The sequence below is a fragment of the Dendrobates tinctorius genome, unplaced genomic scaffold (assembly GCF_039654945.1).
Source record: "Dendrobates tinctorius isolate UK_male_01 unplaced genomic scaffold, ASM3965494v1 ptg000230l, whole genome shotgun sequence".
Taxonomy (NCBI): domain Eukaryota; kingdom Metazoa; phylum Chordata; class Amphibia; order Anura; family Dendrobatidae; genus Dendrobates; species Dendrobates tinctorius.
This window is the reverse complement of record NW_027361897.1, coordinates 1,017,903-1,162,081: the sequence shown is the minus strand read 5'-3', so window position 1 is coordinate 1,162,081 and position 144,179 is coordinate 1,017,903. Positions and strand designations below refer to the sequence as shown.

At 42.2% G+C, this 144,179-nt stretch overlaps 1 protein-coding gene and 1 long non-coding RNA gene across 5 annotated transcripts; both read right to left on the bottom strand.

The window, feature by feature from the left end:
• Positions 1-6,878: 6,878 nt before the first annotated feature.
• On the bottom strand, positions 6,879-8,744 carry LOC141059654 (uncharacterized). The gene is made up of 2 exons (XR_012222577.1): positions 8,086-8,744; positions 6,879-7,827 (listed from the first exon to the last, which is right to left on the bottom strand). It is a non-coding gene; the product is annotated as an uncharacterized lncRNA (long non-coding RNA).
• Positions 8,745-53,549: 44,805 nt separating this feature from the next.
• On the bottom strand, positions 53,550-135,402 carry TRIM8 (tripartite motif containing 8). Of its 4 annotated transcripts, none has more exons than XM_073555753.1 (7): positions 134,567-135,402; positions 132,896-133,567; positions 71,747-71,842; positions 67,172-67,405; positions 61,902-61,933; positions 58,703-58,818; positions 53,550-55,688 (listed from the first exon to the last, which is right to left on the bottom strand). In XM_073555753.1, the coding sequence occupies exons 2-7, from the start codon at positions 133,463-133,465 to the stop codon at positions 55,081-55,083; spliced, it is 1,656 nt and encodes a 551-aa protein (XP_073411854.1). In that variant the 5' UTR covers positions 133,466-133,567; positions 134,567-135,402; the 3' UTR covers positions 53,550-55,080. The 4 variants fall into 4 exon arrangements, with proteins under 4 accessions (XP_073411854.1, XP_073411853.1, XP_073411856.1 ...); XM_073555752.1 differs by having other exon boundaries at positions 135,235-135,402; XM_073555755.1 differs by lacking the exon at positions 134,567-135,402 and adding an exon at positions 134,340-134,511.
• Between the last annotated feature and the right edge of the window lie 8,777 nt (positions 135,403-144,179).

Here is a 144,179-nt window from a genome sequence, read left to right as displayed (position 1 = left end):
ATGTCGGAGGAAGACAGAGCCAAGACGGCATTTATTCTCCCTATGGGACTGTTTGAATTCAACCGAATGCCGTTTGGGCTGGCTAACGGCCCGGGAACTTTCCAGCGATTGATGGAGCGGTGTCTGGGAGATCGGAACTTTGAAGCCACACTAATATACCTGAATGATATCATCATCTATTCCGCCACATTTGAGGACCACCTGCGGCGGTTGGGGCAGGTGCTCGGCCGGCTGCAGAAGTACGGGTTGAAGGTATAGCCCCAGAAATGCCACCTGTTTCGCACCCAGATCGAATATCTGGGGCAAGTAGTCTCAGCTGAGGGTGTTCGGCCATCCCTGGAAGAGGTTGCCGCCATCCAGGGGTGGCCTACCCTCGAGACGGTGAAAGACGTGCGGGCCTTCCTGGGGTTGGCCGGCTATTACCGTTGGTTCGTGAAGAATTTTGCACACCGAGCCCGAGCCCTGCAGGACCTGCTAAAGGGGGCTCCTGCCGAGGCGAATGGACGGAAAATTCAATGGCAGCAACCGCAAGAAGACGCGTTTCAAGATCTTAAGGCTGCACTCTCGGGTGCCCCGGTGTTAGCGTATGCGGATTTCTCGCAACCGTTCATACTGCACACTGACGGTAGCCTCCAGGGACTAGGTGCTGTGATGAGGCAGTGCGAACATATAAATCCCTTAAAACGAATTATTTATTTAATACATTAAAAACACCTATCCCAGTGAAAAAATGGTCAATGCCAAAATTAACCAGACCTAGGCTGGGATGCTACATAGCCCTACTATAAGGCTCACTGATACCTTCCTAGCCGTGGAGGTTGGCACCCTAAAAACGAGAGTTGGCGCCCCCACTCAACGTGGACTATCCCTCACTCCCCTACCAGTCCCTATTCAGACAGGAGGGAAAACAATAATCTGATAGTGCAGAAATGAAACTTCAGAATGCCCTAAGCTCGAGCAAAACCTCAAACAATTGATATTGTCCCAATAGAACCCCCACATAGGGGTACATTAACCGATAAATTGCTTGTCATGTGTAGGTATGCCCATCTGATATTATAGCAATGAACATTAGAGTTGCCTCAGGCTAAAGTAGGACCCCAGGATACTATAAACGATAAAAAATCTAATACCTCCACATCATGATCATATGTGACAAACTGATATGTCCAATGGACAGATAATACAAACTAACCCCTCTCAAGGGTATACTCTGAATCATAATATAATAAACAAAGTCACTTATCATGTGTAGGTCAACCCCGACGCGTTTCCCCGCCTGTAGCGGTTCATCAGGAGGAATCAATAAACGTCATATCCATATATGATACCCAGATGATGCATGATAGTACCGGTGGCAGCCTCATCAATTGGATTAGTTTCCACTGCCAGACCACTCTGACCAATATGCATCTCTCCTGATGAACCCGCAGTAGGGGGAAACGTGTTGAGAGTGTGCGGACTATATCTGAGGAATGATGTTATCATGGACCTTATGGATATCATTATGAAGGAGTATATATTCACAGATAAGTACTGGGTTTTTTTCCCATGAATGGGCTTATTGTTGTCAGTATCTGGTGATTTAAACTAGGGGTATGATATATATCTGATATCTGGAGTGGCTGTAGCACCCCTACTAATTTAAGGGGGTTTTACACTAAGCAATATCGCTAGCAATATCGCTAAAACGTCACTGGTTTTGTGACGTTATAGCGATATTGCTAGCGATATCGCTATGTGTGATACTTACCAACGACCAGCTCCCCCGCTGCTCATCGCTGATCGCGCGAGAATGTCCGGCTCCATTTCTCGTCGGGCGCTTCCTGCTGAGACTTCCTGCTGTGACGTCCAGCGACGCGTGGAGGCGGGCGGGAGGACGCCAGGATCGCTGTGTGTGAATGGTAAGTATCGTGCGCTGCGTCGCTGCTGCATCGCTGTGAGATCTTTCTGTATGAAAGCTCACTAGCGATCATTTAGCGATGCACCAGCGATCCTGACCGGGTCGGATCGCTCGTCGGATCGCTGGTGCATCGCTAAATGTAAAAGGGCCTTTACACTGAGACTTTTAAATCTGGTACATTCAGTGGTGTCTTTGTTTGCTTTCATGATTTCTGACAATTTGTTATCAGATAAGCCGTTCCTGTTTACCTACCATTGATTCATCATTGTGTCTAATGGGCAGTTTTTTATCTGGGTACTTGATGTGACAATTTTTATATATACTTCATATACATAACATAGTGGTTTTGGGAAAGGGCATAATTTGCAACAAATGTATATGTAACTGGTTCTACTGTGTGTGAGTGTTATGCATCTATTCACACTGTCTGGACTTTCTACCTTTTCTCACATGCATATATGATTGTATAAATCTACTTTATTGCATTCATGAAGGTATTCTAAGCAAATGGATACAGGCCATCTGGCCCTCTGTTTCTAATCTGTCGTCTTATAGGATGATATAGGAGATTAGGGATAGCCACACGAGCAGGGGCGCCATTCTCGTATTTCTTAGGGTGCCAACCTCCGCACCTAGGTAGGTGTTCAGATAGTCATTTTGTATAGGGCCAGGTCACTCTTTTCTTCACATCGGCTGAGTGAAATTGTTATCAGATGGTAGCACGTATTATCAATTTTTATACATCTTCTTTATGTCCATTTCCCCTTTTTTTTTCCGTTTTTTTGAGGTTTTTGGGCTATAATAGTATTGCGCAGTTTTTAACTGCTATGATTCAGGTTTTTCTGACAATATAATTGGATTGGTAGATTCAGCTGGTTAGATTTGGTTTGACTGTTATACCTTATCTCTTTCCAGCAATACAATAGCCCGTTTTTTACTAGGCTTTATAATAGGGACATCTGTGCAATTTTATATTGTTATTTTTGTACTTAATAAAAGTTATATTTTAATAGGGTTTTTTTCAGTTAGTCGGTTATAGGTAACCCTTGTTCACATTTTACTTGTTAGTTGGTGTATGATTGGGAGATCCCTTACACATTATTAGATTGTTGGCTGATCCCACTGAAAATGGCGGGTTCGGCTGACTTTTATCTAGTACGTATTGGAGCCTTATGGACTCAAACTCCCATTGCTCTGCTGCACGCTAGTATTAATAGTAGATAGACACTTAGATATTAATAGATAAATAACGCATGGTTTCAAATCACATAAATGTAATATATCCACCAAAAAATTATATGAAAAAATTATATGAAAAGCAGTTTACATTATTCTGCAAAAATCAAAAACAGTCAGATAGGACTAGTATATAACATTTCTGTTAAAAAAAAAAAAAAAGCCTGGAAAATCAGCAGCTGACAATCCAAACTGTTTCATTGCCAGTGGAGACTACACAACAATGTTCTCATTACAGAAGAAGTATAAAATTTACCAACATATTGAAGCAGTCCTAGTGCAGTGTGAAGTATTAGGCCGGAGTCACACTACAGCGAGATACGGCCGAGTCTCGCAGGTTAAAACCAAGCTCTGGCACCAGCACTCCGGAGCGTGCAGCTCCATGTATTGCTGTGTGGCTGCACGCTCTGCTACGGAGTGCCGGCGCCAGAGCTTGGTTTTAATCTGCGAGACTCGGCCGTATCTCGCTGTGTGTGATCCCGGCCTTAGGCTACGGTCACACTATCAGTATTTGTTCAGTATTTTTTCCCAGCATTTGAAAGCCAAAACCAGGTGAGGAACAATCAGAAGACAAGGTATAATAGAAACAAGTGCACCAATTCTGCATGTTTGACCTACTCCGGGTTTTGGCTTACAAATACTGATGGGAAATACTGGCTAAATACTGATAGTGTGGCCGTAGCCTCAGGCCGGGGTCACACTAGAGAGGAATACGGACGAGTGAGAGGCGTTAAAAGTACGGATTACACATGGACCAATGATTCTCTATGGTTTTGCTCCCAACAGCCGTATATTTCTCGTCCGTATTCTACGGTCCGTGCCAATCGCAGCATGCTGCGATTGTCAGCGTACTACGCCCGTAGTACACCAATGCAAGTCTATGGGTGCGCAAAAAATACAGATTACACACGGACCACACGTGTGACTTGCGAGAAATACGCAGGTCTTTTGGCTGGTGACAGGAAATGGGCCAATCCATCATCAGGAAGCCTAGACATGCAAATGAGCTCAAAAATGCTCCAGACATCCAGGAAGTAAGCCTCCACGGAGTACAGCAGCGTCATGGCGCCATATTTCCTCAATGTGGAGATGCTCATTGTACTGGTGCAGGAGCGGCCAGAACTCTGGGACCAACGTGATGCCCATTATGCGAACCGGGCATATGTCGCCAGATGTTCCATGATTTTGGTGATCGGCCATGTGAGGAGCAGCAGAAACTGAGTAAGTACAAGCCAAAAAATGATTAAAATTACCTCACATCAAAAAAATGCATATAGAATCAGCCCCCCCCCTTCCTGTGCTTGTACTTTTTTCCTCATGAGGCAGGTAGATTTTGATGTGACACATGGTTTGACACGGCCATAATTTGGCCCAGGCCACAAGCTCCTCATCCTCTTAGCCAACCAAGTTATTAAGTGTAGTTACTTGATACATGAACTATTGTGACCCTGTGTATCTGGCCTGGATACCCCAATTAGATATGCCACCCTGGGTAGAAAGCACACCCCAGAAGGCCACATGCCTAGGCTACTGGTAGCAAATTTGACCTATCAAATATGTGAAATTGAGAATATTTCCTGTCACATTGCAGTGGAAGATGTGATGAGACGGTGGCGCAGCATCTGCGACCAATACAGGCGGGAACGTCAGCAGCGGTCCAGGAGTGGTGATGCGGGCCACATAAAGAGGAAATAAATATTATGACCGCCTCGCTTTCCTCGCCCCTATTCTGGATCTGAGACCGTAAGTAGATACCTCACACCACATTACACAGATACTTTACGGGGCCAAAAATATTGATTTATTTTTGGCTCTGTTCTATTTCATAACAGAACTCAGTCCAACCTTACGGAGAGAGGAACTGGCTCAGATACAGAGCCCATCATTGATCCTGTAGGGGATGAGGTGGCTGGCCCATCTTCTCCCTCTACAAGAAGCATGGGTGAAGAATCCTCTCAGGAAAACCCAGTGCCTGCGCCACAAACCCCACCACCATGACCGTCTGCTGCTGCACTATCAGCCATACTGGACGAGCAGGGCAACATGAGCAGCAGCCCAACTGCCCAGATCCGGGGCTCCCCACAGCCTGCTGGAACATCCTGGCGAGGACAAAGAAGGGGCCAGATCCCTGCCCAAGATACCCGGACCAATGTGGACACAGGGGTCTTCAACTATCTGGCTAGAGTGAATACAGATGATGGGGAGGAGGCATACTCACCTAGCCTGGCCCTTTATCTACGTGCCCTTTCACGTGAGGTGAGGCTCCGTATTCGAGGATATTTTCAGATCCTGCTTGATGCAAGCACACCCCCAATACCCCATATGAGCTGTTTGAATATCTGGAGAGGTGGCAGCTTTCCCCCAGAAATCTAATGCGCATGAGACCACCCACACAGATGCTTGCTCAAGCAGGCTCTGAGGATCCTCAAATACGTGGGCCTACACCTCACCCCCTTCCTCCCCCTACCCAACCTTTACAACACCAGCAACATATGTCTGCCTCTAGCCAACCCCACCAATATGGCCACTTTTTCCTACCCAGTGTTGGAGGCTGGTCCCAACCTTGTTGGGGATGACATGGCTATATTGGTGGGTATGAGACACGGGCCTTACTGAGCCAACAAGATGCCCCTCTTCATTATTACTCTGGCCAGTACCCCCAACAATCCCAGGAGGAAGGACACTACCCACATCATGGGCAACAGTATGCCCCCACACAGGGCGATGTTGGGCAAAGTAGCCAGCAGCAACTACAGGCTGCTCTTCCGCCTTCTCCTTCCCCAACTTACCACAATTTATAAGATCATAAAAACATGCAAATTCTTTACGCATACCATACATCAGTGTCCATAAGCGGTCTGATGCCAGGAGATGTCCAGTGTGGTTCAACTGGTGCTCTAAATCCCAATCCAAAGGAAAAATGAGGTGGTCTCCATCAGCAAAATTATATAACAAAGATAAAACTCTCATTTATTAGGAAGGTTTTCAAATCATATTAATAAGCTACCATGACAGGCAAGGCTACCTTACGCGTTTCTGACACATATTACATGTCTGTAAAAAAGACACTATGTCACCGTGCTATACTGGGAAAGTCAAAGGATCAAAATAGACTACTCAGTTGATAATACATAGAGAGAGCATGATGTTCTTGAGGCTGTTCGCCTTGATTTGGGAATATAGTTAGCTGCCAAAAAAGTGACTAATTGAATAAGGACAGCACGCCTTTTCTATGCATTATCAAGTGAGTAGTCTATTTTGATCCTTTAACTTTCCCAGTATAGCGCGGTGAAATATTGTCTTTTTTACAGGCATGTAATATGTGTCAGAAACACGTAAGGTATCCTTGCCTGTCATGGTGGCTTATTAATATGATTTGAAAACCTTCCTAATAAATGTGAGTTTTATCTTTTTCATATAATTTTGTTGATGGAGACCACCTCTTTTTTCCTTTGGATTCAAAAAGTCTAATGTAGCAATTTTGTTATTGCATTCTGGTTTTTTTTTGATATGTGTGAAAATTGTATTTTTCTAAAATGTTCACATCTGCAAAAAGGCCATTTTGGCCCATTGCCCCAGTTATCATATGGCAACAATATGTTTGCCTTTAAAAAAAAACAAAACAAAAAAAAGGCAAAAGTAAAAATTTGTCTACTACAGTTTACGTCTCTGTCTCAATTCTCAAAAACCGTGTCAGCATACTAACATACGCTTACCATGCAATTAAACAGTCATAGAATCAGAAGGGGTAGAAATATATATATTTAGACACACAAAAAAACAAAAATTATAACATAGATACAGCATGCTCTTGCCAAGAAGTTTCCCCCTCAGGTGACATAAAGTAATTAGTGAAAATATCACGCACTTTGAGCCCAGAGAGCGGTCTACGTTGAGGGTTGATAGGTGGTCTCACCCTACGCACATTGTCCGGCCTACGCACAACACCAGCAGAAGAGGAACAATCATGTATCCTGGTGAAGTTATGAAGAACCACACAGGCTTTAACTACTTCATTAACATTTTGTTCACTCAGCTGAATGGCAGACAGTAGTACCCGCCATTTGGCACAAAGAATGCCAAAGGAACACTCCACCAGTTGCCGAGCACGTGATAGGCGCAAGTTAAAAATTCTGCGCCTGTGGTCAAGGTTGCGCCGGGGATATGGCCTCATGACATTGCGTGTTAACTGAAAAGCCTCATCTGCCACAAGGACATAAGGGACAGATTCTTGAGTAGAGCCTGGTAGCTGGCGTGGTGGTGGTAGATCCAACTGGTTGGTGGGTAGCCGCCGAGCCATAATGGAAGTATTGAAGACTCGAGAGTCTCACGTGCTTCCATAGGCCCCAATGTCAACAATTATAAACTTGTATTGAGGGTCGGCCAGAGCCAACAGTACAACAGAAAAGTATTGTTTATAATTGAACAATTGGGAGCCAGAGTTCGGCGGCTTACGCCCCCGGATATGTTTGCCATCAAGGGCCCCAATACAATTAGGAAACTGGCATTCCTCCTCAAAGTCCCTTGATATCCTCAACCAGTCTTCCATCTTGGGCTCGGGCATGACAACTTGATGTAGTCTTGTCCAGATTTCAATACATGTTGACCTGACTATGCCAGAAATGGTAGATCTTCCAATGAGAAATTCATGATGGAGGGCGGCATAAGACAGGCCAGTGGACAGGAAGCTGAAGAACAACAGAAAAGGAAGATTTTAGAATGCACAAATTACCAATCTTGTTAGGAATTCAGAGCGACTAACACACACATATTTGGTTGCACAATTACTAAGTGATATTCAGTACATATTACACATAACATTCTGGTCTGTAAGTGGAAACATATGTGGACTAAGATGAGGGCATTAAACTTAGTCCAATGAGCCAAAAATACATACTTTGGCCAACACATTATGAACATAGAGAATGTGGTTGTGTAGTACATACCGTATTGTGAGTAGAAGTCGCTCCTCTGCAGATATAGCTTTGCGCATCCTTGTGACCTGAAAGGTTATCCCAGGGCGCACTGTCTCCAAGAGTCGATCAAATGTTGCAAGGCTCATGCGACAGTATTGGTAGAATTTTACAGGATGCTCCCGCATAGAAGAATAGAGGCGGTGAAAATGACCTCTTGTGAGTCTTTGCCTCAAAAGTGGATGGACCCACATGCGTCTCCTCCTCCGCGGATCCACTATCACTGGGTATGGTTGGCCAAAGTGGCGTGACAAAAGCCAGTTGAAGAGAACCTGCTCAGTTGTGATGAAACTCAGACTGTCTGCCATGTTGCACATACAACACCAACACACCTAGTGAAGGCAAGGTCACAAATGGACAGAATGGAGGCAGCCACCTGTTCCTGAGGCAATAAATAGGGTGCAGGCTAATGATTTAAATAGTTAGCAGGCCTCAAAACCGTTAAATGTCCATTTTGCAAGGACGGATTACATACGGATGCTGACATGCGCAAAATACTCAACTACACCTTGCTTACGGATGACATACGGAGCACTATTTAGGGGTCATTCATCCGTATTACGCATGTAAACTACGGACCGTATTTTGCGTCGGTTAGTGTGACCCCAGCCTTACGGTAGTTTTTACCTTCCTTCAATATCCTTCAAGCTGGAACTAACCAAATTCTTTCCATTATTCAGTTGTGCTTTACATGGGTTAGTTGGGTGGGGCTATTTAACATATCTATATAATGAGGTTAAGTGAAATCTTTGCTAATATCCTTACACCTTGCCCTGTGGGTGTGTGCCGCACCTTATTACTGCATACTAGGCAGGCTTATGCTGTTGGGTTTTTTTTATAAAATGATGATAGCAAAACATTTTTATTCTCTGCTCTTCAAGTGTTATTTTATCTGATACATAGTGGCCTTGTCTCCTTGAAAAAATAAGGGCTCATTCACATGCCATAGTTTTGCGTGCCTGTATCTTTCACAGATAGCACTATGATGCTCTATGGGGCTGTGCACATGTCCGATTTTTTTTTCTAAGACCGAGTGGTCCACGGAAAATATCAGAGACATGTCCAATTTTGATCTGAGGGTTGGATCAAAATTGATAATGCAAGTCAATAGGTCGTTGAAAAAATGAGATCGTACTCGGATCACATCTGGTTTTCTAATATTCATGCATGGTCAGAATGGAGAAGATGGAGAAACTTTTTTTTTTTTTTTCTATTTCTCCACCTACAAGAATAACTGATGACACTCGGACCAAATTGTGATCAAACTATGATCAAAGTCTGATCAGGAAAATTGGTTCTTTTTTCTCCATATGTGGAAAAATTGGACGTGTGAAAGAGCTCATAAGGAGAGTTCAAATGTGCTTTAGGCCGGGATCACACATGCGAGAAAACGCGGACTAGTCTCGTATCTTAATACCCGGCACTGCCGCCGGCACTCGGATCGGAGTGTGCGGCTCCATGTATTTCTATGCAGCCCGCACGCTCCGCTCCCAAGTGCCGGCAGCAGTGCCGGGCATTTAGATGAGAAACTCCTCCGAGTCTCTCGCATGTGTGACCCGGCCTTACTGTGATTTTTACATAGTCACAAAAAATTGTCAAAAAACACAATATCATCGATGTCATGACATATGAACCAACTCACCTTAAGGCCTCATTCCAGACATCTGTGGTTTTCATGTTCGCAAAAAAAAGGTACCTTGTCATCAGTGTTTGCTAAGTGTTTTTCACAAATAGATTAATTTATTAATTAATTACATTATAAAGCTTCTCCTATCCTTTGCAGTATTAAACATTGACAGCAAACCAATGGCACACGGATGCTCGATGTGCCTTTCAAGAACCCATAGACTTTTATTGGCATTTATTATCTATGCTGCCAGTAAAAAGCGGACATGTGAATAGCAGCACAGATTATAATGGGTATGTGTTCTATCTGTGAAAAACACTCATCAGCACATACATCTGAATGAGGACTAATAGTTCCCCACAATGTATACAGACTTTTATTGAAACCCATTTTATTTCTGTCTGTAAATGGATAATAATACATTTCTAAGGCTACAGTCACACATCTGTGAACTGTTCATTTTTTTCTCTTTATTTTCACACTGACCCATAGAGTTTAATTGAGACATACGCAATTTTAAAAACAGATCCGTGTTTCCGGTCCATGATACTAGGAGACTAGGAGCATGTACTATTCTCATCCATTTTGCAGATCAAGCTCGAACATTAAAGTCATATAAAAAAAAGGATATAACAATGTAGACCTTCTTTTTACTTCAGTTTTGCATTCTTATTTTACCCATTTTTAACTGATTCATTGCTGAGAATAAAAAAAAGTTCATACAGTCCACCTCTTCTGTCTTAGAAAACAGACGAGAAAAAAACGTGGATGCAACACGGAGGAAATATCCATGACCCATGTGACAGGGTCACTGGTGCCATACATGAGGGGACATATGTATCACAAAAGTTGCTCTCCTGCGTGATATGAAAACCATGTGTTTTCTCCAGCATGATACGTGCTGAGAGCAATCCAGTCGCTATATGGGCCTGGCTTTTATGGTGTGTAGGTCAGAGATGGGCGGTACGCCTACCCACCAAATCTCCACCTCCAGGGTGTGGCTGGAGGCAGTTAAGCGTCCCGCTAGTTTTTTTTTCTTTTTCGGTGTGTATGGAGGAAAGGAAGCCTCCTGATTGCTAGCTCCTGTGAGAGCTGCCATAGGTGTTATCCCAGAGGAACTGGGCAGGACTGTATATAAACTTTTTATTTTCATTTGAGCCAGACAGACTGTTTTTTTCTGCTACCAATTTGGATTTTTGGTTTATGATGCAATAAACCACCCAGAGACTTTAACCACACGTGTGTCTGTGTCTACCTCGAGGAGCAGCTAAGTGAGCCGACATTTCATACCCATTAGAGAAAAACAGTCCGTTTTACATGGATGCAATATAGACATGGATATAAACTAGACATGGATGAACTTAGCCTTTGGCTCAGAAGATACATGTAGTGTATGTAAAACACTCCACCTCTCAGGTGCCAATATTTCTGATTTCTGTCTTATTCTTGCAGTAATATATGTAGAATACAATTGGTGGAGGATAGGAGTGATAGTCTGTGCTGCTGGGCTAGATTCAAGAAATGAGGAAGACATTATGAGGTATTAGGTCATGCAGTTTACTCTCAACGCATTTCGAAGTTGAATCAACCTCCACATTAGGAGAACAACAATGTACGCAAAATGCCAATGCAATATATTACATATTGTACAGCTACTGAGAACCAGAGTCTGCACAGATAATGGGATGATATATAAAAGATAACACATATAAAAATAACAACAAGATCAAGTCCTTGTAAGGGTCAAAAAGTACAGACATAAAAAAAGAGATGAATGAATAAATATTTGCAAAAAAAAGAATGGGAAAGATGAAGGACTGGCCAGAATAATTAGTTAAATTAATCAGGACCCATCTTTGGCTGTAGACAATTGATCTTTGTATTCGGGCCTGAGCCTATAAAATGTAAGATGTATCCTGTCTTCTGTGAGACCAGGAGCCTCAGGAGTCAGTCATAGTGGGGATCTTTCAGAGGATACTTGTAGAAGTATACCATATAAATTATAATAATAATATATGAAAAGCTGTTGAACAAGATATACAATTAATGATGCCATAAGTTCATCATGGCATTAGCCATGGAACTTATCATTACAAATTCTGCATATCAGACACTATACACATATTACATTCTTCTTCATTCTTCATATTCTGTCAATGAAATCATCATCTCCACATTCTACCCCATTATCTACTGACCCATGCTTCTGTGTTTCTAATAACTGTAGCCTTTCTTTTTTTCAAGATGGCCATTGAAATAATACAGAGCTGGCAGTATTTTTGGTAAACAGCTTATCAAACATAATCTATACATATCTAAGGATTTTGGTACACATATCAGACTAATATACCCAGGAACTGCCCTGAAATTTCCTTCTCCTTAGCTTGACATTCACTTACAGGGGTTGGACAAAACTAATGGACCACCTATCGTTTTGACATCATAATCTACGAACACGTTATAAACATGCAAACCGTGACATATGGTAATGTTTTGTAGTTGATTATTTGTGTTATGTGATATGTGTATGTAAATTAACTGTTTGTTTTGCAGAATTGTAAGAACATTGATGAGAACATGATACCAATGGCAGACCTCTTGGATTTTCAAAGAGGCCAAATTGTTGGTGCTCGTATGACAGACGCTAGTGTAACAGAAAGTGCCCGAATGCTTGGCGTGTCAAGAGGTACTGTCTCCAAAGTAATGACTGCGTTTGAAAGAGTAGGAAAAACGTCCGCAGCAAAGCACAGGTCCGTCCAAAAGTCGAAGTTGACTGAGAGAGACCGTTGGACTCTAAAGCGAATTGTGAGAGAGGATCACAAGACCACGGCTCCGAAAATCACTGCTGAGCTCAATGAACACCTACAGAACCCAGTTTCCACGAAAACTGTTCGTAGGGAGCTGTACAAATCTGGATTCCACGGAAGAGCTACAATCAGAAAACCACTGCTCTCAATGACAAATGTTTCCAAGCGTTTAGAGTGGTGTAGAAACCTCCAGAATTGGTCCCTCGAGCAGTGGAAACATGTGATATTCTCAGACGAATCATCGTTTACCCTATTTCCGACCTCCGGCTGATTGTACCTTTGGAGACAGCCGAAAGAAGTATTCCATCCAGACTGCCTTCTCCCAACCGTAAAACATGGCGGAGGTTCTGTGATGATCTTGGGTGCTATTTCGTGGAGATCCGCCGGGCCAATGATATCCCTTCATGGAAGAATTAACAGCCGAGATTATTTAGGCATTTTGGGCGACCAAGTGCATCCTATGGTTCAAGCACTGTTCCCGGAGGGAACGCCATCTTTCAGGATGATAATGCATCAATTAATACAGCTAGGATCGTTAAAGAATGACACAAGGAACATTCTAATGAAGTTGAGCATCTCATCTGACCCCCACAATCCCCAGACCTCAACATTATTGAGCATTTATGGTCGATTTTAGAGATTCAAGTTAGACATCGATTTCCGCCGCCATCGTCGCTCAAAGAACTGGAGGGTGTTTTAACTGAAGAATGGGCTACAATTCCTTTGGAAACAATTCACACCTTCCATGAATCCATACCTCGGAAAAGAGAGGCTGTAATCGCCGCAAAAGGTGGATCTACACCATATTAAACTAACTTTTGTTGATGTTTCCAGGTGTTTCCATTATTTTGTCCAACCCCTGTATTTTGAGTGGGCTTTCCTATTTCTCAGCATTCAGTCAACACTATTGGTACTTGAATCTTTTTCCCTTCCCTCCATACACTTATTGCTACTCCCATTATCTAATGACTTATCTGCCCTGAACTAAAAATTCTCCTCTCTCTTAAGCATATGAAATAGGCACACTGGAGGACACAGAAAGAAGAGCTCCCCCTGTATAAGAACGGTATGTGGTGGGCCCTTCGCAGTCAAATAATTCACCTAAATGCAAAATTTCACCTGCTTTGGTGCTTGATGTGGACCCCCTTACCTCTTCGGCCCCTGTGTGGCTGCCCAGGCAGCACCAATGATATGTCTGCCCCTGGAAGGCAGTTTCACAAGCAGAAGAGAAATTCAGAAAGAGACCCACTCTCACTTCCTGTAACATCTCTGAATCTCTGCTGGAAATTGATTATACTTGACAACAGGCTGGGGATCAGCAAGTTAGGGCCCCGTCACACATAGCGAAGCACCAGCGATCCCGACAACAATATGACCTTGTCAGGATCGCTGGTGTGTCGCTACATGATCGCTGGTGAGCTGCTAAACAGGCAGCTTCACCAGCGATCAGCACCAGCGACACGCGGGTAACAAGCGACGCACGTCGCTTAGTTACCCACTGTGTACCTTAGTTACCAGCGCGCTGGTGCAGGGAGCTGGTAACCAAGGTACACATCGGGTTTATAAGTGCTGCGCGCCGCTTAGAAACCTGATGTGTACCTTAGTTACCAGCGCCAGCTCGCTGATCGCTGGTCTCCCGCCTGCCACACGCAGCGATGCGTGCTGGCCAGCGGGTGACCAGCGATCAAAAAAATATCCTGGCCATTCCAGGACGATCAGCGATACCCGGCAGGGGGGCCGGTCACTGGTAAGTGTCACACACAGCAATCTCGCTGGTGAGATCGCTGTTGCGTCACAAAATTTGTGACTCAGCAGCGATCTCGCTAGCGAGATCGCAGTGTGTGATGGGGGCTTTAGACAAAAAGGGAATCCTATTGGATAGTATTTTTAAATTATTTTATGGACAGAAACCATAATTTTGGGTAAATAAGTCTTTGTAATTGTAGTAATTATTGTTAGTTATCAAATGATCCCAAGTTTCTTACTTTTGACTCTGCAAAAAATCTTACTGTTTCTCTTATTCATTCTCATCTGGACTATTGTCATGCTCTACTAATCGGTCTTTCTCTTACCAAACTCTCCCCTCTCCAATCCATCCTGAATGCTGCAGCTATCTTTATACCGATGCCTCTACCTTGTGCCAGTCATTACACTGGTGATCCGTCCACTCCAGAATTCAGTATAAACTTATTACTCTCACCCACAAAGCACTCCATGGCTCAGCACCACCCTACATCTCCTCCCTTGTCTCAGCCTACCACCCTATCCGTGCCCTCCATTCTACTAATGACCTGAGGTTAACATCCTCAATAATCAGAACCTCCCACTCCCGTCTCCAAGACTTTTTACGTGCTGCGCCAATTCTTTGGAATGCACTACCCAGGTTAATATGACTAATCCCCAATCCCCACAGTTTTAAGCGTGCCCTAAAAACGCATTTGTTCAGACTGGCCTATCACCTCAATGCAGTAACCTAAATATCCCTGATTTGCTCATTCAAAATTTTTTACCATTACCAGGTTCCTTGCATCATGTTCTCACATGCTTTATGCATTTAGTAGCCCTCTGTAGCCCTCTGTGTCTGTACTGTTACATATTTAGACTGTTAACTGGTTCATGCAGCATCACAGGAACACCCGATTCTTACACTATGGCTGGTCCGAACAATAAAAGCAATTGTTACCATCCACCTTTCGTGTCTCCCCTTTTTCCTTATAGATTGTAAGCTTGCGAGCAGGGCCCTCATTCCTCTTGGTATCTGTTTTGATCTATGTGTTTATTGGTATGCTGTAATGTCTATTATTATTAAGTTTACTAAAAAAAAGTGATAATTTAATCAAACTAATACTTCTTTCTTAGTGAAGAAGGCTAGAAAATAGATAGGCGCTAGAAATTGCCAATAAAAATGTTACAAGACTATGTAAAAAAGTTTGATGTTCCTGTTACAAATATCAATATTATGAAGAAAGTTAAGTCCATAGCTGTAACCAACATTTATGATCGTGGCAACAAAAGTAAAATTGAACCAAGATTATTTTTTACATTAATGGAGAAGAATAGGTTTCCAGCTGAGCACGAAGGTCAAACCATTAAAATTGAGCATTTATCTGAAATAAATTTGGTTGTAAAGTGCAAGACTAAATAAGACTTCAAGAACTGTAATTTGCCAGTATGGATGCTTAAAATGCATACTATTTTTTTGTATAGTACACTTTTTAAACAATGAAACATAATTAGAACTTTTTGGTATAATGTAAACAGTTTGGCCTCGAATTATCAAGACTGGTGATGCTCATGCCGATCTTGATAAGGGGTGTGTTGGAGTCAGACACTCTTGATTCATTAAAGGACAGGAGTAAGATTTCTGGCATAAGGCATTTGTGGAGATAACAGAGCGTGCTATGGCTCATTGTGGTTCACAAGAAGCTTTAATAGTGGGTGGCGTTGGATGTTATGTACGACTGCAAAAAATGATGGAAGCAATGTGCAAAGAACGAGGGGCCAAGCTATTTGCTACAGACGAGAGGTTCTGTATTGACAATGGCGCAATGATTGCTCAAGCAGAAAGGGAAATGTTCCGGTAAAGGCAAGTCACAGCACTACAAGATTCTTGGTTAACTCAGCGGTCAGTGTATCTTACAAGTTTAGTAATAAATTAGACAAGCTGTGGCATCACGCTCCCGTCGGGCCCAAGTCCTGACCATTCTGGCAAAGCTGGGAGAAACTAAAGTGAAAAAAACAAATGTCTTCAACATCATACAGGAGGAAGAAGTACACAATCCCAGTGAATACTCTCTAATAAAATCCACTTGGACATCACAAAAATTAGCTAATTAGGTGTCAAATACTTTGATTGCTAATATCTCCGCTACAGAGAGGAGAAATGAAAAATGACCAACAAACATTTTATTCTGCTCTGTAGCCACTAATACATCGTGTCTCAAGTTCAACATGAAAAATTTGGTGGCGGACCCTCTATAACACAAACATAGCCTTGATAATATTACGGTGACCCTAACGTATATTTCTTTCAGCAATATTGGTGGCATGCTTATGCAAGAATGCAAAGAAACGTGTGATTAAATTGTATTTCGTAGTTTGAAATTCATTGTTGAAAAAGCCAATCTAGAATGATAGCCCCAGCTATATGACAAAAAGTATGTAATGATTCAATACAGTGATAATCAGACGAGACCTTCTAATTTGTGAAACAACACAATAGGGCGCATTCAGCCATAAAATTCATCCAGTCTTAAAGTGCATTTATATTAGCCGAGTTTGCAGCGTTAAATGACCAACGATTGGTAAGTTTTGCTTATTATTATTTGCTATGGGGTGAGACTCTTTGTAGGCAACTTTTTTTTTCCTTCGGAGTGGCGTGATTTTTTCTGTATATTTTTGTGCACTGAATTAACTGTATTAGATGGTTTAGTATGTATAGGCTGTTATTGTTCTTGTCAGCGCGGGTCTTGTTTACCCACGAAAATGCACTGCTAAAAACAGTGATCTTTTGGGAAAACCAAGAGATCATTATTTTAATCTGATGAAGGAGCATTTTGCTTTTTCATAAAGTGATCATCAGCCAGTTCAATAGAAAATAGAGAAGGCCACGCTCCCATTCTGTTGTAGCCTAACTGTAGTTGGTGCTAGTTCCCATGGAGCTGACTATGTTCTAATCAAAATCTATAGCAGGACGCACTGCATGTGTGAAGGACAGGTATCTTCTGGTTTTCTTTATTGCAAACCACTCCCCTAAACTTGGACTCTTTGCACATTTGTACATCTGACTTTTTCCAACACTCCTTATGAAGCGCGTTATTCCCGAAACGTTGCTATCTACTCCTGTACCTACTGAAGTTTGAATATTGGACATTAGAAATTTAATAAACTGTGTTTGAAGCATGAAAAAAAATTCCAGTAGCCAGTTTAGACTGTACGATTGCTATAAAACGAGCATTCTTAGGCTATGTGCACACGTAGCGTTTTAAAACGCTTACTAAAAACCGGACCCCTTCCCAGAAATCGCGCGTTTTTTTCCGCGCGATTTCACCGCGATTTTACCGCGATTATGATCGCGGTTTTGCCGCGATTTTCGCGTGCGATATTCAAGCACTTTCCAAGCGATTTGAAGCATCGCTTGGAAAGTGATTGACAGGTTGGTCACACTCATCAAACATAGTGTTTGACAAGTGTGAGCAGGTTTTTACTATTGAGGCCGCCTATGCGGCATCAATAGTAAAAGAAAGGATGTTAAAATGCTAAAAAAAAATAAAAAATCGGTGTATATTTACCTTCCGGCGTCCCGCGCTGCCTTCCCGGGCCTCAGCGTTCCCAGCGATGCCTTGCGAGACCTGTGATGAGGTAGTCTCGCGTTGCTATAGCGATCTCGCGAGACCGCTAGAGTCACGCGAGACTACGCCATTACAGGGCCTTGCCGCAAGGCATTACTGGGAACGCTTAGGCCGGGAATGCAGCGCGTGACGCCGGAAGGTAAATATACACCGATTTTTTTTTTTTTTTTTTACAGGGGTATGGTACCCAGAGCCTGGAGGACAGTCTCCTCTCCTCCACACCGTGGGTACCAACCGCACATGAGACGCTTAACTTCCCGCATGGTGGGCATAGCCACATGCGGGAAGTAAGCGATTCTCATGCATTCCTATGGGTGCGGAATCGCAGCAATTCTTTGCGATTCCGCCCAAAGAATGAGCATGCTGCGATTTTTTCCGCGATGCGATTCCGGGGCGGAAAAAAGCGCAGCATTAGCACAGCATGTGCGGAATGCCATAGGAATGCATGGGGGCGTTCTGTACACGATTTTTAAGCGTTTTCGCGCCGAAAATCGCGGCAAAAACGCTTAAAAATCGCTACGTGTGCACACAGCCTTAGTCCGTCGATCTTTATGGAGATGCTCCTAGACATGCTTGTTCATGATAATCATGCAGTGTAAATGCATCTTCAATGGTCCAACTACTTTGTATAGCATTTCCAACTAACAAACCCATTTAAGATTTTAACTATACAGGAAGGTATTTTGTATTTTGGCCATATTTGTTTTATCTTTAGATGTGAGGTCCAATTCCCATTCATGATGAATTACAAGAACTAAGGACACGATTCATTTATTTATTTAAACATATTATTGCACATCACTCATAAAGTGACCTCACATCAATCACTCTTGAGCTTTAATGACATTTGGCTGCACCACTTGTCCTCCTTATTTATCATGCCCCTTCCATTCCTTGCCTGGCTGGGATCATTGTCACAGACATCGTTTGTATTATTTTAAGTCAATTGTCCGAGAAGAGTGGGAGAATGTAAACATTTGTCAAAATGCAGCCAAGTCTTGGACTGCCGATGTGAGACACACCTTGGGTAAACAGGGCATTGTGTCCTGCTTGTCAAAACATCCAGAAATTACTTTGGGAATTTTAGGCTTCAGGGATTTATGTTCTGTAAGTGGAACTAGTCATGCTAAATAGATGAAGTGCAGATGAGGGAGTGATGTATAGCTAATTATTCTTCTTCACAGATATGTATCACTAAAGCTAATGAGCCAAGATTATCCATCACCAGCCTGTCCGCTTTACTAACAAGCAACCTCAAATGGTGGTCCCCCAAAACACAAGCTGCCAGCTGGGAAAACAATGGTGTTCCCTATTTTCTCAAACCATCATAGCTTGGAAGTTCAGCACAAAAAAAGTTATTGCAAATGTGTGAAGTCACTTTTTATTTATTCCTATGCAGTCAATCCTGTTAATTTCCATAAACAGTGGCCACAAATGTGTGGTTAGCTCCTTGCCGAGATTGGGTATCCTTCACTTGATGAAAGTGAAAAATACCAATAGTCAGGCCCCTACCCCCACTGACATTTTCATGGCCTGTTTGACATGAGGCCATGAGTAAATATTGGAATTAACATTTGTATCTTATACAGTCATGGCTGAAACTGTGGACATCCTTGAAATTGTTCCAGAGAATGAAGCATTTTTCCCAGAAAATTATTGCAATCACACATTTTTGTTCACACGTGTTTATTTCCAGTGGTGTAACTACAAAGTTATGGGCCCCGGTGCGAACTTTTAAATGGGCCCCCCCACATGCCAAAATATTTTCCACCTAAACTCACATTTTCCCTATTCATTTTGCACACTATAGATTTGTTGAAAAGTTGTATAGTCTGACCTAATACTGCCCTGCAATCGCTAAAAATATGATTTTTATAACTTACATGTCCCTATGCTAATTAGGGTGATGTCTTCGGAAGTACAGACACTCTGGGCGTTCATGTCCTCCCTCACTCCAATTCCAAGCGCACTCCCGGCGTTTGAAATCTGTGTGCTGTTTCTTCCTGGTTTGACGCTGCAGCGAGTCATTTCCGGTCCTGTGCAGTGCGGGGATGTATTGGGTGTACTGGTCAGCTCTGGAACATGCGCACTGCACATTCTGAAGCTGGCAAGTACTCACAATACTCCCCCACAATGCTCAGGACCAGAAATGACACGGACGCGCATCATACCAGGAAGAAAAAGCACACAGATTTCAAACGCCGGTTGTGTGCTTGGAATTAGAGGGAGAGAGGACATGAATGCCCAGAGCTGGGCGCAGAGCTGTATCTAGGTTTTCTAGCACCCGTGGCAAGAATTCAGTTTGCCCCCCCCAACACACATGCACACTTCGTCATGTACCGACGAGCTGCTCTCCCTAATGCTCTCAATGATCAGTGAAAAACTGAGAGAAGCAGGAAGAGAAGCTCGTTGTCACAGGACCATAAGTATGAAAATCGCATATGATTAAAGTGTCCATGTGATGACTACTGGGACCTGCAGAGCTGATTCCTGACATTGCAGGCTTCTGAATTCTCACAACTAATGCTCTGCACATTTGTAGGATTCTCCCTTGCCGATGTTCAGCCATGTCAGCACAAGTATGTGATTTATATACATCAGGCCGCATTCCCACTAGACGTGCTCAGCCTCACTCAGTACATTTTCATTGAGTGAGGCCACGCATGTCTAGTCAGCATGTGACTGCATGTATGTAAATTACCGGCGTGAGAGAATCCTAAGGGTACGTGCACACGCTGCGGAATCCGCTGCGGATTAATCCGCAGGGATTTTGCAAAAACCGCAGATAATCCGCAGGTCAAAAGACCTGCGGTTTATCTGCGGTTTTGCCTGCGGTTTGGTCCTGCGGATTCACTATCTCCACAATGGTGGAGATAGGAACCCGCAGCGGTTTCCGCAGAAAGAATTGACATGCAATTCTTTCTGCGGATTCAAAACCGCAGCAAATCCGCGCGGTTTTTTCCGCAGCGTCGGCACAGCGTTTTTTTTTTCCCATTCATTTGAATGGTACTGTACACCGCAGCTAAAACTGCTGCGGGTCCGCAGCGGCCAAAACCGCTGCGGAAACGCAGCGGAATCCGCAGCGTGTGCACACAGCCTAACAGCGTGCAGTGTGCACTGTGAAAATTCAGAAGTCTGCAGTCGCATAGAATGACTGCAGGCTCAGCACCAACCTGGAGAACCCCTTTAATGCTCCTAACATAAATAAAAACATGAGAATTAGTCAGTATCACAAATAATATTTACATCCAGGTACCTTATAGATGTCGCCGTCTCAGGAGTCGTTCTCCTTCTTTTCTTCATTTTGTCCTGACCCCATGATGAGTTTTCTCATCCACAGCTCGTCTCTGCAGACTTCCATCTTCTCCGGTCTTCTGCAGAAAATCTTCACATGATGCCCTTAAAGATAGAAGCGTCATTATAATGCTCCTGAATAAAAATTGCCTTCACAAAGTATGACTCCCACACTGTCCCTCTTATGGTACATGCTCTATACACTGACCTCTCCTTTCCATACTGGCCCCCTCTACAAATTGTCCTTTCACAATGTGTCTTCCCTATAAGGAACAGTCTATACTGTACTCGGTCATCACACTCCCCCTCCTTGGTATACTGTCCCCTCCTGGCTGTACCCTTACACTGTTGTAAAGGAGGGACAGAACTGTAGTCGTGACCTGTATTACTGCAGCAGCTGTGTACAGTCCTTCCCCTACATGAAAAAATGCTCTTCTCCTCGGCATACCTGCATCTCCAGATTCAGCTTCACCCGGGCACTTCCCAGGCCATAACGGTCCCTCTTCTAGGAGAACCCCATCAATGGAGACACAGTCCAAGACAACTTTAACACTTTCTTTACTTAGCATTTTGCATGTTACATCCACAGCTGGTACATCATAAAATTTGCTTGCTTCCTCATCTTTCCCTTTCTGGTTGTCACTTCTGTGCAGTACATGCCCGGACCGGGCTGTCTTAGACAGCTTCTCGGTTCCTTCCTGGCCTGACCTCGCTATAATGATATTTCCTTCAGCCTGTTTCGCCCCAGACACGAATTCATCAGTCACTACACTTGGTGGCGCCTGGTGGCCCCTGGTGAAGCATCCGGCCCGTCTGTACTGATCTCATTGAAGCTCCAACTCCCTTCATTTCTTTAGTCCAGCCATCTTTTGCCCTAAAAGCATTGGCCCAGGTGATGAGACGCCACATCTTTCCTTTCCTGTTCTTGCCCACTGCTAAGACCCGCAGTGGCCGTGGGTAACGTGGGCCATAATGACTTAATGTTACATGGCTACCGAGCTGTCCGGGCCTATAGCCCATGTGGACATTTGGGTGCCCTGGCCCTGTCTGCCTAAACTGCTCTTCAGCACTAACCTTAACTCCCAGCAACCCCTCCTACAATTAACCCTCTATGAACATCCTATCAGGCCCACTAGTATGCCCCCATCTAGTGACCCACAACATAATTACATCTACCCAGTCTAAGGTGGGAACTATGTACTAAGAGTGTCCTCCTCTAATGTCCTATTAAGAATGCACTAGCTTGCCCTAACTATACATAGACAACAGACACATAATATTATACAATACACAATGGTAACACGCACATGTGGCAATACTATTAAAGACTGGCGATAATACATATTTCTAAGTAGCAGTACCGCAGATGTTAATTAAAAACATTATAATACAGCAATATATACATAGTAACATAAGAGGGGAAGGAAACAAGAAAACATCATATTTCACTTGCACCCCCCCTTCCTTGAACTTACACTCCCCATTTCCCCTGTTCGCTCCTCATACTGTCTACTCCTATCCCCTCTCAACATATTGTGTCTGCACCCATCCCCCCATCCTGTTTCCTCATACATGCCCCCCATACTGTTTCCTCATACATGGCCCTCATTCTCCTGTACTGTTTCCTCATTCATGCCCTGCATCTCCCCCTATGCAGCCCCACTCAAGTAACATCAACCCCTTTCCAAAATACTTCTTCAGAGCACTCACACAGAGTCCTGCGTCCTCATTCACATTTGTACAAGGGTCCATGGTGCAGCCCCTCAGTCCTCACCTCACACGGCTCCATGGTGCAGCCCTTCATTTCCTGCTTCTCTTCTCCAGCAGCCTCAGCAAAAGGCAACTGTCTGCTATGGGGCCTGGGAGCCTCACTGGACTGAAGGAGTCCCCACCCCTTCCGGTGACATCATCACCTAAAAAAAATCAACTCCATAATAGACTTTGGAGTTCAATTGTACTCGCTGAAAGAAGTGAGTACAAATGATCTCTGGGAGCCGGCGCACTGCAGCTTCTCTGTGCCGGTTGTCAGCTTGACAGCCGGCACAGAGAACAGCCGACTCCCAGTCCAGGTAGCGGCAGAATGCAGCCGCCGGGGGAGACACTGCGGAATGCCGAATTAGGCGGCCCTACTGCGCCCCCCTGCTGGCTGCGCCCGGGGCGGGCCCCTAATCACTTCGGGCCCCATCACAGCTGCGACACCTGTGACCCTGGTAGTTACGCCTCTGTTTATTTCCTTTCTGTGTATTGGAACAACACAAAAAAACAGAGAAAAAGGCAAATTGAACATAATTTCACACAAAACCCTAAAAATGGGCTGGACAAAATTGTTGGCACCTTGCCACAAATTGTCCAAAAGGAAAAGGAAATACAGCAAAGGGCGATGGTGGCTAATTTTTTTTTTTTAATTTTTATTCCAGGCAGATAAAATTATTTAGCTAACATATTTTGTCCAGCACTATATTACATTTATGAAACAAGATCAACGCGTTTCGATTTATGATCATGAATAAGACGCAAGTTGAAATGCGTTAATCTTGTTTCATAAGTGTAATACAGTGCTGGACAAAATATGCTAGCTAAATGATTTTATCTGCTTGGAATAAAAATTTAAAAAAAATTTTAGTAACCGTCGCTGTATTTCCTTTTCCTTTTGGATTCTCTGTTGTGGCTGCCTCACCTTTATCCCTGTGAGGTGTTGGTTTGCAACTGGGAGGTTACACACTTGTGCTGGTAAGCTGACTTTTTCTATATTTTTTTTAAAAATTGTGGGTTAACACAACTTTGAACGAGCATCACATGCTTGAAACAAACTCACCTGTGGCAAGTAACAGGTATGGGCAATATTAAAATGGCACATGCAGCCAGATAAAAATAGGAGAAGTTGACTCAATCTTTGCACTGTCTGTCTGTGTGTGCCTCATTAAGCATGGAGAATAGAAAGAGGAGAAGAGAACTGTCTGAAGACTTGAAAACCAAAATTGTTGAACAATCTCAACAATTTCACGGTTACAAGTCCATCTTCAGAGATGTTGATGTTCCTTTGTCCATGGTGGGCAACATAATCAAGAAGTTTACAACTCATGGATTTGTAGTTAATCTCCCTGGACATAGACGGCAGAGAAAAATTGATGAAAGGTTGCAACACAGGATGCCTCAATGTCATTGCAAACTATCCATCGACATTTGAATTAAATAAAACACTATGGCAGGAGACAGTGAAATATGGTGGAAGTTCAAAGATGTTTCACTGTTGTCTTCCTGCTTTTGGCACTTGATGCCGTGACTGTGTAAGGCATCAGAAAATCTGAAGTTTACCAACGGATTTTGGGTTGCAATGCAGTGCTCAGTGTCAGCAAGCTGGGTTTGTGTCCCAATTCACGAGTCTTCCAGCAGTACAATGACTCCAAACATACTTCAAGAAGCACCCAGAAATGGATGGAAACAAAGTGCTGGAGTGTTCTGCAGTGGCCAGCAATGATTCCTGATCTAAATCCCATTGAACATCTGTGGAGAGATCTTACAATTGCTTACAATATGAGAGACTTGGAGCAGTTTGCAAAAGAAGAGTGGTCCAAAATTCTAGTTGAGACGTGTAAGAAGCTTGTTGATGGTTATAGGAAGTGATTGATTACAGTTATTTATTCCAAAGAGTGTGCACCAAAATATTAAGGTGAGGTTTCCAACAATTTTATCTGGCCCACTTTTGGGGTTTTGTGTGAAAATATGTCCAATCTGCCCTTTTTGCTCAGTTATTTTTGTGTTGGTTCAATACCCACAAAGGAAATAAATACAGTGTCTTGCGAAAGTATTCGGCTCCCTGTAACTTTTCAACCTTTTCCCACATATCATGCTTCAAACATAAAGATACCAAATGTACATTTTTGGTGAAGAATCAACAACAAGTGGGACACAATTGTAAAGTTGAACGAAATTTTTTGGTTATTTTAAATTTTTGTGGAAATACAAAAACTGAAAAGTGGTGTGTACAATATTATTCATCCCCTTTGCTTTCAGTGCAGCAAACTCACTCCAGAAGTTCATTGTGGATGTCTGAATGATCCAATGTTGTCCTAAATGACTAATGATGATAAATATAATCCACCTGTGTGTAATCAAGTCTCCGTATAAATGCACCTGCTCTGAGATAGTCTCAGGGTTCTGTTTGAAGCATCATGAAGACCGAGGAACACAACAGGCAGGTCCGTGATACTGTTGTGGAGAAGTTTAAAGCCAGATTTAGGTACAAAATGATTTCCAAAAATGTAAACATCCCAAGGAGCACTGATCATATTGAAATGGAAGGAGTATCATACCACTGCAAATCTACCAAGACCCGGTTGTCCCTCTAAACTTTAATCTCAAACAAGGAGAAGACTGATCAGAGATGCAGCCAAGAGGCCCATAATCACTCTGGATGAACTGCAGAGATCTACAGCTGATGTGGGACAGTCTGTCCATAGGACAACAATCAGTCGTACACTGCACAAATCTGGCCTTTATGGAAGAGTGGCAAGAAGAAAGCTATTAATCAAAGATATCCATGAAAAGGGTTGTTTAAAGTTTGCAACAAGCCACCTGGGAGACACACCAAACATGTGGAAAAAGGTGCTCTGGTCTGATGAAACCAAAATTGAACTTTTTGGCAACAATGCCAAACGATATGTTTTGCGTAAAGGCAACACAGCTCATCACCTTGAACACACCATCCCCACTGTCAAACTGTCATGATCCATGCTGGATTATGACAGGTTTTGAATAAGTAACCTTTTTTTTCCTTTGAGCTGGTTGCTTGGAGTTGGTTTTGCCCCCGGTGGCCATTGGGGCTATTGCACGGTGGTGTCTTTTGTTCTAGTTTGCCTCCAGTGGTGGTTAGTGTTATTGCACATGATAATGAAGCAGGTGTGATTCCTTGGGTCCTGCCTATAAAGGTGTAGCAGGTGGTTTCACTCACTGTTGGTGATATTGATGTTTTCCAACCATCCTTGGTGAAGGAAGGAGCTAGAGAGAGTTCCTGGCAGCTCAGTCAGAATCCTGGAGTGTCAGCTATGGTTTCAGCGAGGAGTTCTGGCAAAGCTTGGAGAAGTGGCAGCTATGGTGGCAGCGAGGAGTTCTTGTAAAGCATGGTGGAGTGGCAGCTATGGTGTCAGCGAGGAGTTCTTGCAAAGCTTGGTGGAGTGGCAGCTATGGTGAAAGCTGCACTCAGATGCTGGACTCTGTTGCTGGAAAAGAGCTGCACTCAGATGCTGGACTCTGTTGCTGGAAAGCTGCACTCGGATGCTGGACTCTGTTGCTGTAAAGCTGCACTCAGATGCGGGACTCTGTTGCTGGAAAGCTGCACTCAGGTGTTGGATCCGGTTGGAGGAAAAGATGCACTCAGGTGTCGGACTCTGTTGCTGGGAGCATTAGCAACAGAGCAAAAGCTAAGTGGTGTTTCCCTGTTTGTCACTTTCCTCAATGTGTGTTTTAGTGCAATGGTGGGATTAGTTTCTGCACCGTCCACTTCACTAGTAAGGGATTGGTTCAGGGCGAACTAGGGATTTCAGGTATCCTGATCGGCGCCCAGTGCGGAACCGGCCTAGGGATCGTTAGGAGTGTAGAGACACTGACTCAGGGGAGTGCAGGAGGTCTCCACGTCCCCGTTCCCTATCGCAGGGCCATCATTGTATTTGTTTCCCCTTCCCCCGTGTCTTGTTGTTTTAGATACCGGCCTGCGGATCATGTCACACAGGACAGTTACACGTGTCTTGTTGTTTTAGTTATCGGCCTGCGGGTTGTGTCACACAGGACGGGTCGACGTGACACAAACATGGTGGTGGCAGCATCCTGTGTAAAATAAAGAATTAAATAAAAAAAACTACATGCGCTCCCACGCAAAATTCATAACCAGCAGAGGGAAAGGAGGCTGATTTTAATAACCTGGGACAAGGGACAATATCCCATAAGGTTCCCAGGCTATTTAAACAGCTCACAGGTTTTTGCTCAGCCTTTACTGGTGAATTTAGGGGGACCCCAGAAAAATATGTAGGCTCCCTCCTATAAATTCAAACCATTAAAGACTAAACAGACAGCTGTGGGTTGAGACTGATAGCCTGGGAAGGGACCAGAGATATTTGCCCCCCCAGGCTACCAACATCAGCCCTAAGCCTCCCCCAATATGGTGCATCCATAAGATGCACCAAATGTGGTGCTTAACTTCGCTCTTCCCACTTGCCCTTTGCTGGTGGCAATTGGGGTAATATTTGTGGGGTTGATCACACCTTTGTACTGTCAGGTGACATCAAGCCCAGGGGTTACTAATGGAGAGGCATTTATAAGACACCTCTTCATTACTAACCCCATAGTCATATTGCAAAAAAGACACAGCCAGAATAAAGTCATTTATTTGAAATAAAAAACACACACCCTGTTTTACAAATATATTTAAAAATAAAAAAGTCACCTTATGCCCATTCCATTGAAGCCCTTGTAACTTGTAAATAACTGAAAATAATAAACAACAATAATACTCACCTTATGCCTATTTCATTGAAGCTCTTGTGCTCTGTTGAAAAAAAACAGAAAATAATAAGCAAGAATAATACTCACCTTACGCCCATTCCATTGAAGCACTTGTCGTAAAAAAAAAACAACAACGACATCCCTCATCTGTCCAAAGTGATGATAAACAATACTTTCCGTAATCCATGTCTGTGATATGTGGTTTACAACCTGGATATTGGCATGATGTTCTATGTGTCATGGTCCTGTCAGTGCCGGCATGCAGCCACCGCTGAGCAGGGACTCACCCACACTGCAGAGGGGCCCGGGGTCAGCTACGGCCGGGAAGCTCAGGCAAACAGGACCTGGAGACGCTGAAGTTAGCAAGCAGTGAAGGACCTACGGTCATGTGACTGCAAGGGACGGGGCTTAGCATCCTGCTGCCAGAGATCGGCAGGACACAACTACAGGAATGCTCAGGTCAGACACAGAGATAGCAGTACAGTACTAGGGATGAGACAGAACGGATAGTCGGGGCCAGGCAGCAGTCAAAGCCAAACAGACATAGAAGGTACCTAGCAGAACCCAACAAGCAGTATCCAGAGAACAGACCGAGTCGAAACCAAAGTATCAGGGGTCAACACACTCTGCCAAGGGCGAAAGTATAACTGACGGGGATAGGAGCTTCCTGAGGCTATAAAAAGCTTTCCCAGAACCAAGGAGAGGTCACAAAAATAAGCCCCAGGTGTGCAAGTAAGAGCCTGCACTGAGATAATAACCTTTAACCCCAGAAGTGCAGGTCCACCAGCACTGGTTCCAGACATTAACCCCAAGCGTGCGAGTCCAATCCGCACTGGGATCATGACACTATGATGTCACTGCTCATCACTGTAGCTGCACTCGCAGCACCTCATTCTCCCATGATTTTTAGCCTGGACAGTCGCATCATGCCACCGTTCAGGTTGTACACCACATATCACAGACATGGATTACAGCATGGGACAGTATGGCGTATCTGCACTTCGGACAGGTGAGGGATATGGTTGCTTATTATTTTTGTTTTTTCACAGGGGACAAGGGCATTGGTGGATTAGTCATAAGGTGAGTATAACTGTGTTTTTTATTTTTAAATAAATGTGTAAAACAGGTTGTTGATTTTTATTTCAAATAAAGGATTTTATTCTTGCTGTGTGTTTATTTACAAACTTACTATGGGGTTAGTAATGGATAGACATCTTATAGATGCCTCTCCATTACTAAATCCTGTGCTGATGTCACCTGATGACAATACAAAGGTGACAACAGCCCCTACCCTATTACCCTACTTGCCACCGCCACAGGGCAAGTGGGAATAGTGAGGCTAAGTGCAAGATTTGGCGCATCTTATGAATGCGTCATTTCTTGGGTGGCTGAAGACTAACAATAGCCCCTTACCCAGGCTATTAACCCCTTCACCCCCAAGGGTGGTTTGCACGTTCATGACCGGGCCAATTTTTACAATTCTGACCACTGTACCTTTATGAGGTCATAACTCTGGAACGCTTCCATGGATCCCGGTGATTCTGACATTGTTTTCTCGTGACATATTGTACTTCATGTTAGTGGTAAAATTTCATTCAAATAACTTGCGTTTATTTGTGAGAAAAACGGAAATTTGGCGAAAATTTTGAAAATTTCGCGATTTTCCAACTTTGAATTTTTATGCCCTTAAATCACAGAGATACGGCACACAAAAAACTTGATAACTAACATTTCCCACATGTTTACTTTACATCAGCACAATTTTGGAACCAAAATTTTTTTTTGTTAGGAAGTTATAAGGGTTAAAAGTTGACCAGCGATTTCTCATTTTTACAACACCATTTTATTTTTAGGACCACATCACATTTGAAGCCACTTTGAGGGGTCTATATGATAGAAAATACCCAAAAGTGACACCATTCTAAAAACTGCACCCCTTAAGGTGCTCAAAACCACATTCAAGAAGTTTATTAACCCTTTAGGTGCGTCACAGGAATTTTTTTAATATTTAAAAAAAAATGAACATCTAACTTTTTTTCATAAAAAAAATACTTCAGGTTCAATTTTTTTTATTTTACCAAGGGTAACAGGAGAAATTGAACTGCAAAAGTTATTGTGCAATTTGTCCTGAGTATGCAGATACCTGATATGTGGGGGGGAACGACTGTTTCGGCGCATGGCAGAGCTCAGAATGGAAGGAGCGCCGTTTGACTTTTTCAATGCAAAATTGGCTGGAATTCAGATTGGACGCCATGTCACGTTTGGAGAGTCCCTGATGTACCTAAACAGTGGAAACCCCCTACAAGTGACCCCATTTTGGAAACTAGACCCCCCAAGGAACTTATCTAGATATGTGGTGAGAACTTTGAACCCTGAAGACTAACAATAGCCCCTTACCCAGGCTATTAACCCCTTCACCCCCAAGGGTGGTTTGCACGTTCATGACCGGGCCAATTTTTACAATTCTGACCACTGTACCTTTATGAGGTCATAACTCTGGAACGCTTCCATGGATCCCGGTGATTCTGACATTGTTTTCTCGTGACATATTGTACTTCATGTTAGTGGTAAAATTTCATTCAAATAACTTGCGTTTATTTGTGAGAAAAACGGAAATTTGGCGAAAATTTTGAAAATTTCGCGATTTTCCAACTTTGAATTTTTATGCCCTTAAATCACAGAGATACGGCACACAAAAAACTTGATAACTAACATTTCCCACATGTTTACTTTACATCAGCACAATTTTGGAACCAAAATTTTTTTTTGTTAGGAAGTTATAAGGGTTAAAAGTTGACCAGCGATTTCTCATTTTTACAACACCATTTTATTTTTAGGACCACATCACATTTGAAGCCACTTTGAGGGGTCTATATGATAGAAAATACCCAAAAGTGACACCATTCTAAAAACTGCACCCCTTAAGGTGCTCAAAACCACATTCAAGAAGTTTATTAACCCTTTAGGTGCGTCACAGGAATTTTTTTTAATATTTAAAAAAAAATGAACATCTAACTTTTTTTCATAAAAAAAATACTTCAGGTTCAATTTTTTTTATTTTACCAAGGGTAACAGGAGAAATTGAACTGCAAAAGTTATTGTGCAATTTGTCCTGAGTATGCAGATACCTGATATGTGGGGGGGAACGACTGTTTCGGCGCATGGCAGAGCTCAGAATGGAAGGAGCGCCGTTTGACTTTTTCAATGCAAAATTGGCTGGAATTCAGATTGGACGCCATGTCACGTTTGGAGAGTCCCTGATGTACCTAAACAGTGGAAACCCCCTACAAGTGACCCCATTTTGGAAACTAGACCCCCCAAGGAACTTATCTAGATATGTGGTGAGAACTTTGAACCCACAAGGGCTTTACAGAAGTTTATAACGTACAGCGGTACAATTAAAAAATCATATTTTTTCCACAAAAATGATCTTTTCACCCCAATTTTTATTTTCCCAAGGGTAACAGGACCCTAAAAGTTATTGTGCAATTTGTCCTGAGTACGCTGATACCCCACATGTGGGGGTAAACCACTATTTGGGCACATGGCAGAGCTCGGAAGGGAAGCAGCGCCATTTGACGATTTTGGCTGGAATTGAGATCGGACACGATGTCGCGTTTGGAAAACCCCTGATGTACCAAAACAGTCCCAAAAGTTGTTGTCCAATTTGTCCTGAGTATGCTGATACCCCATATGTGGGAGAAAACTACTGTATGGGCACACGTCGGGGCTCGGAAGGGAAGTAGTGACGTTTTGGAATGCAGACTTTGATGGAATGGTCTGCAGGTGTCATGTTGCCTTTGGAGAGCCCCTAATGTACCTAAACAGTGGAAACCCCCCACAAATGACACCATTTTGTATACTAGACCCCCCAAGGAACTTATCTAGATGTGTGGTGAGCACTTTGAACCCCCCAGTGCTTCACAGAAGTTTACAACGCCCGGGCGTGAAAATAAAAAAATTCGTATTTTTTCCACAAACATGATCTTTTAGTCACCATTTTTTTTATTTTCCCAAGGGTACCAGGAGAAATTGGACCCCAAAAGTTGATGTCCAATTTGTCCTGAGTATGCTGATACCCCATATGTGGGAGAAAACTACTGTATGGGCACACGTCGGGGCTCGGAAGGGAAGTAGTGACGTTTTGGAATGCAGACTTTGATGGAATGGTCTGCGGGTGTCATGTTGCCTTTGGAGAGCCCCTAATGTACCTAAACAGTGGAAACCCCCCACAAATGACCCCATTTTGAAAACTAGACCCACTAAGGAACGTATCTAGATGTGAGGTGAGCACATTGAACCCCCAAGGGCTTCACAGAAGTTTATAATGCCAGGGCATGAAAATAAAAAAATCGTATTTTTTCCACAAACATGATCAATTAGTCCCCAATTTTTTCATTTTCCCAAGGGTAACAGGAGAAATTGGACCCCAAAAGTTGTTGTCCAATTTGTCCTGAGTATGCTGACACCCCATATGTGGGAGAAAACTACTGTATGGACACACGTCAGGGCTCGGAAGGGAAGCAGTGACGTTTTGGAATGCAGACTTTGATGGAATGGTCTGCGGGTGTCATGTGCGTTTGGAGAGCCCCTGATGTACCTAAACTATTGAAACTCCCCACAAGTGACCCCATTTTGGACACTAGACCCCCCACGGAACTTATCTAGATGTGTGGTGAGCACTTTGAACCCCCAAGTGCTTCACAGAAGTTTATAACACTCGGACGTGAAAATAAGAAAATCATTTTTTTCCACAAAAATGATATTTTTGCCCCAAATTTTTTATTTTCCTAAGGGTAACAGGAGAAATTGGACCCCAAAAATTGTTTTGCAATTTGTCCTGAGTAGGCTGATACCCTACATGTGGGGGTAAAACACTGTTTGGGCACATGGCAGAGCTTGGAAGGGAAGGAGCACCATTTGACTTTTTCAACTCAGAATTGGCTGGAATTGAGATCAGACGCCATGTTGCATTTGGAGAGCCCCTGATGTGCCCAAACAGTGGAAACCCCCAATTCTAACTCCAACCCGAACCCCAACACGCCCCTAACCCTAACCCTAGCCCTAACCCTAGCCCTAACCCTAACCCTAGCCCTAACCCTAGCCCTAGCCCTAACCCTAACCCTAACCCTACCCCAACACACCCCTAGCCCTAACCCTAGCCCTAACCCTAATGGAAAAATGGAAATAAATACATTTTCTTAATTTTATTATTTTTCCCTAACTAAGGGGGTGATAACGGAGGGTTTGATTTACTATTTATGGCGGTTTTTATGTTTGGCGACTGTCGCACGCTAAAAGACGCTTTTTATTGTAAAAATAGTTTTTGCATCACCACATATTGAGAGCTATAATTTTTCCGTATTTTGACCCACCGAGTCATGTGAGGTCTTATTTTTTGCAGGACAAGTTGACGTTTTTATTGGTACCATTTTCGGGCACGTGAAATTTTTTGATCGCTTTTATTCCGATTTTTGGGACGCAGAATGAACAAAAACCAGCGTTTCATGAATTTCTTTTGGGGGGGGTGCGTTTACACCGTTCCGCGTGCGGTAAAATTGATAAAGCGGTTTTATTCTTCGGGTCAGTACGGTTACAGCGATACCTCATTTAGGTCGTTTTTTATGTTTTTGTCGGTTTTATGCAATGAAAACTATTTTATATAAAAAATAATTATTTTTGCATCGCTTTATTCAGCGAGCTATAACTTTTTTATTTTTTCGCTGATGATGCTGTGTGGCGGCTCGTTTTTTGCGGGACAAGATGACGTTTTCAGCGGTACCATGGATATTTATATGCGTCTTTTTGATCGCGCGTTATTACACTTTTTGTTTGGCGGTATGATAATAAATCATTATTTTTTGCTTCGTTTTTTATTTTTATTTTTTAAGGGGTTCGCTAAAGGGGTTAACTAATGGGACAGTTTTATAGGGCGGGTCGTTACGGTCGTTACAGATCGCTGATCTGTCACATCACAGATCACTGTGGCAGATCAGCGATCTGACACAGGCACTGCAGAAGGCTTCCTCATGCCTGCACTTTGCAGGCACTGAGGAAGCCAGCTTCCGCAGGCCCCCGAAGGCCCCCGTCGCCATCTTGGATTCGGGGGCCTGGAGGAAGGGAGTCCCCCGCAGCAGCGCTGCACATTGCGCTGCCGTGGGGGGCTCAGGGAAGCACGGAGGGAGCCCCCTCCCTGCCGATGCTTCCCTTTAACCCCCGGTACACCGCGATCGTGTTTGATCGCGGTGTGCAAGGGGTTAACGTGTCGGGGGCGGTCCGTGACCGCCCCTGACACATTGTGCCGGGTGTCAGCTGTGATAATCAGCTGACACCCGGCCGCGATCAGCGGCGCTCACCACGTGGGCGCCGCTGATCGCGCCGACGTACTATCCCGTCCCCGGTCATACGGGCCCGGGTACCGTGGACGGGATAGTACGTCGGATGGCAGGAAGGGGTTAATATCAACCCACAGCTGTCTGTTTGGCCTTTGCTGGTATTAATTTATAGGAGGACCCTTTTCCATTTGAACACATGGACGGCACACGGATGGCACACGTATGTAACACATAGACACACTGACACACAGACGGTACACGTATGTCACATACATACACACGAACACGGACCACGGATCTCTCCAGTACTGTTTTTTCCCATACAGGAATCACCAGGACATGTGAAGGAGGCCTTAAATAGCAACATTTGTTTTAATTGGTAATTTTAAAAGTTATCTTCTAATTTTTACCTCTTCATGTTGCCGGTTGTGCCTATCATTCAGTGAGTTAGATACATTGACAGTTTATGTCAGGGTCGAGATCTATCTGCATTTACTTGATTATTTTGCTGAAAATAATAAAGTACACAATACACAAAAAAATTGTTTTGAAATATATGTGCCTATCTGAGAAAACATTCATAATACAGTATAGTTGCCCCTTATGCCACCAAAACTGCTCTGACTTTCAAGGCATTGATTCCACAAGAATTTATTTGCTATGCAAGTTGGCCATCAATATGTTAGCAGCAGACCCTTCAAGTCCTGTGAGTTGCAAAGTGGGACCTCCTTAGGTTGAATTTGTTTTTCCAACAGCCAGATGCTTGATAAGATTGAGCTCTGAGGAAATTGGAGGATAAATCATCACCTTGAACTTTGTTGTGTTCCTCAACCATTCATGAACAATTTTTGCAGTGTGGAAGGGGCATTATCCTGCCCTGACATTAGGAAATACTACTGACATGAAAAGGTGTACATTGTATAGGTAGGTGGTACATGTCAGAGTTACATCCTCTTGAATATTAAAACTCAAGGTTTCCCCGAAGAACTTTGCTGAGATTATCACAATGCCTCTACTGACTTGTGTTCTTTTTATCGTTCATCCTGGTGCCATCTATTTTCCAGATAAACAAAGCACATAAAAATGACATAAAACAAAATGTGATTCCTCATACCTGGCCACTTTTTGGCAATGCGTCATAGTCCATTTATAATGCTCATGTGGTCAGTGCGTGCACATTTCTGGTGGACTGGGGCCAGCATGAATACTCTGACCTACCTACAGTAGCGTAACTTGAAGCTCATGATCCACAATGCAAAAGCTCCAATGGGGCCCACAATTATAGCAACTCTTTATTAGTATCGATCTTTTCATATGGGCAAAAGGATCTTTTTGGGCCTCTTAAGCTCCAGGTCACGGAAGTGATTCCAACAACTGCACGTATTCTAGTTATGCCCCTGCCTACCTGCTACCTCACTGCCCCCTTAGGCTAGGTTCATATTGCGTTATGGTGCTTCATTTAACGCATCCGTTACATAGCGGCATGAACGCTATGTAACGGATGCGTTAGCGCACCCATAGACCTTCTGGTCTGTTACACCAGCACCTCATAGTGATTAAGACTGAGTGCACACTAAAATCCTTTCTTATTTCTTAACACACCCATAGACTGCCATAATCGACATGCGTTAGCGATGTGCCGCCATTCTGTGACGGACCCTCGGACGCTGTCTGTAGTGTTCGAGGGTCCGTCACTGCTAGCGCTAGTGCGATCGCATAACGCAATCAAAAATAAGAGTAGCATTAGTGCAGTCCGTTCAACGCATGCGTTGAATGGACTGCTCTAACGCAATATGAACCAGGCCTTATTCAACAAGCTGATATGCTCTCCGAGTTGTGTCATATGTCTATCACAGACATTATTCACTTTATCAGTGATTTGTGCTACAGTTGCTTTTCTATGTGATCAGAACAGACTGGCCACCATTTGCTCCCAATGTGATCCGATGAGCTTTCAGTAGTCCATGACCCGGTGGTTGGTTCACCAATTTTCTTTTCTTGGACCTTCATTGATATCTACAGTATTAACTACTGCATATTGGGGACATCCTGGGAAGTTATCTAGCTGTCTCTGTTGTGCCCTTGTCAAAGTCACTCAGGTCCTTACAGTTGCCTAATTTCCAACAGACTGTTCACTGTCTGCATAATATATACCACATCCTGTTAGGTACAATTGCCACAAAGATACATTTCTCCGTTTACCCCTTTCTACATTTTTTTATCGTAAACGAATCCCTTTTTTTTAACAGTAACCCTACACTCCACGTACTCATAGGCTCTTTATGTGTGTGCACACGCAGATACTGGCTGGTAGCCGACCCCTACAGCTTTATATGCCTTATATTGTTTTTTAAAAGATTGCTGGACGATCACAGAAAACAAGGACATTTTAACACTTGTGGCGCCCCTATTTCCTTATAGATTACAACCTCTTGGCAGCAGGGCCCACACTCTTTATGCTGGAATTGTTGACTAGTTTATTAGTAAAGTCTTAGGTTTTACATGTACCTTCTGATCCTTATTATTATTGTTTTACTTAATAATAATTTTGAAATCACAGCCATTTTTTATATAGTCTTTCCATTTTCCCAACCTCAAAAGTAATAGGACAACTGACTGATAAGCCATTTCATGGTCCAATGTGGCCTAATACCTTATTATACCTTGATAAACTAAAGCCCCCCCCCCATACACATTAGACTAATGCTGGATAAATCTACCAATAGTGATGCTTTTGACCAACAGTCTAATGTTTTTGGGAGCTCTAGAAATTTTATTATTTGGGTAAATGTCAATCCAACATGTCCAATTTTGGACTGATGATAGCATTTTCTACTGGAGAGGAGCCACTGCCTGACATACAGTTAGGTCCATATATATTTGGACAGAGCCAACATTTTTCTAATTTTGGTTCTAGACATTACCACAATGAATTTTAAACAAAACAATTCAGATGCAGTTGAAGTTCAGACTTTCAGCTTTCATTTGAGGGTATCCACATAAAAATTGGTTGAAGGGTTTAGGAGTTTCAGCTCCTTAACATGTGCCATCCTGTTTTTAAAGGGACCAAAAGTAATTGGACAATTGACTCCAAGGCTATTTCATGGACAGGTGTGGGCAATCCCTTCGTTACGTCATTCTCAATTAAGCAGATAAAAGGCCTGGAGTTGATTTGAGGTGTGGTGCTTGCATTTGGAAGGTTTTGCTGTGAAGGAAACATGCGGTCAAAGGAGCTCTCCATGCAGGTGAAACAAGCCATCCTTAAGCTGCAAAAACAGAAAAAACCCATCTGAGAAATTGCTACAACATTAGGAGTGGCAAAATCTACAGTTTGGTACATCCTGAGAAAGAAAGAAAGCACTGGTGAATTCATCAATGCAAAAAGACTGAGGCGCCCACGGAAGACAACAGTGGTGGATGATCGCAGAATAATCTCCATGGTGAAGAGAAACCCCTTCACAACAGCCAAACAAGTGAACAACACTCTCCAGGAGGTAGGCGTATCAATATCCAAATCTACCATAAAGATAAGACTGTGTGAAAGTAAATACAGAGGGTTCACTGCACAGTGCAAGCCACTCATACGCATCAAGAATAAAAAGGCTAGACTGGACTTTGCTAAAAAAAACATCTAAAAAAGCCAGCACAGTTCTGGAAGAACATTCTTTGGACAGATGAACCCAAGATCAACCTCTACCAGCATGATGGAAAGAGAAAAGTATGGCGAAGGCGTGGTACAGCTCATGATCCAAAGCATACCACATCATCTGTAAAACACGGCGGAGGCAGTGTGATGGCTTGGGTATGCATGGCTGCCAGTGGCACTGGGTCACTAGTGTTTATTGATGATGTGACACAGGACAGAAGCAGCCGAATGAATTCTGAGGTATTCAGAGCCATACTGTGTGCTCAGATCCAGCCAAATGCAGCCAAACCGATTGGTCGTCGTTTCATACTACAGATGGACAATGACCCAAAACATGAAGCCAAAGCAACCCAGGAGTTTATTAAAGCAAAGAAGTGGAATATTCTTGAATGGCCAAGTCAGTCACCTGATCTCAACCCAATTGAGCATGCATTTCACTTGTTAAAGACTAAACTTCAGACAGAAAGACCCACAAACAGACAGCAACTGAAAACCACCACAGTGAAGACCTGGCAGAGCACCAAAAAGGAGGAAACACAGCGTCTGGTGATGTCCATGAGTTCAAGACTTGAGGCAGTCATTGCCAACAAAGGGTTTTCAACCAAGTACTAGAAATGAACATTTTATTTACAATTATTTAATCTGTCCAATTACTCTTGGTCCCTTTAAAAACAGGGTGGCACATGTTAAGGAGCTGAAACTCCTAAACCCTTCATCCAATTTTAATGTGGATATCCTCAAATGAAATCTGAAAGTCTGAACTTCAACTACATCTGAATTGTTTTGTTTAAAATTCATCGTGATAATGTCTAGAACCAAAATTAGAAAAATGTTGTCTCTGTCCAAATATATATGGACTTAACTGTATCTGGCGACGGCTTTCTCATAGAGAAACGAGGAGCTGAACGAGTGCTCCTATGTATGAGAGACAGCTGAAATGGCTGCCAGCCATACGATAAGCCAAACCATCTTTCGTCTTAAAGTCATCTAATATATATGGTGGGTTTGAGGATATAGAGAAATTAGAGTTGATCTCAATTACTGGATTATCATTTAGTAACTGTTCGAAGGAACTAGCAGTGTGAGGTGAAAAGAAAAACCCTCCACTCCATGAGATAAATGGCATTAATTTTAAAAGTGGCCAGATCACTAATTTGGCACATCCTTAAAACTAAGGAATGAGCCAAGTGACACCAAAAGTCACATGGGAGACAACAGAAGTAGATGTTCAGAAAACTTTTCACTGCTAAATAAAAAAAAATGTAAATAGGAAGGATTTTGTCCCACTCGAGACTTGCAGCAAAACAGACCGACTGAGGACAATTCACATGCTAAGGTTTCCGACTAATTAACCTAAAAAGAACCATGTATAATCTTACCCCTTGTAAGTCTTGAGCCACAAACGAGCCATCCAAATAATATTCTAGAACATTTGCTCACATTGTAACAGGGCAGTGGCCCAAGACAACATGGGAATCTGCTAAATATAGGTATTTAGGGATCTATATATTATTGTATGTTTTTTCACCTGGAGAATCCCTTCGAGGTAAAGTACTGAAAGGGTCGATTCAATCACCTGATGTAAACGTGACTAAACAAGCCTTTCATATACTGAAGAAAAAACTGAACGCACAAAGACCCACAAGAAGCTGTCAGGTCATGTTGAGGTTTGTAGTTTATTGCCAGCTTGTAAGAACCAGAAATTGCCTAACCTGGACCTAAAACAAAACATTAAGCAACTATCTTAGCAGTGGGCGTCAGGCAAATAGTTTTGTGCCAGTAGGAAATTGCACGTCCACACTTCACTATAGTATGAAGCAATCTGGGTCATGAACATATTTCATATCCCTGTGACAGCTGAAGCTGGTGACTGTCTGCTGATGAGACCAGAGAAGAAAAAAATACAAAATGTTCAGCTGCGTAGATATATGTTCGTAAGATTATGATCAGTCTTATGTTCTTATATTAGTGTCGTACAATATACTGTAACAAACTCGGCCTAACCTGGTTGACCATCTGATGTGTCTGGAGGCCAGAGCCTCCATCAATGCCCCATCCTTTCATTTTCAGGGGAGATCATCCACTGCCAGAGGTGTCTGCCATTGCCTTTTTTCTCCTTCCCTGTTAAAAACATGAGTGTTTGGGTGAGTCGATCGTCCATTTGTATTGGAGAGTTGGGGGAGATACTTGTCTGCCGAAAGAACATTTGGCCAACCGCTATCTATTGTGTATTGGCAGCTTCAAGCTTTGTTTTGACTGGTATCATGGCTTCTGATCATTACTAAGGGTCCCGTTACACTACGCGACGCACCAGCGATCCCGACAACAATACGACCTGGTAAGGATCGCTGGTACGTCGCTAAATGGTCGCGAGTAAGCTGTCAAACAGACAGATCTACTCAGCGACGCAGCAACGATTCGGCAATCTGTATAACGACATCGGCGGTCGTTGGGACCTTGTCACACAGCAGCTATTCTGACGACTCCCGCCTGCGTCCCTGAGTTCTGAGTCGCCAACGAGGTCGCTCGTCAGCATCAAACACAAAAATGCATGCTGGCCAGCGGGACACCAGTGATCAAAAAATGGCCCAGGACATTCAAGCACGATCAGCGAGATCACAGCGGGGGCCTGGTCGCCGCTATGTGTCACATGTAGCGAGATCGCTGGCGAGGTCGCTGTTGCGTCACAAAATCTGTGACGTGTCAGCGATCTCGCTAACGATCTCGCTATGTGAGACAGGGCCTTAAGACTGGACAGGTTTCACAACAATGTCAAGAAATTTTGACTGATCCTAATAATGTAAAATGTGGCACAATTAGTTTCTGTTGCGATTTCAGCAATTTTAACAGTAAGAATAGTTAAGCAGACGGTACAATTTTTGCCATCAAGAATATCTCCAACCGCTTCACTGATGAGTCCACCCTGTGCACTATTTGCTCATCCACCACAGAATACAATATAAGCTTTTCACTCTCACCAACAAAGCTCTCCAAAGTTCTGCACCACCCTACCTCTCCTCCCTCATCTCTTTCTACCACCCTACCAAGAGCCCTCCGTTCTGTTAATAATCTAAGGCTAACATCCTCAATAATTTGAAACTCCCACTCCCTTCGCCAAGACTTCTTGCGTGCTGCACCAATTCTCTGGAATGCACTGTCCAGGACAATTTTGATTAATTTCCCAAACCCATAGTTTTTAGTGTGCCCTAAAAACACATTTCTTTAGACTGGCCTATCACCTCAACTCACTTATCTAATGATTCTCATTTTGCCCTTCCCAAATTTTCCTGACAATTGGGTCCATTGTATCATCTGTTTACAGAGCTTTTATGCAATTAATAATACTCTGTATCTATACTTATATACATACTGGCTGGTGACCGATTCGTGCAGCATTTTTTGACTGCTCTATTTATCATATTGATGGCTGGACCATACACGACAAGCACTTTCTACCATTTACCTTTTGTGCCTTCTCTATTTCCTCATAGATTGTAACCTTGCGAGCAGGACCCTCACTCCTGTTGGTATCTGTTGAATTATGTGTTACTCTGTAATGTCTTTTATTGTCTGTATAATTCCCCTCAGAAATGTAAAGTGCTGTGGAATATGTTGGCGCTAAAGAAATAAAAATTATTCTATTATTAATATTATTATTATTTGAATAGAGTCTAGTCGTAGACCAATCAGGCATTTCTCAAACTATGTAGTTGACAAAATAGGTTGGCAAAAAAGTCTAACCATATCTTTATTATTATTATTGTTATTATTATTTTTTTAAAGCATTATTAGTAGTAGTATTTTCAAAGCATTATTATTATTATTATTAATAATAATAATAATAATAATAATAATAATTTTCAAAGCATTATTGCTATTATTATTATTATTATTAATAATAATAATAATAATAATAATAATAATAATTTTAAAAGCATTGTTATGCTTTTTTTACATTTGCCCCAAATATTCCATTGCATAATATTTCCATTCTAAATATTTCCAAACTGAATACATATTTTATTTTACTGTGTTCATTGGTAGTAACAACCTTCTATTTGTATGGACTTGGTCTTTAAATGTCCTTCTTCAATCATCTGATGTAAAAGGTAGAAATAGAAAAACCCTTGTACTTCCATGGTTGTCATATCAGAGTATGTTGTTTACAGCTCGATCGCATTAATCTAGATTTCTTTATATACAACACAGAACAGTAATTTACAGAAAATGTATATAATTTTAAATCTTTATCAGGGGTGCAGATTCTTATAAAGAATGTAAGCGAAAATGGATGGAAATACCCAGTTACTATGACAACTGATTTTAATGTTCTCTATTTGAATGAACAGTAAAATATATGTTGCACTATAGGAGAACTAAAGCTAAAATCATTTTGCAGCAGAATGTGAAAGGTTGATGCTTGGCTTTCTGTCCACTCATTTAATAATGGTAGATGGACCCCCTTCAGAATATTTCACACAAATACATTACAATACATTCATTTAAATCAGCAATGGACACACAAAAGTCACAAAACTTGTTAAAAAAGTGTTGCTTAGTGTAGATGTCAATCACACACATACAGTAATGTGCGAAAGTTTTAGGCAGGTGTTGAAAAAATTCTGCAAAGTAAAAATACTTTAAAATATACAGTAGAAGTGTGAAAGGGAACGTGTCACATGAAAAATGCTACTAACCTGGTGATATGGAGTTAATCTGCAGGGTAATAGCATTCTGAACCTTCCAGCGCACTTAGAGCCCTGCTGTCGGGAGGAAATCAACTTTATTCCCCCCCAGCAGCGTTCGACGTTCGGTCACGGGTGACGCCGGCACAGTATCAGTCATCACTCTGTGCATAGAGAACGGTGGCTCCAACCGTGCCCCTTGCACTAACTGACAGCAGCTCAACATTAAGGCCGGCTGTTAGTCAGTGCCAGGTGCGCGGTTACAGCTGCCGCTCTGCATGCACAGAGCGGTGCCTTAAACCGTGCCAGCGCCACCTCTATGACTGGAAGCCTAACTCTACTGGTAGTGGGTCGCCCTCACACACCCAGGGCAGCAGGGTACTCAGTACCGGGCCGGTGTCAAGGCGGAAATGTGTCACAGCAGCGGTGACCCGGTCCGTGGCCCTGGGCGCGCAATATCAATGGCGGTGATGTTAATTATATAATAGCTTATTTGGATAGTTCGTGACACCACCTGTGGTGTTTGGCAAGTAAGATGTTGAGCCAACGCTGCATGCATATCCGCTGGGACTGATGGTGTGGTTCCTCCACTGGAGGAAGATCTGCCTAGTCCTGTGTTTGAGACTCTTAAATGAGGCTCCACGGACTTTATTTGCATAAAACAAAATCAAAGCATAATTTCTTCTCGGTACAATTGCACACAATTTGTGAAGGAACTTGGCAGGGAGGTTGACACTACATCTTGAAGAAATGACCACAGATACTGTGCTCAGGGCTCTGTATGGCCAGAGCGTCACTTCCAGGACACCTTGTTCTTTACACTGAAGATAGTTCTTAATGACATTAGCTGGATGTCTGGGATCATTGCTGCAGAATAAGATTGGAGCCAATCAGATGCCTCCCTGATGGTATTGCGCGATGGATATATTTTTATCTGTGTTTCTCAGCATCGAGGAGCCCAAGAAACCTGCAACATTGAGGACCATAGACATAGCGGTAGGTTAAGGAAGATATAAGACAGATATGCTTATTTCCACTTTAAATCAGAAGATGTCTAGCAGTGCCATCAGCTAAGAACTGGCAGCAACAAGAGGGATTCAGCTAATCCTCATAGAAATCTGGCTAAGTGGTCTTCATTGAAGAATTGTGGCCAAAAACCTTACTGTTGGAAAAAAGGCCAAGTGACTCAACTATGCATGAAAATATAGCAACTAGGGAAGAGAAAAAAATGGCAGCAGATGATCTGGACTAATGAGTTAGGCTATGTGCACACGCTGCGGATTCACCCGCGGATTTGTATCTGCAGATCCGCAGGTAAAACCGAAGGTAAAATGACCTGCGGTTTTACCTGCGGATTGGCCTGCGATTTGCCACCTGGACAATGGAATAGGTGGCAAACCGCAGCGGAAACCGCAGAAAGAATTGACATGTCAATTCTTTCTGCGGATTCAAAACCGCAGCTTTTCTGCAGTTGAAAATCCGCAGCATGTGCACAGCAGAATGTAAATCACATAGACTTACATTGTACTGTACAATGTCTGCAGAACTGCTGCAGATCCGCAGCAGATCCGCAGCAAAAACCGCAGCGTGTGCACATAGCCTTAAGGGTATGTGCACACTTTGAGGTTTCTGTTGCGTTTCCGCAGCGGTTTTGGCTCTGCAGAAACGCAGCAGATTCTGCTGCGTTGTACAGTACCTTTATTTCCTATGGAAATAAAAAAAAGCTGTGCACATGCTGCGTTTTTTTCCGCGCGGTTTTGCTGTGGTTTTCAAAACGCAGCATGTCAATTGTTTGGTGCAGAAACGCTGCAGTTTTTACACCTCATCCATTATGAGGTGTAAAACCGCAGGGCAAAACCGCAGGCAAAACCGCAGATAAGCCGCAGATAAACCGCTGGACTTTGTCCTGCGGATTTACCTGCGGTTCTCTCTATTAAAATCCGCAGAGACAAAAAACTATGTGTGCACATACCCTAAAATGTGAGATATTTGGCTGTAACAGGAGGCAGTTTGTTCCCAAAGGACTGAAGAACGGTATAATAATGAGTGTCTGCAGGCAACAGTGAAGCATGGTGGAGGATCTTTGCAAGTTTGGGCCTTCATTTGAGCAAATGGAAAAAGGAGATTTGGTCAAGAATAATGTTGTCCTCAATGATGAGAAATACAAGCAGATACTTATTCATTATGTAATACCACCAGGGAGGCATCTGATTGCCTCTAAATTTATTCTGCAGCCGAACAAGAATCTCAATTATACAACCAATGTCATTAAGAACTATCTTCAGTTTAAATAAGAACAAAGAGTCCTGGAAGTGATACTGTGCCCACAGAGCCCTGACCTCGACATAATTGAGTCTAAGGGTCCCGTTACATTTAGTAATGCACCAGCGATCCCGACAACGATACGACCCGGTCAGGATCACTGGTGCATCGCTAAATGGTCGCTAGTGAGCTGCCAAACAGGCAGATCTCACCAGCGATGCAGCGACGAAGCAGCGGTCATTACCTACCTGACAGACACGACGATGATGACATCCTCCGCCCGCGTCCATGCGTCAGACGTCGGCGCCAGCAAGAAGCCCAGCACGAAGCCGCCGCCGAGAAACGGCCCAGTACGTTCTCGCGCGATCAGCGATAGCCAGCGGGGGAGCCGGTCGGAGGTAAGTGTCACATGTAGCGATATCGCTACCAATATCGCTGCTGCATCACAAAATCGGTGACGCTTTAGCGATATTGCTAGCGATATCGTATGTGTTAAGCCCCCTTAAGATTACATGAAGAGAAAGAAGGATGTACACAAGCCTACATTTGCAGAAGATCTCTAATTCTTCAAGATGATTGAAACAACCTCCCTGCTGAGTTCTGAGAATTGATACTGTTTTGAAAGCAAAGTGCAGTCACACCAAATATTGACTTAACATTTCACTTTTGTTCTTTTGTTAATTGATAAAATATAAACTTATAAACTATTAACATCTCTATTTTTAAAGCATTCTTTTTACTCTTCTAATTTTTCTACACATGCCTTAAACTTTTACATGGACTGTATTTAGGGGTTGAAACTTAGAGCTACCCTTCACCCTGGGACTGAAGAGTGACTAAATGTTTCTCTTATATAGTCACGCTACCTGATGCAGTATGTTGCCTTCTGCTGCGTCCTCTGCTCAGACTGGCGTTCCATTCCACCTGTATCCAAGATGGCTGCTGCAGTGGCAGGAGTCTAGTGGTGAATATTAACCATTCCTCCCCTCTGGAAGAGATACAGAATTGGGAACCCTTTTGCAAGAACATATACATTGGACCTTTACAGTCCAGTACCTCATCATAATGCAGAATTCCAATTGCTTTGGAGGTACAAGTGGGCACCCTTACGTCTTGGGCCTCTGTATGACTGCACAGCTTGCACCAATAGTATGTGTGCCCCTACCTCCCCTGATTTTCTTATTCCATAATACAGGAATGGTAGATGAGGCCTGGTTTAGGCTTACCACTGCACGCTCACCATTATTTGGGAAGTTTTCTAGTTTCTTTTGTGATGCGTTGTATGGACATGTGACTGAGCTGCCCATGCCTTCCATTCGTGTTACCATGTCAGTGATGAGATGAAAGGTGCCTTTTTCAAGTTTATTACGCATGGGAGGATGCAAAATGTTTAGCTGTAAATCAAGAAAGGCACATCCAGCCCATGAACGGAAGAGCTGCCATTCATGGGCTGGATGTGCCTTTCTTGATTTGCTCATCCTGCGTGAGCCTGACTCTGGCTCTTTCATTTGGATCCACCCGAGGCAAGCTTCAAGCCCTGTCTATTGAAAAGTATCCCAGAAGGAAGGATCTTTGAGGATACACAATCTAAAGCCATATTAGTCTTCTATCAGGTGAATGCATAAAATTGTGCACCCTTTAAAGACTATAGTATTGTGTTTACGCACTTAGGGCGCCGCGATTTGTCTGTTCTTCTCTCCCAAACAGGGTTTTTTTTTGCAAATGTTTAGCTGTGTTATGTACCCTTTTTTAAGCCATCAGTTCATCCCATTACAGAAAACGTCTCTCAAAGCCCATGTCTGGTGGTCTAAAGCCCCCGTTACACACTGCGATATCGCTAGCAATATCGCTGTAAAGTCACCGATTTTGTGACGTTGCAGCGATATTGCTAGCGATATCGCTGCATGTGATACTTACCTCCGACCGACTCCCCCGCTGGTAATCGCTGATCGCGCGAGAAGCTCCTGGACCATTCCTCATCGTCACTTCCTGCGGCGCTTCCTGTGGCGCCGACGAGCGATGCGTGAAGCCGGGCGGGAGGACGTTAGGATCGCCGCGTCTGACAGGTAAGTAGCGATCCCCGTCCCCAGCGATGTCGCTGGTGAGATCTGCCTGTGTGGCAGCTCACTAGCGACCACCTAGCGATGCACCAGCGATCCTGACCGCGTCATTTCGCTAGTCGGGATCGCTGGTGCATCGCTAGGTGTAACGGTACCCTAAGACACTAAATATGTCAACATCCCAGGTGATCTAGAGCGATAAATGATATGTGTTTTACCATTCCTGGTAGTATATGGTAATTTAATGATCAGAAACTCTGGTTATCTAGCATCTCATACCTGAGATTTAGCGGGCTACTCACCTCCCAGGCCCAGAGATGTCTACCCTAAGGAAACTGGATGCAATGTGCTAATCACATTCAGCTACTTGCTACTTCCGTACTTCAGAATAGGGACGTGTAGAGGATGTTCAATCACAACCATTGGGTTCAGTTAGATCAAAGCACTGCGCCAAGTCATAGTAAGTTGAGACCTCCCTGTGAACTGTATGAAAATACCAAGCAGACCTTGCACCTGCTGGTCAGGTGGCAAGGAGATTGTTGTTTTAATGATCTTCCAGGCAATAACCCCTCTAGATAAGTCATTATCTTGGTGTTGGGTAATGGCTTCTTACAGGGTACAATAGAAGGCAATAAACTACACATCAAATGATGTTATTTTTGGATCTATTTCTTTTTATAATTTTTTGAACATAAGGGTTAATGGGACTCTGAATGTTACCCGGAAGAGCAAGGAAACATTAATTTTCCATGTTTTCTTGATGCCTGCTATGCAAATGCACTTTCTGAATATCATTGACTTGCAAGCATGATTACACCTTTAGGATAAGGGGTTTGTGATTTCAGGAAGTGAGCAAGTCTCATTGCAACAACCCGCTAAGTAACCCGTCTAGACAGTTATAATCACTGGAATTTTTATTGCATACACTGGCATGCTCATTTTCTGTAATCATGCTTACATTACCAGAGGCTAATATTTCACATTTTATTTTACTATAAACAGTTAACCCTTTGGCTTGTTTGGAACAACATTGCATTTCGATATATGACATGGCAATGATTTGAATGCATGTGTGAATGTATGGTAATTTGCTCTGTAGTATTTCAAAAGCTCCATGTCAACATTGTCTCATGCTCCTATTCTAGATTAACCATTGACGAAAGGTGTTTATTCCATGGATACACCATATGTGGCTCCTATGGTGCCACGAGATATAGAGGGCCAGCTCAATGTTGGTTACAAGCTTTTGGGTGTTAAAATTATTTTACCCATCGGCACACAAATTTTAATAAACAGAAGTAGAAAAATCAGCATAAGAGTCATGAACGAAGCACGGACATGGCGAATACATACCAGGTACTGCTGTCCTGGTTGGCATCACCCAGCACAAAAATGGAGATGTCCATTTTGACCATTATAAGATCCATTTCCTCTAAAGAATGAATTAGTTTAGAAAAGAGTAATCATCAGTATTATAATTGGTACTTTAGCTACTGTACATAAGTAACTATGGGGTCATGGTATGTGGAGACATAAGCATCATGGAACCGATTCATCAAAGTGTTTATGCCAGAAAACTGGCGTTAAGCTGGGAAGGACCCATAGAAGGACAGGCCATAATAATGCCAACCTGTCAACTTCATCAATAGTGGCTGTGTTTCTAAAGGATGCGCTTCTTAATGAATTTATCACACCCTGCTCCTAAACTCATCTTCTTTAAGACAGGAGTGTACAATGCCAGTCTTAATGAATTGGGCCCAATAACCTTACATATCATTGGTTATTAATTGGACTACACCACAATCTTCATTCATCTGTGAGTCATTCAGTTTTTGACGATTCGCATCCATGCGGCACAAGACCATTAGTGAGGTCAGGCATGAATGTTGAGTTGTTGAGCATAAATATAGATGTCCAATTCTATTATTATTTCCCATGCAGGACAATCCAGCTCTTCCAATCCAAATATTACAAATGATATAGGCTTAGTCCTCAGCGTTAATATAATCTTAGAACAGTATGAGGTATGTGGTCCTTTTAAGAGAGTAAATAAACTGCCTGTGACAAGTGTTGACTGATGATATAAGAAGTTAATTGGTAATTATTAATCATTTTTTCTTAACAAAGAGTGGGAATGTGGTCCTTACAAATGATTGGATGGGGATGTGCTGTCAATTAAAGAAAATTTGCTCAAACAAGAGTTGGATATGATTGCATGGAGCAACATCCCAGGAACAAGGGTTAATATGGACATTTATTTGTTGATCATCGGCTTGTAGAGAAGACAGTAGTAAGGAGATTTCTCTTCTTAGAACTAAAGGGTCAAACTCAAACCTTGCAAACCACTTCTGACCAATATTCCTTCCTTACAATGCATTTGGGCAGGAAGTGTTTTCCCAACGTCTGCTAAACCTCAATTTGTTATTGGGTGGCCGGATGATGAAGCATAATGAATCACTTTAGAAAACTTGTTTTACCCTGTGTCAAAGTCTAATTTACACCACCCCAGCTGATTTATGCTGCTGAATAGGGTGTCCCAGGATTCTTGGCCAATGAAAGGCAAACCGTAAAACCACTGTTGAACTGTGTTATGGCCGATGTTGCTTCTAGAGCATAACATGCCCACCTACTATATACCTGCCACTAATCCAAGACGTGTATGATTAGAATCCGGGCTACATATCTCCTATTCAACAGAATCCATTTGTTAATTAGAGCAGTCTAGGATCTAACATGGAGTTTCGAGTAGCTCTACAATAATATAATAATAATACATTTTATTTCTATAGCGCCGACATATTCCGCAGCACTTTACATTTCGGAGGGGATTTGTACAGACAATAGACATTACAGCATAACAATAATCACATAGATTATAAGAAAGTAAACAACCAAACCTGTTATGAGAACCTGTCACCAATCCATATTCCCATTATTAAGTAAAGATGCCCAGGGCACAGACCAGTGAAGCAAATAAGGTTTTATACAAGTTGGCACTAAAGCACCATATGAAATGTATGAAATTTACAGGTGATGATGGACTCCCACATAACACGTGGGCTGTGTTAAGGTATCAAGTATAAAATCAGCACTAAGTCTCGCTCCCTAAATAGCGGTGACGTAAAGCACACCCACTACGTGTGCAGATTAAAACCAAGTGAATGGACACACACGACGCTACTCCAGATACAATGATTGGAGACAGAAGCTGCAGCTTTGGATTGTTCTTTTTAAGGAGATTCAATTTCTAAACTGTATTTCTAAAAAAAAAACAAAACTTGGTTTTAATAAAAATACAACTGGGGTGGATGAACCCACTTCAAAGAGGCCTACATATGGTGGAAGGGGAGAATGAGAACAAAAAAGGTGCTTAAACCCTAATCAAATTCACAATAAAAGCCACCAGTTTTCTATAATGAACCCAACGTCTGTCTTTAATAACGGATCAGACGTTAATCGCGTCAAGATTACACCCACTGTTTGAAAAACTCACACAGTTCTCTACTGGTGGATAGAGAAAAGGCTACAGAAGTGTACACGCCATGCCTGCAGTACATGCCATGGTTTCCAGATTTTCATGAAACTGGATGTGATAATCAAGTCCCTAAATAGCTGCTGAATAAATATTATTCATGGCATAGGGTCGCACTATCTTTTAAGAGTATCTCACGCTAGGGCAGAGGGTATATGGCCACCCATTAATTTACATTCACTACATAATACAGTACTACATGCAAATATGCACAATGATAATAATAGACCTACATAGATTAGCTTCATTCATAGAAAGTGTTATTCAGTCTGGGGGAAAAAAAATAAATTTTAATCTAAAAAGGTACCCAACCTACCCCTGCAAAAGTAATTCTTGTCTAATCCGCTGTGACTGGAGATCATTCCGGGGGATTTCTGCATGCCTGTCCTGTAGCCCATTTATTCGCTTAGGTATCAGGCAATTGTTATAACTTGTCCTGGAAGAAAGCTCTCTGTGCTCAAAGTTACTTGTACAAACTGTTCCTGGGTATGTATAGGTCCCATAGTAGCGATGTTTTAAGGACATCACCATCTTTGGTGGCACTACCTGCAGTGTGAAAGACTTTAAACCTTTCAGCTCTTTAGAAAAAGAATTTGCATGTGATCCATAAAGGAAGGTGCACACGGCCTCACAATTGTGCCTAATAAGACAATTGTATAAATTTATATAAATTTATTTGCATTTTTCAGTGAGACATAAGTTTTTGATCCCCTACCAATCATTAACAGTTCTGGCACCTACAGAACAGTTAGCTTCTCCAAATCAACTCGTTATCTGCATTAAAGACAGATGTCTTACATAGTCACCTTTATAAAAGATTCCTGTCCACAGACTCAATAAATCAGTCAGACTCTAACCTCTACAACAAGGGCAAGACCAAAGAGCTTTCTAAGGATGTCAGGGACAAGATCATAGACCTGCACAAAGCTGGAATGGGCTACAAAACCATAAGTAAGATGGTGGGTAAGAAGGAGACAACTGTTGGTGCAATAGTAAGGAAATGGAAGAAATACAAAATGACTGTCAATCGACATCAATCTGGGGCACCATGCAAAATCTCACCTTGCGGGGTATCCTTGATCATGAGGAAGGTGAGAGATCAGCCTAAAACTACACGGGGGAACTTGTTAATGATCTCAAGGCAGCTGGGACCACAGTTACCAAGAAAACGATTGGCAACACATTACGCTTAGGTTTAAAATCCTGCAGTGCCCGCAAGGTCCCCCTGCTCAAGAAGGCACATGTGTAGACCCGTCTGAAGTTTGCCAATGAACATTCTGTGAGTGATTGGGAGAAGGTGCTGTAGTCAGATGAGACAAAAATTGAGGTCCTTAGCATTAACTCAACTAGCCGTGTTTGGAGGAAGAGAAATGCTGCCTATGACCCAAAAAACACTGTCCCCACTGTCAAGCATGGATGTGGAAACATTATGTTTGGGGATGTTGTTCTGCTAAGGGCACAGGACTACTTCACTGCATCAATAGGAGAATGGATGGAGCCATTTACCATAAAATCCTGAGTGACATCTTTCTTCCCGCCGCCAGAACAATAAAAATAGGTCATGGCTGGGTCTTCCAGCAAGACAGTGACCCAAACTATACAGCCAAGGCAACAAAGGAGTGGCTCAACAAGAAGCACATTAAGGTCATGGAGTGGCCTAGCTAGTCTCCAGACCTTAATCCCATAGAAAACTTATAGAGGGAATTGAAGCTCCGAGTTGCCAAGCGACAGCCTCAAAATCTTAATGATTTAGAGATGATCTGCAAAATTCATCCTGACATGTGCGCAAACCTCATCATCAACTACAAAAAACTTGACTGCTGTGCTTGCCAACAAGGGTTTTGCCACCAAGTATTAAGTCTTGTTTGACAGAGGGATCGAATATTTATTTCTCACTGCAAAATGCAAATAAATTTATGTAATTTATACAATGTGATTTTCTGGATTTTATTTTTGATATTCTATCTCTCAATGTTAAAACTAACCTATCCTTAAAATTATGGACTGTTCATGTCTTTGTCAGTGGGCAAACTTACAAAATCAGCAAGGGATCAAATACTTATTTCCCCCACTGTATATCACATTTTAGAGAGTTATTCCCTTCAGCATTGAATATTGTTGGATTTTGCTTGTCTATACATGCACATTTGTAATATTTTCTTTATTAAAATTTTGTTCAGTTTCCAGATATTGTAAATTGTATTATTTTGTTTACTGCTTGCTGCCTATGGGGATCAGCCACATCTGCTTACTAGTAGTAGTGCCCAAACAAGTGCTTAAAAGCTTTTTCCAATAGCACTTGTATGCACTTCTATGAATTTGGCTGGCATCACTGGAATGCAATGCTACATGGAACCGGTCATGTCAACAAACACTGTTAACATGAAGATGTGGGGTTAATCTGCAGGTTAATAGCAATCTGAATGTGTGTGGCAGCTGCACTAAAGTCCTGCTGCTGGGAGGAAGAAATTAACATTATTTCTCCAGGCAGCTTTGGTTTTTCAGTCATGGAGGTGTGACTTCAGTCACTGCTCAGTCCATAGTGAGTTGCGGCTGTAACCACACACCGGCACTGACTGACAGCCGGCTCTGCCATGCATCAGTGCTAAGTCGGCTTTCAGTCAGTGACGAGGTGTGATTACAGCTGCTCTCTATGTATTGAGCAGTGACTGAAGTCGTGCCTCTATGACTGAAAGCCCGAGGCTGAAGGGAGGAATAAAGTTCATTTTCTCCCAGTAGCCGGGCTTTCAGTAAGGTGCCCGCACAGCTTCAGAATGCTATTAACCTGCAGATTAACCCCAATAGCATTTTTTTACACTACAGGTTCACTTTAACTGCCTTTAACGGTCAGCTTCAGTACCATTTCTGTAGAGACAAAGCTGACCCATATAGCAAAATCGGGAGTGCACAGTTTGAGCCAGTGGCACAAGTGGTCTGAGCTGTCAATCAATCAGTAGAGTCCACCCCCCCCAAGCAATCAGGACGTTGGATGACTGGGGAACGGTGCTCCTGATTTGAGCACATAAAGATAACACTTTGAGATTTTGTATTCCCACTTTTTTTTATTGAAAATATTTTTGATAGGAGAATGGAGCTCTACTGAGCATGGATGCCTTCTTCCAAAAAGAGTGCCGTCCAGTGTATACAATTGCAGCTCTGCTCCATTCACATTAATGGAGCAAAACTAACCCAACAAAACATAGCCATGGACAGGTGCAGCAGCATTTATGGGGAAAAGCAGCCCTTTCTTCGTAATTGTGTACAACTTCGAAGAAGCTGAAACTGTTCAGTATTTTCTATGCATGCAGATTCAACGATAGGATAACAGAATGACAACATATACTTTATAAAAAGATTTTTTTTTATTTAATTTTTGTTTTGACCAAGAAAGCGGGACTGCTGCTTTAAGAGGAGCATGGTATGAGTATACCTCCAGATCCAACACTGACATAGAAAAAGGCAAGAAAACACAGGAGCGTAATACCGCACATTGGATGGTTGTCATGCAGTACTTGTTATATCCGTTGCTCTGATGTCCAGTCGGTGGCCATTTTTCAAGTGCCTTCACAAACAAAACGTTTCGCCATTATAGTCCCTTAGCAACATACAGTACAAAGTCTTATTGCTGTAATATTACAATATGGCATTAAATGATTCATTCATTAATGCTGCAGAAAAAAAAAGGGAGGAAAAAAGTGTTTGGACCTTATACTGTACATACATACATTTTGTATTTTTTTTTGTTCTTTTTATCACTATGTTTGTGGCACTCCAGAAATTATTTTGTCTGTAAAGCAAAATGTTTTATTTTATTTTTTTTTTTTTTAGTGAAAAATGTTGAATTGCACTTTTTAATGTGTATTTGGAATGTTAAAAAAATTAAGCAATGACTTTTTTTTAAGCTAAAAGACCATTTACCACGTTGGGCTTAACATATGTATGTATGTATTTATATATTATCATCTACAACTATAACCTTGGTCCATCGAGACTGTATATGGAGGAAAGATTATTTTTTTCATTTTTTATGTTTTTGTTGAATTACATAGGATTGAGATTTGGAGGAAAAAAAAAATTACCCTGTATTTCTTTTTAATTTATATACAACATTTAATATTTCCCCATCCCTGCATTTTTTTTTTCATTTCCAACATAATAAAAATATAGAAATAGTCTTATCTGATAGGTTAGACTTCAAGTAAATGTGCAGAAGAGAGAAATGTCATGTTTCATTAATACATTGGTTGTTCTAGATTAGAATGCGTCCTTCATGGCTCCACTCTATTAGAATGTCCGTCTCTTACCTTTCTAGGAGTCGGCAGATTCCCTCCCTGCAAACATAACTTTATCGTTCCCTTTTTTTTTGTGTGTACTTTGCACTTTTCAGACAATTGTGTATTTACACGTTTCTAAAACATACAATAAAAAACAGTGTCTCTATGATAAGTGGCCTTTTAACTTAAAATTCCTATCACGAAAAATGTTTATTTCTAAATCAACTAAATTGATACAAAACAAAGAAAAACACTCACACAAAGAAAAACCTTAACAATGGTTTGTATCAAATAATGAAACGTTGAAACGTCAGCGGAAGCTTCAAAGCACTGAAAAACAGAAATATATCTAAAAAAAACACCAAAAAAACAAAAACGGAAATAACTAATTGGTTGTTATTCTAGATAGGGAAAAAAGGCATACACCACTGTCCAGAATTATCAGAATTAAAGCAAAAGTATAAAACAATCCTATGTTAACCATATTCAGAAGTGAAAAGGTTGTCCACCACTAAACAAGGTTAGGGTTGTTCTGATCTGATTGTTGGGGGTTTCTTTTACTGTATGCATATTTACTAGACTAGCTTGCTGGAAAAGTTAACTGGTGACGTAGTGCTTTGTGGCGGGCTGCCCATAGACCCTATAGAAATCTTGACGGCCATGCTGCTGGGTAGCATCAATCCATTCTCTGACAGCGAGTCCTGGAAGAGACTGTGTTACTGAAGGTGTAGGTGGAAGAGGATGAGAGTATTCTTGGGAAGAGACTGTCCATGGAAAGTGGCCAGATCTAGGATATGGTTGGTGCCCACTGTGGTTAGACACGGAGGAGCAATAACAGTTGTCCACAGAGCACACCAGGATCTTGCGCCCTCCATACTGGGAGAGGACAGATTGCTGAGATGATGAACTGTTTGGGTAATGGGAGGGATTGAAGACAGAATTGGAGTGGACCGGCTGGGGGCCACTAGGAAGTCCCACAATATGCTGGGTAGAGCTGCAAGGCACCATGGGTTGTGCCGATTGACCCTCACCAGTGGAAGATCCCTGGCTTATGTACTGGCCGCTAACAGTTCCAGGGGCTGAATCAAGGAAGCTGCCTTCAGGAAAAGCAGCTGAATGTTTGCGCTTCTCTCCCGCCGAACTGCTTACATTGCAGGAATACATAGGAATACTCTGCAGGAATGGCAGAGGGGTGCTGAACGGGCCTGGAGCAAGAGAGAGGAAAAATAAATTAGATCGGAGTAAGAGATGTAGAAGTAAGCATGATGTAAAAACACTTACACTCACAATTGGTAATACCATAACACCATTTAAAGGGAATCTCCAAAAGCGCTATTTACTTGCAGATTTACTGTTAATCTGCAGGTAAATAGTGTTAAAAACCCTTTGTAGCCAGCTGATTTAAGGTGCAGCTAAACTGAAGCTTCAATCCCGATGCAATCAATGTGTAATGGTTCTCTCCATGATACCCGGGTGGTGGTGGGACGTGATTACATCACTGCTCAGTATACTGGGAGAGCGGCTGTAATCACACTCGCTGCAGGCAGGCTGTCACTCAAAGTGCCTGGGTGTGATTACAGCCACTCTCCCAGAATACTGAGCGGTGACGGAATCACGTCCCATCACCGACCGGCTGACTCGGAGATTACACCGTGATTAAAACATCATTTTCTCTGTGTAGCGGCACTTCAAGTCAGCTGGCTACACAGGGTTTTAGAGCCATTTACCTGAGGATTAACCCTGTACCTGCAAATCTGCAAGTATAAAGCATTTTTGGTGTTGTCAGGTTCCCTTTATGTCCTTCAATAGCAGATACAACATACAGATAAAAGTAGTGCTAGAAAAAATGGGCATAAATTTTGTAAGCATCAATTTCATCTTCTAATTACAAAAGTGAAGAATAACACTGATAACGCCTCCATGTTTAATATTAGGAGCTTCTAAAGACTGTTCTCCCATGTTATGGAAGCAGTATGATTTTTACCACAATATCTTTTAAAAAATGTGGCTTAGGTTTTTCAAGGGCATAGAAAAATATCTGACACATTTCGGGTCTGGCTGACTAAAGATATCTACGATTAAAGGCCCCTTTACATTTAGCGATGCACCAGCGATCCGACCAGCGATCCGACCCGGTCAGGATCACTGGTGCATCGCTAAATGATCGCTAGTGAGCTTTCATACAGAAAGATCTCACAGCGATGCAGCAGCGACGCAGCGCACGACACTCACCTTTCACACACAGCGATCCTGACGTCCTCCCGCCCGCCTCCACGCGTCGCTTGTCGTCACAGCAGGAAGCCCCAGCAGGAAGCGCCCGACGAGAAATGGAGCCGGACAATCTCGCGCGATCAGCGATAACCAGCGGGGGAGCCGGTCGTAGGTAAGTATCACACACAGTGATATCACTAGCAATATCGCTATAACGTCACAAAATCAGTGAAGTTATAGCGATATTGCTAGCGATATCGCTTAGTGTAAAACCCCCTTTAGATTCAGTCAGACTCGAGATACGTCAAATATTCTTTCTGCCCATGCTATTATTTTAATGAAATCACAATAAAGAATTTTTGCTCTTAAGTCGCTTTACTGGATTGAAAAAACTTTTTTTCATCACTTTCAACAAAGCTGCTTGATTCGTCACAAGCCTCATCCGTGCACAGTGAAGTGGATTGCCCAGATTGAACGACATACAAATATTGGATGGGTGAGCTGTACCCACAAACTTTCTTATATTACTTACAATCTTTGCACCGTATTGTCTTATTTCTCTGCATATACATATAACATTCAAGCATCAAGTAGTGATGTCTTTAGATTGAAAGCATGCAATCGGAGAAGATTTAAGCCTTGGGCAAAGTAGACAAGTGCAAAACATATTTATTCCAAATCATTATTTTTCATTAGGCGTCTAGAATCCCCACAAAGATACACAGCTAAGACGACCTTAAAGGGGTTATTGCCTCTGGACAACTCTTTCATTGAATTTCTACTATCACTACGAGAAGCCTTAAGCGGCCATATGCTTTTCAGTAATGGGCTGTCCTACTGGCTGGGCCTGGACTTACATTGGATGTTGACCCTTTGTTCTGCCTTTTCTCCTCCATATACTGTTTTCTGAATCAGTGTATAAATAATAATGAATACCAAGCCCGATAAGTATAGTGTCAAAATACCCCGAGCTACGAGTTACAACAGTTGCCTAAATAATGATCACAAAATATCGTTCTCATATTATGCCAACATTTATAGGTCAAATAACAGGTTATTACACAGCCCAGTATACAATGCCTAAATATCACTGTTCTAGAATTAGTGTCAGGATTATCTAATGGTCACATTCTTCCAGTGCTAAGCCAACTGTGGTGCCCCGTTCCACTCAATGTACTTTTTGCAACACATTCCTTAGGCGAGCTAGCCCTTTAAAGGCTATGTATACTTTCCCACTGAATTTTTGGTCTTGTTTATTTGCAAAAGTGAAGCAACTATTTGTATACTCTTTATTAAAAAATGCTCTCCCATTTTACTGCTGAAGAGTGTCTAGAAATCCTTTATCTAGCTGACTGCTCTGCAAAAATGTTACAAATCCTGCTCCTGGTTCTGATATGTCTCTGCTCTCCCTTTCAATTTTTCTAAAGATCGCAACAGGGAGGGTGCAGTGTTTGTACACAGAACTCAAGTGGGTAAGGAACAAAGTATGTCCAGTCTCAAGGAGGGCAGAAAAAACAGGCTATAGAAAAGGAGAAAAGCATATGAAGAGGAAATAGGTGAAGGATAGAAGCAGCACCCTGGATACACATGGACCTCACATACAGCCTATATTACAAGGATAGACAACCCCACAAGAGAAAAATCTGAAACTACCGTAGTATCAAGCTACAAACTGCATATGCGGGATCTGAAGATTAAGTATTATTATTATTGAATAAGACTAACCACTAATCTATGCAAAAATCTTTTTTTTCTATGTCAAAAGGTGTTTCGGACTTTTAAAGGTCTCATTTACATTTAACGGTAGTGATTTGGTAGAGTTGCACTACTATTGCATTAAACAAGAAAAAGCAAAAATAGTTCCTGATTTGGCTTATGTAGAATATAAGGTGAGCACATTGAAAAAAAATGCTTGATTTACAAGCAAATCGATGAGAAAAAGATTCATGGGTGATTGAAAAAAAACCCTTAAATTATTAAGAAAGCCCCAAAAAGAATCAATATTTACCTTCCAGCATTTTTCTCAGCTGTTTTTCTTTCTTCGCAATCTCCGTCAAGAAAAGCTTGGAGTTTAGATGTCCAATTTTCGGCGGTGGAAGGCTTCCTCCAGTGCAGGTCTGAGTCCTATTATTACAGAACACCGTGTGTCCATTATATGAATGTTTTATGGTACGTTCACGCAATTCCCACATTTACTGCTACATAAATTAGATTTACAGGAATGTCTCATCTGCTGACTACCCTCAGTACATAGCACAGAGGGCTACATGCTGGCACAATGCGCTGCCCTGTGGTGTTCAGTTATGGAGAACTGTAATAATAGTAATGCTGCTATGGGCAACATCATTGATTTTCTTTGCATTACTGTCCCCTCCTGTCAAAACTGAGACCAGACTAATCTACAGTAAGTGATAAGCATAGTGAAGTAGGTTTTCCCAGAGCTGAACAAAATTGAGTTAAAGCGAATCTGTCATTGGGTTTATGTTCCCAAACTGAGGGAACAATAAAATAAGGAACGGAGACCCTGATTCCAGCAATATGTCACTTACTAGGCTCCTTGCTGTAGTTTTGATAGAATCACAGTTTTATCTGCTAGTCGTTGGTCTTGGAGACCTAAAGGCCCCGTTTCACTAAGCGACTTACCAGCGATCCCGACACCGATATCAAGGTGTCAGGATCGCTAGTAAGTCGCTATGTGATCGCTGGTGAGCTGTCACACAGACAGCTTCACCAGCGATCAGCACAGCGATGCCGAGCGCCCGGCATCGCTGGCCATCCTGTAAAAAATAGAATCAAAATAAAAAATATAGTTATTCTCACCATCCGATGTCCCGCGCAGTCTTCCGGCCTCTCTCCACGCTCCGGTCCCAGTGATCCTTTGCATGAATGACCGCGAGATGTCACGGTCTCGCGGGATAACAAAGTCTCGCGGTCATTCGTGCAAAGGATCACTGGGACCGGAGCGTGGAGAGAGACAGGATGGCTGAACGGGACATCGGTAGGTGAGAATAACTATATTTTTTATTTTTTTTATTATTTTTTACACCTGATCGCTGGTCTCCCGCTGTCACACACAGCGATGTGTGCTGGCCAGCGGGAGACCAGCGACCAAAGAAATGTCCAGAGATTTCTTGCAGCGATCAGCGATACCGGCAGGGGGGCCGCTCGCTGATCGCTGTCACACACAGCGATCTCGCTGGTGAGATCGCTGTTACGTCACAAAAGTTGTGACTCAGCAGCGATCTCGCTACCGAGATTGCTTAGTGAGATGGGGCCTTTAGGCATGAGACTGATGAGTGATGGGCTGTTATCTGGGTAGATTAGGACATACCGTAAAGAAACACTGGGGGGTTGAGTGGCAGGGACTATCAGATAAAATGCTATTGCTTTTCCTGCTTTCCTACAGATCTTGAAAAGCACCTTTATACCAGGACTAGGTTAAAAAAGTTGTTTAAAAGGTATATGCTTCCTCTATGTTCCTCTTTGAAAGAGACTGGATGTACGGTATGTTTCTATGATTAAAGGGCAAAAAAGAAATTGAACCAAGCAACTGAATGCTGATCAAACTCCAACCCAATACAACGTGTTGGAAAAAAAAAGTCTAGGATAGGGGGACAGATAGCCTATATATCCCTGATAAGCCCTATAATGCCCACGGCCTGACAACGAAGGTTGACACCCTCTTGTGACGCAAATGGCGCCCCCACTCCACGGTGGCTGTCCCTACTCACCCTGTTGAATACTCTTGTCAGGATGAATACCAACCAGAACCAATCAAAAAACACTAGATAACTAAGCTACCTGGTCCATTGAGTACAGTCCAAAAATATATAATTGTTCCAATGAACATCAATTATCACAGACCACCACAACTTATAAAAAGAGGGGTACAACCAGTAACCGAAAAGAAAATTACTTTCGCGAAGAAACAGGAGGAAACCAGTACAAATCAGGGTGAAAAAGCTCCTCTGGTAGGCAGGGACTGTTTAAATAGGGAAAAAATAGCACTTTACTTGCAATGACCAGATCTCCAGCAGCACAGGGTCTCTGCTGTTGTTACATCAGCAGTGATGCTGAGCTCAGTGACTAGCTGCAGCGATGTAAATGTGTCATCACCGCTGCAACCAAACAACAGAAACCAATTGGTCATGTGAATGAAACCTAAAAGGTTTTTATGACCTGCGAGATTAGGCCCGACCCTTCAGAGACATGGGTTGAGGAGTGGTGGGTGAGTAGGGGCCAAAAATCTGGTAGTGACTAATTACTCACACTAGTTGTAGTTCACTTATAAATACCTGAGGGTTCTCAAAGATAAAGCCATAATTCTGGGAAAAAGGTTGGAAAAAGAAAAAGGGTCCTACGTCTTATATAGCCGAGATCCAAACTAAATGCCCCCATACACATTAGATAAAATATTCCAACACACGCTCGTCTGTCTGCAGAAAAAAACATCTCAGACTGAATTGGGTGTGTTTGATTATTTCATCCGATGATGCAACCAGTTCTTATCATCGGACCCCCAAAATTGTCTAGTTTCACCGATCCAGCCAACGATTATTCGTTCTGGTTCAACTCAGCCATTTCAGATTACTTTTGTTTAACATGTATGGGGGTCTTAAGTCTTTCGACTCCTCCTTACACATGAATGCTCATCCACATCTTCTCTATGGGGAGAGCACTCTTCTGGCGCCAACAGTAATAAAAGAAGGGAGCATTCGAATTAAAGCTGCCAATCCCCAACATTGACCATTAAAAAGAGTCAGGAGTCTTCCATGCGCAGATGGCGGGCTGATATCAGTGGCCAACTTTAACATAATATGTAAGGAAGGCTTAAAGCGACTGTGTATTTTTTGTGTTTTTAAAATGCCCCTCTAGCCAAGGGCAAGACCTTGCAAAAGATCAAATCTGAAGATATTTTTCAATTATTATATTTTTCAATTTTGCCACCATAAGAATCTTGCCAATCTCACAAATAAAATACATACCGGTATATGTACAAAGTCCACTAAACAATAATTGTAGCTGCAAATGTCTTTAGCCAGGATTACATAAGCACAGACATTGCCAATGAAAGTCACTCTCCGATCCTCCATCCCTCCCCTTTTTGTCCTTAATCTCCCAGACTAAACAAACCACTATACCTAGGAGACGACCTGGTAAACAACATATGCAGCATAAAACGGTACTGCCTGAAGTTTTAATCTTACCTGTCCATCAGGATTTTCACAGACTTTGTATTCTAGGGAAAAAAAGAAAATGAGGTTAGTGAGGTTATAGTACAGATATTGTGTGGCCTAATTGTCTCTCCAGCTATATCGGTCATAAAACACTAATGAAAAATTGTATTATTTCTCCAATCCTAGATCATCCACATCATCAATAGAAGCAAATATTTGAGCAATTTCAATCTACCGTTGACAGGATTTGGGACGTGTGTACGATGCCCAAAGGCTGGTTCTGTTGGGAGCCTAGAAGATAAAGCTGCCTCCTCTTACGTAGATAAGAGCAGCCGGCGGCACGGACCGCGTGCAGTCTGTGCTGCTAGTCGGAGGCAATGCAATGTATTTATTATCATTTTTGTGCATGCTGATACACTACAGGTATTTCATATATACATATGGGGGGATAACTATCCAAGGTTAAAAGTAAGTGTCCAACTTCTTATAACACGACTTCTTTCACACACCCTACATGCACGTAATAGCCCTCTACGTCCATACATACTGGTTGGTGACCAGTTCATTACGTGAACACCCTATTTATTACATTGATGGCCAGACTGTACAATGCAAGCAATTGTTAACATCCACCTTTCATGTCTCCCCTATTTTCTCGTCTTCCTTACTCCTCTTGGTATTTGGTATCTGAGATTTACGCGATTATTGTTATTCTGTAATGCCTTTTATTGTCTGTACAAGTCCCCTCTAAAATGTAAAGTGTTGCGGAATATGTTGGCGCTATAGAAATAAAATTATTATTATTAACACCACAACACCTGTCCGCAATTTATGTGTGATATTACACTTTAATCTTATTAAATGCAACTAGAAATGAGTTTCAACGCCAGACACAACCCATGGACAGGTGTGATGCTGTTTTGGAAGTATGCAGCCATGTTTTGTTTTTTTTTTAATTCTGGTTCACCTCTGTAAAATAATGTTTGGGTGCAAAACCAAATTGAACATGACCAGAGGTATAAAACTCCATTAGGACTGATGTGCTTTCGATTTAGGGTTGCTGTTTCTTTACCCTAACATTGCCCCCATTTCTTCTCAGGCTAGTCAGTGGACACTATGCACCAGGCATCTGAGATACTTCCTTGTGAGCAGCGCTGGTCAATCTAAGAGCAGAGGTAGTGTCTCAGGGTATCGGAGCTCTGTGCATTGGCTAGTCTGAAGAGTGATAGCCATATTTGGGGAGAATATGGGACCATAAAAGAAGGAATTAGTGGCACAGCAGATCAAAAGGAGGGTAATATTACTGCCTTACCCCATCACATGTTAGATTTGGTCTCTAAACATAAGGATCGTTTTCACCTCTTTCAAAAGAACAAGGCAATATTAAAGGAATATTTCATCTAGGCATTTATAGCAAGTATACAGAATCTATCATAAATGTGTGATAGATGCAGGTACCACCTCTAAGGGTCCACTGATGGTTTGTCATGAATGAGAGTTCATATGGACACTATTTCCATATAATTTTGCAGTGTAAACAGGCTGCCAATCATTCAATTAATGAGTAAAATGCTTGTTTGTCGGGCTGAAATAATCTTTTGTGTTGCACAAAAACTAAAATCAATCTTGGTAGCTCATTGTCCTGCGTAAACAGGACTCGCACAGCCAGGAACAATGGCAACCTGCATGCACTAAGCGATCTATAGCGAATTGTTCAATGTGCATTGTTAGACTGGTCCACCAGTGTTAACAGGCTATCATAAAGACTGCAAAAAAGTTGCTTGGAGGTCATTTACAGCCACCGGTTGGTTCACGTAATCAAACCTTTAAATTCCCACCCATCTGGAAAATTGGGTCTTGTCTAAGGGGCCCGTCACACATAGCGATCTCGCTAGCGATCTCGCTGTGTGTGACACATATCAGCGACCGCCCCCCCGCCGGGTATCGCTGATCGTGCAGGAATGTCATGGGCCTTTTTTTGATCGTTGGTCTGCCGTTGGCCAGCACACATCACTGTGTGGCAGCGGGAGACCAACGATTAGCGAGCTCCCAGCGCTGTAAGCAGATGCTGGGAGTTGGTATCCAAGGTAAATATCGGGTAACTACGTGTGCGCGGCGCTTAGTTACCCGCTGTGTACCTTGGATACCAGCATGCTCGCGCTGGGAGCTGGTATCCAAGGTAAACAGCGGGTAACTAAGTGCCACGCGTGCTTAGTTACCCGATATTTACCTTGGATACCAGCGTCCTCGTTGGTCCTGATCGCTGGTGAGATCTGCCTGTTTGACAGCTCACCAGCGATCATGTAGCGATGCACCAGTGATCTTGACCAGGTCGTATCGTTGTCGGGATCGTTGGTGCATCGTCTGGTGTGACGGGACCCTTACGCCGCTGTAAATAAAGATTTGGAGGCGGAGACACAATGCAGGAATACATGACTGACGTATGTGAGGCGTCTCTGTCAGATGGGGAAAGACCTGCCCCCCTAACAAATATCAGGTAAGTCTGACCAATTTTAAAAACTCTTATTTGTGCGGTGCAAGGTACCCTAAATAAAAGAGCCACCTTGACAAAATGCAGCATTAGTGCTGCACAAGGTGGCTCTTTTACTTAAAAACGCCTGCGGGGGGTGACAGGTTCCCTTTAATGTGTATGGGGACCTCCCGTCTCTTCTCAACTGAGGAGAGAAAAGGATCATGCAGTCGAGGAGAAAAGGAATAGGCAAGGTAAGCAGCTACGAGGTGAATCTGGCAGCGACTTTCTTCTTTCTTCCCACTGAAAACAAATGAACTCTTGGCCGAGCACTCATGTATGGAGGAGTTGGGAGAGATAGCTATCTAATGTATGTAGTCAGATTTAGTAGGGCTTTCAAAAAGTAATAAGACCAAGGAGAATGCAATAACCAACGCTCATCTAGATCAAGATGTCAGGACAGCTCTTTCTTCTTCCTCCAATATACACATTAGTGCTGATACAGAGATATAGCACATCCCAGGCTTTGAACCCGTGGTTCAGGCAGCATGAATCTGGTGAAAAGTTCTCTTTAAGGTACAAATCTTAAGAAGTGAAGCTTATTGCTTTTCGTACCACTTTAGCTAATACACAATGATAATAGCATATAATGACTATTCTTTAATTCACTCATTATAAATAATCTTACAGATTAAAATAAAAAAAAAAAGCTAAATAAAGTACAAAAAATGGAAAAAATGAATCACGGCCAAAATGAATAAAAATGTTAATAATACATTAAGTTACTCTGTTAAATTACTGTTAATAAAAGGTATTATTATTGTTATTAAATTCTCAGGGAAAAAAAGTAGCAGTTACGGTTTTACTTTAATGAGTGCTTTGCTAAGTCATTAATGGGCATTAAGGAGCTGCTGGCATGTACAATGTGTTCCTGTAATATGGCTTCCGAACAACAAATATTGTACAGAGTGCTGCTGCCAGGGTAGAAATTACATAAACCAAGGGCACTACAGCGAGGGAACGGCCCATGAGTGCCACACCAAAAGGGATAAATGGGTCTCTAATGGGGTAAGGAGGTTATGCAAATAAAGTGTAATATTTGGATAATGGAAGCTTATATAACTCTCAGGCTGAAAACCTTTGCAGACCTAGTTCTACTTTCACACAGCTGCTGTTTGACACAGTGTATCAGCCTACTAAGTAAGAGCTATTAGCATGGGGTTCAGAGCAAGAAAAATAAAAAGGAAACGGTCATAGGTTTTCTGTCTGCAAATGTCAGGTGGGGTAATCAATTAATAAAAGAAAATATTTCTATTTAATGTCAGAAAGTGGAAATGAAAAAAGAACACTGTCCCCAAATTATAAAGGAGTAGAACTTGCAACCTAAATAATGATTACAAAAACTTAACTAACCATTTAACATCCATAATACTTATGTGGGTCATTAAAAGGGTCTGCGCCCAGTGTATATTTGCAGATTAGGGGTGGTTTGGGTCTCACTGTGAAAACCATAAAGCTGTGTCACAGCTCTTAGTGATTTCAGGGTCAGTAAAAATGCTCCAATATGGCATAAGGAAAGAAGAAAACCCTTCTAAAAACATGCCGAGGGGCATTTATTAAGTCAGGCATACTTTAATACTTGTTGGCATTAAGATGCGTCTGATTTATTAAGAGGTGCAAACTTTCTGGCGTAGTAAACCATAGGAAATGTGACTTTTTTTGAAAACTGGCGAGTGGTGGAAAAAGTTTCAAAAGTTTTAAACTATGAAGTGTATATGTCGTGCGCTCTAAATTGCATCTTTGGTAACATCTATTTCTGGCATAAAAGCGTTAATGTTCCCCATTGTTATAGAGAGGCACTTTCCAAATAGTGACTCTGACTCCCACTGTGCTTAAAGGCCAGGGTTCAGAGATTAGGATGTAGACCTTCACATGCTCTACAAATAAAAGACACACAGCGAGATCGCTAGCGAGATCGCCACTGAGTCACAAGTTTTGTGACGCAACAGCGATCTCACCAGCGATATCGCTGTGTGACATGTATCAGCGACTGGCCCCCCTACCGGGTATCGCTAATCGCGATCAAAAGCCCTGGACATTTTTTGATCGTTTGTCTCCCGCTGGCCAGCACGCATCGCTGCGTGTGGCAGGTGGAAGACCATCGACCAGCGAGCTGGTATCCTAGGTAAACCGCGGGTAACTAAGCGCACGTGCGTCACTTAGTTCTTAGCACTGCGCGGCGCTTAGAAATGTTTACCTTGGATACCAGCTCCAACACACTGGTATCTAATGCACACAGCAGGTAACTAAGCGATGCGCGCGCTTGTACCTGCGTCATCGCTGGTCCTGATCGCTGGTGAGATCTGCCTGTTTGGCAGCTCACCAGCGATCATGTAGCGACACACCAGTGATCCTGACAAGTTGCTAGGATGCAACTAGGATGCCATCTTGTGCTGTTCCAAGATTTTCACAAACCTATGGACTTGCATTTGTGAGTTTGATAAGTGACTTGGATCAAAAATGAACGTTTCAGTTCTCGTTTTTTTGTTGTTTATTGCGTGGGAAGCAGAACAACGTGATCGGCAGTCCAAAATTGGACATGGGCGATCAACTTTTCTCCTGACCCTACACATATTAGATCCTCAGCCAAAGCCTGGTTCAGCTGACATTGGTCCAATGTGTAAAGGGGCCCCTACTGCCTTCGGCATAGGCCAATGGTAAGGGTCCAGATCCATATTTCTTGACTCTAGCAGCAGCATCACTATCCGGTAAAGATCACCACACTGACATGATCCACTTTGACAGTGTCTATAATTGACGTGCCCCTCACCTTCATGAAGTTAATGTCCTCTGTTTTGTCAAACATGACCTGCACAGAGCTCAGGAGCTTTTTGGCCTCTTGCATACGTTCGTTCAGCTGCAGAACCTGGGCTGCATTCTCATTGCAGAACTTGGCCTGAGCCTTATCCAAAATATCCATTGTTTTCCTCATGTCTTCATCCAGAATCTGGTGCAGTCTCTCGTACTGCTGTCGAACCTCATCTTTCAGCTGGTTTACCTTTTCCTGAGAAATTAAAGAGCGAATACAACAGTGAGAAATGTCATCACAAGAACATTTTTTTTTTAATTAGGCTAAAGTTAGATGTTGACTACAACAGCGCATTATTTGATGACTATGGAAAAATCACTAAAATATGTAATTATGATCATGATGCACTATTACAGCAACTTCACCGCATTTTTTTTGCAAGGTCAGAATATAACTACTGATAGGTTGGACGGTGCGCCCCTTGTCTCAATATAAAAAATAGTCTATTGTGACTAATGTACAGGTGGACTTTAAGTCTTTAAAATCCCCAGTGGCCAGTGTAAAAACTCTGAAGTTTCTAACTTTTATTTTAATAACGATTCTAATATGGGGGGGGGGGGGAACATAACCAACATTTGTGAAAAAAAAAAAAAAAGGCATTTGTCTCAAATATCTGACTTAAACAATAGGTCAATTTCTGATGACACACTCCCTTTGAAGCACTCCCTTTGAAGGGTCATTCCCTAACCAAAGGATCGTCGAGAACTTGCTGATCGTTGAGGGACTCCAACACTAAAACTCCCACCGAGGACTTTGAAGTTCCTCCTTCAGGTGCTGAGTTTGCCCCGACCCATTCATTGTTTATGGGACTGACAGAGATCACAGCACTTGAAAATCAGGGTGGGTTGAGCTCTTGGATTAGGGATTTTATCTTTTGCTATTTTTGGATGGAAAGTTTTGCAAATAAAAATTGATAAAAAGACATTTTATTGGGGAGATATTTGACTATAGAAGACTCTTTTTATTCATCAGACCTATAGTATAACATTGTACACAGTGACGCACAAGGTATGTTAATAAGTGGCATTAAAATCCAACATGTATTTTCCACAGCAAAAATACAAGACTAATCTGTACAAGGTTTAGCCCCACTGGAATTCAATGCGGCTAAATTCTTGGCTTTTCTGTGCTGAAATCGCAGAGAGAAGTTGCACACTACTGACTTCAGCACCCAATTTTTTTCCGCAAGGTGGAAAAAAATCTGCACTGAAATTCCCGTAGGATGCGAATTAGGGTTGCAGAAACCCCACTGACATGCACTTAATGTAGATTGTCACTGTGTCAGTTACTTTCTATTATACATGTGCCATAATTTTGGCTTAATTTGACTCAGAAGATGTTTTACATGACTTTTACTACATTTAATATGCATTTTAAAGAAACCGGAAGTATAGACTATTGGAAAGAGAGTGTAGAAAAAGTCACAATCTAAACTGCAATCTCCTGCTCCATACTTTAATGTGAAAATTAAAGTACCAAAGAAGGACAAGTATTAGATGATAAACTTAGACTACAGTCTGAAAATGCACCAAATTTAGCAACAACATGAACCACTTTGATAAATTTAGCGCATCTTCAGACTGTCCAGTCTAAGTTTATACTGTCTAAAAAATAATTTAAAGCACTAAAGTAGCAGGTTTTCTTTTATTTCAGCCCTGGAGTGGTCCCATTAATCTATGTTCCCTGACCCTAGCATTATACTTACCAGCCGCTGTCTTCTGCCCTTTCCCCGGCACTGCTCTAGTCCCAACCCGCCATCTTGTGACCAGAAGTCAGAGGAAACGGTCACAAGCTCTCAGTGTAAGTCCCTCATTTTGTCTCTCATAGACTTGCATTGAGTTGTGACTTCTGGATCGCCCAACAAGTACTAGAGTGATCGGGCAGGTCACAACCTGCAGAAGAACAACCCGAGTGGTGCCGATAACAGATGAAGACGGCGGCTGGTAAGTATGTTGCTAGGTGCAGGGAACGTAGATTAGTGGCACCACTCCAGCGGTAAACTAAAGAAAATACTGGAGTGGTGCTTTAAGTAAGTCAGCCTTAGTGTGTGCGAACAAACCATAAGGAAAATCACACCAATTGCCGTTGTCTCGTTATAGTGCCTCATAGTCAATCATTGCTTCTAGAGGAGAATCGCTCTGTGTTATAGCCAATAGGGATTATACAAAACGCAACAGGAAAATATCTCTATAGGACCCTATAGGAAAGTACAGACCTACTGAAAACAGGTCAAAAAGAAATAAAATCTAAAATTCAACTAACAGTAAAAAAGGAATTATTAGAATTAGAATTATTACCAGCATTTTTGTATTTAATGCATTTGAGCAGCCTACTGTAGCAGCCCTGTTTAGCACCTTCCACCTTCTAAAATACAGAATGGGAACATGTGCTGATAATTGTAACTGTGTGCACATTTGAACCAATCTGTCAGCAAAGAATGACTGTTCAAACCAAGTATAGGCGCTTGGTGCACCCTTGACATGACCAAACATCCATCTATCTCCACCCTTCTCTGGCTATACAAAGCCAGAGCTGTCAATCAAAGAAAGGGGGTGGGAGTAGATTGAGGGAAAACAAGCAGATGGGAAGGTGCACTTAAATGTGTGGCCACGCCAAGGGTGCACTGAGCTTGGTTTGAACAGTCATTCGGTCCTGACAGAGTCCCTTTATGGCAGCCTATAGTCTAGGAATGGACGTCTGTGGTCACTGATGAATTTGAGGGTAGCTTAGAAGTTGCATTTTGCTGGACTACAACTTCAGCTGCTCATCAGACACTGCAAATATTTTCCAGTATTATCATCAACAACTCCAACCACCTCAGTGAGCCAGTGACAGCTTAAATTAATTGCCTTTCCCCAATTCGCATTCATTTAAATAGCAAATTTGCTGATGCCCCATTTCTGTTCCTAGAGATAATAGTCTGCTGCTCTAAACTGCTGTCAAATTACAAATGATAATGAAGGATGATGACCTAAACAATGGAAATAATAAGGGTACTGCTCAAATAAAAGAGGAAATTAAAGGATCATTTATAATAGTAAATGTAGGGTTTAGGATTTTGTGAATATCAGTGTGGTTTGAGAAGTCTGGTCAGTGGTCAAGGAAAGAGCTGGGACCTAGACATACTGGATTCATCAAGCAAAGTTATTTTTTTTTACTATATATATATATATATAAAATAATAAAAAGGAGAAGTCACTGTGGCATAGAAAAAAAAGCCATATAAGAAATTCATGATCAAGAAGGCCAAAGTACGACCCTTTCTGTTCCAAATGAACAGACCCTATTAGATAGATATTAGATTATGAGAAGTTACGTGGAAGCATTCATGATCCTACATGAATAATTTCCAACAAATCAGAATATAATCCATGTTATTCACTTGGAAGTGAAATGTTTTATGATTACCACACCCAAGCAGAATTAATAAGTCTAGATTCAATAACAAGGATTATATGGGATTATAAAGGCAACTGAGCAAATCACAATTTCTAAACATTTTTATTTCCCTAATTTTACAATACTAATGAATTAGTGTCTGTTAAAGATGAGCAAATCGATTTGAAACAAATTGAATTTCTGCCTGCCAAATTTTAGGAGATCCACTGGAACTGTATAGAACAGCCTTTCGAAGCCAGTATAAAAGCCAAAGCAGGGTATGCAGTCCCACAACTATTTTTGAGTTAATCTGTTTAGTGAGAGGATGTCACAGCTAAAAGTTTAGCAAGTTTTACCATCTGTTTGACATTATTAATGCTGTGTTTGCATTTAAGAGCTTTGAAATGGGTTGTATACATCCATAGGAGACCTCAGAGAAGGGGCAGACATATCAATTGTGCAAGTTGAGGTAAGGGGGCCTATTTCCACCTACAAAACAGGTGGAGTTGTGCTTGATGATGAGCTATTGGCCTACATAGGGCCCACATACTGTTATTATGAAATCTTGATCTGTTGATTAATATAAGCCTCGGTAAAAGAGCCTTAAACAAAGGGGTATCATTTGAAGAGTAGGAATTTGGAAGATCCTAGGCATCAGCGTAGTGCTGTAAAGCCAAGTTGCCAAAACTAAGTTGCAATTTTGTAAACAGGGAAAATATTTTAATTTATTTTATTAATAATTAAAAATATTTCTTGAAAACAAGGCCCCATACACATTCATTTAATGTTGGCTGAAGCCCCTAATATTGAGGGGTTCGACTGACAGTCTAATGTACAGTATATGGGGGCCCCCCCGAGGGATGTTGTCGAAAAAGTTAAGGATATTGGGATGTCTGATTTCAGACTATCAATTCTTTTGCTCCCTAAGAGATAAGCAGCTGCCAAAGATGTCTGGCAGCTGCTCTCTGAGAAAATAGGAGCACCGATGTTCCCATACACCGGCAGAACGAATGCACCGGTGTATGGGAACATCGGGTGAGATAGTTGAATCCATCTAAAGTGTATGATAAGCCTAACAGGTTTTGGAGGTTGTAGTCAGTTTTGCACCTCCACAGTATGTTTGCGTTATGACCAAGGCTCAATCAGAATTGTACTCACCTCCACTAATCTCTTGTCTGATTCCAGTTTGTACAGCTGATCCTCTATATCCTGTTCCCGCTCCTCCAGGCGATCTTGCTGTTTCATGAGCATTTTCTGCAAATCAAATATTACAAATTTTAATAAAATAAGGGAAGACACTTTCGTCAAACATTTGAGTCCAAAGCAAAGAAGTAACATACAAAAGCGTACAACAGTTTTACCTTATAACATTATTACTAGATTAGCTCATGTTTTCTATAGCTGTGGCTTACAAGAACTGATGCCCAACCGGGTGAGTCACAACGTGGCATGTTAAATATGGGGGTAGACTTGAAGAGTCGTTAAACCACAAGCTGACGGAAAGGTTCAATGCAAGAGAAAAGGGGTGTGAAATTATGAGGTGGTTACTTCATTCACTATTACCAGAAAAGGATCTTATGACTGCTTACCCAACTGATGGAAAAACTGGAAAATTCAGCTAAACAATTATCCCTTTCTTTACTCTGAAGCAAGATTTAGAAAATAGCTAAAACAACAATTACAGACCCATTGTTATATTACACAGCATTCAAGGCTTTATAGAAAAGCACAGTCCCTACTTTTTTCTCCAATTCGAGGCTCCTGCATTCAGTACAGTACCCGATCTATGACTGCCCGAGAGTAAATAAACCTATTTCACCAGTGGGACCCATAAAAACCCCACAAACATTCATATACATTCTTTAAAGGAACATTTAATCACAAAATTACTTAATGTTTAAATCAAGCTTTTGTGCTACATGAATTTTTTAAAAAAATTTTGGCAAATATTTTTTTCCTATCAGATCAGTACTTAGAAAAAAAATGAGAAAAATTAGCAATTTTGTACTGCTACAGGTTTATTTTATACTCATACTGCCTTGTCCTTTCAGGAAGTTTTCAATGTGCTTATCATCAGAGACTGGATTACTATGACAGATGACACCTCTATACACAGTAGATAACACAGGATCCACCAATCACGATAGGCGATGTTAAAGCTCCCCTTTTTCATCACTCCCTAGTCCCTTTACAATGACCTCTGCACATACTCATTAGATGCTTCAACACGAAAGATAGGGTCTGAGTCAGTCTGTTGTTGCTAATGTACAAGTGAATTTCCTGAAAGAAAAGGACTTTTAAATTTAGAACAGGAATAATAAATCTAGAATTGCCTCAGTGGCCAGTGTGAAAACTGAAAGATTTCTAATTTTTATATTTAATACAGAATGAGATATAGGGGGAAAAAAAAATCAATATTTAAAAAAAAAAAAATCACATTTAACACAAAAACCTGATTTAAAAAAAGTTATTTTTTGATGGCATATTCCTTTTTTAAAGATATAAATGTAGAAAACGAAATGGATGGCACATCCAAAAAACATGCATTGATCCAAAGTCGTCAGGTGAAAATTTACAAAACTGAACATGAGGTTCTTAGTTCAAAAATCTGAACAGACTGTATGAACCCCACTACCATGTCATAACCTCTCAGTGGGCCCCTAATTCCTGACCTAAATGGTGCAGTGCCATACCATGACCACCATCGAAGTGACAACGCACCAGCAGGGGGTGCGACCCGGCACCCCACTGCACCCATGCTGCAAGGCAAGGCCACCATGGCTCTAGGTCACTCAACCTCATAGGCTCAAAACCACCACAACAATGGCCACCACACAACAACAACATAAGCAAAAGGGACTGAAGAACTCAACTTCCACATGCTCTCAAACTATTCGGAACCCCTCATGTAGTCTCCTGCTAATTTTTTAAGACCCCACTATTTAGAACAGAAAGTATCTAGTTCATTCAGAAAGAGTTACTGTAAGTGGCAACTCAATCAGGGTTAGAAAACTGAACGTGTGAAGATCAGCTGGGTGGTAAAAAAGCGGAGTCAAGTTGCCTTTTATAAAAATCATTGATCAAAAAATACCAAAATTAAAATAAATAAGCACAAAAATAGTAAAGAGTAACTCCAGGTTACCCCTTAACATGAAGGAGTTTCTGCTGAATATTTTCATTTCGCGTGTTGTTATTTAGAAGCACTGAAATTAGACGGCATTGTACAAATTAATTACACGGTCCTTGCTCTTCTGGACATCAGATTAGTTGCCCTCCATATGGTTAAAGGCCCACATATGCATTAGACCAAAGTCGTCCAAACCCACTAATATCGGCAGTCTAATGTGTATGGGGGCATCATCCATCATCCAACGGCCATTGCTTTTGTTCTCTCTGAGTGAGTCTGATAGCATCTCTATCATTGAGAACTCAGGAGGGTAGGCCGATTTTGTATATCGGGGGAGTGTGGAAGAAGATAGCTGTTGGCTACCGATTACTCAGCCAAAAGTTATCTGGCCTTCAAATTAAAATGTGTATTGGTGAACTCACACAACACTTGCGTCACCTGAATTATTGGAAAAATAGGTAGAAGCTTCCGTATGGTAGTTCTCTATAATTTGTGCCTTTTAGTAGTGGTAAACTTACAGAAAATGTTATCGTCATATTAAACAAGATATGAATGTGAATCCAAAAACCCACTGTGACCCAGTAATTTTTAATAGAAAGAAAATAACCATCCTTATACCAGTGTATGGATTGTAATAATACAACTAAAAAAAAACAATAAAAATCTCAGGGAAAAAAAAGACTAGTGTCAAGACCGACCATTTGGGCACTGTGGATATCTCTTTTGAGTATCGGAAAAATGTAATTCTTCTTTTTAAATATTTGTGTTTGCATATACGGTACATTAATATCAGTATTATGGATGAAAAGCATTTTATATAAATACAAAATCTTTGTTTTTTTTAATCTCCTATTCATGACCGGTCACAAAAAAAAAAGCGGGCATGATCATGGTTTAGTATCAACTTCAGCTGGAGCCAAAGTCTGTCACATCACAATGCCCACAACTGATTCACAGGAGGATCTGCAATAATATTCTCAGGGTCAACATTTCAGGTCACTCCAACCTACTTACCAGATGTTACTCCCTTGAAGACGCAGGAAAACTTGACTTCAATAGAGAGAATTAGGGTAGTAGGACAGTACAAAGAGGAGGAATTAAGACAAAATATGTAATCAAATACCCGTTTTGAGCCCATTGTAATGGCAGTAAATGGTCCAGCTTCAGGAAAAGTTCAGCGATAGCAAAGGAGTTATTAGCACGAAATCAAAGTTATCACAAATAAAACTAATTTTGATCAAATTAATCAATATGTCCATTGTGCACCTCAATCCATAAGACTATTGCATGCGTATGTACATTTTTATACATTAGGTGTCTCTATGGATATGACATGTCCATTACATTTTACTAAAATAGCATATATTTAAAGAAATCTTAGTACAGAAGCAAACCACGCTGTCCAACCCGGTAGTTATATCCTTTCAGGACATCACATTTCACCAGGGTCCTCACTGGTCTGTTAACATCTCTTAACAATCCAAAATTTCATCTAGAGATCGGGGCTAAGGCTATGTGCACACGCTGCAGATTCTGCTGCGTTTCTGCAGCGGTTTTGGCCCTGCGGAAACGCAGCAGTTCCGCAGACATGGTACAGTACCATGTTAGCCAATGGCATTTCAAATCCGCTGTGCTCACGCTGCAGTTTTGCTGCAGTTTACAAACCGCAGCATGTCAATTGTTTGGGCGGATTCCGCAGCGGTTTCACACCTTTAACATATTAGAGGTATGAAACCGCAGGGCAAAACCGCAGGTCACTTTACCTGCAGTTTTACCTGCGGATCTGCGCGGAAAAACCCGCAGGTGAATCTGCAGCGTGTGCACATAGCCTAACACTTATGCGCAATGAGAGGGAGCCCAGAAACACACTAGATAAAACTCGAATAAAATGGACTACTTTGACCATAACACATGATTATTGGCTTGTTCGTTGAAGCAAATGATCAGAAAGTTTTCAGATAATGTTCAGCACTGGCTACATCATCATCCCCCCAAAATCCAATAGTGGCTGATCCAATGGCCGAATATCGGTAGCTTGTGATGTGTTTGGACCGTTGACAAACGATTGTTTGACTGATGAACACAGCTAACGGTTATGGTGGCCTTACGCCTTTTGAGTCATGATGGGTATGTTTTCTTCCCATGACAAATGTGCTTGGATTTGACAAATAAAAAAGCAAAAGAAAAGAAAGTTCTGTAGATATTACATGAATGAAACCTGAATAATCAACTGATGCTAATACTTGTAGATAACAAAGTTCACATCGCTGATTATAACAATGCTTATCTGATGTCGTCACTTCATTATTCAGGGAAATCACCTGTATTATAATGTAACTCCTTGAGATATGGCGAATATTTATCACTTCAGTGCAACAAGTATGCAAAGTTCTCAGTCTAAAGATCACTTAAGCCCCCGTCTCACATAGCGAAATCGCTAGCGAGATCGTTGTTGCGTCACCGACTTTGTGACGCAACAGCGATCTCGCTACGTGTGACACATAGCGGCAATCGGGCCCCTGCTGCGATGTCGCTGATCGTGCTTGAACGTCCTGGGCCATTTTTTGATCGCTGGTGTCTCGCTGGCCAGCATGCATCGCTGTGTTTGACAGGGACAACGACGAATGACCTCAATACTACAGGTCTTAGAGACAGGGTCCCAACGACCATCGTATCGTTCCAAGTGTGACGGTATCCTTACTCTTCATGACTATCAGGAACCAGCATTAATTGGAATGCTTTCTTTCCAATAATAATAATGCACACATTGTCTTTTCTTTGGTTTCGTTTGTTTCCATGACCAGTGTGAACATGCTTTTATATCATGCAGTTTTTTGTTTTTCCAATAAATAAGGATTCCTTAAAAGAACATTGTTCTCAACAGCATATCATCCTGTGTAAACAGGACTTTTGCTGCCAAGAACAATGCGAGTTTATGAGCATAGAATGCGCTATTATTAATCTATGAGCACAAATAGGCTATTAAATGACTACCGATCTGATAACAGGTAGTCGATCGGTGGTTAAGTGCCGCACGTCTGGCGGTGTGATTTCAAGATCTAACATTTTCTTTTAAAACTTATTAGTTCAAGTGTTCTGGAGACAGTAATTAAGAATCAGACAAAACAATATACAATTAAGAAGCCACTCAGGCCAGTTTCAAAGCCAGTATGACTTACTGTATTACGAACTCAGGAACTATGTGATCCCATTACTTATTCAGAATAATTAGGGGCCAGCAGCAAGATTTCGGGAGCACAGGCCACCTGGCTTCAGAGATTTCATCTACCCAGCAATAACATAATATTTCCTTAAATTTAATTATTTTTTAGCATATTATGAAAATGTGCAGAATAAGAAATGAGAAGCTGAGGGATTCCATGTTTTAGAATAAGCAGTCTTAAAGGTTATTGGAAAAGCAAAGCAACCTTGAGGCATTAAAGTATATCTCCTGTATATTATTCAGCACATAACTGACTAATAATAAAACAGTGAATGCGTCCACCCACGAAATGCCCGGCATCACGCATTGCGTGTATTGTGTGTAGGAGGGGGATCACCTGAAATCAAATGATATACCCAGCACTAAATCAGTAATAAGCCGAGTAGGTGTGCGCGTTGTGGCATTTAAAATGTTCCTGAAATAACACTATCAATATGTTAGCACCTTGAAATGAAACCACCACCAGAGTATTATTGAGCAATTTATGTGCTGCTTAAAAATCTTTAATTATATAGATCTATATACAGTAAAATTTATTTACCGGTAATCTCTATCTGATGAAAGTAAATAATACTCACTTAGAATGTTAAAAGAACTAAAAAACTAAAATGTTGAAACAAGTCCTGCTACCTTCACTTTAAATTTCATTTTCTTTCTTCCTTTGTTTAGATCTTTGTTCTCTGCTTGTGAAAATCCGCAATATGTTCAGTGGCGGCAATAAGTGCCGAATTACCAGACTTTCGGGATTATTATTTATTTATACAGCACCATTGATTCCATGGTGCTGCAAATGAGAAGGGGTTACATACAAATCATTAATGGTTATACACCATGTATAAATTGGCTACAGATGATGATATGGATAGAGGTGAATGTGACATCGTTTTCAATCTCTCTCGATCCTGTTAATTTTTCTCATTTTTTACAGAAAACACACAGACCACACAACGCACGTTGGCTACCCCTCGCAGGGGCACCGTTACCTGCCTTGGATGTCTTCAGTGTTCCGACATCAGTAAGGGCGATTCGTTTACTCACCCTAGATAGGGCAAACAGCATCCCATTAAGGGTCATTTTTCCTGCGAGTCATCTTTTTTTTCATCCACATAAATAAAAAGTGGTGTCGTATAAAGGAATGATGATACAGCAATATATATCCACTATTTTGGTCTGTTTTGTATAGTTCCATCCTATTTACATGAGTTGTTTTTTTTGTTACGCTTAATATGTACGCCATGAAAGCTCATGACTTACACACTATTTATGTCCATAGGACTCCATTAGTCAGATGAAGGCCAAAAGAGTCAACTTTCGGCCTCCGTCAAGAGTCAACTTTCGGCCTCCGTCATGCCAGTATTCCGCCGTATGTCGCAAAGGAGATGAGTAAGGGACAGAATAGAAAACTAAACTACGGTATTTCAAGGAATAATGTTAAAAAAATTCACCACACTCGATCTGCTATGTTGTTTTCTTCTCCATAGCCCTATCTGATACGATCAGCACTTGGAAGTTATTCCCATTGTTATTCTCGATGTAGTCTATGCCGAGATAAGAATAACCATTTGATGGATGCCACTATGAGGCAATTCTCACAGTCTCCATTTAAAGTATTTGCCAAATGGTGACAAAAACAGAATGTGAACAGGGCCTAACCTCTTCAGGTTTAGGCAAGGGGTGACAATCTTATGAACGCTCATTCACTGATTCTCGTCCGGTCTACATGAATGATAAAGAGGGTGTCCGGTGAAAATAAGTCATCATCTATCCTCAAGATTGGTGATAACTTACTGACTAGTGAGGGGCTGACCACTGGTACCGAATGGCAGAATGGGAAATATTTATTCCCAACTGGGAATTTTAATCTGTGTACCAAATGGAGTGGCAGATGGAGTAACAAGTCGAATGTCTGATTTTCGCTCTATTCATTCTCCATGGGTTGGCGGAACAAGCTGAGTGGAGCGTTCGGAAACCTCTTAGGGAATGAATCCTGCTGCATTCTAAAGGCGATAAAAGTTCCCCATTTTGCTGATCGGTGAGGATCCGAGCGGCCGAACCCCCACTGACCCCCCTGGCGCGTTTCAGAAAAAAACATACTTTTAATACCCACTGGTAATATACAAGATATTTTAACTGTTAGTCTCATATCACTCTTAAAATCTTAAACATTAAATTCTCATTTCCTTCCAATGGCATTCAGAAAATAAGAATGTCACATGGGGAACGCCACGTTATTTTCTTCAATAAGTAGACTGGAAAATTTGTTGTTGCAGTGAAATATATCTTATTAAATGTGTATCTCTGTTTGTAGCTGATACAAACTTTAAAAACAAAGTGCACGTAAAGGATTTTATTACCAGGACCCATTAACTTATAAATTTTAAAAACTAGAAATAAAGTAAGTTTGCGTAGTATTTGTGGTGAGCAGTGTAAAACTACAGGAAAGAAGTAGGCCGCATTTATCAAACCGGACACATAAAAAGGTGCCTAGTTGTTGCCCATGGCAACCAATCAGGGCTCAGCTTTCATCTCTTCAACTGCTCTGAAAAAATGAATGCTGCACTGGGATTGGTTGCTATAGGCAACAAGTCCAGTCGCCTGTTAGATCCAATAACTGAGGCTTTACTGTACCTCTGTATAAATGTGGCAGAATAAATACAAGCAATAAAGAGTGCGGACACGATGCTAAAATGAAGGAAAATTCACCACAGACATCTTCCCTAAACCTTAGATAAAATATTTTAAACTCTATAATAAATAACTAAAGGGCTCCATAATGAGACTAAAATCTGCCAATATTGGCAGGATCGCCTGGCCATCTAACGTGTATGGGGGCCTATCCACTCTCCCCTGATAGATGATGTTGGGGAGGGGGGGATTTGAAGCTGAATGTCCGACCCTTTTGTTTTTGAGGGTCGGGTAATCTGGCAGCGAACTTCAATGCTCCATGCTTAGAAAACACATAAGGCTGGTTTCACATTTGCGCTTTTGTGCGCAGCGCATCGTGCGCACCCGTGCGCATGCGCACTGCGCACCTATGTTTAACATGACGTGCGCATGGTCTTGCGCACACTTGCGTCTTCGTGCGCATGCGTTTTTTTGTCTTTTGCGCCAGGCGCGCCAGACGCAACATGTTGCATTTTTTGGTGCGCCCTGTCTCGGCAAAAAAACGCATGCGCACGCTTGCGCACGGAATGCGCAAAAACAACACATTGAAGTCTATGGGAACGCATGCGTGCGCATGGTCTTGCGCACGGTTGCGTTTTTTTGCGCATGCGTTTTTGAGTGAAACAAGTCTAGAATGTTCTCTAGACAATGGAAAAAATGTCACACCTAAAAACGCATGTGCATAAAAAAATGCAAACGCATGCAAAAACGCATGTAAAACGCAAGCAACGCTGCGTTTTTTGACGCATCAGCGTGCGCATGACGTTAAAAAAACGCGCGTTTGTTTTGCGTTTTTCTTTGCGTTTTTTATGCGCCCAATGCGCTGCGCAAAAAAACGCTAATGTGAAACTAGCCTTAGTGGTTGGCTGAGCCAAACATTCAGAAAAAGCTTACAGCTGAAAAAGTGCTCGGCCATCAGCTATCTACTGTGTATGGGAACCTGAAAAGGATTGTTTGGGACTATTTTATTTTTTCTCATGGGGCTAAGAATTGACATGCAGATGGTTGCTAACTAACTGCCAGTTCTGCCAGGTGCTGGCTCAGAGCGATCACAGATTGCTCCTGCCTGCGATTCTGCTGCTTCACGTGAGCAGAGCTGCTCTTCCTCTTCGAGGCTCTGTTGACGAGGCATGACTTCCGATGGCATGTTGACTGGTTGTCAATCAGCATGACATCAGCAGTCACGCCCCATCAACAGAGCGAGGTGGAAGAGAAGCAGCTGCTCTGCTGACATACCTGGAAGACGGCAGGAGCAATCTGTGACCAGCAGAGATCGGTCCTGGGAACCTGCCAGTAAGTTCTTATTCTCATAAGAAAAAAATAAATAGTTCTAGAAAATCCCTTTAAGGTCGGGGTCAGACTTGTTAGAGACTCGGATGAGTCTCGCACGTCAATACCTGGCACTGCCGCCAGCATTCGGATCGGAGCGGTGTCAGCTGCCAGGTATTGACGTGCGAGACTCGTCCGAGTTTCTCACAAGTCTGACCCCAGCTTAAGTGTTAAAATCATTATCACCATGTGCTTGGACTGAAGCTAAAATAATAATCTACCTATCTGCTCACACTATGGGTGACGTAACCCGTTTTTTAAATAATAGTCTACAACAACAAAAAAACAAAACAATAGCATTAAAATGACAAATACGTTATTTTGGATGGTGTGCTAAATCCACAGTCCATAATTGTAAGTACTATTTGATATGTATTCAAAGAGGTAGGTTAAATAGACATTTTTACGGTTTTCCTGTATTGGTTACCGGACAGACCTGAAAGCCTTCCTTGGCAACTAATGTCATATACACTCACTGGCCACTTTATTAGGTACACCATGCTAGTAAGGGGTTGGACCCCCTTTTGCCTTCAGAACTGCCTCAATTCTTCGTGGCAGAGATTCAACAAGGTGCTGGAAGCATTCCTCAGAGATTTTGGACCATATTGACATGATGGCATCACACAGTTGGCGCAGATTTGTCGGCTGCACATCCCTGATGCGAATCTCCCGTTCCACCACATCCCAAAGATGCTCTATTGGATTGAGATCTGGTGACTGAGGAGGCCATTTGAGTACAGTAAACTCATTGTCATGTTCAAGAAACCAATCTGAGATGATTCGAGCTTTATGACATGGCGCATTATCCTGCTGAAAGTAGCCATCAGATGTTGGGTACATTGTGGTCATAAAGGGATGGACATGGTCAGCAACAATACTCAGGTAGGCTGTGGCGTTGCAACGATGCTCAATTGGTACCAAGGGGCCCAAAGAGTGCCCAGAAAAAATTCCCCACACCATGACACCACCACCACCAGCCTGAACCGTTGATACAAGGCAGGATGGATCCATGCTTTCATGTTGTTTACGCCAAATTCTGACCCTACCATCCGAATGTCGCAGCAGAAATCGAGACTCATCAGACCAGGCAACGTTTTTCCAATCTTCTACTGTCCAATTTCGATGAGCTTGTGCAAATTGTAGCCTCAGTTTCCTGTTCTTAGCTGAGAGGAGTGGTACCCAGTGTGGTCTTCTGCTGCTGTAGCCCATCTGCCTCAAAGTTCGACGCACTGTGCGTTCAGAGATGCTCTTCTGCCTACCTTGGTTGTAACGGGTGGCAATTTGAGTCACTGTTGCCTTTCTATCAGCTCGAACCAGTCTGCCCATTCTCCTCTGACCTCTGGCATCAACATGGCATTTCCGGCCACAGAACTGCCGCTCACTGGATTTTTTTTCTTTTTCGGACCATTCTCTGTAAACCCTAGAGATGGTTGTGCGTGAAAATCCCAGTAGATCAGCAGTTTCTGAAATTCTCAGACCAGCCCTTCTGGCACCAACAATCATGCCACGTTCAAAGGCACTCAAATCACCTTTCTTCCCCATACTGATGCTCGGTTTGAACTGCAGGAGATTGTCTTGACCATGTCTACATGCCTAAATGCACTGAGTTGCCGCCATGTGATTGGCTGATTAGAAATTAAGTCTTAACACACAGTTGGACAGGTGTACCTAATAAAGTGGCCAGTGAGTGTAGGTCAAAGCTAGACTCGATCACTGATGCCGCAATCCTGATCCCTAACCTAATCAAATTAAGTAACAAATGCCGTCATGATGACCCAGAAAAAGAAAGGATTTACCTGAAGTACAAGGTGGATCTGTCAGAGTTCACAATACAAATTCCAGCCATATTTTTTGTTTTTTTAAATAGACCAATTAGACCTGATGATACTGGTGTACTTATTCTGAAAATCAATGTCAGAAAGAGGATTAGGCAACCAATTTTGATAAATACTTTCAATGCGAGTACACCAGTCTCGTCAGGTCTAAGAGAATAATGTGTACAGTTAGAAGATCGTGTGGATGCCTCCTTATTGTCCAGAAATGATCAAGCATATGCTGAATTATGAAGGTACACTCCCTGATATTTTTGTGATGCACCATCCTACAGAGGTACCGTGCCACAGAACACAGCTATGAAGTATGTGGCAGCAGGGACTATGCGTTCCTTTGTACAAGCTCTGCGTGCACAGTTCTGCCAATTGCACGAGGCCTTCAGCTAAAAAGGTCAGCGGGGCAGGCAAAGGGAATTTTACATTTCCCTGGCAAGTTATTACTGGAATGCTCCTGCGGCAGTTCCCCAGTCCATTCTTTAGCGTGGCTCCGAGGTGGAGCCTCGATGGTTGCCTATAAGCCAGTTTATGATTTCATGCTTCACAGTAGGAGTACGATTTCTGCAAGGCACAAAGCATTGGCTGATATACAGAAACGAATATGACATTTTCATGCAGGAACCCTAAACCCCTCACAGAAATGGGCAATAGCTACTCATCAATTCATCAAATACTTTGTAACAGCTCACTATTTCAATAAATAATTCAGCTGAATATCTTTGCATTAATATTCAATTGCATACTTAAGATACTATAGAATATTTAATAGAATCAATCACACGCGCGGAATGTGCACTAGTCTCATAATAGAAAGTGACGCTTTATTACTTTTTGTCTAATAAAATATGAATTTATGTATTGGAAGGATGAGTAATGGGATATTAGAAGCCTCAGATAACAAGCGATGTAACGTGAATGAACCCCGGCTAGGTGTGGAGAACGGTGTTGTAAAATATTCAGCTTAATGGCTCTCTCCACTGTGTTAATAGGGAGACACACGTTGTAATTATTAGAAATTAATTACTAAGGGCACCACTAAATACAGATGGGATCATCCAAACACATACCATAGCCTAACCAAGTATTACTATAGGGCTCATCCTCATCCTTCTTTTTGCTTTATCCATAAGACAGCGTGATACGTTTCTCCATTGCCAACCAGGGTATTGTGCCAGTGACCAGGTTTGTATTTTTTTTTTCAGCACTTCTATAAGTCTAAGTTCACACTGGGCGTTTTTGCTGCATTTTTTATGCCAATTTTCTGCTGCTTTTTACAGTACTAGCAAATCCTATGAGATTTCAGAAATCTCACGCACACGCAATGTTTTTTTTTTCCATCAGTATTTTGTGCTTTTCATGATTTTTTGGACATAGAGCATATCACGTCTTTAAACGTTTTTTTCAGCATTTTTCACCTATTGAACTGAATGGAAAAAAATGCATAAAAAATGCAGCAAAACCTCAGTTTTTGCCGCAGCTTATATCCTGCCAAGCACTCAGGTTTCGCTGCAGAAAAAAAAAAGAAGCCTTATTATTAGTTAACTATTTATTTTAAATAGCTGTTTCTAACATTTAACTGCTTCACCCTAGTCATCGGAAGACTATCCAATAATTGTTTATTTCACTATTATTGGGGTATTGGTAGGGCTTGGTACCGATGATCATTTTTATATCTCTCCTTTATCAAGGATATTTGATTATTAGTATTGGTACTTAAAAATTGCAATGGTAAACCAAATCACGACATCATTTTCATTAATGCTCTCTGCGGTCTCGTCTTGTTGGTGTCTATGGATATGCAGATGAGGTTAGGTGATTGCTTTATTTCTGCACGCCTCTATCAGAATAAATACAGCCCTTTTGGCTTTTTAAAATCTTTTTAATTATGTCTTGAAGTGTTTTTTTTTTGTTGTTTAATAAAATTTATTAGGCGATCCCAATCGTCTATCCATACTACAAAAAAGTATGTAAAGTATGCTCTTTAATACACTGCAATTATTGTCACGTATATGTGCAAGATCTACAGTAGGTTTATCTCTTCCAGTGTTTCATTTATTTTTTTAAGTTTAATATCTACGTTTAGGATTTCAAGCAACTATTCACTTTTCTTTCTGCGTGACTAACATTGTTATACACATGGCCACAAATATTAAAATGGCAACATGTTATACAATAGTCAGCATTCATGCGAATGGGTGACAGCTGCTCTGTACTTTTCCGGGCCCCAACTCGCCGTATGGATCTGGGTCAATTTTGTTGAGGTGCGTCCTCCTCCAGGGTCGGACAAAGACACAACAGGGCCCGTTCCCCAACAACAATTTATGGACTCTTTGCAGTCTAATTGCTCATCATAATGCACAATTTCATCGGCTTTGGAGATGGAAATTGCCCCCCTTACTTCTTGGGACCCTGAGCGGCTGCACAGGATGCACCAATGGTATGTCCGCCCCTGGTTCTCTTCAACCGGCATGGTTAAAGGAGGTTCCAGGAATTGGTCCACCATCGATCTGATATTGATGACCAGCCTATGGATAAGCCCTCAATATTAATTTAAATAATACTTTAATAATAAGGTATTATAATAATCTTAAACTGTTCCTTACTGTATTTCTGATCATCCCTATTTTCAAAGAAATAGTAAAGCCGAAATAGCAAATGTTCCTTCCCCCATAATAGAAACTAAATCATGAGTGAATGTGGTCGCATAAGGTGTTATCTGAGCATGCTCAGGTGCTAACCGAGTGACTTCGGTGTGGTCGAAAAATATGTTCGAGTCCCCGCGGCTGCATGTCTCGTGGCTTTTCGACAGGTGCAACACATGAAGGAATAACTGATTGTTAGGCAAAATCCATGCATGTGTTGCGACTGTCGAACAGCTGCGAAACATGCAGCCACAAGGACTCGAACATAATTTTCGAGCACACCGAAGTCACTTAGGTTAGCACAGGAGCATGCTCAGATAAGACCTTACCCGAGCAAGTTCGCTCATCACTATAAAATGAGTGTTAATTTTTTCACTATTGTATACAGGGAATTGGTCAAAAAAAAGAATATATTTCTGTGTCAATGTAGCCAAATATCACATAGCCAACATTATTTAATTTCAAATATCGCTGGATTTAATAATAAAAAAAAATAGAGCTGGGGGCGCTATTGATTGCACTAAATAGAAAGTATTTGCTGTGTACTGTGGTGAATAGTGGTATTGCAACGGATTCATATTACCATAGTCCTAATTTGAGCACAACCCTTCCACTAATTTCAATTAAGAAAGATCAACGTGCAATATATTATCCAAAATAAAAATTGCAGATTTCATAGGAGTGGATACATCCCCTAGTATGCAAACTAAAATTAAAAAAATGTCATATCAATATCTATATTTTCATATACGAAAATTCTATGCATAGGATATGAAAGATCTAAAGTCAGTCGTAAAATAACCCAACTAACTTACGTACAGCTAAACATCTGTTATTTTTCTATACCTCGCTATACTGTGCTGCAGAACAGCAGGAACATACAGCTCAGCGTCTGCCACCAGCATTCCGACCAAGAAGAGGAAGAGAACAGTTCAGGAAATGGGCCAAAATAATTCTCCACCCTGTTGTTATGAGATTCTCAACTCCCATCACACAAGGAATGAGATGCCAAATAAAAACAAGCTTTAAATCATGTCTGAAAAGTAATGAAGGCCGGCCACTGCCAGCAATAAATGGTTAAGATAAGAGCCTCTTGTTCAAGGCAGTAAGATATGGAAGTTCAGGCATTGCCAAGACTGGGCGCAGTCCTATTATCCCTCTGCTGCTCTTATTTCATGTTGCCAAACATGAAAAACAGTCTAAAAAAGGTATAAAAAACAGTTATAGGCTAAAATACGAAATAATTGTAAGCAGCCTCAAAGTTTAGCAGTTCTATAGTATAAGGCCCGTATAAGAGGTGTGTACTCCTGCTGACTTTTTATACAGTTTTCGTCTACCTATGTAAGTGGCACACATCTTTTTCAGGTGGGTTTCACCTGGAAACCGCCAGAAAAACAGCTAAAAAAATGTAAAAAGTCTATCAGCGCAAAACAACAGTTAAAACCAAGCACAGGCACTTAGCCTTTTTCATTTTATTTTTTTAAATCTGTCATATGGTTCCAGAGATACTTAATTTTTTTTATTTAATGTACCCAATATGCTAGGCTCTATGGATTTTAACAAAAGGGCTTTGCTGACATGATTCTTTGGGGGAGGGTCTTTAGGCTCTCCTGCAGAATTTCCCTATGAGCAATGCCTGGGGGAGTGTCTTTAGGCTCTTCTGCAGAATTGCCCTACGAGCAATGCATGGGGGAGTGTCTTTAGGCTCTTCTGCAGAATTATCATCTGAGCAACGCCTGGGGGAGTGTCATTAGGTTCTTCTTCATAGTTGCCCTATGAGCAACGTCTGGGGGAGTGTCTTTAGGCTCTTCTTCATAGTTACCCTATGAGCAACACCTGGGGGAGTGTCTTTGGCTTTTCTTCATAGTTACCCTATGAGCAACGTCTGGAGGAGTGTCTTTAGTTAGGGCAGCACGGTGGCTCAGTGGTTAGTGGGTCCTGGGTTCGAATCCCACCAAGGACAACATCTGCAAGGAGTTTGTATGTTCTCCCCGTGTTTGCGTGGGTTTCCTCCGGGCACTCCGGTTTCCTCCCACACTCCAAAGACATACTGATAGGGAATTCAGATTGTGAGCCCCATCGGGGACAGTGATGAAAATGTGTGCAAACTGTAAAGCGCTGCGGAATATGTTAGCGCTATATAAAAATAAAGATTATTATTATTATTACCCTATGAGCAACACCCCCTTAGTAAAGACCATAAAAAGTAACATATAATGCGCATTGTGCGCTCTAAATAACAAAAAGCAATATCTCCTGAACATTATGGCTGATTTAAAAAAAATTGATTATTCAGGGGGGGACAGTGGAAATTAAAATAAGATCAAAAACTTGGCACTATTAACCTGGTTACAGCATCTCTTTCAGTATATTTCAGCCATCACACTGCGTATTCAGATTAATTCTTTAGACCTTTCTTTGTTTCCTCAGTCAAGCAGCGGAATATCGGTAATTAAATGTATTTCCAGCTCACAAATCTTTTTCACAATTTTTTTCCGTCCGTTGCTCACAGGCTAAACACTGTACAAGGTGCAATTTCTGCACTGGCCTGGGAAATGAATATTACAATAATGCAACTAGCGTGCGCAAAATACAAATCTACTGTACATGGCTGCGTAGGTTGCTGGAAAAGAAAGCACAGTGTGTATGTTAACAGTTTAAGCACACTCATCAGTGGGTTCTCAAACGATCATCCTTCCCCCTGCACAAAGAGGCAAGGCCCGGGAGCGCCTGAGCTGCGGCTAATGTCGTTGCTTTTGACGTGTTCCCTTTCAACTTGCCAAAAGAGCACATCTGACTTTCTAATCAGCCCCAGAATTGCCTTGCAGACACCTCAGCTGGCCTCTCATCTAAAGCCTGTCTCTTCTGCTATTCCACAAGAGAAACATTCCTCACTGGGGAGGGTGAACGCGCCAGACCCAATGAGCCAAGCTTCTCCCATACACTGAATTCTTATATTCAAAGTCAGTTCTGCTCAGATCAAAGCTACCGACTCACAAAGCAGGTGAAAACCATTCCATATAATGCTAGTCATGGTCTCTGAAATCGTACACTGGCCACACATGCATCATTTCATTATATAAATTATACATTTTCAAAATAACTGGTTGTGCTATTAATACAATGTTTAATATGTATTGGCCAATTCATACTGTAGTGTAGGCTGAAGTTATACCACCAATGGATTTACAACGTACAACACCAATGGATACTTCTGACGTACCCACTCCATTGCCAAAAAAGTATGCAATGTGCCATGTATTATTTTGCAAGCCTCCCTTGGGCGAATAGGTGCCCATCGAAATGTTTGAGGTATGTGTCAAAGGCAAACAAACACTGTAAATTCCATCCTACAATAATAATGTCTGTAAAGTACTGTGGAATTAATGGCGATACAAGACAGTAAAAAATAAATACATTTTGCAAGCAAATATATAACCAGAACAATTAAAATGATGAAAATATGAGTCCTAAAATGATGAAAATAGCTGGGTTGTGGAGTCAGAGTCGGAGCCCATTTTGGTGGAGTCGGAGTCGGTGTCATGGAAATTGAGGAGTCGGAGGTTTGGCTTACCGACTCCACAGCCCTGGAAAATAGGAGGCCTAAAATGTTGAAAATAGGAGGCCATCATAAGAGGATCTCTGACCAGGTCAAAAGTGGCCAATTTTTGCTCTAATTTCATTTCTGCTGATCCCGCGAATATGTAGACTCTTTTTGTGATCTACCATACGGTTCCAGAGATTAGTTTTTTTTTTTCATTTAGCTCTAACTTTTATGGCCTTTACCAAGGAAGTGTTGCTCATATGATAATAATGCAAAGCAGCCTAAAGACACACCCCAGAGGAACCATTGTTCTTAGTAAAAACTATAAAATGAACACTAAATAAAAATCCCTCCTGTCTGGAACCGGATGATGAATTTAAAAAAATAAATAAATAAAAAAGGGAAAAAACCTAGAAAACTCAGGGGAGCAGTGGGAATAAAACCAGAAATAACTGGTCCTTTTGCCTGGTTTTACAAACCTGCACTTGGACAATCATGACAATCTAGCACACTATAAATGTGGTAGTGTCAAGTTTGGTTTCCATAATAATGATGAAAATGGTTTTCTGTGTTATAGCTACGTCATAATAAATGTTTATGCCTTTGGTCATTTTGATATATTTCTATATATATATATATATATGTTGAAAGCAAAGGATTGGATTATAGTAAAATAATTTATAAGTTCTACAACACTTTTTGGAATTATCAATAGAAAATAACTAAAAATATGCTAGTGCAAAATGATGGAGATGACTTTTATCTTCCCAGTATACAATGGTTATCGATTTGATGGCAAGAATTGTTGTGATCGCAGCATGTAAATAGTGAATGCACAGAGATGCTAATACAGATTTTACAAGAGTTGTCTGAGCTTGGGGCAAAAGTCCGCAGTCACTCTACGTGGGTACAGACTTCGTCAATCGTGAGCTGCATGACTGCATGCATGCTCTGGGCATACTCGCGGCCATATGCCGGCTCTTCTGGCTTCTCTCAATTCTCTTCTAGTTTTAGAAAGCTGAATTAGTCTAGTTTGAAGGTATGCAAAGTGAAAATGTGCGGACACATAACCACCTATTGGAATGGAGATTACCAAGGAATCTTAACAGTGTGTGCACCCCGTGCACTGTCGTGATTCAGCAGTCTGCAGTCACATAGAGTGTCTGCAGACGTTTGTATCGTTAATGGGGTACCTTTTCACCCCAAACATTAGTCATGCTAGTAAACCATAATTCCCAGAATCCTACAAAACCTGTTGCCAGAATCCTGAGTGATTTTGCATGGTAACATAACAGAAATAATTATGTTAATGGAATCTAACGTCAAGGTTCTTTTGAATTTAAGTTACTAGATTTAGTAGATTTTTGAATAATTATTTGTGAATAATATTAGTTTTAGCAGTCCTATAAATGGCTTACCTCCAGGCCCTTCTGAGTCAGAGCACCAGCACTAATCCCATATGAGAGTGATAGATTATCAGAATTTCAAAATGTCCAGTTGAAGATTTCTTGCAAATCTTGCCATCCAAATAAGAAAGCAAGGTTAAGTTCCCAAAATGACATCTATATGCTGCGTATTTTCGCTGCATAAAAAAACGCGGCGTCTTACAGTTCCAGCCAAGTGGATGGGATTTATAGAAATCTCATGCACACTGTGCTGTTTTATTTAATTCTGCGTAAATGGACCTGTGGTATATTTTAGAAATTCTCAACATGTCAATTTCTCTTGTGGGGTGAGTTTCATGTGCAGATTTTCTCTGTAGAATGGCATTAAATAGAAAAAATTTGCAGGAAAAAAAAACCGCTACAGAAACGCACTAAAAAACATCTTAACCGCGTGATTGTATCAATAATGTTTTGTAAAGCCAAATACCAGCTAGCACCGAAAAGCAAAGGAACAAAGCAGTTTTATTTAAAATACGACATACCAAAGAGAAACATAAACTGCTACATCAAAAACAAGATAAAAAGGAATGTATAAAACCGCAATAAAAAAACAACAAACAAGTAACCAAACAAGTAGGTGCAGAAATGTTGCAGAAAATCTGCAACATCAAAGACTCAGTGCGGTGTGAGACAGTGACCGGCATTGTTGTGAATGGCCGGTATGTGTCGCAGAGGAGAAGGTCCTCTGCGGTGTAAGCCTGGAATGCTTCTCTAGGACTTGTAGTTCCACGAGCCTTGCTTAGTGTATAAGGGCTGGGCTTGCAGGGTTAGTCGGAGAGCTGGGCAGGTCTGGCTAACCACACACCTCCCATCAATGGGGGTGTCTCATAAGTTATAATGAGACTGTGGTTTGGTCACATGGTCTCTGTGTTGGAAAGTCCTGCAAGAGGACCGGGTTCCTTAAAAGCACATGGTGAGACCATGTACTTGCAGAGTCTGCTGTGTTGGGGAAGCTACCGTCCTTCTGAGGGTCTGGAACTGTCGAGTTTGACCTTGTCGAGCAAGTCATTGTACGGGACTGTGATCCCAGTAAGGCACCTTCCCTGGAAGCCAGGACTGACAAGAAGTCAGCATGAGGAGTGGAGCTCCTGGAAGGTACCTCGGAAAAGGGGGTTGTAAGAAAGGCAGAAAGGTGTATCTGCTACATGAACAGACTTGTGTCATATTATGTTTAGTGGATGTAACGCAATGGACTGTACTCTATCCGGTTTATTCTGTGTCTAAATAAACTAGATGGTTTGTTTAAGTGAGAAACTGTTCCTGTGTGCCTTAATCCTGTTGTCAAGTGAGTGTCCCCCAACACACTCAATGAGCACTGCACTACAGTGGGAACATAGTCTACTGCATGCTGTATTAAGGCATTATGCCGACTGCAGAGGTCCATGCGTTGAGCCGGAGGTCCAAAGCTAGTGGGACGTTGTGTAACGCAGTACAAGCTCAATACACAAGTCACTGCCATGTAGAAGAGCACTAACCTTAAATCGTGGAAAGGATAGGCACTAATAACTGAAACTGGGGCTTGTAGCACACAGTTACATAATCAGGATGGTTAAAAAAATATATATATACAAAAAATATATCTAATAATAATAACAAAAATATATACAGTATATATATTTCATCCTGGAAGTAGTTTAGTAATTTTTGGTTCAAATAAAAATATAAATAAAGCAACTAAGATGTGAATAAAATGTTGGTAAATGTCTATATATATTCTGTATATTGAAGAAGGCCTTATAGCTCTCTACAGCAGCTTTAGCAATTCTGTGCTCTACAGACCTAGAAGGCAGATTACGCCACACAGGCAGCTCAGAAGTCCCCAGGATGTAGGCCAGTCTATTCTAACCAAAGCTTCAAATAACAATTCGACTGCCACGTGATATTGGAGCAGCTGCGAAACAGACAATATCATCAACTGTGATCAAATATCCACAAACAGATGCAGAAGCCATTCTTTAAAAATAGGCGATACAATATAATTTCTATTATGTGGAAATACATTTTAGTAAAAAGGCACATCTGTAATTATCTAACCATATATTCATTAAAAAAAAACCACAGTAAAATACTTAATAACCTTGTTATCACCAAAGTAAAATGGTTTATTGAGAAGGCTTCCACACACGGCAAAGAAAAACAAATCTGAAATTGCCCTCTTTTGACAAGATGATATAAATTATTTTAAAAAATTAAGCTGGCCATTAATCAGAAAACTTGGTCCAAATATGACAACAAAATTTTCCATCGGGACACTCATCAATTAGGAGAAAGGTATATTACTTTAATCATACTATTTTCTATATGGAAACAAATTTTATGGAATGTAAATAATGTACCAATGCAGTGCACTACATTTTTTTGTAGAGATATATAATAAGTGGTGGAACATATGTCAGAGCCTAGTTCTGCTTTAACAAAATACAATCATAACGTTTAATGATCAATTCCAGATTTGTAACAGATTAAGCAGGGATGTAGTACTTTTGACTGAATATCCATATCCATAACAAGTAAAGCAGGGGTGCGACTATTCTACCTAGAAAGAAATGACAGATAAATCAGGGGTGTGGCTATTCTGGTTGGAGAGCCATGACAGATAAAGCAGGGTTGTGGCTATTGTGCCTAAAAAGAAATGACAGATAAAGCAGGGGCGTGGCCTTTCTGTCTGGAAAGAAATGACAGATAAAGCAGGGGTGTGGCTAGTCTGCCTGCACTTAAATGACAGATAAAGCAGGGATGTGGCTATTCTGCCTGGACGTAAATGACAGCTAAAGCAGGGGTGTGTCTATTCTGCCTGGACGTAAATGACAGCTAAAGCAGGGGTGTGGCTATTCTGCCTGGACGTAAATGACAGCTAAAGCAGGGGTGTGTCTATTCTGCCTGGATGTAAATGACAGCTAAAGCAGGGGTGTGGCTATTCTGCCTGAATGTAAATGACAGATAAAGCAGGGGTGTGTCTATTCTGCCTGGACGTAAATGACAGCTAAAGTAGGGGTGTGGCTATTCTGCCTGGACGTAAATGACAGCTAAAGCAGGGGTGTGTCTATTCTGCCTGGACGTAAATGACAGCTAACGCAGGGGTGTGGCTATTCTGCCTGGACGTAAATGACAGTTAAAGCAGGGGTGTGGCTGTTCTGTCTGGATAGAAATGACGGATAAAGCAGGGGTGTGGTTATTCTGCCTGGACTTCAATCACAGATAAAGCAGGGGTGTGTCTATTTTTGCCTGGAGGTAAATGACAGATAATGCAGGGGTGTGGCTATTTTGCCTTGAAATAAATGACAGATAAAGCAGGGGAGTAGCTATTCTGCCTGGAGAGCCATGAGAGATAAAGCAGATGTGTGGCTACTATAATAAGTAATGCAGGATATTCGTTACTATTCTGTGACTGGGGCAACAAACTGAATAATTCCCAGAGGTGAAAAAATCCCCTAAATATGATACTATGCCACAGGGACTATCTGGGACTATTTAATTTTTCTCACAAGGATAAGAACTGACAAGCTTTCAATCAGCATGACATAGGCAGTCACACCCTGTCAAAAAGAGAAGTGTCTGTTCTGCCAATGTAACATCATTGGAAGCCGCAGTATCGCATTCTGGAGCGGTCGGTGACCGCTATCAGCAGCAGAGATCGGCGATGGGAACAACAGGCAGGTGGATAACAACTACCCGCCTGTAAGTTTTTAGCTAGTTGTTATTTGGGTAGGATTTCCTTTTCCCTAAGGGTACATTTAACTTTGCCTCGCTCCCCATGCCAGCAATAAAATACACAAATATATATAAGTGAATATTAAAGTTTAATGTATTCTTAAAGCCAAAATAAATAGGTTCTAATACAACAACACTTCTCACTGTCTGCAAGTCACCAGAAGGAAAGGACGAGTGCTGGAAGTGCACAGTGACACATGCCACCCCATGTGCTTCCTCTTCCAGTCTATGGGAAGGGTGTGGAGACTGCCTCTATATCTGATGACATACAGGTACTTCCATTCCTTCCCATTAATTTCCTTTGGGTGCTGCAACTTAAATAGGCACCAACAAGAAGGGCACGGCCAGGAAGTAACAGCAAATAGACATAATGCAGGGTACAAGGCACGGGACAGGCAAATCCAGCTCACTGCTTCTACAACATAAGGAATAAACTACTTATACCAGGTAGCAAGTTTACAAAATTATTTCAGAAAATGTATATAAGGATCCATTACGCAAATTTACAACAAATGGGAGGTTTATGAGCACTAATAAAACATATGCCAAGTACGACTCCTCTCTCTGTGGCTGAATGGTCATACGCCATGTTAAGGCCTAGCAGTGTTCAGTTTTCGTCTGTGCCTTCCATTTGCCCTTCCATTCTATTGGTGCCTGCAGGCATACGCTGGTCGCGGAGACAGTCTATCTGCTAATGCAGGTTTCCCCAGTGCAGGAGCCTGCCAAGTTTGCTATTAATCTTGCTGCATCTGTTGGCTTGGCAGTTTACAGTTTCTGTCTATCCCAATCCAACTGAAGACGCATTTCACAAATGCCAAGCTCAATCAGACTCTCTGTCCACCAGTGCCGTGGGTAGAAGCGGCAGGCATGGTTTTCATTTTTGGTCCTACTGCAATGAAACATGAGCTTATATACAAGTGTCACGGGAGGCAACGGGACGCTGAGCATCTGAAGGAGACAACTGGTGTGCGTGGCAACTTTAATATTTGTGCGGTGGACTGATTAAATCCAAACTGATTCTGGAAAAAGATTTTCAAATCCTATTTATCAGTGAAGCAAGAGAGAAGAGGCTTATATTGTGTAGGAGGAGCAAACGTCAAAGCTAATCACTTTTTGTATGAAAGAAGTCTGGCAATGTGTGGTGGATAATGAAATACAATGGCTTTGGCTCGAAACGAGACACAAACTCAACACAGAAGATAAAATCTGCATGTGTGCTACAAAAACGAAGATAGATTTCTCCAATTTTGGATCTACGCATGCAGGACATGAAGGTTACTGAGCTGTGCTGCAATACCAGACATAACGCCGAGACCTGGAGAGGCATCATTTCTGGTATATCAATGATTAAGGGCTCATTCACACATCAGTTTTTCATATATGAGTGCTATCCCTGTTTATCACCTGTGATAGTCTATGGGGCTGTTCATATGGCCGGGATTTCTTGTGGACCGGGTGGTCCATTCAACATCGAAGAGACATGTCCGATATTGATCTGAACTCGGTTGAATCAAACTCGGTAATGCAAGCCAAGGGGTCTGTGAAAAAAATTGTACTGCACTCTAAGGTCATCTGTGTGCTGTCCATTTTTCTCATCAGTTAAAAAAAGCTGATGAACTCTGACCAAACTCTGAAGAAATTTGATGAAATCCTGTTGAAAATCACTAATGAAACACAGTCCGTTTTTTTTCCCACGTCAAAAGAACTGGTATCTGAATGAGGCCAATCACTCTCCTATGGTTCAGTGCAAAGAATAATTTTTAATACCATGTTTACAGAACCAAGCTCCTGGGTGGTCTTCTATGTAGTCAATGTACATATCACTAGGAAATTCCAAAATGAAAACATGACCACCAGAACAGAGAATCAGACACTAGATCAATGCAAGGAAGCCAAATGAGAATTGCCAAATATACCAAAAGAGGCAGATCCAGGGTTCATTTTGGATTTATTACTAAATTTTGAGGAAATAAAACTCTTCATTAATTATATCAACATAATCATGAGAGCTATCTTCAATGTACAGCACCCTGAGTTTGGTTGGTCTTACCGACAGCAACACTCAGTCACACCACAGTTCTAAACCAATCTTAAGCTGGCCATACACATTAGATAGCTGTCGGCCAAACAATGCTTTGGCCGATAGTTCATCTGACAGCAATCTTTGTCTCATACACAGGAGAATGCTCCTCTGTTCTATGAGAAAGCCCCCAAAAGACATCTCTGCTGGCTGACGTTCAGTTGCCTGGAGCCACCATACATAATAGGGTGTCGGCTGTACCCTTTGATATCTGTTGACATTGGTCTCATATTTATGGAGGGCTATAGATTAGCTGAAGTCCCATTTTCATGGGGCGATGAGAGTACAAATGTTTGTTCATGGTGAATATCCATGTAAACATGTCCTCCGTTCAAATAACAAAGGCCTTACTTGACAATGGCCATGGAAAGAGATTTTTTTTGCTGCCAGTACAGTAGTTTGGATACACATAGAAATTCCACTGAATTGCAAAAAACAATAACCTATCTCTAGGCTGCAATAGAACACACAAAATACCTACTCCGTGGTAAACTCAAGCAGAAGAAATGAGGTCAAGAGCTATTTTACATAATAATTTTATTAGATAGACAAAATTTATATATTAAATAGAGTAACGCTAACCAAGCTGGTAAAGGGGGAGATTCAACCACAATATAATGCAAAAAATCTCCTGAGCATATAAAAAATTCCTTAATGGACTATAAGAAATATAACCTGAAATGTACAAATAAACCAGTAATACATAAATCATCAGTAAAGTGCAGATACAAATAAAACTATAGTGCCAATAATAAATACATTGCTACTAAGAAAATATATAATTATAAAGTGAAAGTGCACAAAAGTATTGCTGTAGCAGTATAAAATTTAAGAAAAAGTGTCCTTAGTGCATACTGATTGGGCCAAACAATCCCCTATTCAATCAAATAGTCCATAAGAAAAATAAAGTGGCAGTGCATGGAGATCATATTAGATACAGGTAGCATGAAAGCACATAATGGTATCAATGGTACTAATCGGACGAAAGCCGTATAAAGTGCACAGAATGAGAAGTAAATAACTTACATGTGGATGAAGGGCTAACCCCCGCCTGCTGCCCTACCTATCCCTGCTCCCCCGATTACTTCTGATCGTGAAGACGCTGGGGCCATGTACCTTGCTACACTCCTGAATCAGCCCTATATCTGTCCCCCTCCCCCACCCAGGGAAGTGCGCAGTAATAGTGTATGAATATATAAAAACCAGACAAACAAGAAAGGATGTACTGGGATAAAGGAAAAATACCAATTATACAAATATGCACTCACAGACAACAGAGGGGAACACCGAGGAGAAACGGAATGTAAACCAAACAGGAGAGGAAGAGGATCTGCAAAAATTCAAAAAGTCCTAGCAACAGCCACAGAACAATACTCCAAACGTCTCTACCAACAACCAACTCCTCCAGTCTCCACCAGGCAGTACAAGACTTAACACTGGCAATCCATATATAGGAGAGAGGAGTGGCCAGTACTGAACAGCTGAGATCATCCAAGCATGGAGGCATCAGAGACTGAACAGTTTAACCCCTGCAATCCTAACAAAAAACTGCGCCGTTCAATATTAAAGAGACGTGCTTCTAATCAGTGCAGAAGTATGTAAAATCAGACCTGCTGTCTTCTGGCTCCTCTCTGTCGCAGTAAACCTGTGACACTGGCCTTAAAGTCTTCATCCATATTGGACAAAATTTGTCTGAAACTGTAAGCCAACAATTTAAAGTGTATGGGGGGGGGGCTTCGAACTCCCCCCTGACAAATGGTGTCACTAAGTTGTCATTTTAACACCCGATCCTTTTGTTACTGTATCATATGTATTGGGGAGTTGGTAGAGATTGCAGTCGTTAAGCTGACAGCTGTTTAGTGAGGCAGTACAGGGTCGGAGGCTATAGAAGGGAGGACTAAATGACAGAGTTGAGAGAGATAGAAGGAGCTGAGGACGGTCAATAAGGGGCATTGTAAGGGTTAAAGGGAATCTGTTACTCCTTTTTTCGAATATGAGCTGCCGGCACCGACATCAGGGGCTTATCTACAGCATTCTGTAATGCTGTAGATAAGCCTCCGATGTAACCTGAAAGATAAAAAAAAAAAAAAGAGTTAGATTATACTCACCCCGGCGTTCGGTCCGGTCTGATGGGTGTCACCGACCGGTCCGGCGCCTCCCATCTTCATATGATGCCGTCCTCTTCTTTCCTTCCTGTCGTGGCTCCTGCGCAGGCGCACTGCTCTGCCCTGTTGAGGGCAGAGCAGAGTCCTGCAGTGCACAGGCGCCGGGAGAGGTCTGGCGCCTGCGCACTGCAGTATTCTGCTCTGCCCTCAACAGGGCAGAGCAGTGCGCCTGCGCCGGAGCCACGATAGGAAGGAAAGAAGAGGACGGCATCATATGAAGATAGGAGGCGCCGGACCACAACACCCATCGGACCAAAACCGGACCGCCCACCGGTGAGTATAATCTAAGGGCTCCGTCACACATAGCGACTCACCAGCGATCCCGACAACGATATGAACTTGTCAGGATCGCTGGTGTGTCTTTACATGATCGCTGGTGAGCTGCCAAACAGGCAGCTTCACCAGCGATCAGGACAGCGACACGCGGGTAACAAGCGACGCACGTCGCTTAGTTACCCACTGTGTACCTTAGTTACCAGCGCGCTGGTGCAGGGAGCTGGTAACCAAGGTACACATCGGGTTTCTAAGCGCCGCGCGGCGCTTAGAAACCCAATGTTTACCTTGGTTACCAGCTCGCTGATCACTGGTCTCCCACCTGCCACACGCAGCGATGCGTGCTGGCCAGTGGGAGACCATCGATCAAAAAAATGTCGTGGCCATTCCAGGACGATCACCGGGGCCGGTTGCTGATAAGTGTCACACACAGCGATCTCGCTGGTGAGATCGCTGTTGCGTCACAAAACTTGTGACTCAGCAGCGATCTCGCTAGCGAGATCGCTGTGTGTGATGGGGGCTTTACTCCTTTTTTTTATCGTAAAGGTTACACTGGGGGCTTATCTACAGCATTACAGAATGCTGTAGATACGCCCCTGATGTCGGTGACGGCAGCTCATATTAAAAAGAAAGGGTGACAGATTCCCTTTAACTTGCTGTACTGAGTGGGGCTGGGCAGGATTTAGTGGGAAGGAGCGTCAAAAGGGGGGGTTAGTATAAATAGGGGGAGCCATCTTAGTTGAGCAACCATTTTAGGTGCCCCCTCGTAGCAGTAAGAATCTGGCCAGGCGGGTTGTTTTGGTGTCTCTGAGCTGGTGCATAGCAGCGGGAGGGAAGACTCAGCCTGGGGCCGAGCTGGATTATTAACCTAATGGGTTTTGGTTTGGGGGCTTCGAAGACTGCCCCTCCGGGTTGTTATATTTAAAAAATGTTTGTTATATGTTAAATAAAGGGCTGCTATGGCCAATTTATCCAAAAAACGTGTGTGATTGTCTTTATTTGTTTTTTTCTTATGGAACGGGGGATAGGGGTCGGGTAAAGAGGAGTTTTTTATTGAATAAAGGGGGGGGGGGCATAGAAGCTCTGAGGAGTCTCGAACACCCCTTTGTCATGGAAGCTTTCAGTCTTGAAAAATCTAAATGTAGAGCAAAATTAAGTATTCTACTTTAGGAGCCCATACTGTGCCCAAATCTGCAAATTGCACAATCTCTCTTTCATATTTTACTATGACTTTTGAACTTCTACTGAGGTTGCGTTCTACTCGTCTGACATGAAAATTACAGGTATGGTAAGCAAAAGTCAAGAAAATGAATGTAAATGCATAAAAGTGTAAAAAGAAGAAAAAGCCCTTGCACAATATTGTGGCTCTAATGGTGAGCAAAAGAGAGAAAGCTTGAGTTTTAATTTTTCTTTCTTTCTGTAAGTGATTTCAGCTGGCACCTAAAACTGCTTGGCTAAAGCGATTTTATTTTCTCATTTCATTTTGATTGGCTGTTGAGAATTCCAAAGGAATAAATTGTAATCTTCATGAATCCCATCGTTAAAGGAGCCTGAAGAGAGTTTTCAATGTAGCAGCTGTTCGGTAACATTGCCAACTGCATCTGTCTACAGTAAGCAAAACGGAGGAGTGTTTTACGTGGGAGCCAGTGACACACTGGGGAATTTTGCGTTACAGTTAATATGCTAAATGCAAAATGAAACTGCAGAAAAGAATTTGAATCTCATCATGTTAAAGTGGAACTGTCACCAGATTCCACAATATAAATTGAATACATAGATCTCTTAAACCTGATGAAGCTGGTATAATTACTGTGAAAATCAGCAGTGTTATGTACTGTAGTTGAAAACCTTTATATTATGTACAAGACCGAATTCGCAAGATTGTGTGAGGAATTGATCAGGTCAAGTCAAGAGGAAGCGGACGTGACTTTGATGATACATGTGGAGATCCATGCAAAATCCAATCTATTCCACTCTTACGTGTGGAGAATTGATCATATAAATTGTATCATTGACTGTTAAAGGCAAAATTTGCTCTCAGTGTGCAGTCAGTTGTGATCAACGACAATACACAACCGGATCTATGGACAAGTGAAGTAGCCATAACCAGCCAAAGTCAAAGATCCAACATTCTTGGTCTGACCATGGGCCATGTTGTTGAAATCAACAACCTCATATATTCTTATGAGGATGTTGAGTTTGAGGAGATCCAATGCCGGATCAGACACCATGGTCTGTACTTGGATCATGTATGTTGGACATGTGAAACCAGTCTCAAGACAGTTTTGATAGCAAAGTGGAAATCAAATGAAGGGCAACCAGCATAATTTTAAAGATATAAACATGAAAGGATGAAACAAAATAACGTGACTCGAATTTTTATGTGGAGTTAAATGGAAGGTTTCTATTGGTGAAATTACCCTGTAATTATAGGCATACTGATCACTCTCTGGAGCATGTAATATTTATGATAGGAGAAAGGGTTAAAAAAAATGATTAAGGATTGAAAAACATGGCTGTTTTTCTCCAAAAATGGCAGTTTTGTTCACAGATGTAAAGCCCTGCAGCTCAGTGCTTTGAAGCATCACTCCAGCATTTCTTTTTCATTTCATCGCTGGAGTGGTGCCACTAATGGTGGTGTGAAGTGGTGCCATTAATGGTGGTGTAGAGTGATACCACTAATGGTGGTATGGAGTGGTACCACTAATGATGGTGTGAAGTGGTGCCATTAATGGTGGTGTACAGTGATACCACTAATGGTGGCATGGAGTGGTGCCACTAATGGTGGTGTGGAGTAGTGCCACTAATTTCGTGACCCTAGTATTATACTCACCAGCCACCGTCTTCAGCTCTTTCCAATGCAGCTCTAATCCCGATCTGCCATCTTGTGACCACAACATCTGACGTACCGGAAGTCAGAGGCAGAGGTCACAAGTTCTCAATGCAAGTCACAAGGGCCTCTTTCTGGCTATCATAGACTTACATTGAGTTGTGACTTCCGGTTCACCCAGCAAACACTGGAGCGATTCGACAGGTCACAATCTGCAGAAGGCCGACTGGAGCGGCGCCAATATTATTATTATTATTTATTTATATAGCGCCATTAATTCCATGGTGCTGTACATGAGAAGGGGGGTTACATACAAAGTTATAGATATCGTTAACAGTAAACAAACTTACAATGACAGACTGGTGCAGAGGGGAGAGGACCCTGTCCTTGCGGACTTACATTCTACGGGATAGTGGGGAAGAGACAGAAGGTCGGGGGTGCAGCAGCTCTGGTGGTGATGAGGTGGCAGCTCAGGCAGTGGTGAGGCGGCAGAATGGTTATTGCAGGCTGTAAGCTTCCCTGAAAAGATGGGTTTTCAGGTTCCGTTTGAAGGATCCGAGGGTGGTGAATAATCAGACGTGTTGAGGCACGGTATTCCAGAGGATAGGGGATATTCAGGAGAAATTTTGGAGGCGGTTGTGTGAGGAACGAATAAGTGTGGAGGAGCGTAGGAGGTCTTGGGAGGATCGAAGATTACGTGAGGGAAGATATTGAGAGATTAGTTCAGAGATATAGGGAGGGGAAAGGATGTGGATGGCTTTGTAGGTCAGTGTTAGTAGTTTGAACTGGATTTGTTGGGGAATTGGGAGCCAATGGAGGGATTTGCAGAGGGGAGAGACAGGGGAGTAGCGAGGAGAGAGGTGGATTAGTCGGGCAGCAGAATTGAGGACAGACTGGAGTGATGCAAGAGAGTTAGCAGGGAGGCCACAGAGGAGAGTGTTGCAGTAGTCAAGGCGGGAGATGATGAGGGCATGTACAAGAGATTTAGTAGATTGAGGGCTGAGGAAGGGACGGATTCTGGAAATATTTTTGAGTTCGAGGCGAAAGGAGGTGGCAAGAGATTGGACGTGTGGTTTGAAGGACAGGGCAGAGTCAAGAGTTACTCCGAGGCAGCGGATTTCAGGTGCGGGAGAGAGCGTGATGCCATTTACCATAATAGATAGATCGGGTAGGGAAGATACGTGAGATGGAGGAAAGATAATGAGTTCAATTTTGTCTACACTGAGTTTTAGGAAGCGAGAGGCGCCTGTTAGGTGTTGTACTAGGTGCAGGGAATTTGGATGAGTGGAACAACTCAAGCAGTAAAATTAAAAATAAAACACTAGAGTGTTGCTTTAAAGGGATTTTCCAGGATTAGAAAAACATGGCTTCATCTGGGCTATGGATGATATTGCAGCACATCTCCACTGAAGCTTAGGGAGTTATGCAGCAATACCACAATAAACCAGAGGACAGGACTGGTCTTGATTCTGGAATGTTTTTCTAATTATTGAAAACCCACTTTACTTAAATGAAGTTGAGCTGCAATACCAGATACTATAGGATTGGTGCAAGTATATTATACCTGTGCTGCTAAAATTCTAATTATATGAGTTCATTAGCCTCCGTATTTTTTCATTACCTTTAACTGTTTTGAAATTATTTTAAATATTGAAATAAAAAATAATATTTTTAATACAACTTTTTTGTCACTTCTATTTCACACCATCTACGAATTGTTGCTTCAGGTATAAAGTTTGTATAAATTCACTAACCTAAGAAGTGCGACCCTAGGTAAGGGCATTTTTGTCATATTGGATAACGGTTGGTTATATAATGCACATATAAATAGATGATAGATATATTTCTGATTACAGGGTGTCCCATTGATCAAAAGATTGAGGGTCCCAAATCCCCCATTTGAATCTGTTGAGAATGTGAAACTGCACCTTCATTCAGTGCCAATGGGCCCATAGAAAGAAATCCTAGAGCCTTGAATGGAGCAGAATCACACAGAATTCTCATGATCGGACTGGTCGGTAAGGTGTCAGAGGTGGACACTTGCGGTTTGGTTAGAAGTTGTGTTTGGGAGACTTCCCCCTTTAACATTAAAATACACTTCTACAGCTCCCAGATAAACGTTTATTTGTAGCTAAACATGACAACCTCAGAACTACAAAGTGAACCCAGCTTCTAGAACGGAGTACTAACATCACACAGTTCATAAAGTCAAAATCAGATTTTAATTTGTCCTTTAATTTACTCATATGATGAAATAAGCGACAGCCTCGTCAGCGATAAAAAGCCGAGATCAGTCATTCGTGCGCGGCACAGAAAAACATCAACATCGACATGTCCTTGATAAAGGCTTTTATTATTAACCTTGAGAATGTTGTGCAACAAAAAACAAGGGACGTCTTCCAGAGTCAGCACCCACTACAATTCAACGTTTCCACGCCTTTCTAAAGAATATATGGTGTGTACACTCGACACCATTTCTTAAAGAAACTCGTGCTTCTAGAACTAACTGCAAATATATATATATATATATATATATATATATATATAAGGAAAAAAATAGGCAGCACTCAAATTAAATGTGAAAACAGTGGATACTTTACTGATCCTCAGGTGGCAATGTTTCAACGGTGACCCGTCTTTGTCAAGCCAAAGACGGCTTGACAAAGACGGGTCACCGTTGAAACCTTGCCACCTGAGGATCAGTAAAGTATCCACTGTTTTCACATTTAATTTGAGTGCTGCCTATTTTTTTTCCTTTTGTTAATTTGGCTGTTTGGACACTACTGAATAGGTTTTGCACCTACTATATTATTTTGGTAGTGCTGCCCTTTTTTCTTGATATATATATATATATATATATATATATATATATATATATATATATATATCTCTGCAAGATATTAAATCTGGCCATTTCCCAATTGACCTATTTTTTTTGGGAAACCTGGCTGATAATCAAGAATACCATTGAAGCTTGCTTAAAGAGATTGTCTGGGACTTTAATATTGGTGGCCTATACTTAGGATAGATCATCAATGGCTGATCAGTGGGGGGGGCACCCGGTACCTCCACCAATCAACTATTCCACATGTCGGCGGAGGCCGGAACTGCTCAGTTATGGAGCTGTGCAGCACAGCTACATGGACTGTATAGTGGCGGCGGCCGGGTACTGCACATCCACCCCCTATTCAAATCAGTACCACGGCCACTATGCAGTTGATGGATCAGCCACACAAGGAACAGCAGATCGACAGGGGTGTCGGGTGTCACACCCCCACTGATCAGTCATAGATAACCTATCCTAAGGATAGGCTATTAGTGTTAAAGTCCCGGACAACCCATTTAAGGCTTGTCAACTAGCACTGTAGTCCGGGGCTCATATTTGTATAGAGTTTGTAAGCTCAAGCCCACTCCCATACACATTAGATAGCTGTTCATCTGACAGCTATTTCTCCCAAGTATCTTATAGACAGCAATGCTCAGTTTGGCCAAGTGGTCCTGTGTTCTCTCTTCTGGCGAGGGCTTTTTTTTCAAAGAACAAAAGGTTGGACCGCTAGAAATCTGAAGTTCTGGATAATCTCTCTCTCAGCATCATCAGTAAGGGAAGAGTCAGGAAGCCTCCACATATACATACCTTAAAGATGAAGTCCCACTAGCTTTTTTATTCATAAAATGTGTGTGTGCATGTAATGTAGTGCGAGTGTGTTAATATCCTCACCTACCGCTGCTCACTCCGGTGCCCAGCGCTCGTCTTCTGCTCTGCTCAATGATGTCACTGCTCTCTGGGTCACACTGCACTACGCGTGACCCGGAAGGGACTTTTACAATGTAAGGCTAAGTTCACACTGGGTGCTTTTTGATGCATGTTTTTATACAAATTTTCAGCTGCGTTTTACATTACCAGCAAAGCCTATGAGATTTCAGAAATCTCATGCACACAGCTTGTTTTTTGTTAGCAGTATTTTGTGCTTTGCATGTTTTTTTTTTTACATAGAGCACGTCATTTTTTCACCTATTGACTTGATGGTGGTGAAAAAAATGCAGGTACCATTTTTTGCAGCGTTTTTTGTGCCAAAACCTCATTCTCCGAAATAGGACTTTTTTTTCAGTACTAAACTTTATCAGCGTGTACAAGAGACAAATCTAGCATGCCAGAACCGCCGCAAAAAAAACATGCAAGAAAAAACAAGGAAAGCATGTTTTTTTCTGCAGCTTCTTTCCTACCTAGAGATCAGGTTTTGCTGCTGAAAATAATACAGCAAAAATGCCCAGTGTGATCTTAGCCTTAGGGATCATACTCACTTGCGAGAGATTCTCGTGCGAGTCTCTCGCATGAAAATCTGGCACTGCCACCGGCACTTGGACCGGAGCGTGCGGCAGCATAGAAATACATGTAGCCGCACGCTCCGGTCTGAGTGCGGGCGGCTGTGCCGGGTTTTCATGCGAGAGACTTGCACGAGAATTGTGCAAGTATCTCGCAAGTGAGTATGAGCCCTTAGACTGTGGAGGGACAGACCAAGCCTCCATAAATATTCACTGTAAATGAGACTTCTGGCTCACGTATAGAGTACAGAATGAGCCAGATAATCTCATTTGCGGTGACGTCACTCAGAAAAGCAGAAGAATGGCGCTGGACACCGGATCACGTGATTAAAAACAGACCAGCTGAATTATTCTAAGCTCTGTTGTTGGAGGTCAATTTTACTTGTATGAGTCATAAGTCCCTGCAAAAGTGCCATAGCCTGTGTCTGCTAATAATCAGTGGTGGTCTCAGTGACCAGGCTGCTAATGACACATCTTCTTCACATATTTCACTATAAGCTCTATATTTGATAGCATATCTTCTGATCGTGCTAAAATTTTACAGAATATTGTCTAAATTGGTCTGAAAGTTGAGTAAAAACACCGTACAAGCATGGAAATGTGCTATTTTCTCCCAGAAACATCACTGTAGATCATACATGTGAATATTGGGATCGTCCATGTCGCGCATGTAGCAATAGTTCTGCACTCCTGATATGAACAATGACATCTAGTCCCCTGGTGACTGAGCTTTCAGGAAATAGCGGCTCTCATATGATGTCACAAGGAATTACTCTGCAGCGCACACACTTCCTGATGTTCTGCTTCCTATGTCGGCCTGTCGTAACCATGCAGACAGCACTATGGCCTATATTTACTGCTAGACATGGCAATATCCCTGCACAGCAACTGATTTTCGGAGGTCGGTGGTGGAGGGGTCTACTGTTACATAACTTCAGCTCTCCTAGTTGTGCCTAACCAATTGAGTATGAGGTGGACACAGAGGATGGGGAGGAGACAGAGGATTGAAGGACACAGAGAATGGTGATGAGACAGAGGATTGGAAGGACACAGAGGATGGGGAGGAGACAGATGATAGGGAGGACAAAGAGGATGGAAAGGACACAAAGGATGGGGAGGACACAGAGGATGGCGAGGAGACAGAGGATATGGAGGACACAGAGGATGGGGAGGAGACAGGATAGGGAGGAAACAGAGAATAGGGAGGACACGGAGGATGGGGAGGACACAGAGGATGGGGAGGACAAGAGGACGGGGAGGACAAAGAGGATGGGGAGGAACAGGAGAGCCATCAAGTTCTTCGAATTGGATACCAAGTTCTTCACAACACAAGACATAATTAAAGACCTTCATAAAATTTTATGAGTTGGTAAAATGAAGTCTAAAAAAATTCAAAAACTGAAATCTGTTTGGTCTCAGTACTCAGAAAATGGAGGTGTTAAAATAATACTACAACTGAATTCCATGCATATCAATAATTATTTTTAAGATCCCAAAGGGACAAGGACATAGTTTACATCTGCCATGGTCACTGTTTCACTTAAAGTAACTCTGTTTCGCTTGAGTTTTGTTAACCAAACCATTAAAAGAAGAATCTAATAAACTATTGTGAACACAGAGGGTAGGTAGTCAGTTACCTTATAGTAAATCATGGGACCAACCCATTAGGAACAAGTATGAGCATATTGACAATATCAAGATTTAAAGAGTTTGTCGACTACTCTTAATCCGTATATTTGCCCCCGGTACAATCATAACACTTATTCTCACCTCTGGTGTCGGTCCCGACAGCGAGACATTGGCCACAGGGTGTGTAATGTAACAATCAGTAGCTGCTTCACTCTCAACTCCTTCAGACAAATCACATACATCCAGGAAAAGAGAGCTGCTGCTCTCTCACCTCCATCAGATGTATGGAATATATCGGAAGGAGGGGAGAGTGTCACACAAGCCCTGAGATACAGTTCTGACACCGCTAGAATGGGGCCTACACTGGAGGTAAGTACAAGTGTTATTATTTTACTGGGGGGCAAACACATGGATTGAGAAGGGGTTGTCCGAGTAGTGGTCAAATTAAAGTAGTCCTTTTAATCCGACTAAGTCAACTCATGTATCGGTGTTTCTTTTGTGGATTTCTCTACTCAAAAACATACTATAGACTTTCAAAGGGACTAGCACAAACCTATGTTCGGCTAGTTTCACATTGGCGTTTTTTTGCGCAGCGCATCGTGCGCATCCATGCGCATGCGTCATGTGTACCTATGTTTAACATGGCGTACACTTGGTCTTGCGTTTGCATGCATTCGTCTGCGTTTTCGTGCGCATGCGTTTTTTCAAGGTGTGCGTCTAGACGCGCCAGACGCAACCTGTTGCATTTTTGGGTCCGTCCAAAGGCGTAAAAAAAACACATGCATTCGCTTGCGCACGGAATGCGTCATAACAGCGCATTACAGTCTATGGGAACGCAGGCGTGCGCATGGACATGCGTACGCCTGCGTTTTACGAGTAAACATGTGTAGACACTGATTTGACACCTAGAGAACGAATACGCATAAAAAAACGCAAACGCATGCAAAAACACGTGATGCGTGCAACAGGTTGCGTTTGGCGCTGGTCAGCGCACCGTCAAATGGATGCAGGCGCCGCCAAACGCATACTGCGCACGGCCTGCGTCCTCAGTGATAAAGATAGGGGACGCATGACGCATGCAGCGTCATGCGCACAGAGGCGGAGCTACCGGATGAGGCGTGGCAGGGGGCGGGGCTTAGCGGCGGCCGTGCGCAGGCCGACGCTGCGGCCCTAAACGCAAATGTGAAACCGGCCTAAGATGTATTACGATGTTACCGTACTTATTTTCAAGTGTACTATTGATTTGTGAAATAAAAATTAAAATGACGGTTACTCCTTAAATTGTTGTAGTAGCAAGAAGGAGCAATACTGGTGATATTTTGTGTACAGTACTGTGGAATACGCTGGCAAGATGTGAAGTGAAGAAAAAAAAGGGGAAAGATCAAGGTCAAGCATTAAAACACATACAGTATTATAGCGTCGATGTGGAGAACATAGTTTCGAAGTACCTGAAATAACACAGACTGCGCCCTTCCTTACTCAAGGAATCCTTGATAACACCTTGAAGGGATAACAAAATCTGAGCGAACAAGGCTGTTTTATATCTAGCTATTTATTAGTTGTTAGCTTGCTAGCTTAGGAGGGAGAGGATTCTGGCAGAGACAAATATGCCCAGCCCTTGATGTTCTCACTGTTTAGCCCTCAGCAGTTTTCCAGTTTCATCTGAACCTGGATTTGGTTGCTCCATGCTTGGAAAGAGGGTGTAAAACACCATCTCTTGTGGGATTAATACAGATCCAATGGACTACATAACAAGCTGCTTACACACACAAGGTTTGGTCGGAATCGGAACTGTACAGCGGCTGCACAAATAGAACTACTTGTAGTTTAAAAGTCACAAACAACAAAAAATAAAAACATTTACAGAAAAGATACTAAGTCTAATAACATTTAGATCTGTGCATTCGTTCCAGCTCTCAAGGATAAAATTGTTAGCTACTATCTTAGGCGCACCTTTACTGAAGTTATTAACTTCTGTTGAAACTTACAATCTGTCGGCAGCACAGCTGGCAGATCAAGCTGTACAATTGGGGAAGCAGCTATACGGAGCAAAATTTTCATGGCATAAGAGTTATATAGGAGAGACTTTGGACATCAAATGACTGCCGTTCTGTCTATGCCAAGAAAAGAAATGTTGAAACGTTATGTTCTTGTCGCCTCATCATTTCCTCTATCCCTGCACCTGAATTGTGTTTTTGCTTCATCTATACAATAAAATTTTCACAAGCATCTATCAAGAGTGTGCGGTGAATGAACATTTCTCTACTACGGGGATTGCCATCCCACTTCACCAGCACCTCGGAACTCTTCAGGTAAGAGTGCTCGCCACACTACCTGTCTATGCCAAGAAAAGAACAGCAGCAACATTGGAATAGCATGTAAAGAGAACCTGTCACTAGGTGAAAATTTGCCCGTTTTTTCTCTTATTTTATACCTGCTGCCCCACTGACTAATCTGCTTTTTTCAAATCCTCCATTTGGTTCCAAAGATATAGGCTTTTTTTATTTAGGGTTACCATAATTTTGGTGGTCTTTACAAGGTGTTGATCACGGGGTAGTTATGCAGACATACCTCCAGATGATCTTTTTGAGACGCCCCTTTGGAAAAGTCATAAAAAAATTAACGCTAAATAAAAAGTCCATTATTTCTGGAAGCATATGACGGATTTAAAAAAAAAAAAAGGAAAAAAGTGGAATCCTCAAGGGTGCAAGAACAAAAACTGGCCACTTTTGAACTGGTGACAGGTCCGCTTTAAAATACCTATTTTAGAGGGCTACAACAGATTGCACACTTGTTTCTAGAATTCATAATTTGCACCAAGAACCAATCAAAGTTCAGTAAAAATCTAACCAAACAATTACGACGTGGCAGAAGCAACTATACCGTATGTCACCGGAACATACTTAATTGCAGAAAAAGGAAGTTATACGTTTCACTGAAAAGGTCGGAGCACAAGAAGAGAATGATTTATTTTTGGTTGTCCAGGTCCAAGGACAGTCTGCTGTATCCTTATATCATATATTTCATAATTTTGCCGTTTAATACTCCTTTAAGAAAATAGTCTGACTCACACAGTGAAGTCCAAACCTTCCAACCTGCCAGCCATGAATTCATCATATTATATGGTCCTTTCTTCCACTTTACCTTTCGGTGAACCTGGGAAGACTGTGCTGTTGGCGTAATAATTTTTAGTAACACATCATACAAAACAGAAACGAGACTAAAAAGAGAATGACATGGGAATAGTAATAAAAAATCTAAAATCTGTTGACTCAGAAGGCTAGCGTGAGAACCTTGACTGAAAACCTTTTTTTAAAAAAGAGACCTTCAAATCATGTGACTGTGAAAATAAAAAGGAGGTGGTCAACAAATAATAAGAAAAAGGAAAGCATGCAGTAAATCCAATTTTTTTTTTTACATTTAATGAAACCTACAACTTGAGTAACTAAAATGTACTCAATATAGTGTTCAAAAAGGTCTTTTGGATAAAAAAAAAAAAAATATTAGTAAAGATGGTGCAAATTCATTATCAGAAATCTGTGACCATCCGATGAGAGCCCTTTAAAGAGTATTTTACCTGCCAGCATCTGCAACTCTTCCTTTAATTAACTGGCTTGACATCACATATGCAATGATGATGTCACATCAGGCCAGCTAATAAAAGAGTCGCCAGGGATGTCAGGTAAGAGGCAGTGCGCAGGGCTCCCGTCCTGTGGTTGTGGGACCAAGTCCTAGGAACTGATCTACGCCACCTCTAATTATTAGGAATTTATTTTTGACAGATTTATAAAAGATCTATAAGCATATTCTAGTATTCCACTGGATGTCATGCTATCTAGGTATTCTCCACAATAAACACTGCTGTAATACAATGCCATATTGTGGCACCAGAGAGCCTAAAGGTGCATTTACATTACCAAATTTTGCGGAGTTAAACGACCGCCGATCAGTAAATATTTACCGATCGGCAGTCGTTAATACGCTGCCGATATCAATGATCCAATCCCCCCGTTGAACAAGCATTTTGCTCCTTCATTTGATGATTGCCTGCATGTCTACATCGTCTGAAAATCGTGAACGAGCATTTCTATGAACAACTAGTGTAAAAGGGCCTTTACTTTAACTACAGATGTAAAATGGAGATAATGAGCAATCACGCTTCACTATGTCGATGAGTCATCTCACCAAACTATCATTAAGATGGGAAAATCTGCATGGATGATGTCCCAAGGGTATCACAAGTACATAACGTCATTCTTGTTTATTCGCATAGAACATTAACACTGTGCACCATTTGGTGAAATGGAATTGAAATCGATTCCCCTTTTTCAGAAGCTCATAAGAAAAACATATACCATATGGAATGGTCTGGGATAGTAACTCTAGCTCACTATCACTTCTCATGTGGTATCAGGATCAGGGCACTGTATGACAAAGGAACTGAAGGTTTTTTTTTTACAATTTAGATGGGCATAACTGTGTACATACGACATAATAGGTCACTAACTTTCTTTGATTTTTGATTATACACATTACCAAATGACTGACCATAGGTCATTTTGAACTTATATTCTCATTATTTGAATTTATATTCTTATTATTACTTTCTGTCCATTGCTTCTTTAGCACCAACATGTATTCCACCATATAGATTGTAATAACTCACATCAATTCATGTTCCCGGTGTGGTTCATTATCGCCACTTGCCACTTTACCAGCTCTACCTGAATTTACCATTATGTTAATAATTACCAAATAGCACGTTATCCTACAACCATTAAATAGGGGATAATTTGTTGATCACTGGAGTTCAAACCACTCGGAATGGAATGGAGCAGATGCGAATGCCTGAGTTCTGTTCCATTCATTATCTATGGGACGGCCAAAAACAGCTGAGTGCTGGACTCAGCTTTCTCTGGCAGTCCTGTAGTCAACAAACAGAGTGAAGGTCGAGCATGCACACCTCTGCTCCATTCAAGACTGGCTGCATGGCAATGTTGTCTAGGTTTCAGACACCTATTCTTGAGATCACTGGGGTCTCAGCAATCGGGCCACTTAGGAAAATCCTGTTAGCCTAAATTTAACAATGCTACCCATGCCCTAATGGTGTAAAGTTGGTCAGTGTCAGGTCTGGTTGCACAGGTCCAACTGTAGCAGTACAGGCAGGTTAGCTGACTCTAGGCCTTGAAACGCTTTGCGTCACGCAGGCAAAGCTGCGGCCTCAGTAGGTCTTGTAGCCTAGGCCATACCTGGGGATTGTGAAATAACACAGAGCTCGCTCAAGCGGATCTACTCCATTTGACTTTTGGACTGGTCAAGCAAGTCACGTCCATAAGGATTTCTGGTCACACCCTGTCTCCGTAAATCACCAGGAATGAAAGCCATTGTTTCAGTGCTAGGAGTCACTGCAGGCCATAAGAAATTGCTCCTCGTCGTTCATGTGTTTGAGACCAATGCTTTAGACCAAGAGTGATATCAATATGAATATTGTTAGGTTGGGATGGAAAAACAAATGACCTTCAAACAACTTTTATATTGTTCCCTGCATTTTATGGGCAGAATTGTACTGCCAATTCTCTGCTGGAAGTCAGAGGACAGCTCCATCAAAGCATATAATAGAGGAGGGTCACGGTACATAATGAGCCATAAATTGGAGAAACAAGGGTGAAATAGTGATATAGGGCTTGGGAAGGGATATGCGCACAAATACACATTTTTAAGGCATGTATGGACACTATTACACAAAGATCGATTTTCTCCACACCCAAATTGTGATGCATCACACAATGCAACTGTCAGATAATAATGTTATAGAAAAATCTTGCATGATATTCTGTGTATAAATTGCAACACATCGATGAAACAGTTGTCCCCATCTCCTTAATGTACACCCTTTACCAAATCACAACTATAATGCAATCTAAAGGACACATCCACAGTACATTTCCATCAATACAATGCAGAACAGGACATTAATAATGGAAGAGGTTCAAGGCAACAAAAAAAAGAATAGAAATATCACATTTACATTCTCCACGCATAAAATGATTAATTCCCAATTCCCGCAGCCTAAATGCCTAAAAACGCTCAATAATTTTTATTCGAGGCAGCTACAAATAATTTTAAAGCCTCTGATTATTAACTAAAAAAAAAAGTTTGTTTTTCATACGTCCATCAAATTATCTTTTGTTTGGTATTTAAGCCCCTGAAATGCGGAAAATAAAAGTTCTAATGAAATAGCCTGTATAAAAGCAATGACGGTTTCAAAGCAGAGCGAAATTAACTTTCCCCATCAAAACACTGTGCTGGCATTGGAGAACAAAGGGATATGAACAGAGAAAGAATCCCTTTGTCTGAATTTCACAGCATTTGGCTGTTCCAGAGGCTCACAGAACATTTTTTTATTGTACACCTATCCTTCCATGCAACATCTCAGGAATGCATATGCAGCCGAATAATGAAGTGAAGAGGTCATTTAGAGACCATGGCTGAGAGAGTTTAATATTTTATGCCAGAGGAGGGTCATAGAGAGCCCGCGTCCCTCTCCAACATACAAAGGTCACCGGTCGCTGCTCGGGAACAGGCATCACTCTAGAGGCCAAATTAAGGGTAATTTCAAATTCTACCATCTGCAAAATAATGGACAAGGCAGGGAAATAAAGGGATTAGCTTCTATTCAGCTTACTTACAAACATATTAAAGGCTTTTAACCTCCTACGAGAAAGGAGGGGGGAACAAAGGCATACACAACAGCACAATACAAATGATAACCATTGGAAAAGACCATTAGAAGTGGCATAAATCAGCAGATAAGGATTCTGTTTAGAAGATGGAATAGTTTTGTAGCGGTGGTCCTCGCAGTGCTGGAAAGCCATGGCTTTATATAGTGAACGTTTCCACCCAAGGGATTGGGGTCATATTAAGTATTCATGGGCTAAATCCTATAGAACATATCGGGAGAAGTTAAGTGAAGCAGTTAAATATTTCTGAAAATGTTTCCAACAATTCGTAGTAGTTCTGTTCACATGCCCCTGCGTCGGGACCTCATCACTACAGCAAAAGTAAATAGCGGCGGGGGACCTACCGTAGCAGCATTGTAACGGCAGCACCGGGGATCGTTGAGGTTGATAATGCTTCCTTTATTATTTAAACCTATCCAAAGCCCTTTTTCAAATAAAAATATGGACGTGGACAACTCCTTTGAGTTCCCATAAAGAAAGACAGGGTATATCTTTATACAATGTCCACAGATCTGTAATTAGCAGCCTTAAAGGGGTTATCCACTACTAGTACAACCCATTCTTGAGCTGATCATTGGCTGAAACATATTTACCACCAACAGAATCTAATATTTATGGGGCGCTTAAAGGAGTTGTCCACTGCTAGGACAAACCATTCTTGATCTGATGATGGACTGAAGCATATTCACGGCCAACAGCATCTAATGTTTATGGGGAGCTTTAAGGAGTTGTCCTTTACTAGGACAACCCATTCTTAATCTGAATGTTTGCCCCCATGAAACTAAAAACACCTATACTCACCTCCTGTTCCTGAGCCATTCCAGCGGTGTCGGTACTCGCATTCCTGGGGTTGACGTGCGGGTGTTATGACACACGAGCCCTGGCGTCATTGTCCCCGCCTTTGGACATATACGTAATCAAGAGGAAGTGAGCGGCCAGACGGAGCCCTGACTTCCTATTGATTACACACACGTCCGAAGGCAGGGACAGTGACGTCAGCGCTGCTTGGGCGCAGGGCTCACGTCATAACAACTGTATGTGAGCACGGGGAATGCAAGTGACAACACCGCTAGAGCGGCACCAGCATGAGAGGTGAGTATAAGAGTTTTTATTTTCACGGCGGGGGCAAGCATTCAGCTTAAGAAGGGGTTATCCTAGTAGTGGACAATCCCTGTAAGCTCTCCATAAACATTAGATGCTGTTGGCCGAGAATATGCTTTAGCCGAACATTCAGCCAACAGCCATCTGAACTGTACCATACACAGGAGGACTCGTTAGGCCGAATGCTACTGTGTGATCTATTCCATCTTCTATGACGGCCGGTGGCAGTCTGAAATCGGACATGTCCAATCAACATCTCTCACATCCATCAGTCGACTGGCGCTCTACTCACATTAGATCGTCGGTCGAACCCATTGATATTGGCGCGTTCAGTCAATGTTAGACTAATGTGAATGGGGACTTTTGGCTATGTACACACGTTGAGTATTTGTAGAAGATATTTCTGCAGCAGAAACCAGAATGTTGGCATGAAAAACATTTTTTACGCATTTTTTATGTGTTTTTTCTCCCTTTCATTTTAATGGGTGAAAAACACTTAAAAAAATATTAAATAATTGCAGCATGCGAATGAGATTTCAGAAATCTAATTTGCTTTTCTGGTACTGGGAAACACTGTGTTTTCTTTCTATGGAAAGAAAAAATGTGGTTTTGAACAAAGCATGGGAGAAAGCAATTAGACTTTTCACCTATGGCGTCTACTGGACCTCCAAATTCCTTTGATTTGTTTATGAATTGATACAAAAAATACCATAATTGTGCAGTGCTTTATGTGAATGGGTTGCCATATTAGGTAGATATTCCCCCAAGAAGTTTTGAGGGCTCTATTTATGCCACCATACTGCTCGCTCCACACAACTTTGTCAGGTACTTACGGAATATTAAACTTCTGACAAATAACTGAGATATGGTCGAATTAAACTATTTGATGGAAAGGGCAAATTCCAGGGCATGTCCTACAAAGTGGCATAAAAACGTTGAGTATTTGGTGATTTTTTTTACCGTAATTGAAAACCAGGAGTGGGTAAAAAAAATGTACAAGTGCTGCACGAGTTTTTATTAGGGTTGCTTCACATTGTGTTCCTGGGTCCCGTCAGGGCATATGTCTGAAAACCCCCGCAAAACTGGATTTGGACGTATGAATCATAGACTGCATTGGTAACAGCAGAGCGAACACTTGCACCATTTTCGGGAACGAAAACACCTACAGGAGGCGGACACTCAGACGCAGTCTACTACGCCTGTGTATCCACCATCTTGAAGCCAAACATTCCCGAAAATGGTGCACGTCAGTTCACTCTGTCTGCAGCATTACAGTCTATGGCCCTGCCGGCACATATGTCCGAATCCCGTTTTGAAGGGGGAGGTTTTGACGTATGCCCTTAAGGGATCCACAAACGCAATGTGAAAGTGCCCTTATGCTTTTCCTCTGATTGTTCCACTTCTGGTTTACAAATACTGAGGTAAAATACTGACCAAATACTGAATGTGTGCACGTAGCCTTATGAGGTGGGGATTCGGAGTTTTATCTGGTGTCCAGGAGTGAATGTTTCCTTGGTAGCCAACATTTGTGTCATCAATTTTACAAAAATCTTCAATCAGTAGTGAGAAGGTTTTACAATGAGTTCTATATCTTTCCTGCTCTCATTGCTGGTGGTCCAATATCCTCAGATCTCAATGATGTGACAAAAAGTAACTAAACTTTAGATTAATTCCCAAACACTTTGAAGCAAAAATTGGAATTCCCCTTTATCTCTCAGGCAGGAAGATGCTCTTAAGGCCTCTTTCACATGTCCATGTCTCCAGTAGGTGTGGTGACAATTTTCACACACACCGGAGACACTTACTTCAAGTGAATGGTTCTGTATATATGTCAGTGTGTTTCCATGGATCGTGTGTCCGTGGGCAAAACATGCTGACATGTCCATTTTTTACTGTCAGCACGGGCTGCAAAACACCCACACATGTGCACACGGATGATACACATGGATGTCATCTCTGTGACACGCACCAGCGCCAGGGAAGAAGCGGTACAGTAAGTGCTGCTCCACGGCGTATTAGACACATGGACACTGACATCTCTGGTTCCGTTTTTTCCGCGTGGGAAACCGGCCCCCCCAAGGCGGTTATATACATTAGATAAAAGTAGAATGACAGTTGCACAACTATAAAATGGATGATCGTCTGGTGAATGGTCATCTCTGCAAGGCAGCCATATCTCGTAGAGTGAAAACAGAGCAGTAGAAAATAAATATCTTTACAATGTTGCAACTAACACAAATGTTGTAAAAGTAAATGAAAGACTTCACAAACTTCTGTTTCTAGTGTTCCCAGAACACCCCTCCCCCATGAAGAATGTGCAATGGTCTGTTCTATGCAGTCATCTGAAGAGAGATGCACAATGTGTTATGGAACAGACCACTGCACACAGATAATGGGGGAGGGGAGCTTTGATTACACAAGAAGCAGTAAAGTCATTTCTTTTTCTTTTTTTCTGCTTCAGCAAGGGAACAACCGAACATAGATAATGAAAATATATTACAAAAACCTTTTTTTTTACACTATTAAGCAAAATTACCCATTGATGTTCAAATTGTGAACATACACTTTAACACAAGTATAAACACTAAGGCGAGGAGTATGGAACACAAAATAAATTGTGTTATTTCCTTTATTTCCTATGTATGCTGCATCTTCTGTTTAGTGCATGTGCTAAATCTACTCCAGAGACATGTGCACATCGCCTGGTTTCATGTGGCAACAGCAGATGCAAAGTTACAGCAGAACTAAAATGTATTTTATATATATATTCTATATGCTATTATGCATTTATTAATTATTCTACTTTTTTTAATTGGATAAACTTGTACGGTGTATTTTGACTGCAATTATCATCCAGTTTACCGGTTATAGAGAATGCAGTTTCTGTGTCACATTTATGGACGGCAGAAATGTATTATTTAAAATCGTTATTATTTATTTTGGTTTTCCAAGTTGTCCATGAAAATTAACATTGACTGATTTTGATTTTTTGGTAGGTGGTTCAGAAAACGTAAAGAAAAAAAAAAATCAATGGGCTTGCCCATTGTAAATCTAAAAGGAATGTAATAGCGGATCCACGCAGAAGTTGAAGACTGAAGGCCCCACTATACATTTGACTAATGTCAGCCGAACCCACTGATCTAGATAGGTTTGGCAGACAATTCGACCAACTGATCTCCGGAGAAGATGTTGATCGGGCATGCCCGATTTTGGTCTGCTGATCGTTTTTTCGTCCCACAGATAAGCCACTGGCAGATATTTGTCAGCGGCTTTCTCAGACTGTACAGGAGCACTCGGCCAGGCGAGCCCTCCTGTGAATGGAAGAGACAACTGAGATGGCTGTCAGCCAATGTGTATGACCGGCTTGATACTCAGATTTCAGATATAGTTGTGCACCTTGATGTGTGCAGATCTGTATGAAAAATAGCCTAATTCAAAGGGGCTAATCTGCATAGGGATAATCTGACGTCTCTTCTGTCCCGAATCCGCAGGTTTGTCGTGGACAAATATCTGTCAGACTTTTTTAAGGTGCGCATTAACGGGATGGCAGAAGCCTCATTCATTTGCCTTGAAGGAGGATTTGATGCAGAGTTGTTGTGGATTTCGGCACTGAATCAATTGCGAAATCCTTGTCAAATCTGGAACATGTGAGCCAGGGCTAAACGTTCTTTCTGTGAAATAGAAGTCATTTTCTTATTATAAAAATGACCCCTTTTAAATGGCTACATTCATTGGAATTGGATACATACCTCAGACCCTCAATGAAAATATTCAACCACGACTATGATTTTCAAAGTATATGTGTGTGGTCAATGGAAACTGATGTAAATCGGTTTATTAGATAAATTTTGATTTACATTTCTTCTGTTGTGTTCCAAAATAACAAAAGGTACACGTTAAAGGGATTTTCAGGGGAATTAAAAATATTTTGAAAAGGCTCAGACTGCTTAAAAAACAAAAGTAAAACCCTCACTGATACCCTGTATTTTAATTTTACGGTCACGTTTTGACACACCCACTCAACCAATCATTAAGGTTGGGTTGATTGAGGGCGAGGACTACGGTAGTTTTACTTATTTTTTAAAACTGTCTTGTTTGTCTTTCCAACTTTCCCTTAAAAATATCATTAAGGCCTTTCACAAGTAATTTAGATCAATATTTCTTATATTCCTAAACCAAGTACCCCCATAATCCAGGGGTGAAACTAAGTAGGATGCAGAGGAATCAGTCATATCCAAGTCCTGGTGCCTGAGGGGTGTTTAGAATCCATGCCACATAAAAAGATGACGGTATTATAAATGACACAAGGTAGGTTAGCGGTCTCATTATCGATTGGAACCCTGAGCTGTACCTATAAAAAGCATAACATGGTGACAGTGCAAGTATGCCCCAGAGACTTGGTATGTACCATCTGTACCTACTGCATGATCTGCACTTATATGTGGTGTAACCTATGTGGCAATAAAGCAAAAGCAGAAAAATTTATTTCAGCAATTAAAAAAGGTACAAAGAACAAATTTCCACACTTTATAGAGAAGTGTTCTATAAATGCACAACATGGTAAATTCTTTTAAAATAGGTGCAGAGGTGCAGACATATTACAAGTGAAACCTCAGCTCAGATACGAGGCACAGATGACATTACGCCAATAAATTCTACAAGGTATGAATTATTATTATTTACAAGCCATGACATTAAAAAGCAAATTGCAGCAGCATACCAAGTTCCATATTTTTGCAATTGTATTTCTCTAAAACACAATATCTAAATATTGAAAGCAAATGGAAGACAGACTTATTATAGGCTGCCTCATGTGCGACTCTACGTATATCGCCCATCCTTAATATGGCCTTTAATTCTTAACGAAATGGCAAAGCTAAAGCCTTTCTGAAATTACATGAAATTTCAATTAAAGTCATAAATTATTCTTATTACCGTTTAGCATCAGACTGGGGACAGCAGAAATATTACTAATTGAAAACATAACTCAAAACTACAGCAAATAACATACACTGGGAAGAAAGCCACCAGGGCTAAGCTTGTGTAATATGGGAGGGTCGTCACCGTTCCCCCTATAGTCCGTGTGATATTAGCTGAAATTCATCACACAGGGTCGCTGTCCCTAACCTATTCAACACCCTCTGTCCAAACATTTCTGGATAGAGATGAATATACAAAGATCTGTTCCATTTTACACAACTACTAAGGCTCTTTTTATCATCATGTTTGGCAAATCTGCTGGGAAAATCTCCTGGAATTCATGTGAAATATATCAATTCCCGCAATGGAGACCAAACGTGTGTCCTTCTACTTTTGCTGTCTATGGGACAAGAATGCCTTTTTTTCCTATAAAGTATTAAAAATGTATACTGTTTTTGTAATGGGAGCCTATGTTACACTGCATGCCTATAGAGGAGGGGTTTGTTGCAGCCTTTAGTTGAAAGTATACATAGGGATATTTCACCCCGCACCCTATATATACTTCTAATGGAGGCTCCAAATGTTATGTGAACAGCCTAAAAAGAGTGTGTGCCACGTATCAGTGTGCCAATACCTGCCGAACCATCCAAGCCTAAAACATATTAGTTGTGTATCACTCAAAACTTAAATTAAGAAGGGGGAACCAATGACATTTTATGTCTCGCACCAAGAACCCCTAAACCCAAAACCATAAATTTGCCCAGATTTCTTTACTATTAAGTGACCTCAGCTCCAATCACAGTCTACGGGACTGGTGGGGACAGAACTGAATTATCCAAGTCAATCTTGTAGCTAGTTAACGGAGCAGTGGTCATGGGTGTGCACTAGGGTGACCGGATCTCATATGGGGGGGAAAAAATGTCAGACTCTTGTTCATCTGGACCCCACAAAACGATTCCCCTTTCCAGATATTGAGATAGCCAAAATTTCAGCTCGATCAAACGACGTTAACCCGTGCCGCTCGTTGCTCAAAGTTTGAAAAAATCCAAATTGAGGTATTTTAAGATTTAGGTATTTTGCATAGTCTGTTAGACTATAAAGAATGTGACAACAACATTGCAGAAATAGCCCTGACCAAATTTTCGAACCATTTGTGGTATTTGAATGCAGAGTTGGTGGGATTATCGTTTTTTGATCCCACCATTACAGACAATGAAAAGTTGTTAATGGCTATTAAATTGCTCAGTAGCACAGATGAACCATCAGAGCACGCTAACCTACATGAGTTGATCATTTTACATAGTTATCTTATCTATTCTAGAGCTTTTGTTAAAGTAGTTTTTGAAACGTCAGAATATAATGCTCGGCATTTGCTTACAACTTGCAGGACATATTGCTTTTGTTCTTCATCTTTTGTCAGAAGGTCGTTAAAGTCGGTTACTTCCTAACTCTTTTAATTTTTCTTTCCTAACTTTTGGATTTACAACCCTAGCGTGCTCTGATGGTTCATCTGTGCTACTGAGCAATTTATTAGCCATTAACAACTTTTCATTGTCTGTAATGGTGGGCTCAAAAAACGATAATCCCACCAACTCTGCATTCAATTACCACAAATGGTTGGAAAATTTGGTCAGGGCTATTTCTGCAATGTTGTTGTCACATTATTTATAGTCTAACAGACTATGCAAAATGCCTAAATCTTAAAATACCTCAATTTGGATTTTTTCAAACTTTGAGCGACGAGCGGCACGGGTTAACGTCGTTTGATCGAGCTCAAATTTTGGCTATCTCAATATCTGGAAAGGGGAATCGTTTTGTGGGGTCCAGACGGACAAAATTGCCACATCGATTTTTTGCGGTCACCCTAGTGTGCACTACCACTCCAATCCTTGCCGTGGTGGGATGACTTTTATAAAGTTTTTGATCAAAATAGTGTTAACCAAGTCCCTTATGTTATTTACATGTAGTGTTACTATTTACTTACTATAGGGTATATTCTCATTTTGTTTTTTCTTGGGTTTTGTCTGCAAAATGGCCAGAGTGTGAACATGCTCTTATGCATTGCACGTATACCAGCCAAGGCTATGTGCACACGGTGCGGATCCTCCTGCGGATTTTCCACACGGATTTTACTAAATCCGCAGGTCAAATGACCTGTATTCTTCCTGCGGATTTAGTGCATTTTTTGTGCGGTTTTACTGCCGTTTTTGTGCGGTTTAGAGAATGGAGCAGGTGGAAAACTGCAGCAAAACCGCACAAAAGAAGTGTCATGCTGCTTTTTTTTATTACGCACGAAAACCGTGCGGAAAAATCAGCAGCATGTGCACAGCGGTTTTTTTTTACATAGCCAATAATGGTACTGTACATCACCTGCAGTTCTGCTGCGGATCCGCAGGGCCAAATCCGCTGCGGATCCGCAGCAGAATCCGCACCGTGTGCACAGAGCCTAAGGCTCCGGCTCATTTCTTTGGTTTTGATAAAGCATATTAGCTGTCCATCACTAAAAATTAGAATTGGGGAACCCTTGACATTTTTTATCTGCCCCAATGAACCACACGAACCATATTTTGGCCCAAATTTCTTAATTATTTTTTAGCAAAGCAGTAAAACAAATGAGTGACCAGTGCGCCAATCACTGTCTATGGGATTGATGAAGACAGCGCTTTAAGTCAATCCGTTGCTAGTGAATGAAGCAGTGGTCATCACCATCGATCATTCTCTCTATCGCTCCATTCACACCTGTATCGTGTGGGTTGCAGAGGGCCGGCTGCCATCTTCATACACTTATCAACAGGATAGCCGATAAATGTATTTAGTAGGAAAACCCCTTTTAGGTCTGCATTCATGGTCATTCTTACATTTTTCCAAGCACAAATAACATAAGGCTAATTCATAGCTCGTAGCACAAAACATTACTAACCGCCTTGGCTTCAGAAAACAAAGAATGGATTGTATGCGGGTGCTTTTCACCGATAAGACACTGACACAACCCTGACCATATCCTTTGTTTAGACAGGGTTAACTGAAACACAGCTGTACAGTGTAGGTTGTTTTGCTCAGAGAGAAGAATTTCCATTGCTTGATCTGCAAGGCCTCATCTAAGCATGGGTTCAGCTTCCTTCCATCTCACAAATGAAATTTCCTGTGTTAAAATACCTATATTTAAGTCAGCTTACATGGAGAAAATCTGCACTGCTGCTTGTTCATGAGCAGTAGCAGAAGATCAGGTAAATGGCAGAGTCTATCACTTAAACCCGGACTCAATAAACTCGTTAATATCAAGCATAAGTCTAAGTTAGGCCAGTCTAACATATTCAAAATTCACAGTACAAGTATGGACCGTGATGTCTGAATTGGCTGTGGGTCTACTGACCAGAACGCAACCGGACCATATATGTCTATGAGGCTGAACAGGACAGAACAGGAGACCGTGATCAGTCCAGATATTTCAATCCTTACTTGGACTGCGAAAGTTGGACAGTTTAAACTGGTCTTAAAGAGGGTTTTCTACCTCATGAATTAAAAAAAAGGCGTCCAGCCTGATCCTCCATGGCATCTAGTCTTCTCTTCTGCGCCCCACATCATAGGCCCAGCATCCTGAATACCTCTGGAGTTTATTTGTCTCTTAACATTTTTGCTTAAAATACTCAGAATGGTGTAAAATAAATATTTGAATTAAAACTCAGCTTATTGATCTTCAATCTGGCTACAACACCAACCAGGTCCCCTTCAGTCTTTGTACTTTCTGCTCTCTTTGGACTAACTTGTGACCACTGCAGCTAATCACTGAGCCCAACACATCACTACCAAAGCTAGTGATTGGCTGCAGCAGATGAAGCAGGAAGTACTGAGACTGGCAGGGCTGGATTCTTCACCGGAAGTTGTGAAGAATCAGTGATTATTCCGTTTTTTATTATTTTACACCATTTTTAAAACATTTTAAGTGGCCAGACAACCCTTTGAATATATATTTGAACTAGTATTGGAGACAGGTTGACTTTATTCAAATTTTTGGACACATATTGGCAATCAGAACTTAACCAACTTGTTTACAGACTTTAGGAGGAATTTATCAAGACTGGCATTTTATATTCCAGGCTTAATGAAATGTCAGAGGGAATACGAAAGGCTAAATTTGTTAAGAGACTCAAGCCTCTTAGTGAATTTTTCGCAACTTTTGAGCTGCCTGTGCGTTAAAGTCAGGACATGTATTCCAGTCATGTCTAATCAAGACATTTCTTTTACATTATACACCACTTTCTGCTCTAAATTACAGACAATTTTCAGGCTGAACGTGACCACCTCCATCCCACCCAGTCTTGCTCCCTTTTTGGGCAAACTACTTTTATACGTCAATTTTCTTGAAATCTCTCTGTATCTATTTCTTGTTTCCAATAAACATCAATGATAAACGATAAAAATGCTCTTCGCTACCTGACTAATGAGAAAGAAATCAAAACTATTGGTTTAAGAAAAAAAAATCATAACCGACACGTAAAATGTAAAGCATGTTGGTTAGTTTTCTTCATGTTACAGGTATGACACTCTCCGCACAATGTCAGCTGTACTGGGAATGCTAATGGCAATCTCCAATCAAATATCTCCACAGGGTACAAAGCTCTTCTGGTTTCTAGAAAACAAAGGAACAGACTCAATTCTACAAAGTCTCTCCTTAGAATTACAGGAACCTAACCGTATACTCCAACACAAGAAAGATGAAGCCTAAAGGGCCCGTCACACTAAGCGATATCGCTAGCAATATCGCTATAACGTCACCGATTTTGTGACACAGCAGCGATATTGCTAGCGATATCGCTATGTCTGATACTTACCTCCGACCGGCTCCCCCGCTGGTTATCGCTGATCGCGCAAAAACGTCCTGGACCGTTTCTCGTCGTCAGCTTCCTGCTGTGGCGACGAGCGATGCGTGGACGCGGGCGGGAGGATGTCTTTATCGCCTCGTCTGACAGGTAAGTGACGACCGCCGACCGCTGCTATGTCGCTGGTGAGATCTGCCTGTGTGGCAGCGCACTAGCGACCACTTAGCGATGCACCAGCGATCCTGACCGGGTATCGTTGTCGGGATCGCTGGTGCATCGCTAAGTGTGACAGTACCTTATGGCTTCAAAGTGAAGTTCAATCAGCACAATGAAAGTGGAGGTGGTGGCCCAAAAAGGGTCATCTTAAGATTTCCTTCCACCCTTCATAATTGGACACAGCCAGAATATCAATGGGCAATGTCTGTTCACACAGCTGGATAGAAAACACACAAAGATGTAATCTAGCTATACTGCTGGGCAATCCATTCTTGGAGTGTAAGGGCCCCGTTACATTTAGCGATGCACCAGCGATCCCGACCATGATATGACCCGGTCAGGATCGCTGGTGCATCGCTAAATGGTCGCTAGTGAGCTGCCACACAGGCAGGTCTCACCAGCGATGCAGCAACGCAGCAGCGGTCGTTACTTACCTGTCAGACGCGGCGATGATGACGTCCTCCGCCCGCGTCCACGCGTCGCTCGTCGGCGCCAGCAGGAAGCCCAGCAGGAAGCCGCCGACGAGAAATGGCCCAGGACGATCTCGTGCGATCAGCGATAGCCAGCGGGGGAGCCGGTCGAAGGTAAGTGTCACATGTAGTGATATCGCTAGCAATATCGCTGCTGCGGCACAAAATTGGTGACGCTTTAGCGATATTGCTAGCGATATCGCTATGTGTAAAGCCCCCTTAAGGCAAAAATAGAGTCTAATGTCATTAAGGACTCATTCTTTCCCACCTAAATCACGGTACCATGCTAAGAAATTGTTTAATCGTTAACCGGATGTTTTTTTTAAAAAAAAAAAGATCCAAGTGCATTGATGGATTTTAAAGGTTTTAGTACATTGTGCCTTCTTTTTTGATTGAGCCTTAACAAAACAGTTACCCTTGTCGCTTCCTCTGGGTAACCATAAAAGGCGACATTTAAAAATAAAAAAGGGGGTGGTTTGGGATCTATCATTCCTTTGACAGATTTGATCAAAGGTGACTTATACAGCTCTGGGAAAAATTAAGAGCCAACTTCCAAATGTTCAGTTTGTCTTTTTTTTTCTTTATAGGTATATTTTTGAGTAAAATGTAAATTGTTCTTTTAGTCTACAAACTTCTGACAACATGTCTCCAAGTTTCCAAGCAATAAATTTTGACTTTTTTTTCTGAAAAGGAGAAATGGTCAAGATTAAAAAAAAATGTGCTTTCAGACCTCAAATAATGCAAAGAAAACAAGTTCATAGTCATTTAGAAACAACAATACTAATGTTTTAACTCAGGAAGAGTTCAAAAATAAATATTTTGTGGAATAACCATGATTTTTAAAAACAGCTTTCATGCATCTTGGCAAGCTTTCTACCAGTCTTTCACACTGCTTCTGGTGCAAAAATTTAAGCAGTTCTTTGTTTGATGGCTTGTGACTATCCATCATCCCCTTGATTACATTCCAGAGGTTTTCAGTGGGGTTCAGGTCTGGAGAATGGGCTGCCCATGACAGGGTTTTGATGTGGTGGTCTCTTAATTTTTGCCAGAGCTGTGTGTGTATATGTGTATACATGTATATATATATATATATATATATATATATATATATATATATATATATATATATATATATATATATATATACTTTATGTAAAGTAAGGTATGGTCAGAAATCAAGGAGAGTAGTGCAGGTCACATAACTCTGACAATCATTACACAACAGCGGCTACAAAGTATCTTTTAGAAGAATCAAGGTGAGATCATTGTGTGGCTGGTGAATCTGCACAAACTCCTCTCAGGCTGCAGTGGCCAATGGCAGCATGATTTTGTGTTTGCCGTTTTACCATCAGTGTCGTATCCATTTTTTGCCTTTTCAAAAAAGGAAAGCATTGATGGTTTGGCGAGCCATGTCATCTGTTGGTATAGGTACACTGTGTTTTATCAAGACCAAAGTCAGCACAGCCGTCTACCAGGAAATTTTAGAGCACTTCATGCTTCCCTCTGCCGACAAGCTTTTTGGAGATGGAAATTTCATTCTCCAGCAGGACTTGGCACCTGTCCACACTGCCAAAAGTACCAATACCTGGTTTACAAACAACAGTATCACTGTGCTTGATTGGCCAGCAAACTCGCCTGACCTTAACCCATAAAGAATCTATGGGGTATTGCCAAGAGGAAGATGAGAGACACCAGACCCAACAATGCAGACGAGCTGAAGGTTGCTATCATAGCAACCTGAGCTTCCATAACACCTCAGCAGTGCCACAGGCTGATCGCCTCCATGCCATGCCGCATTGATAGAGTAATTGATGTAAAAGAAGCCTCAACCCAACCAAGGCCAACATTTCAGATTTTAAAATAATTTTTCAAGCTGGTGTTATAAAGTATTCTAATTTACTGAGATAATGACTTTTGGGCTTTCACTGACTATAAGCCATAATCATCAACATTAAAAGAAATAAATACTTGAAATAGATCACTCTGTTTGTAATGACTCTAAATTAACTTTTGAGGATATTCTAATTTTGTGAGATGCACCTGTACCTGTTCTATTGCAGAAAATAAAATAGAACATGCTTGGCAGTGATTGATTGATTAAAAGCACCCTCATCTTTTTCAATGAGGGCGAACAGTGACGTCATGTGCACAAAGCGCCTTTTTCAGCTGGACTCCGCCAGTAACCTGCCTGAAAAGCATTCAATAAATGTTAAAGAATAATGAACATATGCACAGCAACGTCATCACGACTTGTGAACATCATTTTTAACTTATTTTAACCGCTTCAAGCTTGAAAAGCCGTGAAGCATCGAAAAGCGACCTGACCAATTTTCAAGCGGCTTGGAAGCCGCCTCAGAATCATATTATTTTATTTTTTTTTTAAAAAGGAGGGTAATACAATATGTCAGTCAATCAGTGGATGGCACAGAGGGGAGGAAAATCCTGGAAGAGTGATCAGAGACAGACTGCTTCTGCAGGAAGAGATAAGCAATCTCTATGTATCACCACACATCACTGTATAATCATCAGGTTCTGACATCAGAATGATGAAACAGTTCTAGGAAAATGCTTTTTCCCACTAAAGTCAATGGAAAAAGTGTGATTAAAATTGCCTGCTTCAGTAAAAAAAAATCAGCATGACCAGAAGATGGTATGGTTTTCAGCAGATTTCTTAAAATACACTCGATGTAGCATCTGCCTTGTAAAATTACTGCAGTGCCAAAACTGCATCAAAACCGCACAGTGCGAAAATAGCCACACTCTGGATATGCCAGCGCAGGACTGCAGTAGAGATATATCACATATGATCTCTAGGTTAGTAGGTGTTCATATAACCTGTATGGGCTATTGAAATAATATATTCCTTAACTGAAAGAAACTGACTTTCCATTAGTAACTTCCTTCCTAGGTGCCAATGAAGGGCCTGGGTCCACCAAAGCTGGTGAAGCTCCTATAGAATATGACTCAGTTCTGGCTCATGGAAGGATCATAGCCTGTAAATAATACCTTTTACCAATCTGGGGTTGCCCTTGTTTGTTAATAATTGGTGAATTTTCTAAATATTATGTAATAACAAAATCCCTCAGAAGGGTCACTAATATCCATTGAAAAGGCCTGAATCTATAGCAAACGTCCAGCCTGAAATTCCAGTTTATGAGATCGCGGCATGCAGTCCGGTATACCACAACCTTCAGTGACCGCTTTCACATTCAAAGAGCAAGACCTCACTCTTTACACTAACCGACCTTTTGGCAAAATCTTGCTGTGAACGTGAGAGTTGCCGAGAAAGTTTGTGGGTTCCCATAATGCAGAGCAGGATTCTACAACCTTCCACAACCACCATGGAAATTTAGTCCCAACTTTTGCTTGTAAGTTGGTCTCTTTCGGGTGACATTTGGGACCCTTCAAGAGGATTTTCTATTACATGATACGTCAAAAAAATTCACCAGTCAGGGTCTGCGAACTCTTAATATAAAAAGGGCAGTCTAAGGTGAATGATAGGTATTCCTTAACATTTGGACATGGGACACCTTCAATAACTACTCCACCACTATACTTAGAGGAGCATAGTATGTTATTATGTGTGAATAGATTTTAACATAAGTCTTAGAAAATTTGAATAAATGTCTCAAGTAAATTATATATTTACAGGATGCATGCATCACAATGAAAAAATAAATTGTATTTTCTAAAAAAAATATATATATTAATATCACTAAACAAAAGAACAGAGTAGTTTATTGTTCTTCTTCCATGGAGCAGCTGTGTGGGAATAGAGAAAAATCCAACAGTGAAATGTCTTCCAACACTTAAAATCGCAAGCCGTTCATCTAGTGCTGTATGCAGGACACGGCCAAATTCAGATGTGAAATAAAACACTGACAAAAAAAAGGTATAATTTTTCAAAGAACTGCAAAGGACTATATTCCTGGAACTGGATTCTCCTTTCTGGGAAAAGAGAGCTGGGAGATTTCACAGAATGAATGGAAGGTATGGGAAAACGCATTTCTTTCGTAAGTCTGTGGAATTTCTAAATAAACAGGAATGCATCATTCATGTTACTAAGACGAACCTGGGAAATTGCTAAGATTCTGAGAAGAGTCACCATCCCATCCGAGAGAGTCAACACCACATTTCCACAGTCATATCCTGTGAAAGGCTTGTGTGATTTTGTTATCCATTAACAACACGGTAGATAGACATTCCTCAAAGCCTCCATGTTATTGATTAATTATCCTTTATGTACAGAGAGAAGGAGAACATGCCACAATGTCCATAATGGAGGATCGATCTGTAACATGTAGGCCCTAAATTTACTGAAATGAAAGGTTGTATGGACGTTGAGGCATTATTTAATGCAGTGAACTTTTACTTACATAGTCCTTCCAATTTTATAGATCTAGCCATTTCAACAGAGATGATACAATAAGCTCTCTAAAGTGCTCCATGCCACGAGAAATAAAATAATCCAATTGACGAGCTTTATTGGTCACTTACCCTTCCTAATGAAATCCAGTCTGCATGTAAGCTTGGGTAAAAAGCTTGAGATTTTTGTAAGTGATTACCAAAAAACTTCATTGGGATCCCCCACAATTCTTAAAGAGGACCTGTCACTAGCTTAAAAAAATTGAATTGAATACCTTGTATAAATCCCTGAGCTCACTTGATTTTGCCGCTTTTTTTCAGTTTTGCACTGTGTCATTCTATTGCAGAGATATTCACATTTGTCTGGTATGTGAACTCTCTGCTTTTCAGTTCAACTGGGCGTTTCTTCTTTCAGGTCAGGCCTCCCAAATGCTGGCAATCACAGGTCAGTAGCTTCTCAGACTGCTAGATCAGCTGCTGAGCTGTGATTGGCAGTGTCTGGGAGGGAGGGTCAAAAGTCTACACACCTAAAGAAGACTATGAAGAAATGCCCAATTGGACTGCAAAGCAGAGATTTCACATATTGTGCTGCAGGAGGAATAATTGTGAATATCTCTGCAATGCAGTAACACAATGCAAAACAGAAAAGACCAGCAAAAACAGGGGATCTTTACAAGGTATCTGACTCAATTGTATGAGCAAGAAGTGACAGGTCCTCTTAAAGCCTGTTGTCCATAGACAGATTGCATTTCTCCCTGTCTTAAGATCCTGACACATATTAGAATAACATCAGCTGAACCCACTGAGAATCTAATCTGTATGGGGGCCCCCAGTCTCTAAAAATAAGGATCTGGCATATTCGATTTTGAACTGCCGATCGTTTTGTTCTTGGAGAGATAAGCCACCGCCAGAGGAGTCTTGCAGCTGCTTTTAACTACAGAACACAGGAGCACTCCATAGAACTGTGAGTTCCAGTGTATGGTGGAGTCAGCAGAGAGATGTCGTTATGTCGTTGGACCAAAGGCTATCTATTGTGTTGATCCCAAATCATGGCCAATATAAGAGATGTTTGGTGGTCGCTTATCAGGTGGTCATCAACTTTATGATAAGGAGTCAAGCAATAATCTATTTGCACATCAGTTATTATGGGTCTATGGCAAGGACTAATCCAGGCAAAAAGGAAAAAAATTGTACCCTTTTCAATGTATCCGAAAATAACTTGAATTTGTTCTGAGAGTAATACAAGAGAAGTTCTTGCTTATGCATTTAGCAAGTGCACCTGAAAAATACTTGTGTGTGTGTGAGTACTTGTGTAGGCCAAAACCAGGGCTGTCGAGTCGGAGTCGTGGAGTCGGAGCCCATTTTGGTGGAGCTGGTGTCACGGAAGTTGAGGAGTCGGAGGTTTGGCTTACAGACTCCACTGCTTTGGCAGGGCTGTGGAGTCGGAGTACATTTTGGTGGCGTCGGAGTCATGGAAATTGAGGAGTCAGAGTCAGAGGTTCGGCTTACCGACTCCACAGCCCTGGCCAAAACAACGGTAATTTTTGTAATTCAATTTACAAAAACTTGTCAACATTTGCCATTTGTGTGTTCCTCAAATAATATACAAATGTAATGAAAAAGAAATCTGGATATTAAGCTTCTCCTGGTTCAAAGGGCCTTCTACTTCCAATAGTGTCTGACCATAGAGAGGCCTCTTGGTTTTCCTGAGAAATCCTGGGTAATACTGATACATGGAAAATTTCCCACAGATCACAGGAAAACATAAGGAGACAAATAGCTACCACCCCATAATGTGATGCCATACAACAGCACGTTACGTTACATGTAGTTAAAAGTATTCCGTCTTCCTCTACACAGTCTCTTGGATACAGCTCAACCATGAGTATGAGGCCTTAACCTCCTACCCTACCTGCAAATGCCTTTGGATTTATATGGAATCAGTTGTGAAAAAATGCAACTTGCTCCAAAACATACTGTAATACCCTGGTGTCCAAAATAATGTTTTTAGGTGATGATTCAATGGCTTAGAGAGGCATCATATGGTGGCCCATTAAGTGCCCAAAGCCCAAAACTAACACTTTATCCACATTAATTTCTTGTGAACCACGGCAAAAGGACTCTAATAAGTACAAGTACAAATCTCAAAATTAATTTAAAAAAAAATTAACACTGCAGTATCAGAAATAGAGGGCTATACAGCAAGAAAAGGAAGCCTGTGATTGACCCTACTACCCAGAATGCTTCACGCTGTAGATCAACAAAAGACAGCAGCTTCAAGAAGAAAAATCGAAATACAATAACTGGTAAAATAAAACACATTACATATAAATCCTTATCTGATTTCATTATGGAGTATTTTGAAAATGTCACAAAAATGGCAAAAAAAAAATACAATCATACAGCCGTTTGGGACAAGATATAAATTCTATTCTTGATGGCATTCATTGGTTACCGCTAGCTTGTGTTCAATGCTACTTGGTAGTCATATGAGTGAATATTTACTGTTTACGCTGTCACAGGCCTTGGCGAACACGAGTTTCCTAAATGTTCTCCATGATGCACTACGCAACACATCGTATTCTACTGGATGACGAAAAGCTAGAAAATAGAGCCATCATAAGTGAAAGCTTCTTCTAATTTGATGAAATGAACTAATATTCACAAGCATGTGGCATGTCCTGTAGAATCAAAATGGCGATGTTACTGGTATAAAGCCAAGTGTTGGGCAATGGACATGGTCACTCAAGAACATGGCCTCCAGCTATCCCCACCGGAACACTAAAAGCCCTACAAATTCTAATTTACACATCATATAAAAAATTATATGAAATTGTGGAATAAATCGAGAAGGTACTTACTCTGATCTCATTTCGGCGTATCTCCACATCACACACTGAATGTCCTTGGTGGGCACCACTATAGTAGCAGCAGAACTGGCACACTGCTACCTGCTCGGCTTCACAGTGGTACAGTCGGTAAGCATTATGTTGGGGACAACTCCAGGCCCTAACGTCTTCTGCTTCTACTAGGAGGTGCCCTCGGGCGGTAGAAGGCTGCTGTAGGTGAGTCTGCACATGGGACTGGCAGCATGGCGCTTCACATCTCAAGCAGATCTTCTGGGCAGGTAGTGGTGGCCCCCTTCGACAGAATACACAGTGGAGGATAGATGGTGGTTTGTCCACATTAAGACAATTAAATTTTTCCACAATATTTGTGAGTTTAAGGTTCTTTTCAAGGTTAGGCTTTTGGTTATAGGCCTGGTTGCACTCGGGGCACCTCACCAGGCCTGTCTCTTTTGCCCAGGCCTCACTTATGCAACCTCTGCAAAAATTGTGCTTACACGGAAGCTGAACCGGTTCAATAAAAACATGCAGACATATAGGACATATAAGCTCTTCTTCAAAACAGTTTTTCCAATTCTCCGCCATCTCCAGCTTGGCAGCGTAACGTGTACAACGGATTAAGAGGTTGAGCGGAGCGGAGCGGAGCGCAGGCAATCAAGTTGTCGTCAACGTTCCTTCAAAAACAAGCTGGAAAAATAATACAGAAATTTCCTTTAAACGCAAATTTATGAAAACAAAAAAGAAAAAAAAACACCCCACAAATTAATATCTATTTATGTGCATATTCCGTAAGAGGAGAATGGTTCAAAATATACACGTTATATGCATAAAGGAAAAAAAAACAAAGACTTGATTCGATACAGGCCTTTCACCGACCATAGATTGAGAATCTAGGAAATTAACCAAGGAACCAAATTCTTGAGGTTGTTTCCATAGAGAAGTAATCTGGGATGGGGCTCTGAAAGAGACAGTTCAGTCTCACAGCTCAAATTCCAGCCTAGAGCGAGAAAAAAAAACCCTCCCACCTCTTCCTTGTTTCGCAAATAGGGGAAGAAGAAAAAAAAGGCTTAGCAAAATTGCTTTTTTATTCTTTTTACGTTCTTAGCCGAACGCATAAAAAATAATAATAACGTGAAACCCTGACGCTACGCCGAGTCTATCTACGAACCTGATATTTAAAAAAAAAAACAAAAAAAAAAAAAAGATAAAAAATGAAGAAAAATAAAAAAGAATCGGATTGTGATCAGTGGATTAGGCTTTGCATGCCTTGATCAAACTGAAAAGGAATTTCTCAACAGCTAATCGCAGCCCTCCCCCTTCGGTCTCCCTCCTCCTGACATGAAAGCTATTTCTGATTTTACATTCAATCTGCAAGGGCAGTGACAGTGGGGCCAAGGAGGGAGACAGTCACAGAAAATTAACGCGTTTTTTTTTGTTCTTAAAGAATGTCGCCCCTTACCATGAATATTCAAGCGCTCGTTTCGAAACTTGTAGAGAACCCCACCAGAAGAAAAAAAAAAACACAAGAAAAAGGGGGAAACGCTATGTATTTCAATGAATACCTATATCCAGATGCCCCCCTGACTAAGCCCCCCTTATTGATTAATTCTTCAAGCCGATTCCCCCTCCCGGCTGCTTTATCTTTTTTTTTTTTTGTATTTTCACTAGATCAAAAAAAAATGTTACCTTCAGCCATCTTGTTTCTTAATCCCTTTAATAAAATATATCTATTTCCCTATCCCAACAATGTAAAAAAAAAAGTATCTTTTTTTTTCTTGGATTTATAACCTTTCTTCCTTCCCCCCCTCTTCCTCCTCCTCTTTTTCTCTTTTAATTAAAAAAAAAAAAAAAAAAGCCTTTTCAATCGCAAATCGAGCGAACGGAGCGCCGCTTCAAGATGTCAAGGGACGTAGTATAATAATAAAAAAAAAAGCAGGCGAGACGATAAATAAAAAATAGATTTCGTCTAAAATATTTACGTTCGGTCGAGCGATGCCCACGTTAAAAAGAAAAGAAAAAAAAAAAAGCACAACGCCCTTCCTGATTCCTGTAGAGGATCGATATTGTATCGTTAGAATTCGGATAGATTCTTTTTTTTTTTCAGCGGGAGAAGAAGATTCCAGGAAATGGGAATTTTAGAAAAATAAAATAATAAAAAATTCTAATTCTCAAGTCTTTAGGGTCCTGGTAATGTCAAGAGGAGATCAGCATCTGAGTTATTCCTGCAGCCAGGCGACCATTAGTCCCAGGTATTGTGAGCCCCCCTTGTTGGATTCTGCTTCCTTGGATTCTTGCAATTTAAATGCCCCCCAAACACAGAGCCCCCCCAAAGCCAGCACTGTCTATGAATGCACCTCCTCTTCTGTGTCCAGCGGAAGATCGCAGGGAATAATTCCGCACACCCCTCTGAGATACCAGGGATTTCTCGATGAAGCCCCCCAGGCCAGGGGCAGATAAGATCCAGAGGAGGGGATCGAACCCGTGTCACCGCCTCAGCCTGTCTGTGGAGAGAGCAGAGCAGGCAGACTGCTTCCCACAGAGCTCCGCCCACCTCTGCTCTGCCTGCGTCACCGCTCTCTTTCCCTCTCTCCTCCGCACGGACTGGACGGCTCTGGAGCGCCCTCTATCTTTACTTTCAGTTCAGTCGAAGCAGGTTTCTCAATTCCTTAAAGGAACAGCCACGTTTATTTTCGTCTACTGCAATTTCCTGTTGCAAACATCTCGACAAACAAAAACAGAACTTTAATCCGGAAAGAAACCTCCCGGAAAATAGATGAGGCCAAATTTAAGGCAGGATGGAACAGTTTTCCTGCAAAAATAAAAGGAATATTTATCAGGGGAGAAATGAACTCAAAACATTTTATTGCAAAGTAGGGTGAGGCAATATGCGGGCAACTTTAAGGCCGGGGTCAGACTTGTGAGAAACTCGCACGAGTCTCGCATCTTAATACCAGGCACTGCATAGAAATACACGGAGCCGCATGCTGCAGTCCCGAGTGCCGGGTATTAAGAGTCTGACCCCGGCCTAAGCTGCCTTCTTAAGCCCCCGTTACACACTGCGATATCGCTAGCAATATCGCTGTAAAGTCACCGATTTTGTGATGTTGCAGCGATATTGCTAGCGATATCGCTGCATGTGATACTTACCTCCGACCGGCTCCCCCGCTGCTCATCGTTGGTCGCGCGAGAACCTCCTGGACCATTTCTCGTCGGGCGCTTCCTGCTGGGCTTCCTGTGGTGCCGACGAGCGACGCATGGACGCGGGCGGGAGGACGTCAGGATCGCCTCGTCTGACAGGTAAGTAGCGACCCCCGTCCCCTGCGATGTCGCTGGTGAGATCTGCCTGTGCGGCAGCTCACTAGCGACCACTTAGCGATGCACCAGAGACCCATATCGTTGTCGGGATCGCTGGTGCATCACTACGTGTAACGGTACCCTTAGAGGGGTTGGACACCTTTGTGGACCATGCTTTTTTTTTTTTATTGATAAGGCCGGGGTCACACCGGCGTATATTCTCTTATCTGAGAAGGTTATGCTAACCACAAGCTGATCAGAGTCCGATGATCGCAGCGTCCTCTAATTGTCTCCGATTTCCATCTTCTCCATTCTGTCAGTTCGTAAAAATCGGACAGCACTTCGATGTCCTGCGAGCCTAGTTTTTTCCACGGAGTCAATGGCTGGCATGGCCGAGCGCGATCTGATAATTGGATGCAACTTGCATTTTTTCCATAGACAGTCTCAGTCCAAGGAAACAATCAGACGTGTGCACGGCCCCATAGAATAACTTTGGTCCAAGTGCGATCAGAAGTTTTGTTTGATCACAGTCGAACTGAAAATACGGTCGTCTGCACAAGCCTTTATTTGGCTAAAAATCAGTTTTGTAATGTGCTTCAGAAAAAAAAATGCGCGCCATTTACCTTCTGTTGCCTCAGTGTAAGGCCGGGATCACACTACCTTGTGTAATGCGAGAAACTCGCACGAGTCTCTCGCATCAGCACCCGGCGCTGCCGCCGGCACTCAGGACCGGAGCTGCGGCTGCATGTATTTCTATGTATTTCTATGCAGCTCCGGTCCTGAGTGCCCGTGTTGATGCAAGAGACTCGTGCGAGTTTCTCGCATCACACACGGTAGTGTGATCCCGGCCTTACACTGTTAACTGCTGGCTTCTGAATGAATTCACTGAGAATCTGTCAGTGAGTTCTTTTTGTTGGGGAGAGTTTCTAACTCTTTTATTGGTCTTTTTCTGAGGTTCTCTGATATAATTTATGACCACAGACAAAATCAAAGTTGAATGTTCAGAGAAAGATCTAAATCTGCGAACGTGCCGACACCGGCACCTTTTTAATGTAGCCCACCACCGGGAAATCAGTGTGGGTTGTGGGGACTCAGCTCCTGCCTCGCATTCACCAACAATTTCCTGAAGCCCACCGCCGGGAGATCAATGGCTCCAACCTTGCACTGCCAGGACACCCTCTCCTCCCTGCCTAGGGTCCGCAGCATTGCCTCACTCTTTCTGCCGCCGACGTCCTGCAGCAGCGACCCTGCCTCCTGTGACTCTGCTCCACCACTGACACCCCCGACCCCCCTACCCACGGTAAGCTACAGTGAGACTATTAGACACACCACAATTTTCCTCCCAAGTTTGGGGAGGAAAAAGTGTGTCTTATTGGGTCGCCCTCCCAGGGCCGTGGGGTACTCGGTACCGGGCCGGTGTCAATGGGATGTGTCACAGCAGCAGTGACCTGGTCCGTGGCCCTGCGCATGCAGCAAGGGTGTAAAAGCTCCCCACAGGTGAAGCTATAGTCCCAGGGCAGCGTAGAGTTGGATGGCACGGTGATGTAGCAGTGCCGTAAGGGTAGGAAGCAGACAAGACACAGCGGGGTGCAATTTCTGTACCTTTACTCAATAACTGCAGTCCAGGGTCCTGATTACAGATGACCCGGTAACGGAGCAGGCTAGCCTGGAAACAACTCAGGGATTCTCTCGCAGCAGACGGGCTGTGCAGTCTCCTTCCTAGCGCTTGTTTGAATGAATTACTCCAGTACTAAGTTACTCTGAAGTTCCTCCTGTCAGATGTTCCCAAGAACCTTACTTGCATGGCAGACAGCTGTAGCCTCTCTCAGGGACTCCTTTCTCCGGAGTCCTGGCTCTCTATCCTAGCTGCTGTTGTGCCTCAAGTCTTAGATGGGAGTAGGGCATTTACAGCCTCCTACTCCTCTGGTATCTGCTGTAGGACCGTTAGTATCCGTACAACCGTGGAGACCAGGCTCCAGTCCTTGCGCTCTCAAGCTGAGGGAGCTCGCCTTCCGCAGCTCAACCTCCAGCTTCTCTCTACACGTCTGCACACTTCACCCTCCGCAGACTAAATGACCCCCTTTCCTCCGGGCCCTCAGAGAGCACTCCTTCCCTTAATTCTGGTTCAGAGTTCCCCCTGCAGGTCTGGAGTGGAACTGTGTTGCATGTATGGATTGGCTGCGAGAGAGACCCATCATTGCCTCCAAGCCTGGCATTACCCTCCCCTGGAGGAAGGCAAAGCCACTGTGGCGACCATACTCCTGGGGGCGCCACATTCCCCCTAGTGCAAGTCAGCACTCCTGGGCTGAACAAAAGAAACATGAACATATAAACAGTTAAACAATAAGAATTGTACAAGATTTAAAAATGAAAAATGTACAGAAACCAAGTGCTTCAAAAATGGTCCTATGATGGCAAGTCCAAGCATCAATGTCCATGGTCCATTCCTGGGCAAATGGTGAAATATTTACAAGAAAAGTTTTTGACCACACACAAGTCTTGTGGTTCAGTGTCCATAAAACAACCAGGAAAATTCAAAGGAAACTCTTACAGGTTACCTGTAGGCACAAAGCTTGAGAACAGTTACATATTAACATTTACAATTTCCTAATTACGATATCTAAGGGGTGGTATACCTTGTGTGGTGCGGGTAGACCTGCGCAAGACTGGTGTAGTGGGTAATGTACTGGATACACTACTGGGGGTTCTATGTAACACAGGGATACTAGACTGACTGTGACTTCTTAGACTCACCAAAGGTACAACAGGTTCACCACTGGCAGGGCGAGGGTTCTCTGGCTCCACTGCTGGTGCGGCATCTACTACCCGATTTTCCTGATTCTCTTGAGTCACATCTTCCAGTGCTACCAATTGGGGAAACAGCAACACTGGCACCACTATAGCATCGTTCACTCTAGTCCAATTCGCAGGGAATTCTCCAAGCACTGTGCTGACCTTCTCCTCTTCCACTATGGGTTGGATGTTATCTGGTTCTTCCTTTCTTTCTTTTAACTGGTCAGGACACAACTTCAAATGATCTCTTGATACCATTGCTGAGGTCTCTCCTCCATCTTTACTAACAAGGCATACCTTAGTATTATCAAAATTCGAGGGCAGAATGATATAAGGTTCAGCTTCCCATTGATCATCCAATTTGTGCAATCTTCTCTTTCTTTTCAAGACTTGCTCTCCTGGCGATAAAGGGACTGCAGGTGCATTTTGATTGTAAAGCATCTCCTGCTTTTGCCTTGCCTGGGCCAAACTCTTCTCCACACATTCTTGAACTCTCCAGTTCTTTGGGCCTGGGGATCCTATTCCTGGGGGTTGGCCCTCTGCCCCAGGGGTTGCTCGTTTAAAGGACAATATCTTGCAAGATGACCGGCTTTGTAGCAGTGACGACAGATGCGACGTCCGCCCTGGTCATAGCGATCGTTGTTCCTCCCTCGAAGTGGCGGGTCTCTCCTCCTCCGGAGCCACGGGACATCCTCTGGACTGGAAGCAAGCTGGATCTTTTCTTTGGAGGACATTTGTAGGGACTGCACGGTTTTAGTAAGTGCAGCCATTCCTTTGGTCAACTCCTGGACCTGAAGATTCAGCTCCTCAGTTGGATCTTTATCCAGAGTATGTGCATCAGCCTCCACAGGGATGGAAGGAAAAGATGTTGCTTCCTGATGGTAGGTGATCGCTGGGCGCCTAGGGGGCGCTGGATGGCTGTCAGTGGACTCCTGCAGTACCCGAATAGCCCTGTCCTTAAAATCAGCAAAGTTCAGATCAGGGTTTTGCAGGGTTATAATACGCAACTGTCCTCTGTGGGTACAGGATAGGAGTCCTTCAATGAACTGCTCCTTTAACAGTTTATCTTAACACTGTCAGGATCAACTTGCTTAACTGCTCGCAGCGCCTCCTGCAGGTTGAGAGCATAGTCCCTGATACTGTCCTGCGCCTTCTGTTTACAGCCAAAGAACCTCATCTTGATTTCAGCTGTAGTGCAGGTGTCAAAGGTGCTCCTCAGCTTGGCCAGGATCTTTGCAACAGTCTCTTTATCAGTGTCCTGCCAGGCTTTCACCTCTCTCTGTGCTGCACCCGTTAGCTGTCCAATCAGGATATTCACTTTCTGGCTTTCAGACAGAGGGTATACTTTAAACAAACTGCACAGTCTCTCTTTAAATTCACTCAGGATATGCGACTCACCCGAGTACTGTGGTAGCCAGGCCGCTCCCGGTATATAGGGCATAGACAGCGGCATTATGGAGACCGCTGTGGCGGGCGCTCCACCTGGCGGTGCTGCGGGGTTGACAACAGCATCTGCCGCTACATCGCTGTTTGGCGCGGACATCCTCTTCCCCCCCTAGTTAACATTAGCCAGGGCCGGGGATTATGGGAGCTCACCTGCGGCCGCTTCACAGGCCCGACGCTCCGGGCTGTAAGCCTCAGCTCCTCCTCCTCTCGCACGCTGTCCTCTCTTCCCACGCGGCACTTCACTTCTTCGCGCTCTGTGGCAGGCTCCGCCCACGAAGGCCCGCCTCTTTCTTCCCGCGCGCGCCAAGCAGCGCGGCAATGGCGGCAATTGGCGCCAATATCACAGTCTTTTACACAAACACAGTCTATGGCACACAGGACCCGGGGATACTGGGCACCGTAATCCTGTTCGTGACGCCAAGTTGGGTCGCCCTCCCAGAGCTGTGGGGTACTCGGTACCGGGCCGGTGTTAGTGGGATGTGTCACAGCAGCGGTGACCCGGTCCATGGCCCTGGGCGCCCAAGTAATGGTGGAATGTGATGTAGTTTAAGTGGAATGGAATAGTTCATGACGCCACCTGTGGTGCTCAGCAAGGGAGGTGTTAAGCCGACGCTGCATGCAGATCCGCTGGGACTGATGGTAGGGTGCAGCAAGGGTGTAAAAGCTCCCCACAGGTGAAGCTATAGTCCCAGGGCAGCGTAGAGTTGGATGGCACGGTGATGTAGCAGTGCTGTAAGGATAGGAAGCAGACAAGACACAGCGAGGTGCAATTTCTGTACCTTTACTTGATAACTGCAGTCCAGGGTCCTGATTACAGATGGTAACGGAGCAGGCTAGCCTGGAAGCAACTCAGGGATTCTCTCTCAGCAGATGGGCTGTGCAGTCTCCTTCCTAGCGCTTGTTTGAATGAAGTACTCCAGTACTAAGTTACTCTGAAGTTCCTCCTGTCAGATGTTCCCAAGAACCTTACTTGCACGGCAGACAGCTGTAGCCTCTCTCAAGGAGACTCCCTTCTCCGGAGTCCTGGCTCTCTATCCTAGCTGCTGTTGTGCCTCAAGTCTTAGATGGGAGTAGGGCATTTACAGCCTCCTACTCCTCTGGTATCTGCTGTAGGACCGTTAGTATCCGTACAACCATGGAGACCAGGCTCCAGTCCTTGCGCTCTCAAGCTGAGGGAGCTCGCCTTCCGCAGCTCAACCTCCAGCTTCTCTCTACATGTCTGTACACTTCACCCTCCACAGACTAACTGACCCCCTTTCCTCCGGGCCCTCAGAGAGCACTCCTCCCCTTAATCCTGGTTCAGAGTTCCCCCTGCAGGTCTGGAGTGGAACTGTGTTGCATGTATGGATTGGCTGCAAGAGAGACCCATCATTGCCTCCAAGCCTGGCATTACCCTCCCCTGGAGGAAAGCAAAGCCACTGTGGCGACCATACTCCTGGGGGCGCCACATTATAGTCCGAAAAATACAATAATTGCAAAAATGATTTTTAGTGAAAAAAAATGTTCTCAAAGGTGATGGACAACTCCTTTAAGTTGCAAATAACAAAGCATATCTGTTTCTGGGAAATTATTGTGGGATGTGCACTTTGGAGGAGGATTTATATGCTTGCAGGGAGAGAAAGTGATTTTTGCACTCCATTAGGAATAGTTTCTGACATATACCATGTACATACAGTGAGGAAAAAAGTAATTAGTCAGCCACCAATTGTGCAAGTTCTCCCATTTAAATAGATGAAAGAGGCCTGTAATTGACATCATAGGTAGAACACAACTATGAGAGTCAAAATGAGAAAATAAATCCAGAAAATCACCTTGTCTGATTTGGCAAGATTTATTTTGCAAATTATGGTGGAAAATAAGTATCTGGTCACATAAAAACATGCAAGATTTCTGGCTCTCACAGACCTGTAACGTCTTCTTTAAGAGGTTCCTCTGTCCTCCACTCATTACCTGTAGTAATGACACCTGTTTGAACTTGTTATCAGTATAAAAGACACTTGTCCACTACCTCAAATAGTCACACTCCAAACTTCACTATGGAGAAGACCAAAGAGCTGTCTAGGAATCCAGAAACAAAATGGTAGCCCTGCACCAGGCTGGGAAGACTGAATCTGCAATAGGCAAGCAGCTTGGTGTGATGAAATCAACTGTGGGAGCAATAATAAGAAAATGGTAGGCATACAAGACCACTGATAATCTCCCTCAATCTGGGGCTCCACGTAAGATCTCAACCCATGGCGTCAAAATAATCACAAGAACGGTGAGCAAAAATCCCAGAACCACACGGGGGGGACCTAGTGAATGACCTGCATAGAGCTGGGACCACCGTAACAAAGGCTACCATCAGTAACACACTACGCAACCAGGGACTCAGATCCTGCAGTGCCAGACGTGTCCCCCTGCTTAAGCCAGTACATGCCCAGGCCTGTCTGAAGTTTGCTAGAGAGCATTTGATTATCCAGAAGAGTATTGGAAGAATATCATATGGTCTGATGAAGCCAAAGTAGAACTGTTTGGTAGAAACAAAACTCGTCATGTTTGGAGGAGACAGAATGCAGAGTTGCATCCAAAGAACACCATACCTACTGTGAAGCATGGGGGTGGCAACATCATGCTTTGGGGCTGTTTCTCTGCAAAGGGACCAGGACGACTGATACTTGTACATGAAAGAATGAATGGGGCCATGTATCATGAGATTTTGAGTGCAAACCTCCTTCCATCAGCAAGGGCATTGAAGATGAAACGTGGATGGGTCTTTCAGCATAATAGTGATCCCAAGCACACTGCCAGGGCAACGATGGAGTGGCTTCTTAAGGGCAACGATGGAGTGGCTTCTTAAGAAGCATATAAAGGTCCTGGACTGGCCTATCCAGTCTTCAGATCTCAACCCCATAGACAACCTTTGGAGGGATTTGAAAGTCCGTGTTGCCCAGCGACAGGCCCAACACATCACTGCTCTAGAGGAGATCTGCATGGAGGAATGAGTGCGATGGTGCAAGCACCGCCGGATTGGACCGGAGCCGGACAGAGCTAACAAGCTGAGCACAGCGTAGTAGACGCTCAGCAAAAACCCCGGAATCCATTTGCAATAGATGAACCCAGGTTTGTTCACAGGACCCCAGTTACAGGGAACTCACAGTCACTGGGTACATGGTTCCAGACACAGAAGGATTTCAGGAACATAACACAGCAGGAATCAAGACAAAGACTTTGGTACCAACACATAGACAGGACAGGTCTAGGGACAAAAGACATCAGCTTTCCTAGAACTGATCGCAGGCAGAACAGGAGTTGAACACATAACACACATGTCAGGTTCAGGAACTTAATGCGAAGCTCTGGCAACGCCCAACAGGAAAGAGGAACTTAATGTAGGAGCTGCCCCTCAGCAATAGGCTGGGGACAGCAATTCAAGTGCACACACTAACCCTAATAAAAGCTGGAAAGGTGTGACCGCGCGCATCCTAAGCACAAACAGAAACAGAACAGCATGGCAAACACATGAACTGAGGCCTAGGGCACCTGGCAGCGGCTGCAAGCCTGGACACACGTGGAAAGTCATGCACCAGCTGCAGAGAACCTAACAACTGCGGATAGCTTCCACAGCGGCAGCCAGGGACTGCACATGCGGAGGGTCATGCAGCAGAGCAAAGACTCCACAACACATGCACGGCTACACAGCAGAGTCGGGAACTGAGCAGCATCGTACAGGTAACAGACACCAGTATCCCAGCTAGTTAGGGGGAAAGGAGCAAAGGGTTAAAGC

What these genes read in the sequence shown, in the direction of transcription:
- TRIM8 (XM_073555753.1), bottom strand. Translation starts at nt 133,465, where the DNA reads ATGGCGGAGAATTGGAAAAACTGTTTTGAAGAAGAGCTTATATGTCCT. An exon ending in TACGCCGAAATGAGATCAGA is followed by an intron (nt 71,843 to 132,895) that starts GTAAGTACCTTC and finishes TTTGATTTGCAG; the next exon opens with AAAATGCTCATGAAACAGCA. An exon ending in GTGAAAATCCTGATGGACAG is followed by an intron (nt 58,819 to 61,901) that starts GTAAGATTAAAA and finishes CTGTAATAATAG; the next exon opens with GACTCAGACCTGCACTGGAG.